We start from the raw sequence: 139,499 nt of genomic DNA on the forward strand, positions 1-139,499 counted from the left end.
ATAGGTGACAGTTATTGCAGGCATTAACGCAGATAGGTAGGCAATACCTCTGTACACAATTTTTAAAGGCAAGCATCACCTATCTGCCTAGTATAAGAATAAAGATATACTAAAGGACTAGGCTATTAGTGTTAGCAACAACAGCTAGACAACTAACAAACATAGAATTATATAGCTAGAGCACTTTAATCTGTATATAAAAAATTACTTAGTAGGCTTATAGCAGCTGCTTATTTTTAATAGCTATAAAAGCTATTACTCTGTTAAATTTCTAAAGCTCTGTAAGCAGAGGCGTATTATAGCGCTCTGTATGCCAGCACACGCGTCATATATTCTACAGCCGCTTAACGTTAGCTGCTTTTTGCTGTTAAAGCGCGCGTACAGTACTAAGATTAGCTAGTTAATCTGCTACTAGATTAACTATATTAACAAGCTAACCTTCCTACTAGCCTTTAAAGCAGCATTTAGTTGCTTAATTACAACAGATAATATCTGCGCAGGCTTTAGAGCTACAGGACTAGTCCTATTTAACCTAGAGCTAGTGCTCTTAAAGCTTAATATACAGCTACCTAATTAGCTAGCTACTCTACTACTAAATACTGCCTAAAAGGCTTAAACACCTAGTAATTCTTATAAAGTTAAGGCTTAGTTAACTCTACTATATAATTAAATTTAAAGGCATTAGAATTTATCTTTTTTTGCTATACTTAATCTAGCAAAGCAGCTAAGTAAGGGCGCTACTAAGATAGCTTATGTTGCTGTTTTATAGCGTAATTAAGCAGCTACTCTAGAGAGGGCCTGTAAGGCAGCTACAAAGCGTAAGCAGCGTAAAAAAAAGTAAATTTAGAAAGAAGGAACTCTAACAAGTTATTAGAGCTTTAAGTTAAGTACTTAGAAGCTTGCTAGTATAGCAGAAGGTAGCAAAATGCCTTAGGAGAAGTTAACTGCTAAAAGCAGCGCAGCGCGCGCACAGCGCTGCAAGCGCTGCAACAAGCCTAGGCATAACTTTTATACATGCAAGGATATTAAATAATCCTATAGTAGTTTATTTTATATAGTATATTTTTGCGTTGTTAAATTAATAGTCTTTAAAGTTAAATTTAGTGGTGGGGCAGAACACTCGCTTGTGTTGAACATTCGCTTGTGGACCATGTTAAGCTAAGAAGCTAGGAGATATTATAAATAAAAAAAGCACTAAGAGTTAGCTTTAAAAAAGAAAGTAAAAAAGTAATAAAAAAAAGTAAAATTAACATATAAATAAGTAAGTAACTTTATAAAAGTAAAAAGTTGCTAGTGTTTATATATAAGTATAGCTGCATCTGTACACATGTATAGCTAAATTAGGTTGCCTAAAACATTAGCTATCTAGCCTATGCGTTAGAGGCTATGTGTACTTAAGAGCCTGCTTTCTTTGTATCAGATTAAAGCACTGTTTCTAGGCTTCCTGAGATGAATGATGGGTTTGGATGTGATGTATGGGATGATGATTGATTGTATTGATTTTTCGATCCTTTTTCTGCTCTACTCGTGTTGCTCGGCTTTTGTTTTTCCGATCCGAGTCCCTCGCGCACTTGCCCTATGCGCGACCAGCTTGCAACATGCTGCAAAATGCTGCAAAATGCTGCAAAATGCTGTAACTTGCTGTAAAATGCTGCAAAATGCTGTAACTTGCTGCAAAATGCTGCAAAATGCTGCAATTTGCTGCAACATGCAGCAATTTGCAGCAACATACTGTTCGAGCTTATTGCTCGTACTATGTAGCAGCTTTCGTCACGCGTTCCTCCTGTCTTGACAGTAGGTGCGCATATCTGACACTTTGTATAAAGAAAGAGGGTAGTAGTTAATAATAAGAAGATCTTTACCCGCTTACCTCTTAGTACGCCTCTTAGGCGTACGTTTGTTTAATCAAACCTAGGTTAACTAACAAAAGACTTAAAAATATTTTCTTTTAAATAAGTGTAATAAGTTAATATTTACTAAGTTATACTTATTTAATCCTAGAATAAAAAGTTTTTCTAAGTGTTTTTATTTCTTATTTAAAAAAAATTTAAGTTATAATTATTTATATTTATACACTTTTTCTTAGATTTTTATTACTCTACTTTAATTTTTTATACTCTAGAGATAAAATAATTGCTAGTAAAATGTTTTAGTTTACTATAATTATAATAGTTACTAAGAGTTATTTATCTTTTAAAGGCAGGTGTCTAGCTAGGTTGTTAGTAGGTAGCTAGGGTGGATTAGAGTATTAACATAGGTGCAGGTCTAGATGCACTAGAATAGTATACTGCCTTAGATGTATTACTAGAGACTTTTTAAGATTAATCTATAATAGGTCTAACATTAGAATACTAGGTGTAGTTAATAGTTTACTTTAAAATAGTAAAAGTGTTTCTTCTTTCTATGTTATAAGCTATTAGGTAGGCTACTGTTATCTTAAAGAAGCTTTTCTAAGTATATTTAAAACCTAAGTTTAGTACTTTTAAGCTAGGTAGTATCTTTTTTTATAAGTAAAAAAACTATTTTAACTTTAATATAGACTCTTTAACAGTAGCACTAATAAAGTAAGCTTTAAAAGCAGAAAACACTTTTTTTTTACTTTTTTTAAAGTTTAAAACACCTGTTATGCCTTTATCTTTTTATTACTAGTAATAAAGTAAGTTTTTAAAAGCTTAATTATTTTTTTATGTTTTTAAACTAAAAGTTATTTAATTTAGTAGGTATCTAGGCTCTAGGTATTCCTTTGTAATACTAGCAGTGTGTCTCTATACTAACGCTATGCGTCTGCGCTTACTTTAATAGTAGTTAGTAGATTTTATTAAAATTTTCATCTCTTATACAATTTTAGTAGGGAAAGAAAACCACTAAGGGCAGTGTTAAGAAATACCCTAATTTTTGCATATAATAGATGAGATTACTCGTAAGCGAGAAAGAAAATAAAGGATACAGTAGATGGACATATGAACCGCTGGCATGTAGTAAAACAAAGCCAACATGAGGCGTGTACGTAGCTGAATTATATTATTTGGAAGGCGCGTGGCCCCACCCAATGAGCAATAGCCCTATTATTGGCCTTTTTCCGTTTGACTACACCCTAGTGCCAGAAATTGTCCCAGCGAAGCCATCCCACTCCGGCTATGCTCTCGGAGAGCGTGCATTTGTACGAAGATCATTTCCACAAACTAATCAATGCTAGAGATGCAACCAAGTAACAAAAACCCTAAAATATCATCACTCTTAGCGCCTCCTTGCTTAAGTCTATATTTATCGAAATATCTCCAATTTGCCGAGTCTTGAATTGTCTCGGCCGTCAAAAATACTCGTTCGTCGTGCGAGGCACCGGTACTATCGGACGCTAGCCATAGATACTAACTTTTCTAAGCGCCAATTTTAACTCGCCTCTTAGGTAGATAGACTGGTTGCATTGAGCCATGGTTTCTCCCAATGAAGTCTCCAATAGAAATCTCTACCCTGAACCCGTTAAATTTCTTTGCCTTCCTCAACTGTAGGCAGCAGGCCAGAAAGGAATTGGACCATTTCCTAGCATGGTTTTGAATTCGTATTTCAGTCGGACTACCCCGTCACTTGCCCGTATTTCGCACGTTTGGCAGCATCAATCCCGAATGGCCGGTTACACACCTTGACAGTGATCGTCCTCATGATAGAAGGCTGTAACAAAACATTATATAACGTACCTAACAGGTTAGCCGGCCACACAGGTTGGCCGGCCACTTTTGCCAAGCCCCTACCACACTCTACCTATCTACATAATGCCTTAATAACAACACTAGATTAAATCTTCTAAAAATTTTTAGATATAGCTTACTCTTTAGGCTTTTAAATAAGACTTAAAACTTTTCTTATAACATACTATAGCTATTTATAATGTCTCTTACATAACACTAAGTAATTAATGCGCTAGACAGCCTTTAGAAGCAGAATGCTAGCCTAAATTAAGAAATCTAACTAAGCTTAAAAAAAAAGTAGTTATTAAGTATATACTTAAGCTTATTACATATAGATTTCTTCTTAAGCTTACAGCTATAGCTAATATAGCTAATTTCTTACGCGCAGAGCGTAATCTAGGCTAGGTTAGCTTAAACTAGCCTAGTATGTAGGTTAAGCACTACCTTAAGTTTATAATAAAGTTTAATTATAAGTATAATTATAAAAAAGCACTTTATAAGAATCTAAAGGTTATTTAAAGCTAGTTTTGCCTAGTAGCTAATATAAAAGCTAAGTATAGTATTTAAAATAAAAACATATATAACTTTAATAAGTTAAGCTTTATAATAGGCTAAATATTAACTAAAGTAGTTATTATAGCTTTAACAAAAATAAAGACAGCTAAAAGTAATATAGTAAAGTAATAAAAAGTAAATAATAGTTATCTAGAGTATTAATATAATAAAGTAGGCTATTTTACTTTTTATTATCTTTAAAGGCTGCTATTACCTTTTTGCCTAGTATAAAAAAAATCTGCCTTAAAACTAGGTTATTATAGTCTTTAAAAATAGCTAGATAATAAATAAGCTTAAGCTACAGTAGTTAAAGCACTTTAATAAGTATATAAAAAAAAGTTATAAGCGCTTATTAGCTTTTTATTATTAATAGCTATAAAAGCTATAACTTACTTAATTTTTAGTAGTACTATAAAAAGAATAAAATTATTTGTTAGTTAACCTAGGTTCAATCAAACAAACGTACGCCCAAGGGGCGTACTAAGAGGTGAGCAGGCAAAGATCTTCTTGTTATTAACTACTGCCCTCTCTCTTTATACAAAGAAAGAGGGCTCTTAAGTACACATAGCCCCTAACACACAGGCTAGATAGCTAATGTTTTAGGCAACCTAATTTAGCTGTACGCGTGTACAGACACAGCTGTACTTATGTACAGACACTAGCAACTTTTTACTTTTATAAAGTTACTTACTTATCTATATATTAATCTTACTTTTTCTTTTTCTTTTTTTTTTTACTCTCTCTTTTTCTTTTTCTAGAGTAGACCCTTAATACCTCTTTTATTTATAATATCCCCTAGCTTCTTAGCCTGTGTATAATTTGCCTTCCCTCTAGGATAGTGCCTGTGCTCTGCGTAGGCAAGCAATAGCTCTTGCCTAATTGCACAGGGGAGAAGGTTAAAATTATGCGTTGTCTATCCCTAAAAGTTATTATTTTATAGTGTGTACTCCCTTTTAGCTATCTTATAACACATGTTAATTAAAATGTATACTGCGTACAAGCATTATTATAGTTATGTAGGGTTTATATCTATGTTAAGATAATTATTTTTTATAAAGTAAAAGTCTACTTCTCTGCGTAGGACTATCTCTAATACATAAGTAACCCCTAACAACTCTTTGTATAACCACAGAGGTTCCATGGCTAAGGTAAGGGGTGGGAGGTGTGAGGTGTTAGGGGTGCCCTTTGTGCAGGCAACTAGAGGGGGTATTAGTAGTAGACTGCCTTTGTGCAAGCAATTAATCCCTAGGGGGGTAGAAGGTGTTAGTTAGTTGCCTTCTATGCAAGCAACTAATTAAGAGGGGGGGTGTTAACAAGGCAGGCTGCTAATAAGAAGCCTCCTCTGTGTAGCTACGCACGCAGTAGGTTTCTAATTATGCAGCCTATATTATCTCCTCTGCGTGGCTACGCACACAGTAGGTAAGTAGTTGCACAGCCTGTGTTAACAGGAGGCTCTAGAGCGCATAAAGGCTTAGCAGTAAGCCCTCTCTGCGTAGCTACGCACGCAGCAGGTTGCTAATCTTGTCTTTATATAATTAGTTAATCTAGGGGCGCGCATAAAGCTTACTCACCCCTCTCTGTGTACCTACGCACATAGTAGATGTAAGCTTCTTTGTACCTTCTCTATGTAGCTACGCACGCAGTAGGTGTAAGCTTCTTGTATAGTAGCAGTTTTATTAATCCTTATAAATCTGCCTATTAAAAAGATAGGTTTTCTGCAAAGGCTTAAAAAGCCCTCTCTGCGTAGCTACACATATAGTAGGTTTAAGCTTTTGCAGTAAAACAGTCTATTAATAGACTAATTAGTGTTAGTTAACCTAAGTTTAATTAAACAAACATACACCTAAAAGGCATACTAAGAGGTAAGTAAGTAAAGATCTTTTTATTATTAACTACTACCCTTTCTTTTTATACAAAGAAAGAGGGCTCTTAAGTACACATAGCCCCTAACGCACAGGCTAGATAGCTAACGTTTTAGGCAACCTAATTCAGCTGTACGCGTGTACAGACACAGCTGTACTTACGTACAGACATTATTACTATTTATATGCTTTTATACTTATTACACCTTTTATAGCTTTTTAATGTAGGTTGTTTTACTTTTTTAAAGAAAGTGTATAAGTGCTAAGCTAAAAATTTTATGCATAACTAAATTACTTATATTATAAAACTTAAGTTTCTACTATACTTTATACACACCTATAATATAGTAATTACTTTTAGTAATATTTAAGAAGAGTTTTAAAGTGCTAGTTTAGTTCTATTTAACTTAAAATAAGTTAAAATAGCTTTTAATATTTAGTTATATACTTTATTACTACTACTACTTATTAATAATAAGCTTTAGTAGTTATAAACTCTAAGTAATACTTTTAAATTTAAGTTATAATTAATGCTTATAAAGGTAAAAATTTAGAAGCATGTAAATAGCTTACTAATATCTATAGTAAAAGCCTTTAAAAAGGTCTTAAAAAGGGTAGTAATTATTGCGCAGAAGCTAGTATTAGTGTAAAAAAAGATTACAAAGCTTTAAGCAGTAAATAAGGCTACTATATAACATAGATTACATAAAAAAAAGCAGATTTAAGTAAAAAAGACTTTAATAGTTAAAGATAAAGCTTATCTAACTGCTCTAAAGAAGTTTAGAGCGTGTAGTAATAAAAGAAGCTAAAGACACAGGTGCGCGCTAAAGAAAGTAAGCTAAGTTAAAGGTAATATAAGTAGTGTAATTAAACTAGGCATAACTTGCATACATGTAAGAAAGTAGTAAAAGTAGACTTTAAATAATATCTTATGTTGTATTACTTTATACAGGGCTAAAGTGGGCTGTTTTACGCTAGAATAGGGTGGTTTTAGTGGGGGCTTGGTGTCACGATCGTGCACGAGTAAGGTTATAGAGCTTCACAGAGGTCTAGTTTAATTACTACGTGAGGTATTATAGTAGGTACAAGACGTTATGTGAGGAACAAGAAGGTTTAAAAGGAAATTAGTAATTAAATACTTAGCTTAAAAGTCTAAGCGCTTTAAGTATAAATTAAGCCTGTTTTAAGTTTAGTTAGTGTTAAGGTAGTTTATGCTTAAGTTTATGTCTATATTATGTTGTGTTTATGTTAGACATGCACTAATAATACTCTAGTACATGTCTAATACAGTTATATCTAGGATCTAGAGAGGATACTGTAATAGTACCCCCCCCCTTATTAGGAAGAGAATCCTTTACATTAGTAGTTCTAGCATTAGGTTGTCTTTATTAGGGTATAGGTTTAGTTTAGATAAGTATTAGGTGTAAAATTAGGTTACTACAGAGTTCTTTTATAAGGCTTTTATAGGTTCCTACAACAGTTTATTATATCTAGTCTATTTTATAAGGTATTTATAAATATGTTTTTTTTTATTAAACTAAATCTATTTAACATCTTCTACAACATATTCTAGTTTGTTGTTTATAATAATAGGTTTAGGTAGCAGGTTTAGCTGTCTAAGTAGATAGTTAGATTTAGAGGCTACTTAGCACAGCAATAATACATAGAACACAGGGTGTATCTTTATGCTATTAGGTAGGATTAATTAGTAAGCATGTAATAAGACTATATAAGCTACTATAAAAAGGCTAAGGTTCTTCTAATTAAGTTTCTTTAATTATTAGTTTATTTAAATATTTCTAGTGTCTAGCTAGACCTTCTTGCTAGCTGCATACACAGAGGCAAGAGTTTAAGATTAGTTTATGTACTTTTATTAAAAAGCTTAAGCTTATATAAGCTTTTTATAAACATATTTAAATATGTTTTAAATTTTATTAATAAGTTTATTTACATTTATTACTTATATAGATTAATAAGTTAGTTAGGGGGTATTTATAAGTAGTTTAAATTTTATTTAGAGGTAGTATCTATAGTTTACTAAAAACAAGGATACTTATGTTAATTTAGATGTTATGTTATTAGCTTTAAACTATGCTATAGCTAACTATTTTACCTAGTTATCCTACTAGTAGTTTATGTACACTTATAAAACTTATTTTATTATAGTGTTTATGTTCTTAGTTTAGCTGTTAGTCTCTAGGTAAAAAGCTATAGATAAATAGGAGATAATTTAGAGCTATTTATAGAGTTTGTTCTAAAAGGCTAAGACAAACTGTGTACCTCTATCTAATATAATTGTGTTAGGTAGGCTATAGTAAACTTATATGTATTAGTAGAATAACTAGGCTATATTAAAGGTAGTTATAGAGGAACATAGTATTAAGTGTTAATACTTAGTTAAGTAATTAACAACTACTATAATATTTATATACTCTTTAGATAAAAGTAAGTTTATAATAAAATTAATTAATATATCTTTTTAAGCTTGTTTAAGGATTAGAAGTAGTTTAAGTAGGCTATTATACTTTTTTTAAAAGGCTTTTACTTTACAGTAAGTATAGCAACATAATACGTATTAGCATACAGTATAGAACATGCAGGGCTAGTAGTACTCTCTCTGTAGTAGGTTAAGAGTCTTTCCTCTGCCTAAGTGTTCTCTAACAGGCAAGTTGTATATAATTTAGAGTAGTTTAATTCTTAGTTTATTAAAATTAAAAATTATAAGTTAGTTATAGTAATATAGCTTACTATTTTAGTTTTTATAGTTAGCTAGTGTTACTTTTTTTAACTAACTAGCACTGTTTTAGAGCAGGTTTAAAGTTTCTTAAATAAATTTATTATTTAAATACTTATTAGTAATAATTTAATTAATTATCTAATCTATTTTATTTAGGTTAAGGTCTAAAAATAGCTTAAGTTAAAGTAAAGTTTAGTGTTAAGCCTTTTACACTTCTTTTTAAGTAAGGATATTTTAGAATTACTTTATAAGGGCATTTAGTTTCCTTTTATCTTAACTAGGACAATAAGTAATCTTAAAATTAAAATAAAATAAGTATTTAAACTAACAGGCTTATTAGTAGCTAAGTTATTTTATAGTTATAAAGTACTATAAGTTCTTATAGTTAGATAGGACCTATATTAGATGCGCTGCACTTTTTAGTTTAGGTTGCTATTATTTAAAGTAGTGTACTATAGTAAGTAATTTCTTGTTATAGATCTTATAATTACCTTTTATAAAACTTATTCTTTTTAAAAAGTATATAATAGGCCTAATAGTTCTGTCTAGCTTAGTCTAGAAGAGAACTTCTGCTACTACATAGTCTAAGGCATTAGCTTCTACAAGTATTAGTAGTTTAAAGTTAAAGTAGTAAAGTATTAAAGCTTTAGTAAAGGCTTTCTTTAGCTAGTTAAAAAACTATTAGTAATTTAAGTTAAAGTTAAATTAAACCTTTTTCTTAGTAAGTGTAATTATAAGGCTTACTAGCTATAAAAAGTTGTTAATAAATTATTAGTAAAAGTTAGTAAATTCTATAAAGGCTTAAATATCTTTTATGTCTTTTAAATATTACTAATCTAGCATAGTCTAAACTTTAATAGGGTCTATTTAGATACTATCTATAAAGATTATATATTCTAAATACATAACCTTTAATTAGTAAAACTTGCATTTATCTATGTTAAGTTATAGACCTACTTTTTTTATAGCCTTTAGCACTAGGCGTACATGCTGTTTATACTCTAAAAGGCTATTACTGTAGATTAGAATATTATTAATATACGTAGTGTAAAACACGTCTAAGTAGGGTTAAAGTAAGTTATTTACAAAATGTTAAAAAGTACTAAGCGTGTTAGCTAAGCTAAAGAGCATTACTAGGTACTTAAATAGTCTATATTAAGTTTAAAACGCTGTTAGCTACTTATTACCTTTTACTATTCTTAGCTTATTAAAGGCAGTAATAATATCTAACTTTATAAAATACTTTACTTTACTTAGTTAGCTTAAAGTTTTTTATAAAAAAAGAATTAAGTATTAGTTTTTAATAGTAATAGTATTTAGTTTTTAGTAGTTAATATAAAATTAAAGCTTACTTCTAAGTTTTTTTATAAATAGTATAGGTAACACTACTAGTAAGAAGCTAGCTTAAATAAAACTTTTTTTTAAGTTCTTATTAAAGTATTTTTAAAGCACTTTTAATTTATTTAGCAACATTTTATATAGTAGCCTATAACTAGGTTGTTTACTAGGCTTAAAAGTTATCTAGTAATTATACAGATGTTATATTAAAAGCTTATTAGACTTATCTTAAAAAAAAACATATAATAAGTTATAGTAGTTTTAAAAGACTATTATCTTTAAGTTAGTGTGTTTTTAGGGAGCTAAAGCTTAGTCTATATTAGAAATTATAACTGCGTAGATTTTATAATCTAGTTATTAAGCTAGAGTTACAAATAGGGCAGGTTCTATATAGCAGATGTCTATTTACTATTTAAGTCCTAGTTTATGTCTAAATTAAGTAGGTAAAAGTTCTTTAAAAGCTTTTTTTTTTTTAAGTTTAAGTAGTTATTAAATTATTTTACATAGCTTATTTTAGTAAAAGGCCTAGCTTATTAGCCTTACTTAAGTAGTTCTTTTTTAAGTTATTAGAAAGTAAGTCTAGAAACTTTCTATATTAAGTGCTATTTAAGTGTTGTTTAGGTGTAAGCGTAAGCATATATTTTAGCATTAAGAAAAGTTAAAGTTTAGAACTTACTCTTAGTAATTAAAAGTAACTTTATGCTAATACAGCTATAGTTATTCTAGAATTAGGTTATAACATTTTATGTTTATTACATAAAGCTTAATCTACTTCTTATAGTGTTAGTAAGTAATTATAATAGTTATAGTATAAAAAATAAAACCTTTTTTAAGTTATTTTTTATTAAATCTAGTTAGGTAAATTATTTAGGTAAGTAGTGTTAATTAGAGATTTAGTTTACATGCTAGTTTTTTATTAATATAACTTATGCTGTTTACTTTTAAGTTAATAAGAGCTTATATTAAAGCTAATATAGTTCTTTATTATAAATATATAAAAATATTAACTTAGTACTTTTAGTTATTAGTAAGGGACTTAGCCTATAGGTTAGTAAAGATCTAGTGTTAAATTAGTTCTAGAGGGCAACTTAGCCCTAGAACAAGCCTTTTTACAGGCTCCTACTGCTATAGCTGTAGCTATGTTAAGAGTAGCAAAAAAAATTAAAGCTTAAATATAAGTTAAAGCCCTTATAAAAATAAGATTAAAATAGTAAAGATTTTTAATAAGTGCTAGCAGCACTACTTATGTAGACTTAAAAAAAGAGAATAAAGTAGTTTTAGAAAATATAACTATACTTACTACACTTAAAGCATTAACTTTTTTTTTTATAATTTTTACACTTTCTAGAACTAACTAAAGCATAATTTAAATTAATTTTTATTATGTTAAAGTCTTTATTTGTAACTGCGCTAGTTTAGGGGCGTATTAAAGCTTATATAGAGAGGAACCTTATGTTATTATTATAGGTAGCAATTAGGTTTACATACGCGTTAAAGTTGTTTAAAAGGGGTTCTTCTACTATAGCGCGTTATAGTTTAGTTAAGAGAGAGTTATATAAGGCTATAATTAAACCTATCTTATTTAGGCCTATATTAAATGTAAGTTAGTAAAACTTAGTAAAGTGTAAAGTAAAGCTTTTTTTATTTTATTATAAAGTGTTTAGGTAACTTAAGGCTGTTAACTTTTTATTTAAGTTTTTATAAGTTACTTATAAAAACGCTATAAATTAATCTAAGTTAATAATATTTTTATCTATTAGTAAGTTAATTAAGGCTATTATATTATAGTTAAGTTAAAAGTAGGCATATAGTAACTAAAAGCGTTTAAAAAGAAATTAGTTTATATTTCTTTTAAGTTTATATTAAAGCTTATGTAGAAAGAAAAGTAGGTCTTTTTATTTTTTATTAAATAGTAAAAAATTAGAGAGTTAGTTAGATTTTATTACTAAGTTAGAAAAGTTATAAGTTATAGATAGTGTTAAGTAGAAAAAAGTTAAGCTATCTCTAGACTTCTAAGTAAGCTTTAAGGCTAGTAAGTTTTTAGTTCCTACTACTATAATAAAAGTTAAGGCAGAAATAGACTACTTAATAACATAAAGCTATTTTTTAAAGTCTTTTTAAAAAGCTTTAAAGCTTATAATATAATAGCTTTTTTATAAAGTAAGCGCTTTTTAAAAGGCTTTTTAGCTTACTTTAATAGCTTAAAGTTGTATAAGTACTAAGCTTATTAGATTAAATTTAGAGGCTATTTTTAGCTAAAGTTTTAATATAATATAATGTTATAATTATGCACAAGTAAGGTTATAGAGCTTTATAGAGGTCTAGTTTAATTACTATATAAGGTATTATAGTAGGTATAAGATGTTATGTAAGAAATAGAAAAGTTTAGAAGAAAATTAGTAATTAAATACTTAGCTTAAAAGTCTAAGCGCTTTAGGTATAAATTAAGCCTATTCTAAGTTTAGTTAGTGTTAAGGCAGTTTATGCTTAAGTTTATGTCTGTGTTATGTTGTGTTTATGTCAGACGTGCACTAATAATACTCTAGTACGCGTCTAATACGGTTATGTCTGGGATCCGGGGAGGATACCGTGACACTTGGCAAAAGTGGCCGGCCAACCCGTGTGGCCGGCCAACCCGTTAGGTACGTTAACCGAATATGGAATACACTTAACCAGAAACTTACGATAATCACCACATCTTCGTTTGGAGACAGCATTTCGATGCTCATCAGCTCGTGCACTATGCTAGAGCGTGTACCATCCAAGAAAAGAGTGGAATTGCTAGGTGTCGCAAAGTTGATCAGGGAGCAATGAGGAGCAAGTCTATTGACTACGAGAAGCTCTCAGAGAGCCTGCCTATATAGTGGGAGCTCAGGCGTCAGGTGTTTCAGGCTGCACGTCCTAAACACAGGCGCGACACTAGGTTATGTACAAAACGACTGGCTTGTTGCGGACTAAGCAATGCAGCCACTTGCTATACATTTGCAGACCATGCAACGACAAGGCAAACATTGAGGCTCTGTATTGAACGGCGTGCGTTTGTCTGCCTACACATAATCTAAGCATAAGTTAAGCCCTCTAATAATTGTAAATGTTCCCATCGTGATGTACTTGTCGAGCTCTGATTCTCAGAAGTCCTATAGAGTGTGTTAATGAACTTGATCATCACGCTTAGAGCGCGGAGCGATGTGAAAGACTCGCCGGGCTTAAATATATATTAAATTTTTTGGATGGACAATAAAACTCCAGCTAGGCATACAGCGGGGAGCGAATAGGGGACTAAATTGAATCTTTGAACTGTTCCCTTTCAGAAATAGATGACCTCCGCCTATCCATTTACACAAGTATGAATTCCTCCACCATCCTCTCCTTCCTAAAATATTCTCCATACATGAACCCGTGGGCATATGCCTCACCTACGACGGCCCAAAATACTCCTTCGTTATCCTTCATTCCACCATGAACTTCGCACCCTATTTCAGCGTCACACCTATCCGTTCTGCATTTATTTCTCTTCCTTAAAACATATGCATACCTTCCCCCACAAAACACAACTACTCTATCTCCGTACTCTGAATAATCGGGTGCTAAACCCACCGTACCCTTCTCACCCAAATACGCTCTCCGGTTCCGTTGCCACGCGACCATTTGATAGTAGCTCCCCAACTCGTCGGACTGAGTTCTTCCTGGGTGCTTTTCTAACCCCAGGGCCTGGTTGTAGCCGCGACGACTAAAGGCTGAGTCAGCGCGCTGGATGAAGCCCATGCTGTACTGCTGCATATCGGCAGTGGGGATGAGGTAACGGGCTGTGGTACGCGGGTGATCGAGGTAGTGGGTCTTGTCTTTCAGCTTCTTTCCGGTAATTTCGTAGTCATCATCATTACTACCATAACAATCATCCCCACTCTCAGCCAACTTCCTATCAGACCTATCACATAGATCCGCAATCTCCTTCAAGTATGTACCCAAGCCTGATGTAGCTTCGTTCACACCTTCATCGTAACCAGGCTGCCATGCTGAGCCAACAACCTCGATGCTGTCGATCGTATACCCGTAGAGGGGGAGTTGGTACCTCGGCAGGGTTGTTAACAATGGATGTGGAGCAAATGGGGCAGCGCCAAACGAGGCATTGAAACACGTATCCCACGGGAGTTGGCCGCAGGGGCGTAAAATAGGCTCTGGAGAGCCGTCGTGGGAGCGACTCCAGTCTGGAACCCAAGATGGGAGGTCATTCTGAGATTCGCCGCGATTTTGGGCAAATGCAAGTACATCGACTTGGCCAATCGAAGCAATGGCGCGTGCTGTTTCCGAATAAACGTCTTGATATGTCCTCGTTTCTGTGTAATCCGGCACGATACCCAGCTCTTCAGCCTCGCCTGTCATTCCTAGAAAGGCGAAGACTCGGTCCTTAGGTTCTTTAGCTCCAGCAGTGCGCTCGACGAAAGCTCTTGCCAGAAGTCTGAGCAAGGTGAGCTTCAACTGTGGGCTACTCTGGTAGCGACTCCGGATGCCCTGTACTGAACCCGCATTGCCATCTGGAAATAAGTTTCCGAGTTGCACAAAAGCATGCCGTTCAGACGAATCAACAAGCTCTCCGCGGCCCATTCGTTCCGTAAGGCTAGCGAAAAGCTTGTTGACGACCTCGAACATTATTACTGATAAAGCCATAATGGATGCATGGCATCTCTCGAAAGAAACTGTCCGAGTGCCGCATCGAATGGTGAGTGCACTGGCTAGAGCGTATTCTTGCAAGATCCAGACTCGTTCCCAATAAGGCCGTAAGGAGATTTCCCTCATGGCGTGGCACGTTTTGAGAAACCCAGACACGTCGCGACAACACAAGTTGACGAATGGTGCGAGGACCGTCGTGACTTGTGCTTTAATGGCATTAGAACGCTCCGAAGCGTGACTCGCAAGTGAGACCATCTCGAGCATTTGGCTACGAAGGCCGTGCTCTTCAACGAATTTGCCAAGCGTGTCCAGGTATTCCATGCCATCATCAGACATGGTCGATATGTTGGCAGGTCCAAGCCAAACAATAGTTTCGACGGCGTTTCGATAAATGTCTGCCATTCTCTTGACTTGCTCTGATTTTTCAGAAGCATCTTGCTGATTAATGCAAAGAGCATCAATCCATAGAACCAGGTCTTCATCTTCGCTTCGAATGTGCTCAAGAGCCTTCTTCAAGTTCACCCCGACATGGCGAGAGACGCTGTTGACGCAGATCGGGAAAGGGTCCGTGTCGTTACCCCACGCATAACTCAGGGCTTTGTATTTTGGCTTCTCCGATCGAAGAACGTGGAAGAGTGTGCATTCGATGCTGGTATCCTGGTCAGGCTGAGATATATTGGGACTTTCTGGTAGTGCTGGCCGAATTTTGTGCAATTTGAGAAGCCTAATGGCATTCTCTGGGGGGTGTAAAGGAGAATATAACATCGTCTACGAGGCCAATGTGCAATTTGAGCGGTTGAGGAATGTTGTGACTTTTATGGATCAGCCTCAAGGGCGATTGTGACGGTGGTAGCTGTGTTCCCTTACCTCGCAAGTCAGCCGCTCTACAGCTGATACTATTTTTAGATTAGACAAAACTTTTAAGCTAATTAAAACCTTTAAAGTAGTTAAAACCTTTAAAATAGTTAAACTATTTAAAGTAATTAAAACCTTTAAAGTAGTTAAACTATTTAAAGTAATTAAAACCTTTAAAGTAGTTAAAACCTTTAAAACCTTTAAGGTAATTAAAACTTGTAGAGTCTTCTAAAATCTTTTAAGCTAATTAAATATTTATTACTACTTATATATATACTACTTTCCTATTCTACATATTACTATATCTAGCTAATCTTTCTTTATCTATTCTAGTCTAATATAGCTACATCTTGTAACGATCCTCATGAATCGTTCCATCTCGGGCGTCCCGGAACCTCCGGAAGGCCCCTGTATCGGCCCCGACCCCGACCTGGCCCCGACCCCTGCTGTTACCCCTATTCCCTCATGTATTTAGTCGCACCTTGCCCCCGTAGCTAGGTCGGTAGTTTTCTGATATCCTTTTGTACAAGGCCTATAGGTGTTAATGGCATTCCCAGGTTCCGAGTCCCCACGCACTCCCATATGCCTCTGAGTGGATTCCCACCGCATTCGGACCCATTGTCTTGCCTGTGCCGTTACACATCTAGCTTAAGCTTAAGCTCTACTTGTAACACTATGTTACGATCAGGCTTAACCTTAGCCGCTTGCAGCTATATCAGACTAGAATAGACAAAGAACAATCACCTAGATGCAGCAAGGGACAGAAGAAAGAAGTAGCATGTATATAAGCAGTAACAAATCTCTGCCTTAGAGGGTGTAACAGCGCAGTCAAGACAACAAGTCCGAATGCGGTGTGAATCCACTCAGAGGCATATAGGAGTGCGTGGAGACTTAGAAACCTAGGAATTCCATTAACACTTATAGGCCTTGTACAAAGGATATTAGAAAACTATTAAGCTAGCTAAAGAGAGAGGTGCGACTAAATACTTAGGGGAATAGGGGTACAGCAGGGGCTAGGGCAGGGTTGGGGCAGATTCAAGAACCCTTTAGATATTAGTTTGTTAGGCAACCTAAGATGGAACAATTTAAGCACATTGTTACAAAGGGTAGCGATTTGTCTAATTTGTTTACCTAGACCCTAACTATTTAAAGTCTAAATAAAATGCGTTAGATAAGAGTAGGTTAGCCTATCTTTGTGTATATTATACACTTTTATTTTAACACACTAACGTACTTCATAGGCGAGTTGCTCACACACCTAAGTTGCTTACTTTTACTAAGACCCTACTACACTACTTTTTCTACACTAATGCATTTCTAACAACACTACTTAAATGTGTTAAAGGAATGTTAGATGTAGCTTACACTTTAGGCTCTTAAATAAAATGTAACACTTTCTAACTAACATGCTGCAGCTATTTATAAAGTCTTTTAAAAAATAATAAGTAACTAACACACTAGACAACTTTTCTAAGCTAATTATATAGCTAACTTATAAAAGCTAGATAATAATAAAAAGTAAGTAATTATTTAGCACATACTTAAGCTAAATGTGTAAGGATTTCCCTCTTAGCTAGTAGCTGTAGCTAATATAGCTAATTCTTTACACACTAAGCATAATATAAGCTATGTTAGTATAAACTAGCTTAATATATTTATTAAGTGTTACTTAAAGCTTAAAGTAAAGTTTAAGTGTAAGTATAACTATAAAAAAGCTTTTTATAAAAATTTTATAGTAATTTAAAGCTAGTTTAACTTTATAAAAAATATTAAAGCTAAGTATAGTATTTAGAATAATAACATATACAACTTTAATAAAATAGGGTTTATAATAGGCTAGATATCTACTAGAGCAGTTATTATAAGTTTAGAGAAATAAGAACAGCTAAAAGCAGTCTAGCTAGGTAACTAGAAGTAAACAATAGCTATTTAAGGCATTAATGCTAAAAAGTAAGCTATTCTGCTTTTTATTATTTTTTAAGGTAGTAACTACTTTTTAAACTAGTAAAAAAAAAAAAATTTACTTTAAGATTAAGTTATTATAATTTTTAAGCGCAGCTAGACTACTAATTAGCTTAGTCTAGACTAGTTAAAGCACTTTAACATATATATAAAAAAGTGTACTGTTAGTAGCTACTGTCTGCTAGTTATTAATAGCTATAAAAGCTATAACTTACTTTATTTTTAGTAATACTATAAAAATAATAAAATTATTTTTATTTATATACTTTTTTACTTATTACACCTTTTATAGCTACTTAATGTAGGTTGTTTTACTTTTTTAAAGAAAGCATATAAGCGCTAAGCTAAAAACCTTATACATAACTAGATTACTTATATTATAAAAATAAAGTTCCTACTATGCTTTAAAGTAGCCTATAATGCTATAATTACTTTTAGTAATATCTAAAAAAGGTTTTAAAGCGCTAGATTAGTTCCTTTTAACTTATAATAAGTTATAACTTAATAGGCTTTAATGTAAAGTTACGCACTTTATTACTACTACTACCTATATATAACAAGCTCTAGCAGTTGTAAACTCTAAGTAATACTTTAAAACTTAGGTTATAATTAATGCTTATAAAAATAAAAATTTAGAAGCATATAAATAGTTTACTAACTTTTATAGTTAAGGCATTTAAAAAAGTCTTAAAGAGGGTAGTAATAATTACACATAAGCTAGTATTAGTGTAATAAGAAATTACTAAGCTTTAAGTAGCTAATAAAGCTGCTACATAACATAAATTGCATAAAAGAAAGTAGATTAAAGTAAAAAAGACCTTAATAATTTAAAAAAGCCTACACTTAACAGCTTTAAAGAAGTTTAGGGCGCGCAGTAATAGAAAGAAGGTAAAGAAGTAGGTGCAAGCTAAAGTAAGTAAGCTATCCTAAAGGCGCTACAGACAGTGCAATTAGACTAGGCATAACGCGCAAACATGTAAGCAAGAAGCAGAAGTAGTATCTAAATAATATTCTAGGCTGTACTATACTATATAGTGCCAGAGCAGGTTGTTATAGGCCATAATAGAGTTTGTTAGGGTGGGGTCTTGGCAAAAGTGAGCAACTCGGGTGTGTGAGCGACTCGCCCATGAAGTACGTTATAGTACAATTTACTAGGCAAAGAGAGAAACTATCAAACAGTTAGAGTTGAGAAGGCTGAAGGAGTTGAATGAAGTAGCGTTGAGTTCGGGGAATAAATGTTAGTGATGATTTGTTTTTAAGAACAGTTTATCTGTGAGTCTAATAACTCCTGAGTTTGAAGCTTTAATTGAAGCAAGACTCATATCAAAGTGAGTCTTGAATTAGAAGTTACGATTACCGCCACATTACGGGATTATCCCACTCTACCCAATATCCCTCTCATCTCTCCAACTCTCCAAGATCTTTCGGAACCAATATCGTTCGTAAAATACACTCCTGGCCATTATCTGGACACACATTCGACCGATTCAATTGCTTATCTGCCGGTCCCGTCGGCCCACTCGCATATTTTGCCTGCCCGAACACTTTCACCTGTCTCTTATCACTGGTTGGGTACTCCTGATCTCCCCACCTGCCATTAAAATACAACCAATTCACCGGCGTGGTGCCGGTTGTATCATACGGTGTAAATGAATTGCCGCTAGGCGTATAAGAGTAGTGGTAAGAAGAAAGTAGCGGGTCCCAGAGCGTCCCTTTGTCGGTATGATCTTCGAGGAAGCCAGCTGGGAGATTGAGGTTGGGGATAGTGTGGTCATGTGTCCCGGAGATGGCGTAGTTGGCGTGAGAGCCGTTGGCAGAGTAGACGATGGGGCGCAGACCTGATTTTTCGACGACCGAGTATTTGAAGGCTTCGCCATTGCTGTGTTGGGAGTACCAGATATATTGTGGTACCCCGCTTGAAAAGCGTATCATGTTGTGTTCCCTGCATTAATTATCAGTTGCGCAGAGGTCTTAGAGATAGCCGGTGTTGAGTGTGGAACATACCAATCGCCCACGTGGTTCCCTGATTGGCGTTGGTGTCTTTGAGTCTCAATGTCTGTGAATGTTTGCGGTACGGACTTACCAAACTGTAGGCTCTTAATACCAGCAACGATTCCGCCCCAATTGTAGGCATAAAAGTACATGTAGAAAGCATCCACATTACCGCTACCCTTGTCATTAACAATGACTGCTGCAGTCACGGCATTGTTCGTCTTTCCAGAGCCGTCTAGTTTTACTCCTCTCAGCCAGGCAGGGCTCTTGGTGATGTCGTCTTTCGATGTGAGATAGACATCTTGACTCAGCGTGTTGAGACTGTTGAGATCAAGTGGGTTCGCGACATTAGCAACCGGGGAAAAGTTTATTTCGGGAATGGTGTTTGAGACCTGCGCCCGAATGTCCGATGGGAAGTATTGCTCTCCGGAATAGAGGTAAACGAGTGGTGCTAGGGCAATGTTAGGATTTGAGACACGGATTTTCGTAATCCTTTTCAGGCGAGACAGACGAAACAGAGAGATGAGTGGTAGATATTGGAAGTTTAGTTAGGCGTAAGATCCGGCGGGAAGGCCTTACTACTAAGTTCTCGATCTCTTCCTGAATATTAAGAAATTAGGAGAACCACGGGAAAATAATATTTACCATAATTGAGAACGTAATCCGGAACACCAGTGGGTGCTTGTCGCTGTTGAAGCTTTGGGAGAGCTGTCGCGGGAACGACAAGTGTTGCCGCAACAGAGAGGAGTGGGAAGAAGTGCATGGCGTGAAGCTTTCGAGGGGAGTGCAAGGCAATGATAAAAATTATGACGATGCAGAGTTCTGCTACAATAAATAACGAAACTTGTGAAGACACCCACTACAGCGATGTGACGATGGCAGAACCTCAACCTTATACATTTCAACGCAATAAACCAGGATACCCAGTAAACTCCTAACAACTGCACCCGCTGATCATATTCACAGCATCAGCTGCTTGACTAGGGTTCAGAGCCATCCTGGATACACCTCTCCGTTCCCCTCACACGTCCCAGACGGACATGCACGGTAACCGCCTGCGCTCATTCGCGGCACGCATGATGGACCAAGTTCATTCACCTGCTGCATTCCGGCAGGGTCCAGGGGAGAAATATGCAGTGATCGAATGAGGAAGTTGAAAGGTCGGTGGCGTCGTGGCTAAGTGCGAGTGTGGTGGGGTTCTGAATGCTGCCGAGCTAGGCAGGAGCAAGTAGCGGGAAATGGTTGGGTTGGCAGGGGCTAAATGATGCTGACTGGCTAGAACTAAATTAATTTGCAGCACCGTATGCGTGAACGGAGCCGCCTTGATTGGTACATGCCGACCACAAATGTCGATTTCTGATCCAGAGACTCGAGATTCAGAGCATGTGATAGCAAACTGGAAATGAATCATCGCCTGCCACCCCCTAGGAGAAAAGCCAGCGAACTACTCGCTCTCATGTCACTTTACCTTCCCATCAACAAATTTGGTACACAATCGGTCGAGCATCCATCATGCTGCACTTGTCCGGCTTGGACACAGAGAGAGTGCAGATCCGCAGCGATCAACCCCCAAAGCGGAAGTCAGACTCTACAATGCAGAGCCAAAAGGGGAATGTTGCTCAATATAACAGCTGCTTCTTGGTCCTTTCTGAATCTTGACGCTCTTCAGTTCCACTACTGAGCAATCCCCGGTTACGCAGCTGCTCAACTGGATTGTTTGGTTCACTCGGTTGTTGCTGTCTCGTTCCTTCAGCTGATCTCGCACTAATCGTAGAGTCTATCAAAGCAGACTCCATGTCGTTGGTGTTGGTCCGTGTGCTAGCTACTGAGCGCTCGTAGTCTTTCTCTCCTGCGTACACGAAGCCACTAGAAAAGACATAGGTGAACAGGCCAACAGTCCCAACACTGAGATACGTAATGGCAATCTAGTTCGGATCAGCTATCTCGTTCTTCTAGCAATTCCTTTTTGACCTAACCTTAGAACGATTACTCCATGGGTCATTTCGAATGAATGGCGTACAAACGTACACGGTCAGACCGCTTAAGAAAGTGCACCAGGCGTAGCTCATCGTCATGCTTGGAAATTGCCATATGAAGAGCATGATCCAGTGATTAATTCCCGGTCGTTTCTTATACCGCAGAATAACGCGACGCATACGCTTAAGCTCTATTTCCGGGAGAGAAGAGTTGAGCTGGTCTTTGTTTGGTAGGTCGTCAAGAATGGATTTGGTCTGGATGGAGGTAATTACTGCCCAGATGGAGCAAATGAGCGAAGAAAACCAGAGCGCGTCAGCAGCCCAGATGGGGTTCTCGAATTTCGACCAAGAAAGCGTGGCGAGGGTTGCACCAGCACAGAATGATGCCTAGAGCTGTTCAGTTTCATGACTTAAAGCGACTGGGGAAAGGAGGTTAGAGAGAAAGTCAGAGTAAGTGCATAGGGGAGAGCACGGTCAAATTAGTAGGGCTACTAATACTAACAGCAACTTGAACGGACTGCAGCTCTTGATATTTATCCGCCTTCCAATCCTTCACCCTCGCGACCAGTAGTTTTCGATCGCCATCCGCAGCTCGGATATCCCTGAGAGGCTTCCAAGTGTACAATTTGAACGTACGCCGGTAGGGAGCAGTAAAAATCACAAGAATGACTTGCGTTATGAACACAATCCAGCTGGTCTTGTGCGTAATGTCCTTCGAGGTCGGCGCCCTCGTGCTTGGACCGTTAGACATTATGAAGAACCCTCTAAATTATGGCACGAACGGTTGTTGATAAGCAGGTATGCGATGTGGCTTGCTTCCTACGCCGTGGGTGAGGGTTGCCGGAAGAGAGGAGTGTGCTTGCGGTGATGTGGAGATTTTTGTCAGTGAAGTGCTTGTATTGGCTTGTGCGCCGCGTGGCTGCATCGTGGCTTCCTCAATCCAGATCCAAATAGTTGACTGAGTCCGTGACGTGGAGCAGAGAACCTTTCATACATCCAAAGCGACCCATAGTCTGTCATGCGGTCAATCCTGTGACCGGTCCACCAGCGAATTCAGGGTCGTACAGGCCTTAGTTTAATCTCCGTAGTAATGCACATCAAGGGCGCAAATTTGTAATGCTTCGCAATGCCGCGGAGGAATACTGCAAGCGACTCTAGAGGAAACCTCAGCGGCCTCTTCTAGAAGACAGAATTTATAAGGAGAGAACTCCGAAGCCAGGTCCGAGATTAGTCAGCCACCCAAAGGGAGTTTGAATGGCCCGAATGAGGACTAGGGCTGCAGAAGATACTCCGATGGTTGAAGGCTTGCACTTCCCTGATGTTGAAGTCTTGAATCCGCTTCATTTATTTACGAATGCCTGAGTGGCGTGTGTTTTAGAAAGGGATAGCTATTGAGTCATCGAAACGAATATATACATCTTCCTTCCAGTGGATCCTCATTGTACAATTGCTCTTCTCTGGACGCACGACAATCTCTCAGCCATGGACGCCCCGGAGTATATCATTCTTCCGCACACCCCTAGCGCTCAAGACTATCATGATCTCAGGAAGATCGCCAATCTCACTCCTCCGCCGATGGAAGCGGTCTCCAAAGCTCTTGCCAACTCCTTCGTGTGTTTCTCAGCCTTCGAGCGCAAAGACATGCTCGACGACACAACGCCTAGTCCTGGGCAACATGTAATTGCCATGGGACGATTACTCGGCGATGGAGCGTTGTTCCTGCAGCTCTGCGACATTGCCGTCCATCCCGATCACCAGAGGAAAGGCCTCGGAAAGCGCATCATGAAAGAGGTTATCAACTATGTAGACAAGAATGCACCGCACGCCTACGTGAGTCTCATCGCAGAACCATTGGGGCAGAAGCTATATTCGCAATTCGGATTCGAAGACGTCAAGCCAAGCGCGGGAATGTATCGATGCTTGCGAATTCAGAACAACCCCGAGTTCAAGAGGATGAGAGAGGCCAAAGGCGAGGCGATGATCCGTGGCACAGGACAGAGGTCGTGAGAAGGCTATGTCGAGATGAAGGGAGAGTGGGAGGTGGAGGCGGAGGTGGAGGTATCGGCCATTCACCGAGACACTATGATGCACGGGCCTAATTATCACATCATGTTCGAAACCACAGCTGGGTCTAGTCACCGTCACAGGCCACTCTCTCCTACTTGTTTTATGCTTGAGCCAGACAACATTTGTTGTAGTGTGTGCACATGACACTCCGATGATGATGCCAGCTGTTCGCAGCTCCACTATTGAGCCCTCAGATGGCCCCAGTGCCCCGCTGTCCGTAAGTCGACAGTTCGCGGCAGCCTGGTAGCTGCCAACATGTCCTTTCGGGCTATCTTTTTCAGCCATACTAACGCGCATTATTCAGCTTGAATCCCTTCCCGACGAGCTTCTGCAACTTGTCGTAGTCTCGCTCTCCAGCGGCGACCTCAAGAACCTTGCCCTCGTCTCAAAATGCACCTACTCGCACGCAATAGCCCCTCTCTGGCAGAATGTCTGTCTCATCGACACGTGGAAGCTCCATCTGAACGAGAAAACACGCGGCGTGTGGACAGATCGGGGGCAGGGAGAGCCAGACGAGCACGACGACACCCCAATCATACAGAAACTTTACGTTCTGGCCCGGTAGGTCGCCCTTGCCTTATTCAGTTTGTGCGTGCTAACATGGAACGAAGGAACCCGTTCATTGCGTCCAAGGTCCGAGTCCTGACCCATCGCTGCCACCTTCCCACCCCCAGTATTTATGGTGAACTCCCTCGCATGTATTTCAATGGCCCCAATCTCTCCCGAGACGAACGTCTGCACAAGCTCCTTCGGTTAGCAATACAGAACTTGGTCAACGTCCACACCCTCCGCATCATTTTCGGCCATCTACATGTAACTACGGGACTTTTGGAGGGATTCTTCGATCCTGTGCGGCCCCGGCGCATACCACTTCGCAAACTCTGGCTCGAAAGCTGCTCTCCTTTGGGTGCAGCTCTCGCTTTTGAAGGGCCTGCCCGCACTCCGAATGGATTGGAGAGTGTTCGCATCCGCCGGTTGAGGTTTGAATCTTTCGATGAGGAGACTATGCGCGTGATGAAAGGCTGGGAATGGAGATTGGGTCGTGGTGGGAGCATTGCCCGTCTCCACAATGGCGCTGGGGGCTTCTATTCGTCCACAGTCGAGTTTAGTGGAGATAATCGTTCATCACCCCTTCAGAAATTCACTTCAGATCAGCTATACGCCAAGGCAAAGGAGCTCGACGATGAGATCTGGCAAGGCTTGCCGGAAGTTGAGAAATTCATCCATAAAGAGAATGAGCCTGCACATTCACTGAGGGCACCTTCTACGACGCCGCTTCTACACGTCCTGGATATATCTGCTTCGAGCTTGACTAAGTTAAATCTAGATTGGATTCTCTGGCGCAAGGCTGAAGACGAATCTGCGGATGCCCTCGCTGTTACAATATTAAATAGCCTGTCGAAGCTAAGGTTTCCCAACTTACGCGCCTTCCAAGTCCGCAATGCCGTAGTCGCCCCAACTAGATTGCCTTACGACATGTATCTTCTCGATTCTGGCATTCATGGAACTCCGTTCTTGGACTTCCTCGAGGCTCATCGAAAGATTCAGTGCTTAGCTTGGCCTCTCGACAGGTTCTACTCCCATGCCAAGTCATCACAGGAGATCTTAATCCGAGCCTGCAAGCTAGTTGCACATTTCGGGAACATGCTAATTGATCTCCGTTTAGATTGTTACTACTGCAGAGGAGAGACTTTCACAGACGATAGTGTCGGTCTGGAGGAGGAGCAAGAACGCATACGTCGAAGGCGATTTATCAGTGAATTCGCCCCTTACTTGACCAAAGTCGAGCAGATCAAGCTAGAAGGTGGCATACCACGAGACGAGAAACGCGAGATTCTCCGAGCGTTACACTATTGTCCTCTGAAGAAAATTGTCCTCATCGGCGTATCCTTCCCTGTTGGAAATACATGGGGCTTCCATGGCGAAGATTTGAAGGAAGGCGACGACTGGGAGTCCGATACTGACTCACACAGCCATCTCGAGGAAGAAGACAAAGCAGGCATTCTCTGCACCTATGCCACACGCCCCACAGTCATCGAAAACTTCAAATTCACCCCCTCATTTGGATGGCCATCAGGAGTACCATTCCTCCACACAATCGCAGCCCACCACGCTTCGACCATAACCGAGCTCAAAATTTGTGGATACTCGGGCTCTCCAATTCTCTCAAGCCCTACACCCATCACAAGACCACTCTTGTACAATCTTCGCTGCTTTCACAATCTAAAGCAGCTCGTCATATCCATATGGCTTCCAACTATGTTTGAAGGTCGGAGACGTGATGAAGACATCATACAGTCGTGGATGGACACGCGTTCACCGTCATCCACGGCCCTCGTCGTCGTCACGCCCCCTTCATCCCCAACACCCCCACCTGTGGTCGCCCCAACTACCATCCCCGATGCCCCCTCCCCCGCTGCCCGCCCCCAAGAATTCAACCGTTGGGCTGTCTGTCTCAAAACCCGCTACGCGCCTTCCGCACTCGCATACCGTGTTGCTGGAGATATTGCTCCGCATCTTAGCAACACTGCTAAAGAGCGCAAAGGTGGGGTGAGAGTTCGAGCTAGTTTCTGTCTTGGGAGATGGGTTGACGAGAGGAGGCTTAGTGATATATTTGATTTAGACATCAGAATTGGGAAAGGTGGGCAAGTGCTTGAGTTTGTGGGACCGAGGGAGGAGGGCGAGAAGGGGAGGTGGTGGGATAAACTAGAGTCGAGGAGGTGGTTTTAGTGAATCACCCGGCTCTAGGTAAGGGACATGTGCTTCATTATAGCCATGTGCAGTTTCCTAGCTTCATGTTGTTTTGGTGGGAGGGCTGTTGGAGGTCAATTTCACTACGGCGTAGACTTAAGGGGTTTGAGGGTTTGAAGGTTATTGTAATGGGATTATTCATGCGCATCGGTTATAGTGGCGGCTTTCTGTTTTCTGCCTTAAATTTGCGCGGACGGCGCAGTACACAATAATCCCGAACGCAATTGTACGATGCAGTTAGTGTATGGTGCAATGGCTTTTATGAAACTAATAATTTACTGTAGTACATTCAAATTTGGTTTCAATACCCCGAATATCTTTGCATGGAAGCCAACAAGAGACAAAGAATTACAAAACGGAAAACCCCAGATGACATCATGTCACCCAAAATTCCCCAAAAAAAATTTGCAAAAGGAAAACCTTCCGAAGGGGAGGAACAGGTGGCGTCCCCAGAAGTGTTTTGATGGGGTCTGTCTTTTTTCAGATATTAAGCGCTTCCTAGCTCTACAGTCGAACTGGTGTCCTCGGCTGTAACGGTGAAGTCAATTTAGGGGAGGAAGACAACTTCATTATTTCACTTGAGAACGCCTGCTCTCGTCTTACTGTTGTGGGTTTTAAGAATTTAGAATATTATCGAGTCATGGTTAGAGAGGGGCTTTTGGTGGGTGAAGAAGGTGTGTTTGTATTGTTGGTCGGGCTAACATGGATGAAAGACGCGGCTTTTGTCAATCCAACAACCATTGTTCCATGAAGTTGTTCATCGTTGTCCATAGGAAGTAGATAGCGAAACAAGAAAGCTTCATAGAGTGTTAGAACATAGAAACGGGTATCTCACTAACATTATCAGTCCACTCTTATTCCTCCTACCTACATCATGCTTCCTTCACAATGCGTGCGTAGAGCCCATCGGACGTTCCATCCGCGATGCTGCCGTTGGTTTAACACCTGCTTCTCCGCTCCACCAACAAACTAGCGCGTCTTCCTCCTTTTCGTCCTTTGGCCAGCGTCCCCTCCCTGCTTCACACCATTCACCCGATCATAAACTCTCCAAACCTTCGCATTGCCTAGTTCCGCGCGTCCAACATATGATTCACCAAACCTCTTACCTACCCACTTGATGCGGTACAGCACCTTTCCATTCTCGACTTTGTGCCCCACGATGCGCTTGTATGGCCAATCCCAGCTCCATTCCGAACCCCGCTCTCGCTTTTTGGCCCACTCACCCCAACCTTCTCTGGCCTCCCCATTCTCCTGTTCATACTCAAGGGCCCATTGTCGGAAGAAACCTGCGATCCAAGGTTCCTGCCCGGACGAGCAGTCACCTAGGTCGTACTCACGAGGCGGGAAGCGTGCAGCGTCTGGTGCTGGGGTTTTAAGTTCCAGGCCATAGAAAGCGTACGCAGAGGCGGTGTCGACAGCGAGGAGGAACGGATCCAGGAATTCTGCGAGATCAACAGCCGGGTGGTATTGCCATTCGAACTTGGTCAGCGTCTGTTGGACGTGGTTGAGTAGCTTGCTTTTGGCTGATTTAGATAGCTTGAAGAAGTCGTCATCCTCCGCTAATTCTATTAGAGCATCATGGATGCTTCTCGTCATCTCTCGAGCGCGGACCGTGAGCAGAAGCGGCTCGTCGATATGTGCCCTCTCCCAGTACGCGCAGAGATCACAAGAGTCAGGATGAAATGGGAACTGCGCCTCGCACCATAGAAGGGAGCAACCGAGCTAATTCGTACGGAACATTTCGATGCAGTCCTTGCAGAAGATATATTAACATACTAGTTTGACGGAAATGACCTGGGAGCCGCCGAGTGGTGTGTCGAAGTAGTCCTCGAGGCAGATTGGGCATCGCTGCCCTGCGTTCACCGGCTGTCTACTAGTTCGCAGGGTGGCAACAGTGCGAGGACAAGCTCCAGGACGCTTCTTCTGAGGGAATGTCTCCGGTGTCCTGTCGCTTCGAGTAGATATTCGCTTTCGAGCTGAGGTCCATGTTTTTGGAGGATCGGGGCTGAGGTTAGATGCCAATGAGACCCGGGAGGAAGTAGCCATGATGGATAGCAAGTGCGGTAGGCCCAGTGCAACCCTCAGGAAGCAACGATTGATGGGGACAGAACACCTCCACCGCCCTCCCCTATATAAGCGCTCAAAGTCAAGATGCAATTATTTCAAAGCAAGAAACAAGAGGGCAATTGAGACGTAAGAGACGTCTTATATTTTGAGAACGGCCAGTGTGGCACGCTTTCCCGATGTCGAACTGCGACTGCCCTGTCCGGTGAGCTTCTCCGCGCTTTCTCATTCCGGGTCTGCAACTGGAGCTGTGTAGGAGAGCAAGGCAGGTGGAATTAGATGAGGGGAGCTGCTGAAAGAACAGCTGTTTGTCTCCAACATGCACTATGCCGTTGTTGTATGACATGACATGGTCTTTGGAGAGCGGTGGTGAGGGGCAGATGGGTTGGAGGAGGCATAAAGGCAATATCGCGTTGTTGCAGGACAGTAGACCACCGTAGAAGGCAGGGCGGTGAGTTGGCTAGGGCTCCAGCCATGCACCGTGAGAGGAGCGAGTCTTGTCCTCATACGCTTCCTTTGTTGCAGCAGCCGGGAAGGAAGACCAGAATCGCAGAGCCAGGTACCATATTTCCCATTCCTCGGCCACCCAATGCCCAGCACAGACGATAGTTATGCCATGATCCTTTGCAACCACTTAGCCACCCTCTCGACGTTGGCCGGTCGGGTAAAGGACACCTTTACTGGTCAATTCGTTCGGTGTCCAAAACTGCTACTGGGCTTCTTGCAGTGCCCCAGCCACCCCTTGACCATTAAATACGTTCATTGCCGCAACAACCTGAATGTCCTAATTCCCCTCGATTATTTCCCCGGTTCCACACTCCTGTTCGCTTTGGCGCAAAAGAAGTGGACGAAGCATGCACACGCGACCAATTCTTCCAATTCTTCCAATATTCCACCACGATCCCACTTTATAGCTTTGACACGTATACAGTTCTGGACATCCATTCCAATAGGCCTTGCTAAAAGCTGTGTTCCATCCTACGATCAAGTGTTCATCGCAGGACGCGTAGCTCGAGAGAACAAGGGTGCCTCTTCGAACCCGACGTCTGTCGAGTGTCCATGGTCTATAGAGGGAGAATACGGTACATGGAAGTATGATGATGGGCGTTCGAGAGTTTTCGTGGGTGTCGAAGGGGTTCGACTTCGGATCGTCTTCGGAAACGCCTGTTGTATCGTAGACTCTTGAGGTTGAAGTAACACTTGGGACAACTCTTCCCACTAAAGAAATCCCCGGATTGTACTCAGCATATCGAGGGACATAATAGAGGATAGGTGCGTCTGGGCCTTGGGAAGAAGGATTGATGAGATCAGTCGTTTCTGCATAGTTAAAGAAGAGCGGCGCATTAGCGCATCATAAGTGAGCAATAAGCAGAAGAAAAAGCAGTACGCTTTCAGGACCAGTGATTACCTTACATCATCGAAGTCCATCATCCTAGGAGGCTCGATGCTCCTCGTAGAGGTCTTGCAGTTTGTGAACCGTAGTAAAGCCATCTCGAACTTCCAAAGAAACATCATACACAGGCTGCAAGGGCTGAGTCAACAAAATAGTTTTAGTATAATTTCCAGCCTTGAACTTATCCTCGAGGTGTTTTGTCGCTGCTTGAACATTCGTAAAGCTAGAGATGCTAGTCAGCACCAGAGAAGAATGGGACCGAGGCTAGGCTACATTAAGTGTAGCCTCGGGCTGTCCCTGTCTCAGCCACCATGAAGTCAATAACACGCCCTATGAAAAATACTTAAGGAAGGTCATTAAAAAGTCCTGCATTATTCGGATAACAAGAGGCGTAGGGCAGGCGATACAGCTATTTACCTGGATTAAGCTGACGTAAGTGTGACTCTTCCTATTTCTCAATCTTTCATCCACCTCGCCTTTACTTACTTCTATGTCAATCTTTGTGCGCCGTCCCTTGCTTCCTTCAGCCCCCCACTATCGCCCTTTTTTCACAGCTATGGCTATCGCTGGACCACCCCCAAGCATTGTAGGCGCTTTGCGTTGCCAAAGAGACTCTTATCTTCAGACCCTCCAGACCGAGGTTGTTTCGTGCAGTGAATACTCGCCTCAAACAAACGGCAACTCGAAATCAAACAAATCCACGGACCCCAAGAAGTCGGTCCAAAATGGGACTAAGGCATGGTTGATTGAGTTTCGTGACTCCATTCTCTTTCCAGAAGGCATGCCTGCTTCCAAGACTAATCCCATTGGGACTCTCAAATTAATAGAACCCCAGGCGGCGGACAACCAACTGACCACGGCTCTATCACCCCTCTTACCCTGGCCTCATCCGAGTCAATCCCCATCACATCAGTCCAACGCCATGGCCTACGCTGCGTGCATCTCTCGCCCCAGCCCTTAGACCCAGGCACCCTAGTTCGGCAGGACGTGAACTTCAAACGACGATGGGACCACATGCAACAGCACACCGGCCAGCATCTCCTCTCTGCGATCATGGATTCTATGAACCTCGACACGCTCAGTTGGAGCATGGGCGCGGACGGCGAAATGAACTACGTCGAAGTAGTCCGCAGACCGACCAACGACGAGATCCGTACTATCCAAGAAAGATGCAATGCAGCCATACGCCAAAATTTACCAATCACGGTAGAGACGCCAAATGACGCCAAAGTAGACAGTCTACCCGAAGACTACGATCAAGAAAAAGGAATTGTGCGGGTCATCAACATTGGCGGTTTAGACTCGAATCCATGCTGTGGGACGCATCTTAAGCAGACATCGCATATTTCTCTAATACTGCTTCATCATACCCAAACGGCTCGTTCGACGACTTGTCGTCTGTACTTCACAGCCGGAGATCGCGCCATCAATCTCGCTGCTGAATCTATCAACTCGCTTCGCTCCATCTCGGTATCACTGTCCTGCGGAAATGCGCCTTCAGATGTCCAATCCAACGTAGCGAAACTAGGAGAATCAGTTGCAGAAGCACGGCAAAAAGAAAAGAAATTGCTAAAAGAGATCGCCAAGTTCGAAGGTGATCGGATAAAGGCTGTTCTGGAGACGCAAAACCGCGCATTCAGTCACCGAGGCACAGACGGCCTTGACTTCGTAAACCTTATCTGGACTGAAGTCAAGGAGGCAGCGAAGGAGCGTGGTGTGGTCGTGTTGGCTTCGGGAGAGGGCAAGTCCGTAGGACACCTCATGATTATCGGGCAGGAAGACCTTGTCGAACAGCTTTCTGCGAAGGTCAAAGTAGTTGTGAGTGGCATCAAAGGAGGCGGCAAAGGTAAATGGCAGGGGAAAGTGCAGACTTGGAAGAAGGGAGAGATTAAAGCTTTGAAACAACTTGTCGAAGGTTTCGAAAACTAGAGTTCGATACATATAGTCGTCTACTCGAGCATCGTGAGACCATCACGACAATGTCCTCCTTTCAACTCATAAATTTAGATAGTCGGCAACATGGCCATATAAAATAGTGGGTTCCAAGCATAGGCGACCATGGGGTATATAAACGACCGTTTTCTCTGGTAATAACCCTCATCACCCCCAAATACCCGGATTCCGGGATTATGGTTCCTCCCTTCTTCTCAAATATCCACAGGAAACGAAAATGTATCTACAAGAAACGAGGGTCCATTTACACGCATAATCCCGGTAAAAGCCCACCTAGATTGACCCACCTGAACGTCACCCAAAGTCGGCGACGGATCGAGTGTTTTTCATGCCTCATGCCTTAAACACTGTATACCTTGACTGAATTAATCAACCAATAGGTCTGTTGCATTGGTTAGTCGAGATCAACATATATAAGCGATCCAAGAACGTACGTCTGCGAAAGATTGGGGCTGCTGCGCAACATATGCATTGCAACTTGGGTTCACACTTGCACAGCTAGATGAGCCCCAAACTTGGCCAGCCCAATCACCACAGAATGTAATGTCGAAGATCTGTTTTGTGTTAATTTAACTCTCCCTATTCATATCTATAACAAATTTTTTTTCGAGCTTACAATATTCATATTCGAAAATTTCGCGTCAAAATTGCATCCTGCGTAATTCGCCTTATCATCGTCAGCTCTTCGCTCACATCGAACTTCGACCAACTTAGAATTTATTCAAAGGCTCAACATACCTGCGGTTGCCCCCAACTATTGGGATCAGGGTTGCCGTTTTTGATGTTTGCGGGTACATCTCTCGCCGCGAAGTACCAGACCTTGATAGCTGAAGACGTCCATAGCGCAGCGTAAACACCGCCACCATTCGCATTGAAAGCCGTTCCATAGGAGGTTGCAGAGCCAGATTGGACGCCGCAACCCACAAAGCCGCCGTTCGCGCCGCAGTCAGCGTCTCCAACGGGATGCCCGGACATGCCGCCGGAACCGACACTGGGAACACAGCCAGGGGACGTGTGAAGTGTAACTTGATTGTAAGTGTTTAAGTTCACGCCTTCGAGGATATCGAGTTCGCCTTGGTTGGGCCAATTAGGTCCGACCATCCAGAAAGCTGGCCAGGCTCCGCAGTTGCTTCCAGGGACGTGGGCGAAGTCTGCAATGACCAAGCCATGGTTGTAGGCTTTCTTGCTTTGAATTCGAACGCTTTTTCGTCCCGGGCCGTTCGGGTCAAGGTGAGAAGTCGTATCGACGCCCATGTAAACCTGGTTTCCTCTGTTCTGAATCAGTCCAAGATTTTGGGCTGTTCCTTGGTCGACATAGGTGACGAAGCCATCTATAAGGATCAGTTAGTGCCACGGTATGGAGGTGTTATCTGCACGACATACGCGTCGGATCTCCAATCTTTGTGGCGTTAGTATCAAGTACTATAAAACAGGTGAGTCACTTACAGCCTGAACATCGAACTTGCTCAGCCAGTTGCTAGAGTCATATGTATCTTGCAAAGCATATGCCGCCGCAAGCGTGGAAACATTAGACGGGAGGGCTATAGCGCCCGTTATGAGAAGGGAAATGGACCAAATAATTGCTTTGAGAGACATGTTGGTGACTCGAAGAAGACGAAAAGGACTGGACCGCTCTAGAAAGTCTTAAGAGGTTGCTTAAGCTGCTCTCCTAGCAGGTTTATATAGTCACGCTCTCAGAAATTATGGTGCGGACAGGGCCCCAACTCTGGGTCGGCTGCTTAATCCATACTGACCATGTCTTCCGGAAAGGGACCAAGATGTGACCTGCCGAAAACTCCCAGGAAGATTTTTTCATTGGGTATTATAGAATATTGCGAGATGAAAGACCGGTGTCGTTGCATTTGAGGCCTAAACCAGTCACGGTCGGAAGATCCACAAGCCAAGATACCACGGGAGATCAGCCAAGCTAGGAAGTTCAAAAGATGCTAGCAAGACACGGATGAGGCGTGAACGTTCCGCCTGACAGGGCCAGGGAAATCTGAGCAATGGGAGACGAAGTGTGAATAATAACTTGGCGTAAGTTAGAGTTAGAATTAAGAGCGCAGGGGGGGGGGGTGTGAGGATACCTTGTCCTTGGGAGATGAGTGGTGAGAGCCGCGATTCGGTTCATCAAACTAGGGTCCGGGTCCGTGGGCTAGATCCACAACGCGAAGTGCCTATGATATTCCATACAGCCTTTGATGTATGCATGAAAGGTGGGAAAACCTAGCGTTTAGGTATAAAAGATCAAATTCGACTTCGATGAATTTCGTAAGAGACATGTATATGTATGTGCCTTTGTAGGATTAACAAAGTGCCTACAAACTGTCTTGCCACGAATGTTAACTTCATATCTAAGTCATAGTTTTCTTAGGTTACAGCGAAGTGTTAGCAAGCCACATTAGGGGGTTGTTTAGCTTGTGATAGGACCAGGTAGACGTCCACAATCGGAAGAATGGTTACATGAGTATGGGTCAAACCTGCAGGCTCTGTTTGTACCTGTTGTTCTCTGTGACTCTTGCCTTAGGCGCTCATCTGACCGTTAATACTCTCCAAAATCGCCATTTATATTAAATTGTTTCGCTTTAAGTTTGGCGTGGTGACCCCGCGATTTGGCAACTGATGCTCGCAGTCACACTCCTGAAGGATATTCGCCGTCCGCAGTTAAGCCAGATATGAAGACACGCGCACGTTGCACGCTTCTTTATTCTTACAGCTTTGCATGATCGAATGTCCTCTTAGTGCAGCCATACCTCAGATCTTGTCCCCTCCTGTTGTCATTCTCGCGGTAGCAAAGCTTACCCAATAGCTGTGACTTGGCACATCACGAAAGGCAAGGACAACAAGGCCGTCTTCATCCCAATTTTTTGAAGTCATCGTCGGTTAGGGCCACAGGACGAGAGAAGGACGTGGGCGGAGTCCCGATGTGGGATCCAAAATGTTAGTTTTCCGGTAGCTTGCTGGGATGGAAGCAGACGATATTCCAGGGCGAACAGGATAGTTGGCATGTGAATCCTAGATGGACTGATTCCTCTTAAGGCGTCCTCGGGGTTGTTCGGAGAATACTGTAAGATGAAGGGGTAGGAACGAGGTCGGAGAGATGACACCTTCCTCAACCAAGCGCCAAGCCTGCTAGCCCGAAATGATCTCATCGGTCTTGCACTGCTCGAACGCTTCTCCTTTCGAATATAACCAGTCTGATTTACAAACATCTTGAGACCGTTCTAAATTCATGCCTTTGCATTATCTTAGCTATCTCATCAACAGATACGCGCTATGCCTAATCTGGCACTTTTCTCGTCCTCGGACATAAGCATAATTCCGTGTCCTTCGGCCAGCCTCACCGAACACTTGAACAAGAGATTCTAACTAGATCAACAACCGTAGGAAAACTTACTTGAAAGAGCCAAACGGTGTCGGATCACGCCAGGAGGAAGTCCAGATATAAATTCATGCAGTTGCCGTTGCCCTCAGTGCCATCGGCATACAAAAGATAGCAGTCCAATCAAGTACCCCATTCCTAGTATCATTCTGAACACCTAAACCTCATCGTGCCTCTTTCGAGCATTCCCGCTATGCCCAAAGAACCAGCAAGCGTCAAGTATGCTCTTGATGAATTCAAGAAGACCGGCAAAGCCCCGTTGCAGATCCACTACCCCACCTCTACAATCGCGAAGCCTGGTTCCTCAGTCACCAAGGAAGCCTCCAAGCCGGCACCGACCCTTTCCATCTCGAGGAGTATTACAAAATCCGCAGCCGCAAAGTATATCGCCGTAGCCCTTGATCTCGACGCCCCGGTCCCGTCAATGGCCCTCGCTAGCCCTGTTCTCCATGGGATTCAAGCTAATCTAGGTGCCCAAGGTGAACCGGATGCAGGGGGGTGGGTCAAACTTGTGCCAGATGTACCACCCATTGCATCCTATGCCCCTCCGAATCCCCCGTTCTTCTCTGCTTCGCACCGATATATTTTCCTGGTCTGGGAACAACCAGAGGGTCTAACGAATGAGAAGATCAAGAAGGAACTGGGCCTGGTGGATGAGGTTGGACTAGGGGCGAGAGTGCGGTGGGATCAGGATGCCTGTGAGAAAAAACTCGGGCTTGGGAAGGCTTTGGGAGGAAATTATTTTGTTGTTGGATGATGGGTAGTGTTCTTATGCGTTTAAGCAAGTTCTTGTTCTTCTACTCGATATCCTTTCGAAGTTTAGCACGCCTGTAAACTCTAAACCATACAAATTCCGATCTCATTGCCGTGCTCATTTCTTAAACCACATATTAATTCTTTGGTCTGTATGTATGATTCCGTGAACAGATCCCGAGCCCGCTAGACTGCGGGGTAAGACCTGTCATAAACGTAATACTATCGCCATCAATCCACTTGAAAAGGCTTGCACCGACTTACAAAATATCCGTCGTCCTCTTCCTCGGCTATTTTATTTGTATGATAGGGTGAGTGACCTGCTTTGGTAGCATTACGGGACCTCGCACTTTACTAAGCCCTACGGATTAGTTCGTCCGTAAAGCATACAAAAACTTCCCTTCAGGAAACTAACAGGGCAATTCAAAACTCAAGTTGTCATATCCTTCCATTTCCAATTTCAAATACATAACAGAATTACCATGAATCTCGATACCAAGGATGCCTCTCCGGTCGAAGTCGACGTCCAGAAATACCCGACCGCCCAGAAACTCCTCAAACGATGTCAAGATTTCTTTGATGAGATTGAAAATTTGTACGAGTAACCTAATCTTTGCTTTTCTCTTCTTTCTTCTTTCATTTCTGAAGAAAGGTGTATGAGCCCAAGCAGGATGGAGAGAATAAAGAGCTAGAACAGAGAGTCAGGACTTAGCGCAAGAACAAGATGCAAGAACAGGAAAGAAACTAGAGCAGGAAGCCAGACAAAATGCAAAGTCAAACCAAATTAAAATGCCAAGATAACTAAAAGAAGCAAACCAAAAACCTGAGAGCTAACAAACCCCAACACAGAACGCCAGGAGCTGCTCTCGAATCCTACCTAAACGCGTCCTATGGGCCATCCAACCCCATCTACCGCGACCTCTGTGCTCTAACTCTCCAAGGACTAAAAGAAGGCTGGGTAGCCAACTTCCCGATCGATGGGGAAAAGTACCGACGCTCTAAGATCTGCCTGCCGAAGCCAGAAACGCGATTTTTCAGTGTCACGACGGTATACATGGAATCGAAAGAGGAGTACGCAGGACAGTATCATAGTCACCCATATGGAGAGATAAACTGTGTTGTGCAAATTGATGAGGGGGCAGAGTTAATGGGTATGCAGGGGTAAGTCGAACTGACTTGAATCGAATCGAGGTGAAGGCTTTCAGGTGAACAGCCTTGTACTGATATTGGGTTTCTATACAGGTGGCAAGGCGCGGGATGGACGAGCCCGGGAGCAGGAACGCATCATTATCCGCAAGTGAGAGGGGGGGCGTTGATTGCTTTATTTTTTTTGCCGGCAGGGAGGATTAGTTATAAGGCAAAGCCGGGAGACCCACAGCCTGTTGCTCTTTAGTTAGTTTGGCTGATCTTGTGCTTTGGGGATGGTAGTAATATACATACTTCTTTAGGGCTATAGCCACACTCTAAATCGGAATACCCAACTCTTTGAAGGCTTCTCCGGAGGCCGCAGTGTTCTCCATCCCTATATCTTCCTTCCCTCTCCTTTGGGCCCTGGGTCTTGAATGAGCTATTCTTCTTCTCGTACTAAAGCAGGGCAACTCCAGGGCACTTTTAGAAGAAGACGAAGCACACTTCCTTTCTCTTGGGTTGGCGCCGTCCTCCGTTGTGCATGGGGGTGACGGTTCGCCCGGCGTGTGTCTCGGGTCTCTTCATTTGGTAAGACTTGGGAATGACATTCCAAGTTTGGTCGGATATAATGGTGTAATGGAGACAATATTCGCTCTTCTCTGTTAGGAATTTGAGCTTAGCTGACCTGTAAGGTTGTTTAGTGGGGATAGGGTTCGGGTTCCGGTGATTGAAGACCGCGGCCCCAGTTGAATTCTTTGATGAGAGAGGATCGCCATTCCTTATTCTTGTGTGAAGGCAACAAGAGTTGTAGTGTAGTCATTCGCGGTGCAGAGAGAGGATATGAGCTCGGGAATCATCTTCTGTAGCTTGGCTAGGTCAATGTATATAATTTGAATTGCTTATTTGTGAGCGTCGCTCTCCTTTGAGTAATTTCTGATGTTGATCCAGGCGCAGAATCGGGCGTAGGAGTCCGTTTCAGTCATGCACCAAACGATATGGTTGAATAGGAGTTCCAAAAACCAGCTGATTGAAGCTAGTAGGTGCCGTAAATGGCAGCGGAAAAGGTGGTGGTTAATAGTGAGTATAGCGTTCCGTGCTTCAGTGAAGGGATATAATTCCTATTTCAATACCACGTGAAGAAACTTGGTAGCTTCTTCAAACGCTGCCAGAGGACCGGAGCTATATCCGGCGGGGCGAGGCCCCAATCACGTAGTTGCAGAAGCCCAGAGCAGAAGTGAGGTGCGAGAAAATGTTTCTTTTGCGTAGCATTAGTACAAGCGGTTTCATACGAAAGCCAAGAACGAAATGGTTATTAATATAAAGATAAAAGTAGGCTAGCGTGACAAGAGAAGCCACTGCCTACTGCTTGAGGTTGGAGAGGGATACTACCGGGTTAACTAGTGGCCGTTACGGAGTGATAACGCCTGTGGTTGGGGCTGGCGAGAGGACTGCGTCTTTCGCTACTATCGAGGCAAGAGTTGTGATCGGTGGGGAGTGCGTGACAGGGGTGTCAAGGAGGTCAACGCTTTCCTTAACGGTAGGGATGTAGCTTGTTGTCGTCGCTCCACACATTGTAACGTGGGTCGTATCCTCCACACGTTTGAGTGTCGAGTTGGGCAACACCATAGCGTAAAGTACGCCACAAATATAGGAAGGATTCGCATATTCGGGCACGAAATGCGATGGATGAAGCGAAGTACGTATTAGGGGAAATCTTCCAGGGACAACTTCTTAGAAAGATTGGAGCTAGTGTTGCAAGTGGCAAAAGGTCAACCCTCTACCATACACCCCAGAAGAACATATAGGTAGATAGAAAATGCATGCAGTACAGATATCAGGGGCATATTCAGTGCGGGTAGAGTCAGATTATTACTAGAGGAGAATAGAAGAAAATTTTCCTTGTCAGCGTTTTGTGTGTGCGGCCGCGTTGCCGGGGCGAAGAGGTGGACTGCCAAGCCCAAAGGAGTGAAAGGATGAAGTCTTGAGTTCACCTGACTCTTGTCATTGTTTGGCCAGTAAGCGACACTAGAAAATCAACAAAACTGTGGGTGGCAATTTGGAGCAATCACTTGAAAATATCTACGCTCTCTTAACAGGATGCATGCTATCATACAAGCTCCTTGCTAGAAATTGTAGGGCGTATTAGACCTTTGTCTTCCGTCACTTTTCGCATCCCCACGACGGATCATAAGATACCTTGCCGTGTTGATTCTGATCCAAATTTGCATTTCAGCATTATGCATCTACGCACATGCTATTCGGCATACTTATTTACAAGTCCAGTCTGCACTGTACTTTGCCGGTGTGGCATTCATCCAATCCTTCAGCCCACTATTTCATCTAAAAAGGGGTATATTAAGCCCAAACCCAGAAATTAGATCCAATCCATAGATCGCCCACGCGTCTTCAAGACGAGAGGGAAGAAGTGCATGTGAGTAAGAATAGAAGAAAGTAGACGGCCGCTGGGTGGTGTAAATGCTTCCCACGCCGATGTTACGAAACAATGCGGCAAGGCTAAGCTTGCGGGACACAACGCCAGGTATAATACACTCCATGATCAAAAAAAGTTTTCATGTGAAGGTGTGTGAAATGAAAAGATGTTGCATGATGCATGAAGCAGAATCGGGTGATTTGGCATCGATAGGATGCTTACGTTCTCATCTTCGTAGTTGGACAGAAGAGTTTGAGGGCTTTGCTATAATAGTCGTGCCGTTGCTTAGCTTAATTTTGAAAGCCACCAGGTCAATCGAGATGTTGCTGCCCAGATCGACTGAGTTGCCGTTGCTCGCGCCTTTACGGTCATTGGTCAAAAAGGTCTGTAGATTCTCCTGTGCGCTAGCTGCGCTCTCTAGCTTGCGAGTCTCTTGCAACACAAGAAGGACGCCAATGCGGGCAAAGTCAATGGCCGTGGAATTGCTCGAGATTGGCTGTGAGGGGGTTGGTGTTGAGCTTGCTGCTGCAGTCGCGGAGGCAACCGCAGCCACGCTGGGATCAGCATTTCCGACTGGGCCAACCGCCTGACGTTGTTTAAGTTGGCGAACGTCTGGCTGAAGGTGCGGTGAATTTAGAAGAGGAAGGGTCCTCGAAGGGTCCAAAGAGGTGTCAACAAGTATCGGAAGATGAGCTTGCGGAATTGATCGAGATGCGAGGCCGTTGAAGGTTACGAGGGCGTTCTCAGACGTGCAAGTGAGACTGAGATTCGAGAAGAGTGAAAGAAGGCTAGGAGGATCGAGAGGAATGCTGAAGTTGTTCTGCGCAGTGCTAATCAAACGAGGGATACCGGAGCCAATGGTAGCGTTATCAGCGGTACCTGCAATGTTGGTTGTAGTGCATCCTGCATCCGTTTGCGTCCCGCATGTTTTTCCGGTAAAGCCGTTGATGCAAACACAATTGCACGACTTGTCGGCGTTTAGAATTGCAACGCCTCCATTCTGACATGATATTATGCCATTACATTGGCCTGTTTGACCTCCGGATGTCGGGACGCTTGCTGGCGGATTGTTGTTATTGTTGTTGCCGCTGTTCTGTGCTGCATTGTTATTATTCCTCATCTTTGGGATCACAATGAGAACCACAGGAATTACAACAGCAGCAGCGACGAGGAACAGCAGCACAATAAGGAGCGTTACAAACGTCCACATCGGCATGCCACAGCACTTCCTACGCCGATTCTCCGGTTTGCGAGTGCTCTGAGCCGACTCAGTGCCTGGTGCGTCATAACCCCCAGCGGAAGGCCACTTCGAGAAGCGCCTGTTCGGTGTCCCGTCCCCTCTAGGAGTTGCTTCGCCTGGTGGAGGAAAAGCGGCGAGCATGTCAGATAAAGATCCAGACCGTCTAGAGTCGAGTTTATTCTTGTCCGGTGCTCCGCTCTCCCAAAAATCTAGGCCAAGTCGACTTGCCGTCCTTCCTCTATCCAGGTTAGCCGCCAATCTAGTTGCCCTTCTAATTAGCTCCGGGAGACTTGTCAAGCTCCCTCGCGCTTCGGCCTCGCGGACCGCATCTACGTCGATCCGAGGCGGACGACGCTTTCCAACGCGCTCAGCTAGCGTTGTCTGTCGGCTACCCTGTTGAAGAGGATATGCTGGTGATTCCGGCTCTTCCTTCTCCGGATCTAGCTCTCTCCGCGATTCTAGTTTTCCCTTTTTCAAAGAGTTCAAGGACTCAGAGGAAGATGATGAAGGGTCAAATAAGCCAGTTCCGCTGCTCAGCGACGAGCTAGGTGGTCCAGGCGTTGTCTTCGCGGAAATCCCTTCTTTTGCTGCTAGCATGGCACTTCCAATTCCGGCGGCACCCACGGCCTCTCCAATAGGCTTTCTCTTCACAGGAGCCGGCATGTTATTGGCGCTGCCGTTGTCTCGTAAACTGTCACCAGATTTGATCGTCATCAGTGAAGGCTTTGTCCGACGTCCTAGGCTAGCTTGTCGAACTAGTGCCGGTTGGACGAGCCCGCTTCGATCGTCATGATCACTACCTCTCGAATCCCGTCCATAGTCACTTGTGACCGTCTCGTCATCATCGGACCGGATGGACTGGATGCCATCGTCCTCTAAGTAAAAGTCATCGTTGTTCGATGGTATGACATTACTGGACGCGAAAGATCCATGTAGCGAGCGCATTGTGTCGGAACGAGTTTCTGATTCTTCAGCGATCGGTGAGACATACGACATCTGGGTGTAGTATGACGACGGTCCTCTCCGCGCTGATGGAGGTGGACCGAGGGACGGATTGCGTCGAGGCAGTGGCTGTATTGTTGGCATTGGTGGTTGTGGTACGGGAAAGTCAGGTATAGAGCCTAGCGAAGAGCTTGTGGAGGCGGCGGAAGATGTTGTGAGAGGCCTTGAAGATATGGTAACGTCTGGAGATAGCAAATCATCACTTTGGTAAGAGCTGCGATAACCCTGAGGAGATAGCTGTTGTATTGGTAGATCATCTGATGTTGGTCGAGGAGGACGTTGTGGTGGTGGACCTCGATTTGGCGATTGCAGGTATTGTCCTGGCCTTGGGTCTAGTATATCTTCCGCATCGTTAGACAAGGGCCATTGTGGAGTTGGTGATATAGCATTGGCGTTCCCTCTACTATCAGGAGGCGTCAGGTCCTGCGGGCGCGGCCTGTTCTGAACGGAGAACTGGGAAACAAGCTGATTTGGCCTCTGAGGAAGTCCTACTATTCGCGAACGATCCGGAAGCTGTCCTTGCGTTTGCGCCGCCATCAACCTTTCTCGCGCTGCTCGCACCGATCCCTTTCTGCCATTCGTATCGTCTCCATCTCCTTCTGGCACGCCATAGGGCCGACCGGCCAGTCGGGAATCGTAACTCATGAATAGTCTGGAGGAATGGTGGCGGTGGTTTGTGTCTGTATACCGACACGGGTCTGGTGTTGGGCGAATGTTCAGGAGGTGGGGGGGAAATGGTCAGAACTGTTCGCAGCTCAAGCTGGGGAAAGACTCGTCCGTTTGCACTTGTCTCAGAAAGCGCAGCGAGCCGCTGAAAGCGGGGGGGGGTTGCAACCACTAGCGGGCAAACGAAGAGGCCGACCGTACCTTGGGCCAGGGCAGTGGGTGAGTGGGGCGAGGCCGTAAGGAAAGGGTACCTTCGGAAACAATTACAAATTGCAAGAGGCCTCGCGATGCTATGAGGCCAGCTCCAACGTATGGACAGCTTAATGGAGGGCGCACGGCAGAGATAGCTAGGATGGAACAGGGTGTCGGTACCCAGACGTGCCGAAGACAATGGTTCCTTGCTTAGGGTAGACGCGAGTAGCTGCAGTTTCGGTGTTAACGAGACTAGGAGGTTGGAGGCGATAGGCCCGGGGATCATGTATTAGGAATTATGGAAACCTATACCCTCTTAGAATTGGACAATATCCCTAGCATAATAGGAAGCGAATAAGAGAGTGAGGGCCATTCAGGCACACGACAATGCAAGCAGCAGAGGTGAAACCGCAGCCCACGAGGGAAGCGCACATTGCTGAAGGACAATAGTAGAAGAGAGGAAAGTTAATGAGCTTTGATAGGAGGGAAAACTTGTGACAATGTCCGTTGCAGCGCGGTGAAGTAGATTTCCAAATGCGGGTTTCAGAAGGAACGCGATACGTACGCTATCGCAGCATTGGCATGGCTGCAAGGCGAAGATGTTGCTCAAACAGAGGCCGTCGGAAGAAATCGCTCGAGGGTCCGAAAAGGCAGATATGGCGATGGGTACGGAGGAGTTAATTGCAAGAGAGCGGTGAGGTTGGGGCGTTGTGTTAGGAATAGCTGATATATTTAACTCGCAGCACATAAGAATAGGGCTGAGGCGTATGGATAGGGGGAACGTCAACGAAAGAAAAGAACGGCAAAGGCCAGCAGCTGGGCGGCGAAGAGAGGAGCGTCAAGCCCGCGAGAAGAGCTTCACCGACACCTAGAGCCGGTGGTGAGGATGGAGGAGGGAAGACAGAAACGGATGCGGAGTCGAAGTCTTGACACACTGAGAGACTTGTGGGTGGTCTGGGCGGACAGTTGAGGATGGCAGGGGACTTTTGGTCAGGTCAGGCGCACTGACCTGGAACAGCAAGCCCGCAAGCCTCTGAGCAAAGACAAGAAGACGCCATCCCGGAGAGCTCCAGATAGAGAGATCAGGGGTGGCCATAGCTAGTGTGATTGGACAGCTGATGGTGAGACACTAGCGCAAGTCGCTTTGCGATACCGAGCACACACAAAAGAATAGCGAGAGGGGAAAGGCAACAGGCGAAAGAGGAGATGCCGACAAGAATATTCCGATATCACACTCGCTTCAAGAGACACCGCCTATCGCATGCTGTGGCGCTCGTGGGCCAGCTCCAAAGGCCATTCCAGCTGGCCGTTGAGAAAACTTATTTGTGTCGCCAGTCGCAGTCGCACCCCAACTGCCCGTCTCCACCGTCCTTGGGTGGAGCATAATTTTCAGTCCCGAGATTTGCGGCGGCCCTGGCCCCGTGCGTTTGAGGCATGGCTGGCCTGTTCGACCATCCGAGGTCATCGCTTCCTGAGTCGAAGGCAGCAAGCCACCACCCGTGCATTATTTTCTCAGACAAGCCGCGTTGCTGGCAGCGTTCGCATCAGCTCCCTGTCCGCGTTTGTGCGACGCGCTGCCCATCCGGAGGAGGATATCTATCCTTTGAGCCCCAGCGAGGACTGGGCTCAATGCACTCCCCTCTGGAGCAGCCTTGAGGTGCAGCTGCGCGTGACGAGGCTTTGCTGCTCAGGCTGAGACTGAGACTTGGAGCCAGCGAAATGAATTAAGGATTCCGGGGTTATATTAAGGTACGTACCAGCGCAGCGGAGACGGTAGCAGCAACGACTGTCTGCCGCCGTGCTCTCCCCGAAGATGACACCAAGAGAAGAAGACGGGAGAGACAGGACCGAGCTATTCGTAGATGCGACGAGAGAGATTTCGCCGCCGAGGGATCGATCACTCAGTGGCACTGTTGGTAAGCCGTGGCCGGATTGTATCAGGTGGAGTGCTACATCCAGTCCTCATCATTTCCTTCTGCTTCCGTTCATCTCTCATTCAACGTCAGCCAAGTTAGAATTCTATTCCAGGGTCGCTTATCTGTCCTTACGTGGTACGCCCTGTTTGGTGTTCAATTTCTACGGTGATCCATCACTTGTGCTGCTTTGCGGTGCACTCAATATGCATCCATGGGCAATTTTGGGCGTGCCGGAAACACCATTGCGCCTTCATGATCGGGTCGTGACTGCCGCAGCATTTGGTGCCGACTACTGGATAATGCGGTAGCACGCGGCTCCCAACAAACCGCGACCTAAGTACTTTCGCCTTCTTGGAACTTGTCAAATACAAACTCAATCTGCCCATCAGCGAGTCATCATCCTTTGGGCATCCGCCCCTCCAGCGGGCCAATCTATACATGCCACTTCGCGCTCTCCAGAACCTGCTCCACTAATTCTTCATCGCAATGTCTCTTCTCCAGCACGTGAGTCGCTCAATCGAGCGGTTACTTAGACGGTTTTTTGAAACACACAATCTCAACTGAGCACATAGGAAATTACTCCAGATAGGGGCATTCATCTCCAGAAAAGCATGTCGCCAGTGTCTTTCCAACCCACAGCCTCACCAACTCGTCACATCAACGGTATGTCGTCTCATTATAGTTGTTCAGCAAAACACACTGAGGAAACACCACACAGACCCTCACCCCATTCAGCCTGGAAGTGAATTTAGGCGAAAGGGGCAAACATACCATTCCCAGGCTCATCACTTATCTCCATTCAGAAGCTTGTCCCTGTTTCAATGTGACGAAAATCTAGATACCCGTTGTTTGCAGGAATCCCCTGACGGCGGCGTTTCTTTACATTCGTCTGATATCACAGGAACTCCGAACATCAGGACACCTCCATCCTCAAAACGAATCGCGAATGTCGGCATACGACGCTCTCAATACACCTCTGTATTGTTGGAATCTCCTGCACGGCCTAGCCACGCAAGCCGAATGAGACAGATTTTCGAGGAAGCAAGTTTCGGAAAGGTGGTGTCGTCAGCTAGCAATGGAATGGTAGCCTACCCGCAGCTCCCAAACACCTCCCGAGCGCACTCTCCAACCGATCGGCACCCTCAATCGTCATATGGCCCAGGATTCCTACTGCCGTCCAATAGGCCCGATTCAGCCGAGGCAACCCCAGAACGTTTACAAAGACCCACGAGTTCGGAAAACTTATCTGAATCCTGGTCCGGCGATTCAGACTATCTCATCACCGAGCATCGCTATCATCGATCTTCACGTTCTATATCACCTCAACCTCGGATTGATGATTGGCTATCCACCGTCTCCCAAGAAGACGGCTTTTCAGAAGAGAAATGTGTTGTTCTCAGATCCCAGGCCACGAATAGCGTCCCAAGCGCTAGTAGCATTCTTCCCAGCCATTATAACCGTACCCCGCCACCTTCCGTTCTTATGAGCTCTGCAATCCCATCGAATCCAGTACTAGCACACCCAGGAAGACTACATAGACAAGTACTAGATGTCTGTCTTTCTAAAACGGAAGTTGACCAGCCTCCTAAGCTCGAGGCATCACAGTACCATGGCATTCTCCTTCCTCCTGAGACACCTCCTGGCACTACTAGAAGCCAGCTCAAGCAATCGTGCACACCGCATGAGAGCATCGATTTAGATGACGGCGGCATACAACTGAGTCCGTTGAGCCCGAACGTGTGCATCGCGCGTGGCCCATCACGTTATCATTCATCACTGCGAAGAGGAAATGCTCTCGGGATGCCAATTACTCCAACGAGAAGAGAGGGTGTCTTGGTTGAGCTACCTCGGAGCGAAATCTTCGAGGAGATCCGGGAAACCCACGAAAACCCTTCGCGCATATCCAGCACTCCTACAAGGAGACCAGCACGGCGTGGGCGGGCGTCGCAGACTGTCGGGTATTTAGAGACTGCAAATTCCGCGAGAAGGTCTGGCGGTGTTATGCTTGAAGGTCTTTAGGTTTTGCTCCTAATAGACTAAAGAACAGGGTACAAGGCTAGTAGCTGGGATTATTTTATACTTTACTTGGTTATGAATCGGGTGGAGGCGTGGGTTAGTATTTGTGGAATAGTCCATCAACCACAGTACGTATCTCATCTTTGTTTCCAGTCGTATAGATAATTAGAATCCCAGGAAGAGAAATAGGACAGTATATTTGTTGTATCCACTGACTGATATGAAAATTGTAGTTTGTGACTGTAATGAGCATGAATCAGCCAGTATGAGATGTATCTCCTTCAGTACTCTTCCTCAGATTAGCTGTCTGAGCATGGCTTAACTTTAATGTCAATGGAACGTCTAGAAAGGGGTTACCTACTTCCTAGCTTTGGTTCTTCCTTTGTAAGACAAAAGATCTGTAAACCGGATATTTACAGTAAGAAAGATGTCGCAAAGGAAGCAGAAACAACGCTACTATTGTGCAGAAGGCGCCCTGGCGACAAAGTATGCGCGTGCTAGATAACAGCTGTCGGCCAAGGTGTCGTGCGAGTCGGGCATTCTCAATCAATCATCACAAAGTTACATTCTGGCTCATCAAACTCTTCCTTAAAGCCATTGTCTCCACCGCCTCCACCTTCAGTAACTATCCTCAGCCTCCCAGCAGAAATCCATCCTAAGATAGGCTCCTGCTTTCCGATCTCCTCGGTGTCCATGTACCGACAGTTCCTCCGAGAACACTTTAAAATTTCGGTACGGCATGTGGTCAGATGGTGAATTCCCTTTCCTCTCCATGGGCTTTGGAATAAAAGCTAAGCTCTCTCGGCGCACTGAATTCGAAGCTGATGTGATGAGGATGTTGAAGAAGTGGGAGCAAGTGAAGCATTATAAACTTGAATCCCCGTCGGAGAGCTTCGTCGGATTCTGGCCGCGTTGTTGGGGAAGCCAGAGAAATGTGGAGGTGGACTAATTCCCCTGGGAGGAGACCGTCAAAGGCTTGAAAGGGAACCAGAGGCGAAGATTACCGAACCACGATGCTAGCGTATGGTATCGTCTGTGTGGCTGACCCCAGACGACGCCATCATGTGGAGCGAGTTCATCTGGCAAGAGGAATAAGCTACTAGATCCCGATACAGACGTCACTTAGTTAAAGAAAGTTCACCACCCACGCGACTCCTTAGCCGGTCTCTTTCCTTATAGTTACCACGGTCTCTGATGCCTAATATCCTTTTCATCTCTCACCCCATAATCAGCGACACTAGCGAGCGCGCCGTTAAATTCATTGCCAGTACATCTGGGATTTACTCGAAGCACACAGCGGCAACGATGTCAGGGTGTATAAGGTGGCAACGCAACTCATGCTCCAACGCCCAACCTCCTGCCCACACCTGAGCTATCGCAATTTTACTTTAGTGTCTCCTCAGGACTGCTAGAACCGTTTTCTTGGGAATGGGGCTATTTCTGTGGGGTGGTTGAATACTCTCGCTCGGGTGAACATCGCCGTTCCTACTAGACAAGCCTTGCGTTGGACCAGGAAACCGAGCACTGCCGTGTGCTAATCTGACGGTGCAGCACGGTTGTGCTTGAGAGGTCTCGGGGCTCCGGGCTTGAAAACGAGCATAATGTGAAGGTTTGGGTGGTGAGGCGGTTTCAAGTAGACAAGCCGGGAGTTCCCGGGTAGTTAGCTCAGGCAGAAGTCCCTTGATGCCATGGTGGGGTGTTTTGGTAAGTTCCTCTGGAATCTTAGGGGAACTAAAATTACGCATCTGATTATGACGAATTGGTCGCGTATTGATTCGGAAGTCGTGCTACGGGTATGGATCTCTTCCCCATGGCTTTGCAATGTGAGGGTTTTCCGTCCTTAGGAGCTTCATACTCGAATGATCTTGCATCCAACCAACTCCCCCCTCACCCTCCCATCTTCCTTCTCTTCAAAGGGCAATACAAGCTCAAACACCTTTATTCCCATCCCGCACACGGCCCGCAGTGGCTCCAAATACTCATCTTCAGCGGCTGCCATCAACGTCTTCGTAGCTAGTGTCGTGTGGGCAGCTACCGGCACCAACTCAACATGCAAATACCTTAACGCTTTACACAAAAAGAGTGTTTCCCACGTTCTTTTCCAGAGTTGGAAGTCGAGGTAAGCAGAGGGGAGTTGGACGCCGTGGCAAGTCATGGTGATTTGAGTGATGGTAGTGAGTGCAGAGATTGGGAGCAGCCAGGGGAGATAGTTAAGGTTGAGCCAGTGGTCGGTGAAGTCGAAGGTGTTGGTACTGTAGAGAATTTTGGAGGCTTCGAAGTAGCTAGTTTTACATTAGGGGGTAACATAAGATACTTTTCGAACACTAGAGGCTAGACACGAAAAGTGGCAAGACGAAAGACAAACTCACACAGCTCGACAACTCAACAGTAGCCCCATCCAGCCTTTCCCCTGATCGATGTCCTCATCTTTAATGGTCACCGCAGAATCCCAAGGCACATTACTCTCCGAGCTATGGGCAAGACTGATACATTGCTTCTGTTCTTCACAGATAAATCCTAGAAGCGTGTCTCTATCGCGCCAGTACATGTGAATATAATTACCTCCTAAGACTCGCTCCCATATCATATTACGTAACTCGAGTGGAAGCCTGGACATTAACAACGAGGACGCTTGTCGCTCATAAACTTCGCAATTGCCCGAGATAGCTGGCTGGGCTGGTCCACGCTTTGGAAGGGGTCGGGTTTGGAGGGAGTCGGATGGGGATGGAATTGGACTTCCTGGCTGGGGTTGAAGACCAAGTGAACGAAGGGCGTATTTGATGAAGATGTCGACTTGGTTTATCATCGTGTAAGAACCGAGTTTACAGGGGAGATATTTGGAGGAAAGGAATGCGTGAAGTGTTCGTTTGAAATGATGTCCTTAAGGAAGGGGTGTTTGGAACGACTTCGTGAAGTAAACACGGCTTTGTTTTAATGGCTCAGCCTTCGCTTCAGCCGTCGCTTCGTCTTCATGCGGCCCTGATATTCTGGGACCCTAGGAAGTCTTCCTGCGCACATTATAACACACTTCCCCTCGCATGTAGGTGTTGAGTGAGCATAAGCAGAAGGACACGCCACTGATCCTCCGAGATGGCCCCCCTCCCCCCCCCGCCAATCACTGACACCTGTACACGTGATGGTATTAGCGTGTCAAGGCCTTGGCACTCTTCGCAGTAAACAAGTTTGAAAACATTGTGTTCCATCACCTCACGACAGTCTGCCAGCGCCCACCGAACACTTGGCTATTAAAGATGCCTTCGATGGCAAATCCAGAGTCTCGCTCTCCCTCGCCAACCCCCGCTCCGCCAGTCGCCGACTCCCCAGGCACGAAAGCGCAGGCCCTCATCAACATCTTCAACCATGCCGTCAAGGCGACGCTTGACAAGTGCACACCCGCTAATTTCGCGTCCTGCTTCCCCACCATTGCGCAATATGCGCCGACCACATTGAACGATGTCCACAGACAGATCATCGATCAACTAGACCGAACGTGGAAAGCTAACTTCGAAGACACAATAGCCAAGCGCCATGTTGTGAAGGCACTCAATTCGCTTGAGCAATGCGTTAAGGACGCGAAGCTTAGGAAAGAACGCGCCGAGGGCAGCGCGAACGGCAGCCCTGTTGAGGTGCCCGTACCGTAAGTAGCCCCCTCAACCAATTCTGATGAGCCGTGGAGCTAACATGCACCATCTGTAGCCCTCACAGCTTGCCTCCGTCCTCCATCCATCTCGCCCATCTGATGCCCTTCCTCGAGGAACAAACCACGTCTCTAAACTCCGAACTCTCCACAACTCAGGCATCGAACACAGAATTACTATCCACCATCACGGCACAGCGTGCCGAGATTGAGGCCCTCGTCCGAGGTCTGGAGAATGTCGTTCATGATCTAGAAGCTAGCGCACAAATCATGGCCCAAAACGAGGTGCTGGAGCTGAGTAATGAAATTAGGGCTTTTGAGACTGAGATGAAGACGTGAAGTCAGAGTCTTTGACAGGAACGGCCCGACCCAGTGCTCGTACTCCTTCGCTTGTTCATTCAAATTTCCGAAAGCGCAAGATGGGGAACACGTGAAGCGACTTTCGTGTCCGGCTCTGCATGTAACGGTGCGGACCGCGCAAGGAAGAGGCCCCACGGAGTCGATGTGGTTATGGTTCGGTGACACGAATCAATAACGCTCCTACAATGCGAAGGATGTGGAACTGATCCCGGACCGGCGCAGCCCATAGCCCCACGAGGAATACTAGGGCACCGCAGTGTTTGGATTAGCATTTCAAGACAACTTTGGAAGAGACTGCCTTGATATCATACAGATCATTTCAACCTGGTCCTCTCTCAATGTTCAATAAACTATCACACATCTTGCATTTCACACATGGTCATTCGAATCTCCACCGCGTATGGGCAGTATTCGTGGACCATACGGAATGCACATTGGGTTTTCTCAGTTGGTTTAAACGTCACGTGTACCGGACCCACCTTCAAACCATAGATTCTAGACCCCTCTCAATCAAACCCCCCAACCCCCCCTTTTGACATGATCTTCCAGCACAGCAAGGCGTCCCAGTGCCCGTTGGTACGTACATCACCACTAGTGGTATCTCAACATCAACTTCCCTCAAAGTAGATGACAAGTTGTAATTTGAAGCATCCACGGGCTCTGTAGCGTTTGCAGAAGTTTTCCTTCCATTGATACTAGTCGCAGCATTCATCTTGCACGCAGCAACCCATTCAGGAGCAAGATGTTCATGAGGCCTCTCCTACCCGCCAAGCTACTATGTCTTGTTCCTCTCATTGCAACTACAGGCGCCTTTAAAATAACAGGTTATGCGGATAGTCATTGTACAAATCCGTACACACATGGCGTGGTCAACCTCCCGACGGGAGTCTGTTTCGACTCCAGCGATAAGGGAGGCTGGGGCAGTTTTCAAGTGTCTGATTTTGACTCTTGCCACTGTATGAGCCGCCATTTAATTTAAAGGATTCTGCTAATATTGCTAGTTCTCTTATTTCCTAATGGAACACACTGCAATAGATATTTTCCTAGGAAAACGATCGCTGAGCCCGATATATGCTACGACTCGTCCTGGACCATGTGGATGATCGATTGCGAGCATTCCCCGTCACCCAGCCCGTCACCCTTGCCCGCTCCAAGTTCAGCTTCGAGCCCAGGTCCCAAACCTAAACGTTACTACCACCACGCTGCGGCCGTCGCAGGAGGTGTTGCTGGGGGTTTATCTGGCCTCTTCCTCCTCATCGGGCTCGAGGTGATCCTCATCATCCGTCGTAGCAGAAGACATGCACGTGCTGTGGCAAGAGCTCAGGCTGCCCACCTTGCAGACCAGATCGAACTACGCGCTCGGGATAGAGGAGAAAGTTCGGGAAGAGACAGCCTAAGCAAGCCGAAGACTGTGCATGTCAAACCAGAAACGCCGATCGCAGCCTCAGAGAGGCCGTCGTGAGTGTGCTGGACCTAAATCTATGAAGGGATCAGTTCGCGAGGTATAGTGTGGCTAGATCAATTAAAAGATTGTTACCCATCATGTTTTGGCCTTCCTGGTTTTCACGGCTTGGATGTATGGTGTTATTATGGTTGCAGTGGAAAGTTCGTGATTGGGTCCCTGTCTCTCTATTTAATTATGTTGCTCAGAATCCTGTCTTTGTCCTCGTTTGACTCCTGTACTCACAGCATAGGGCCTCGATCCCGAGGAAAAGCTTCGAAAACACTCTTAATTATTATAGTACTGCTCGAGAAGTATTCAGCTATGTCTTTTTTCTCATTCTCCAATCTACGAGTCCCTCCATTCATCGTCTTCCTCGCTCACAACACAACCTAAACAACACTCCCGTTTCTGCTGGGTAACACAACACCAGGCCATCTGCAAGCCCAAGCCGGTCCCGCAAGTGCCGACTGCGGGGCCCCGCATGCTGGGAAACTCTCGAAAAATAATGAAGATTAATCTCAAATTTCCATTTCAGGCAAATTGAAACGCCTCCGGTTAATCGCACTCTACAACTTCAATCTATCCGCACACACCCCAACAACCACCACGAATCTTGCCAGGGAGATGCAGACTTTGTATTTAATGGACGGCTTGAGCTGTGCTCTGTTTATGTTGTTTTGAAACCTTTATTAAGATACAGGAATATGAAGGTTTCAACTGCCCTTGCTTTCTCGTTGGCGGCGGAGGTTGTCCACGCTGCAGCACTCCAGCCACGACATTGTACGAATTTGAATTTTCTCGCTGCGGTGGTGATTATCTGACACTCGACAGACACCTTCCCTGCTCTTACCGGTTCGACCGATTGGCAATACGTTCGCACAACCGTCAACGCCCAAAGCAACGCGGGTCTTAGCGATGTCTCATCCGAGCAAATCCGATGCTACACGTCGGGGGCAAAGGTATGGACTTGATACGAACTCTACCAAGGCCTTCGCCTCTCGAATAGAGAACTTACTAATACGAATTGCGTTTCTCCAGAGCGCGCAGACAATGAGCGTAGCCGCAGGCGCTAGCGTCGGATTCAAAGCTTCGCCGAACATCTTCCATCCAGGGCCCCTCCAATTCTACATGGCGAAGGTGCCAGATGGCCAGACTGCCGCTTCGTGGGATGGTGCGGGTAATGTTTGGTTCAAAATATACGCTGAGAAGGCGACGAGTTCCGGGGGGCAGTTGAGTTGGGGGTCTTTGAGTACGTTGTTTACCACTTCCTCCTTCCTCCAAGCTATTTAGAGTGTAGAGAAAAACGAGTGCTAACATGATCACATAGACAAGGGCTCCGTCAGCGTGACGATTCCAAAATCCCTTCCTTCTGGTGATTATTTGCTGAGAGTCGAGCATATTGCGCTCCATCAGGCTAGCAACACGAACGGGGCTCAGTTCTATATATCATGCGCCCAGGTAAAGATTACGGGTGGTGGGAGTGGATCACCTTCCCCGTTGGTTTCGTTCCCGGGAGCGTACAAGGCAACAGATCCGGGGATTAAGGTCAATATCTATAGTGTAAGTTTGCTATTAGGATGAAAAATAAGATGTCATTCGAGGGAATTTAGCTGACCGTGCTGATAGGGCGCTACTTCTTACACTCCTCCTGGCCCCCCGGTGTGGACTGGCTAGGCGGTCCTAGGCCGCGGTGCCCATTTCCTGGGCGAACTTGAGGCTTGATCTGAACCTAGAGGGTTCATTTGTGGAGAAGATAAATACAATAGTAACCAGATAGCCCGTATCAGATTTGGTGTAAGCACCGCGAGTTGACCATTCCAATCATGACAAATCCAGTTAAATCCTCAAGTGAGGAAGCCACTAGTGCTCCGTCTGACAAAGAAAACTCTATGACGGCTTGTTCTCCCTGTTGAAGATGTAGATTGACGTTTGGGAGAGGAAATCCTGCCTGCAAAAGACAGCTGTAACCGTGACCTGAATCCGAAACTTTGCTCTGTTGGGAAGACTTCTGCATTGCTTACAGGGGCAGCGGTATCAAAATTTAACAGAAAAAAAGACTAATTAATTTGCGAGGGTGGCTTAGCTCCCACTAGGTTCCTATTATCCGCGACGCTTACTAGGAAACCTTAGAAGGTTTGATGGCAAGCAATTTTGTTGATAGTTGGAAGATGCCATAGTTTTTTCGGCATAGAAAGGCATAACAGAGACGGGCAACACCAAAACTATTTATCATTTATATAATAGTAAGGGTTGCTGTTTCTATTACTCTATTTCCGATTTTGGGCGATTCGAGGATGGCATGACAGGTGATGCTAGGAACAGCATTGGGCTGAGGTTCCGACCTTAAGGTTCCTTATTGAAATGTATGTTCAATTCATCGAAATCAATATTTATTCCCGTCCTTTACTCATCATCCTGAAAGCAATTGAGAGACTTGTGAACGTAAGTTTTATAGATAATCTCCACGTTCTCACACAAAACTCAGTCGGCCGTACTTTCTCTTACTCCTCCCATCCCCCGCCCAGAACTCACCGAGGTTGGGCCATGAGCGGAGTATTCTTTCATCGACTCACTCTTCGGGTTGCGCGAGCTTCATGACATCACTTCAACGCCAGACACGTGCTCGTGCCGAGCCACACATACCGAATTCACAATGAAGCTATCGATTAGTGAACGTCTCTCTGCGGAATGGCCAACCGGCTAGAAATGGTTATTTGAGGGCCCAGCCAGGTGTTGGGTGTCGAGTTTCTGGCTGGCCTTTTGAGACCCCTGACCTTCCACTTGTACCGGCCGTCTTTCCTCCTCAAGGCATCGACCTGCAGGTCACGGAACCGGTGATTGGTAAATGCCGGAGCTAATTGACGTGGCACTGCATCCGCGATTCAGCCACAGGTAACCGCACGTTCTCTGAATCAGAGCCCTTGCAAAAGTACCTTTTAAGACAACCACGTCGTTTAGACGGACACAGGAGATTCATTATCGCAAGCATGCCTGAGGAAGAACCCTACTGGTTGTCGCGTAACCCGACAGAGCAGCAACGACTTGCGAGGCAGCACGAGGTTTGGACGAAGTAGGTCGTTGTGTTCTTCAAGGGGAAAGGATAGTTTGTTTACATAATGCAGGAGCATCGGATACCTGCTTCACCCCTCCATCGCTCGGATCCTTCCTGGGAATGCGCGCATTGCGGATGTTGGGTGTGGCACTGGCATATGGATGACAGAAATGGCCAAATCCTCTCCCTCAACATATCAATTTGATGGCTACGATATATCCAGTGCACAATTCCAGTCTACCGACACCCTTCCCCCAAATGTGTCGCTCAATTCTGAGAGTGACTTCAAAAAGTCGTATCCAGAAAATCTGGTCGGCACCTACGACCTTGTCAATATCCGACTGATCATTATTTCAATGGGCGAAGGGGTTTGGGAATCGACTCTGCGCAATGTCCTTACCCTGTTGAAGCCTGGTGGTGCCATTCAATGGATTGAAGGCGACTTTTTCGTGGCCCGTGGATTCCGTGGTAGTAGTTCGACTTCTTCTGGCGGACACTTTCTCACTCTTGGCCAACTCAAGCTTAACGGGACTCTGAAAGAGCGGTTTGGCTATAACTTCCCCAACTGGATGAATATGTTTACGGAGGCTGGTTTGCAAAACGTGGAAGAAGATGTCCTCAGCACCGATCGACTTCCCGAGCAGAGGTCAGACTTCACGGAAATCGGACTTGGAGCAGTGTTTGGCGGCCTGAAGAATTTGTCGAGCACAAAAACTGAAGGCTACTGGACTGAGCAGGAAGTTGGTGAATACAGGCAGAAGGCGATTGAAGATATGAAGTCTGGTGCATATTTGCGCTGGGATCTCCATGTTTCTATTGGCTTCAAGGCCCTTTAGTAGTCCCATTGAGAAATCTAGAAGCCAGAAGCACAATTGATGCTGCCATATTACTAGACGCCTTTGTATTTAAATCCTTGTACTCTTGGAAAGGCAGTGGCGGTTTGTTTGAATTCTAAACACATCAATCTGCCTAGACTTTTCCTTTCGCTAAACCAAGCTCTAGTTCCACAGAAGCTAGTCCAGTTAAGTTTAAACCTAACAAATAGAAATAACTCACTACGGTTTAAAACTTATTCCGATATTGCTAAGAAACTCTACTTTAGGGGGATGTTGTTACTTACGAGATTAGTTTAGGCGACAACATTATGGATATGGTCACGAAGGCGCTGGGCCGTACATTGTTCGAGGCTAATCAAGGTCAGATGCAGGTCATTCAAATTGTATCTTCAATTCTAGTTTTAGGGGGACTATTATTTCGCGATGATGAGTGTAGTGAATAGTCACGCTGTCAGTTTGTGGGACCTACCTTATCCACAATCAGCTTATTTCCGTAGACAATCACTTCGGTAGATTGCTACTTTCTGTATTTAAATGTCATTTCACAATAGACATTATAGACACTACCCACTTAGTCTCTTGCATCACTAGCTCAACTACCGGAAATCGTCCTGTCCACCACGGTATTTTATGTCGGTATCGATGTTTGGTTCAAAAAAACCTTCTTCAGTACGTATTCATCACGGAACCTGAGTACAGAGGCCGCTTTGAACGATTTCTTGTCAACCGTCTCTTGTCCGCAGTGCCGCTCCCAAATGTAGTGATTGCACTCGTTGGAGGAGTGCAAGGCATTGGGTCTGTCAATTCGGCATACCATAGAAGCATTATATTTGCAACGATCTCTCAGCCGTTCCTATTAGCTATTTTCAAATGGTGCCGTAAGCGAATGTTTGATGATAAATTAACTTACTTCCCTGGGAGACATGCTCCGATGTTGAGGATGGTGGCGGTATCGAGAGAGCAGGCGTCAGGTTCAGACATCTCACGTTCTACAAACTTCTCATGACACTTATAGTACATGCTAGGCCGCAACATCTGCTCAAGTATGTCCACTGTCATCGTTCACAGAAGACTGGAATATATTTGAAGTAGAAAGCCATTGCAAATCCACTAATCAGGCGAGCCGGGGACTTCTTTCGGTAATAGTAGTGTGTCCATGGCCGGATTGAACCCAGGGGACGTTGGAAATCCCGATACACAGGATTCTCCACCTGTGGAGGCTGTGCCAGAGCATGATCTAGATCCAGAGAACTTCAAGATCAAGGATATTTTCAGGGAGGTATTTGGAGGCGATAGAGGGCTGAATGGGAGACTAGAGGGTTTATTTCACACTATGGGACCTCTTCTAAATCTGTTATCATAGCGAGTGTTAGGCTGCAGGAAACAACTAGACAGGACATGAGTTTTCGACCAGACACTCGAGTAGGACAGGAGTAGACGATGATTTCCAAGATCTGGAACAAGGAATGTCATATGAGCAAGGGTACCCGCCCTACAATGCGAGTTGAGAAGCTTGAATCAGTAGATAAACACATTCCGACTAAAGCTCTAGCAGCTGAGGATATTGTTAAGTGGGAAGGCAGCGGCCACAAAGAGGGAGTAGTAGTTTGGGAGAAAACCCACTTGAGACACCCCATTCGGACGAAACTGCAGGGTACGTTAATAGCATAAAGGACAAAAGAGATAAGAATCACGATAGATACAGGAGGGGCGAAGGTTCAACACAGTTGTAAGGTAAGAAAGGAGCTACTACCCTCACATTGACCCTTTCCATCAACGACTTCTTTGCTAAAGATATCCAAGATGCGTTGAATAGGGGTTCAGTGGTTTTCCACACTGCCGGGAGATACTCAATGTCCGTCAGCGCCGAGAGAGGATGATTCACGCATGCAGTGGCTGCAGCACAGGAGACAGCCTGGGCGCCAGTGGACATCAGAAGGCCTTCCCGTAAGGCCACTCTATCCATAAAGGCTAGAGACCTAGGGAAGGTTGTTATTCTTAGACGTTGTACTCCTGTAATGCTGTGTTCAGATTTGTGCCAGTTATTTGCGTTGGAGACCACGTGCCGCTCCGAAAGTAACAACCCTCGGCATGGTTATTCTTGCTGGTCGTGACGGCTTTCCAAGACACCAGACACTCCCAGCAAAATTCATGGTGACAGGAGGAGCCTAAAGCAGTTTAGTCCCTTCATCTTCGAATTTTGGAAAATGTATACTTACAGGTCATGTGGAAGCAGCCAGCACCCTTCTCAATTCGAATCCTGCATTGCGGGCATGCCTTGGTACTCTCTTGGATTAATGTTTGTGTTTCCGCATATTTTGGATCGCTGTCGACCTCAGAGCATGTTAGACCAACATGCCATGGCAGCGCATGGTGAAAGCACATTTTGAACTCGCAGGTACTGCACTGCACGCATGGGAGTGTAGGATCGATGTTTTCGTAGATCTGGCCACGTTCGCACGCCGGAGAAAGACACCAGCGGAAGTTCGGGTCTTTGGAGAGGATAGTGCGGAGAATGATTTTGTCATATCTAGATCGAAGAATAAGTAAATAGGAGTGGGTGATAGCGAAACAGACTAGGTACCTCTCAAAATCCTCTTCATTGCACAGACCTTTGATCTCGTCATAGGTGAATATGCGGTCACACTGCGGGCAAGAAATACGCTCAAAATTACCGCTATCGAGGCAGACGGCAATGTGTTTCGCAACACAGATCCGACAAACGTCGAGGGAATGTGAACATCGCTGGTTTTGAGGGATTGGATATTCTAGCACCGTCCATGTCCAAGATCCACTAAAACGCGCGTGAACATGTCTCCATTCTTCCCATGGACCACAGGCGACCTCAAACTTCTCCTCAGCACACACAATGCACTCCTTTGGAGTGGTTTTGCGTTTGAGAAGATTCGAGAAGATCGGGACTCTGTGTCTGTCAGGCCGGGAACTGAATCCTCCTTGGTGGTCTATTCTTCCCCAAACAAGAGATAGTTCAGACTCGGGTCCAAAACCTTCCCCCTCTTCTTCAGTTAGCTTGTCTATGAAGTCGTACATGAAACCTCCTTTAATTAGATGGCTCCAAAGCTCTCTTGCGGTCTCCATCTGCCACAATTCCGGCTGGGGTCGAAGTCGTTGGAGGGCGTGTCGGTAATTAAGTACGCGTCGAAAACTGACAATCAGCTGGACGCACCTCGTGTAATTCAGCGAAGAAACTTACAGGTCAATAGAGAATATCTTATCTTCTTTCTCTACGGAGCGAAATTGCGAAACGTACCAGTGCGGTCCGTTATTGCTAACATAATCCGAACAGCAACCGAAAGTACATCGAGAGTCTCCGCCCCAGCATACATTATCGAGCTTACGCCACCAGTTCTCGGAGAGGCCTTTTAAATGCGACCTAAAAAGACACGATGAGCATGTTAATCCAAGTGACATAGCGTCTTCACCGTAAGGATCCAGCAATGGGAACTCTCCAAGGTTACGAAAGAGGCCACAGATGTCATTCTCCAGAATTTCGAATTTTGGTTCTCGACATGAAAGGCAAGGGCTGATGCATAGTCCACGATACAATCGTACAGTCTTGTACCCTGAGACCACTGGAAATAACTCTTCCAATTTCTCGACTTGCCCTGAAGGTAGTGGAATATCGAGGATGCAGGCTGGGATTGGCTCAAGATTTTTGCATTCCTCAATGGGCGTGTGTTGCGATCTAACTTTACTAATGCGTGGTTGGGCTACCTCTAATATTCGTTTGGAGAGAATGCCTCGGAGTGTGCTGGGTTGGAAAGTCTGCGTACGAGCCTTGGTAGGATCTTGACACAAGTATTTAATTTGTCGAGGACGACGCCCACTCTCTTTACTCGGATGAGCAATATGGTAATTACTGAGCTCCTTCATCACGCGGCGGTATGTAGAAAAGTCATCGCATGATACTGTTCGCCTGGCCGGGAACTGCCCTGCCCATGACAAGTATGTCCACCGATCTGAACCATATCCCTGTTAAGTACCTATTCTTTAATTCCTAGTAGGGGTGGTTGCTTACCAACATCGTTGAAGAGCTGCTGAAAGTATATGGATGCCCTTCCTTCAAGGTCGATCTGCTTTGAAAGAACTCTTATGCGCTTCGAATCTCCTTCTTCTTCCAAAGGCTTCATAGATGGAGAAGTAGGGAACATGGTCCAGCTCAGAGGGGTTTGAATCTTGAAACCCTTGACCTTTACGATCAGCTAGAATGTAGCGTAAACCACATATTCCTGTTCAAAGTTCACAGGTAGTTTTGAGACCAGAGTATCGCACAGCATCCTTTCGACTGCGGTAGCATGAGATCCTAGGTAAGGAGCGGGGTCAATGTCAATGGGGTGGTTGCCTAGTACTGTGGCACCGCCAAGCAAAAAGCCACACAGGCTGAATAGGCTCCAAGGCTCACCCACAAGATAGCTATCGTCATTTAAATGTTGCACCACCCCAATCCGTACGCCGCCCGTCCTACTTTGCTCACGTGACCCTGCGCCCTGTGGCTCAGGCCGGCCTAGGCAGTGCTGGCGATAGATCGATCCGATTCGTGGATCGATCCGAATCCACGCTATCCTGAATCTGGATTAGATCCTTAAATTAATTCATAGTCTTAGCTAAAAATTTGCTTCCCTATTAACAAAACAACTTTAAAAGTCTTATATAATAGAATCCTATAAATTAAGCTTAACTCTAGTGCCTAAAAATAAAGGCAGTAACATTAGAAACTTTGTACAACTACTAATGTCTAATAAACCTACTAAACAAAACAGCTAGCTTCTCTAATACTGCAATTTTTATAATTATAACTACACTTTAAAGGTTATTATAAACTTTTAAAGGCACTTAAAATCTAACTACTAAGTTTTAGCAAAGGGTACTTTTTCTTTTATATAACAAGCAGGTGCTATTAAACTCTAAGAGCTATAAAACTACGCAGAACCTTATATAAAAGGAGATATATAAAATGCCGCGTTTAGAGCCTATCTAGATAAAGATATTATTTAAAAGGCTTTTATATAACTAATTATTTAACAGTGTCTTACTCTCTTAGTTATTAAATTATTATCCTTTTAGGCTTTTATATAAGCATTAAATTCTGTTGCTAGAGAGGCTATTCTAGTTTTACACTTTACTATTTATATAGTAATCTAAAGCTATTAGTATAAAAAGAAGCTTATTCTTTAGCGCAAGATTTAGACAGCAACTTTAAAGATTAATGTTATGCTTAATCTCTAGACCTCTCTAAACTAAATCCTATTTATTATAATTACTAGACACTTTATATAAAGCTTAGATAATACTGTTACTAAACACCTTCTTACTTTATAACTAGTTTTAGGCTATTCTAGTAAAGAACAGTTCTCTATACTTTATACAGTACTTAAGGAGTACAAGATTACTAGAAATCTAGAAGCAGTTATTAGAGATAATGCTAGCACTAATAACACTCTTTATTATATAATTAGCAAGTAGTATTCTAATAAACTTAATCTGTATTAAGATTCTAAGAATAAAAAAGTTTACTATCTTAGTTATATTATTAATCTTATTATGTAAGCATTTTTATTTTTAAGTTTATATAAAAGTTATTTTAAAGATCTTAAAGCTACAGACTTTAAAAAGGTAAATAAATTGCCTCTTAATTCTATATAATAAGATATAATTAGAGCTATTAGTCCCCTTAGTAAACTTTACAACATTATAGTCTATATTTATAGTTTAGGGCTTTGTATAAATAAGTTTATCTTGCAAGCTAGACAGATAATACCCTTAGACAATTATACAAGATAGAATAGCTAGTATTACATAATTAATATAGTAATTAAGCTTAAAATGTATGTAGATTTTTATGTTAAAAACTAACCTAATCTTAAACATAATACTTTAGAAATAAAGGATTAAGAAATGCTTTATATAATAAAAACATTCTTATAGATTTTTAAGAATGTAATCCTCTAAAATAAAAAAGATGCAAAATGCCTTAGACAGGCTCTTCCTTCTCTATAGATTTTACAGACTTACATAATAGCTTTCCTAGCAAAACATAAAAAAGGAGATATATAATTTAATAAAGATTATGTTATATAAGCTACTTAGGCACTTATAGCATAATAAAAATAGTAGGACTTACTTTAAAAGCATCTTTTCTACTAAATTGCAACAGTTTTGCATTCTTATTATTATATAAACTAGGCTAATAAGGTAATGCTTGCCTTAAAGTTCTTTACTAAAGACTAAAAAGTATAGAAAGCTTAGCTAAAATAATTCTAGCTTAATTTTTAATCTAAATATTAAGATTTATTATTAACACCTTCTTAAAGTAAAGCGCAAGAGTAAAGAAGACAACAGGCTACTTATTATATAACAGCATAAATTATTTATAAAGTTTAGAATTATTTAATTAAAGCTATAACTAAGTAAATTCTTAGTAATTAGGCTTTAGTAGAGAATCTAGATAAGTAGGCAGAGTATACAGAAAAGCTAGCAATAAAGGGGGTTAAAAATATGTTAAAATAGTAGCAAAATAATGTATAATAATCTTAGTAGCCTCTTCTTACTTATCTTACACTTAAGATCTACTTTATACTACTTATAAGTAATAAACTAGAACATATCTTCTCTAGAGCACATTATATAATCTCTTAGACTTAAGCATTATTAAATTCTAATATTATTAAAGTAATTAAATCTTTAAATTACTAGTTAAGTTAAAAATAAGTAGACTATTTAAAAGAGTAAAGATTTTTATTTCCTATCTTATTCTTTACTTATAAAAAAACTATTAATTCTAAGTAATTTATTATATAATATTCTAGCGCCTATTTTTATTATTACTCTTTAGCTCCTTAATCTTATATAGGTAATCTATAACAATGTTGTTTACACTAGAAAACAAAGTTGCTAGGAGACCTATACTATTATTAGGTGTTAGACAATACTAATTAGGTTAAGAGCTATTATAGTAACTGCAACAGGCAGCTTAATCTTTAAATTTGCAATTAGCGCAAGCAGCTACCTACTTAGATAAGAGCAAAACACACTCTAAAAATAAACTATAGTAAAAATAGCTAGCACACTCTACTATACAAGTTAGTTGTTGTATAACATGTAAAATAGAAGGCATACAGTAAGGTTCTATGTTAATAGTACTATAAGTTTAAATTAACACTACATTAACATATAACAGGCAGTAGGTATTTAATTAGAAGGCATAAAAAGTGCTGCTATAGTATTTAACATTATTGCAGGGTGCAGAGAGAACCTGTTTCTGCTAGATCTAAAATTATTAGCTTATTATATAATAGGGGGAGTAACTTACAGTATGCGCTACAACTTCTAAAGCTGCTTGTACGTTTAGGTTAGAAGTAGTAGGAAAAACCTAGATGCATCTTTTGCAGCTATTAGTGCTATGCTGCTTTTAGCTATTTTTATTGTTTTTTTTAGTGTTCTAAATTGCAATGTCTATGTTTTTATATAATAAAATAAAAAGAAAATACTTTCTATAATGCTTATTATATAAGGTAGGGCTTAATATACATTTTTTTCTTTATTATTTAGATTTTAAGCTATTAACTGCTTCTATTATAAATAGAATTCTATTGTCTTAAGCTAAATTTTTATTAAATGTTTGTTGTACAACCTATTAAGAGTATAATAGCACAAAAAATTAAGTAAAAGACTAATTGTTTAGAATAGTTGCCTATTTAGCCTTAGCGCTAGATCGATTCATGGATCCGATCCAGATCCAGGATAGCGCCACGTGATTCCGGATAATCGATTCGGACCGATTCCCGCCAGCACTGGGCCTAGGCCCGGCTCAGCTTCGGCTCAATTCTGCTCAGTGTTGCTCAGGTACTCGCTCACCTGCTTGTAACTTGTTAGTATGCATGCTTTTATATCTCGTCGTCCTTTAGCTAGCTTGCAACGGCTCACCTTTGCCTCACTCTCGTTTCCTATCTGCTATTTTTCTCTCCTACACGCGCCGGCTATGGAGGTCGGACGAACGCTTTTTGGATGCAAGGGCCGTTACCTCCTGAGCAAGCGCCTTGAGCACGACAGGCATGATTCTACAGTCTTCAAGGCGAAAGTATTACCAGGAAACAAAGCCAATATTGCATCCGAATGGTCTGTCACTGCTCATTGAACTGCTGTGAGTACGAGAGCTAATTCTCAGATCAGGGTTCTCATCAAAACCGCCACGCCTGGCAACGAGGATACTAGGAAATCCTTGGAGCGAGAGTACAACACCTACCAAAGCCCTACTATTGCATCATCTCCATGTATCCGAGCCTTATACGACGTCGTGGGAGACCCTAGGGATCTCACTAGTTGCGGGAGCGCCTGCTTAGTTCTCGAGTGGATGGACCACACTCTAGCAGAACTACGGCCTGAGAGTGTCCGAAATAATTATACCCTTCTTAAAGCCTTTATTCGTGCAAGCCTTTCTGCACTTGACGCATTTAAGCAGGAGGGACTTGCTTACATAGGTAGAGTACCTTTTTGAAGGCCGAATCTTCACTAATCAATCTAGATGTCAAGTCTGCAAACGTCCTACTCTCCAACATTGACACAGGTAACCCAATTGTTAAAATAGCAGATTTAGGGCTCGGTAAGCACCGCTTCCCCGGCTGTGATATGATGCTGACGTACTTCAGCGTGTCCGGAAGGTAGTCTCAAGTTTGCTCAACCGTATGCTACACGTGCCCCGGAAATTTACCGAGGCTTCGCCTGCACTCATCGCGCCGATGTCTGGGCACTCGCCGTGACCGTGGTTGAACTGTTTAATTCCGACCTTTTCGGCTTCTCCGATATGGACTGCAATGTCCCGGTTGAGGGTTGGTGTATCGCAAAGCTTATGCTGCTCTTTGGGGGCGATCTCGGTTCGCTTGCGGACAACGATGCCATTAAGAAGGATTTCAAACTGGGCAGACTTCTTGCCGAGTGGGTTGATAAGGGCGAGCAGGTTGTGAAAGTGTCATCATTTGAGGAGGAGATGCAGAGTATGGACATGCCGGAGGCATTAAAGGGTTTTATGAAATATCTGTTCGTCGTTGATCCAGACAAAAGGCCTTCAGCTGCACAGGCGCTAGCATCAAAAGAGCTTCGCGCTTTTGAAGCAGAAGGTCTAGAGGCATAGCATAGTCCTTTGGAACTAACAAGTAGACACTTGCTTGGCTGGAGAATAGTTTGTATTGCTGCCGAGGACAAGTATTGCTAGCAGTCTATGGGGGCTAAAAACCACTAGCCGCCTATGGGGGCTAAAAACCACTAGCCGCTTAGGAAGCTTGCTATTCAATAGAATTAGCTAGTAGTAACACATAGAAGTAAGCTGCTCCTTACAGTTTGCTTCGACCCATCCTTAGTCACATGGCCGCCCTTGACCCAACCGCCAGTAGCGGTTTCACCTTGGACAGAGTCATGGTTGTTAGGATCGCCGGGACTGGGGTGGATCATGTTCCTGTCTTAGATCAACGACTGGAAACTCAAAGAACAAACTCGGACCCAAACTCGATTAGTACGTACGTGATGGTGACCTGTTCCATTTTCCCCATGTCGGTGTCGTTGAAGAGCTTGCCGGCCTCAAAGGCCGCCTTAAGTCTAGCTAATGCAGCGTCTTTTGCTGCTTGATCGATTGCTTCGGGAAGGCGCCTGAAGCCCGGGCCGCCTTCGGCTAAATAGACATTGATGTATTTGCTGAGCACCTTGTTCCAAACTGTACCGATTAAAGACATGGCTGCTGATCCTAGGCAAGGTGATGAGATGGGGTGGAAGCAAAGAGTAATATTTTTTTAAAAAAAAAAAGTATTAAAAAAGCGTTGAGGCGCTGATGATTGGGGTCGATTGAATGCTGAGTAGTCGATTGTAGGGTGTCTGATGAGCGAGACATTGTCTAGACATGAAGGGTCTTTTATATGCGAGCGCTTCGAGTAGCAGCAGATGCTTTGTACCTAGGAATATCCGCTCATGTATCCTCCAACAATCTGCGTATAACAATACATGGGGATGCAAGAACTGGTGGCTATGTAGCCGCCTGTCGACCCTGCATATTTGTTATCTCAGCTAGCTCAGACGTGAGGAGAGAACTGAGGACGCACAAACCATGCATATTGCTACTCCAAATAGAGTATGGCCTGGGGGTTAGCAGTTTCTGACCCCTGTCGGTAGCATTTCTCTCCTCAGCTGTCTAAGGGACTTTTGTGATTTTTTCTATAAATAGGCCTATTTCAAGAGCATTACAATAGAATTAGATTTACAATATCTCTACTACTATATGTCTAAATAGGCTTAGAATTTAATAGAATGTAAAGACAAGCTGTAGCTATAAAATAGTATATTTTTTACTAAATTCTAACTATTATTAGTAGAGAAAAATCTAAACGCGCGCAGAACTTTAACCTATTTATACCCTAATTTTAGATTTATAGTATCACCCTCCTAACTAGAACTTAACAACTAGTAGACTAAATTCCCTAGGATTTTGCAGGATCCCTAACAGAGCTAGTCTAAGACAGCTCCTAGATCCTTAGAGTCCTCAGAGTCCTCAGAGTTCTTAGACAACAGCTAGTTAAGCTGCAGACATAAGAGCAATCGCGATGTCCCTAGCCTACTATCTAGCTTAACAACTAGCGGCCTAGATCTCCTAAAATTTTGCAGGCTCCCTAATAGAGCTAGTCTAAGACAGCTCCTAGATCCTTAGAGTCCTTAGAGTCCTTAGACAACAGCTAGTTAAGCTGCAGACATAAAAGCAATCGCGATGTCCCTAGCCTACTATCCAGCTTAACAACTAGCAGCCTAGATCTCCTAAAATTTTGCAGGCTCTCTAATAGAGCCTGTCTTAGTGTCAGATATGCGCACCTACTGTCAAGACAGGAGGAACGTTTGACGAAAGCGGCTACATAGTACGAGCAATAAGCTCGAATAGTATGTTGCTGCAAATTGCAGCATTTTGCAGCATTTTGCAGCATTTTGCAGCATTTTGCAGCATGTTGCAAGCTGGTCGCGCATAGGGCTAGTGCGCGAGGGACTCAGATCAGAAAAACAAAAGCCGAGCAACACAAGTAGAGCAGAAAAAGGATTAATAAATTAACATAATTAATAAAAATTAATTAATCATTCTATACATTATATCTAAACCTATTATTTATCTTAGGAAGCCTAGAAACAGTGCTTTAATCTGACAATTAAGAGTCTTAGTGCCTCCATCAATACAAAATGGCCACCCAGCCTCCTCGAGACGCGACAGTCGTCCTTCGAGACCACACCGACTACAGAGCCTGGATGATGCAGCTGCAATTGAGATGTGTAGCGCACAGCATCTGGCCGCAAGTGGATCCTAAGTTGACTATCTAAATGATCTCCAAACTAAGAGCTCTAGAGATGCTGCTAATAGCTAAGTTTTCACCAGCCTCTAATGTTAAAACGCCTACGCACATAAACAAGCTATTAATAAGCAGTGTTAGAGCCTTTAAAGAAGCTATTAAATACTATAAGATTAAGGCTAACAAGTACAAAAGTAACAGACATAATTATAAAAAAGAGTAATTAAGCTTTTAACAGATTATTGTCTTTATCTAGTTAATAGTTAGCCTGCATCTGCAGTGTACATGCTGTTCCCTAGATTAACTACTTAGATAGTAGATTATAAACTTTAAAGCTATAGTAGGCGTTAACAACTAATTTAAATAAGAATATGTATGTAACTAATATAATGCATCTCTAAAGCTGCTAAGAAACATAAGCATATAGGACCTGTAGCTAGTAGAGTATAATTACGCTGCTATAGAAGCAGAGACATAAAATGTTCTAGAAACAACATAGTTTAATGCTGTTACAAAGAACTTTCTAACTACTATAAATAATGTTGCCCCTTATTAGTCTATAACCTTTTAGAAAAGTAGATAGTTTACACTAAATATAAATTAAAAAAAAATAATAAAGCGCTTTTAAGAACATATAATATTAAATTATCTAATACATATAAAAAAGCATAAAGCTACTTTTATAATAAATAACTTATTATACTTTACTAAAAGTAGAAAGACTACCTAAGGCATAAATAAAAACGCCTGTAGTGTAGAAGTTATAATGTTAAGAAAATAAAGTAAACCTTAACATTAATGTTATTAAAAAGATAATAAGAAGTTATCTTTAAGCTAAAAACTTACTAAAATAAAAGGCACTAAATATTCTACATGTAGACACATCTATGCACTAAAGAACTACTTTTATATCTATCTAAACAAAGCACTAGACTAGTAAATGCTAAATAAAAGAGTTAAAAAGCTTATAGCATTAAAGTATAAGTATAACTTAAAACTTTAAAGCCTACTTAAAAAGTAGTGTAAACATAATTTAAAGATACTAATTCTAAAAAGTTTATATACACTTATACTAGAAATATAAAAAGACTAACTTAAAAGCTAGAAAGTATTAAAAGTTAAAGTAGCTATATTACTAGCTATAGTTAATTTAAACTAGAATAAATATTTACTAAAAAAATTATTTATCTTTAACTTAAGCTTAATATGCTATATTATAAATAATCTTAATTAAATTTATAACTATTATTTACTAACACTAGAAGACTTTATCTAGTTTAGAAACTCTTACATATAAATTTAAAGCTATAGATTAATTACACTAAGCTTAAAAAGTAAGCATAAAACACATAGTTAAGTATATAGTCTTATACTACATAATGCTGCACTGTGCCTAGACCTGCTATACAACTTAGTCTTATTCTGCCTACTATAATAAAAAGGAATTTAGTAGGACACATAAGTAAAGCTAACTACTTTAAAAGCTTTAAATAAGATAATAATTAAAGATCTTATAAAAATTTATAGCTAATAAGTGTTAAAGTACTATCTACTATAAAAGAGCTTATATTATACACATATAATTAACATAAGAACTAAACATAGTCTATAAAAAGCATTTATAAAGCTATAGCATAAGTGTCTTAGACACTTTAGACTAGCTATACTTTAACACCTTATATAGTAAGCTAAGAGGGTGTAAATTAAAGAAATTATAATAGTCTAATGTAACTTATATAGCAGAGCTAAAATATAATAATAAATTAGCTACGCACTATAAATTAGTAATAGTAAACTTAGTAAAAGACTATTAATTAATTTCTATGCATATAAAGCATAAAGTATTATAAAAAAGTAGAGTTAAATGCTAATTACTAATAAGTATTTTAGCCTTTAGTAGAACTTTTACTTTAAAAATAATAAGCTTACTAAATTAATTATTAAAGCTTTTATAAATTTTTTTTAAAGAACTATTATAATATTACTATAAAAGTTATTAAAGCTAATAATAAGATTATAATAGTAAAACTAAAAGTAAAACACTAGCTAGCATTACATAAAATAACTATTAAGCCTTTAGCACTAAATACATAAGCCTAGAATAGAGAAGCTAAACACTTAAAAAGTGTAAATAAAAAAAAGTTATAAGCTATGTAACTGTTACGGTCTACGGTTGGACCAGCGTAACTCCACCCAGGATGCTCCACAATATGGTACGGTTGGAGCGGGACTCGCTTACAGACCAAGCGGAGGACGCGGAAGCCGCGCGACTACCCGAGATCATGGAAGAATGCGTTGTCTAATAGGGGGACAGGACGCAAATCCCACAAGTCTAAGGGAGCTTAGTAAGCCCTGCTTAGCAGGCTTAGGTAAGCTTGTCTAGCTTACCTTAGCGTCTCCTACACATGTATATAGTTCCTACATTAAACAACCTTTAGAAGGTGTGTTTAACATTTAGTTTATTTTTTATATAGACTAAGTAGCATTTAGCTTTCTAAAAAGCTGTAATACTATTTATATATCTTACACTATATATACCTCTAACCCTGTCTAATAGGACTGTTTAACTTTAGCCTTTTTACTACTGTATATAGAGCAAACTACAATCTAGTCACTCTCTGTCCCTCTAATAGCCTAATAGCCTGTACATAGGACTGTACACTCTACTAGAACAGCCCCTACTATCTGTCTTACTTTTTACCTAGGAATATTACTTAACCTAAGTGCTTTATAAAGTAAGGATTATAACATTAAACACTACCTTCTTTAAAAAGTATAGTAACCTTACAACATAACTTAGATTTTAATATAGCCTACGCTGTGCTATTAAGATTTATAAAAGTTTCTACCTAAAGTAAAGCTGTTTTAGCAGAATAGATTAACTTTATCTAGGATAATATTAAGAAACTCTAATAAATTAGTAACAAGGTTAGTAACTTATTAAAACTTAAGTAAAAGATAGCTAACCTCTACTAAAAAACTATAAGCTTATAAAACCCCCTACCTCTAGTTAACTTTTATAAGACTAACACCTAAGCCTATTAGATACATAAACTATAAGTAGAACTAGCTAAAGTTTAGAATATCTTAATAAATAAAGTAAGTGTTATAGCTAAAAAAGCTTTAAAACTAGCCCCTTTAAAGCTTTTTAAAGGATTGTTAAAAGACCTCTAACTATTCTTTACTAGATGCTACCTTTATATGTAATATAATAAAAAAGCATTTTAGACTAATGCAGAAATAATCTTTTAGATAGAATTACACTTAGAGGGCCCCCCTATAATCTAGTTTTAACCCTACGCTAATAATTAGATAGACTTTAGAGCTAACAGCGCCTCTTTTAACTCTAAAACTAAAGAAGTATTTAGTAGTGTTAAAAACTTTAAATTAGCCTTATTAGCTATCTATAAGACTTTAGATAAAAAAAGGATTGCAGCTAATAGACTAGACAACATAAGATAAGGCAGCAGACTAGTTTAAAATTATGCAGCACACTTTAGAGAACAGATAGCTATCTGCAGATAGAATAACTAGAAAGCCCTGTGCTGCATGTTTTATAATAGACTAAATAATAAAGTAAAAGATAAGTTTATGCACATAGACTAACTAACTACTTTTAAAGATTACATTAAGAAAGCAACAACTTATAACAACTGCTATAGAGAATGTAAAAAAGAAAAGAAGTTAAAGGGAACCTTCTAGAAGCTAGAATTTATCCCTAAAAAGAAAGAGCTTTTATAATATAATAAAAAGCTAATAGACCTTAGCTATGTAAAGCATACATAAAGCCCCCCCTTAAAAAAAAACTAAGTTCTAAGATGTAATAGGCCGCCTTTAATAAAGGAATAATAGAAGTAGTTAAAGAACAAGGCTTACCTAAACTATAAAAAAGTAGGACACTTCTGCTAAAACTACCTAGACTTTTAGAAGGGGGAGAATAAAGATACTACTGTAATAATAAAAGCTATTACTGCTAAATATAGCCTTACAGACAAGAAAATACAGAAAAGACTAGATAACAGACTTTACTAGTAATGCAGAGAAAACTATTTTTTAAACAACTGCCCTAAAGTATACTAAAAGGTAGTTATTTAAAATTTTAGCAGCCTTAATATAGTGTTACAGGACTTTATAATCTTTAAGGGATATAAAGAAGAAACTTAGATCTAAGGATATATTATAAATGTTTAAAAAAAAAAAGAACATTTTTCTTTTTAAGACTAGACCCCTAGTACTTTAGCAAAAGAGCTTTTCTAATAGTTTTAGGGATGCAAGTGCTAGAAGTGTAGATTATAACATAACTACCTAAGCAACTATATAGTCTTGCTTTACTAAATAAATATAAGCAATAACTACTTAATATTTAACATTATCTAAAAAATAGCTAAAGTTAAATATAATATTATAAATAAAAAAAAGCAATAGTAATTTTTTACTAAGATTAAAGACTAAAAGCTAGAATAGCTAGGTAAACCTGCTAGGTTTAAAGTACTATAACTAGCACCTAAAAAACTAGAGACGCTGCTCTTAGGCCTAGTAATCTTCTAAAAGGCTCTTGTAATACAATAGAACTATAGGCAATGCGTTCTTTACAGAAGCAGTAATCACAGCACTAATAGCTATTAATAGAAAGAGCACCCTATACAGCTAGTACAAACAAAGGAATATTTTTAGTAGACTTAAAAAAGTCCTTTTAACACGCTACATAGACCTAACAATTGTCTATACCCCTAGTACTAGTGTACGCGACAGTACTGCGTTAAGCACTAGGACAACAAACATTAAGCAGAATAGTAGCCTACATAGGAAAAGAACTATAATAGTTGCCTATAGTAAGGAACAGCCTTAGCCTGCAAAACTATAAACTGTTACACCTGTTAGACAGCTCCTCTTTACAAGCAAGAACTATAAATAAGGTGTAATAAATAAAAAAATTATAAGTTCTACTATTTTTAATAAAAAGTAGTAAAAAAAAAAGACTACTTAACCTTACATTATTTAGTTAAAGACTATAAATGTAAAGTAGCTAACTACTATAATTAAAAGCATTAAATCTACAAAGAAAGAAAAAACAAGTTTAATAATAACTTATAAGACATTAATTCTTATCCTCTTTCTAATAAGGAGGTTAAACACAACATATTAGCAGTAATTGTAGTAGGACAAGGGGCAGGACACAGTCTAACAACTACCTTTATGTATAAAGGTTGGCCTAGACTAGCCCTTGTGGACAGCAGATGCACCTTTACTGCTATAGACAAGGACTAGGTAGACAACTAAGGTGTACTATTCTATATAAAGAAAAACTTGTTTAAGGTAACCTTTACTAACACTTTATTAATTAAATATAGTAGAGGGTAGATTAACCTAGAAACCTATAAAAAGGACTTTAAAACCTTTAGCATAAGTAACTAGAGGTCTATAAACATACTTAAACTAGAAGGCAAATATAATGTAATTCTAGGCTATAACTAGCTTAGAACATATAACCCTGCAATTAACTAGAAAACTATGACTATAGAAACCCCTAACAACTACGCACGCATAACTTAGTTAGCATGCTATAACAATAGATGCCTGGTCTACAAACAAGCTAAGCAGAGTAGTAGTTACTACCCTAAGAAAAAGAAGCCTTAGAGATTCTTTTGCTAAGAGCTAAAAGCTTAAGTAATAAGAATAATAAAAAAAAAACTTAAGAAAGTCTTCTATAAAAAAATTAAAGTAGATAAGGACGTAGAATAAATTAGTGTTATATAAGTTTAAAAAGAAAGTTAAATTCTGCCTAAATATAAAGACTATAGGGACATGTTTAAAACACTAGAAGACCCTAGAGAACTACTACTACACTAGCCTTAAGACTATGCTATTAACCTAATAAAAGATTATAACTTAAAGACGCATAAGCTCTGCCCCTTAACTAGGGCACAGAAAGAGGCTTTATAAAAATACATTAATAAGATGTTAGCATAAGGCTACATCTAAAAAAGCTATAGCCCTATAGCGTTAGCAGTAGTCTTTGTAAAGAAGAAAGAAGAGAAAATACAAGTCTATTAGAACTATAAGACCCTAAATAATAATATAATTAGAAATTAGTTTTTCCTACTAATTATATAAAATATTATAAATTAATTAAAAGGAACTTAGTACTTTATAAAGTTTAACATACAAGATAGATTTAACAAAATAAGGATATAAAAGGGAGATAAGTAGCTTATAGTGTTTAGAACTTTATAGGGACTTTATAAGCTACTAGTAATGCTGTTTAGCTTAACAAATGCCCTAGCAACTTTTTAGCAAATTATTAATACTGCTCTTAACCCCTACTTTAATGTCTTTACTCTAGTATATCTAGACAATGTCCTTATCTATTTAAAAGATACCCTAGAAGACTATGTATAGAAGGTACAAAAAGTTTTAGAATAGCTTAGGAAGTATAGACTTTACCTGCAGCTTTCTAAATGCAAGTTCTACATTACTAAAACAGAATACCTAGGATTTATAATTAATAAAGAGGAAATAAAAATTAACCTAGCTAAAGTATAGAAAGTACTAGAGTAGCTAGAACTTATAATAGTTAAAGAAGTAAAAGGATTCCTTAGGCTATTAAGCTATGTTAGATAAATAATTAAGGACTATTTAAAAATTACTATACTATTAATAAACACTACTACTAAAGAATAAGTAATAGCAAAGTTTGTCTAGACCTTAGAAATAAATAAAGTATTTGTAACACTAAAATAAGCTATAATAGATAAACTAATACTAAGAATGTACAACTTACAACTAGATATAAAAATCTACACAGACGCATCTTTTAGAGCTAGCAGAGCTGCGCTATATTAGAAATAGGAAGACAGAAAATAGCATCTAGTTACGTACTATTTTGCTAAATTCTTAGGACCTAAAGCAGGTTACAGCATACCTAACAAAGAACTAAAAGTAATACTAAACACTATAAAAGTTTAGGCTATAGAGCTACATAGAATAGTAAAACTATTTAATATTATAACTAACTATGTAAATTTAGTTATGTTTTTAATAGTAAAAAAACTATTACTAATGCACATAAGATAGGCAATAGAACTCGCCTAGTTTAACTGCACTATTAAGCATGTCCTAGGAGCACAGAACTAGCAGGCTAACGCCCTTAGCTAAAGACTAGACTACTTTAATAGAGGAGAAGAAGGAACTAAGAAGTTTACACTCTTTAAAAAAACTAATAAAGGATAGGTCTATAATAGACCCTAACTTATAAAAAAATCCTACATGCTTTTAGCTAGTAAGCAAGGATAGAAGAACTTAATTTAAGAATACTATAAATCTCTAATGTTTAGACACTTTAGAATAGGCACCCTTTAGAAGAAGCTAAAGGCTGCTATACTATAATAAATACTAAAAGTAAAACAACTATGCATAGAGGTGCTTAGAAAATGTAATACCTGCAATAAAAACAACTTAAGAAGGCATAAGGCCTATAGACATTTTTAACTAATTAAAGCACTAAAGCTACTATAGATAATAATTATAATAGACTTTATTATAGAATTGCCCCTGTCTAAAGAACTAGGGACAGACAGGATGTACAACATAATTATAGTGGCTCTAGACAAAACTACTAAATATCTACACACTTAGCTCTTAGAAAAAACAATAATAGCTAAAAAGTTTATTTATAAATTAGAGCAAAACATAATATTAGTACATAAATGCCCTAGAATTATTATCTCTAATTAGGACAAGCTATTTACTAGCAGCTTTTAGAAAGCAGCAATGTAACACCTTAGCATAGCATATAAACTATTAATAGCCTACTACCTACAAACAGACAGATAGACTAAAAGAGTAAATGTAGAAATAAAAAAATATTTAAAGAAGTACATTTTTTATGCTTAGAATAACTAGCTAGAATAGCTCCTAATAGCGCAGCTAGTAATTAATAACGTAGAATTAGCTATAACTAAAGAAACGCTATATAAAGCTAATTTTAGATATAACCTGTACTTTATGTTGCATAGAAGCTAACTTATAGACCTATAAGAGTTAATAGATTAGCTAACAGACCTATGTTAAATACACAAAAGATTAGCTGTAGAAGCAAGGTCTAGCAGAGCAGCTATAGAAAAATATGTAAATAAATTATAATAACTAGGACTAGAAATTAACCTAAAAGACTATGTGTATTTTAACACTAAGAATCTTAAGATACCTAGACCCTCTAGAAAGCTAGTAGAAAAAAGGATAGGACTATATAAAGTCCTCTAGACCTAAAAAGACAACTGCAAGCTTAAGCTTCCCCCGCATATAAAGATACACCTATAGTTCTACATATCTAAACTAGAAAAAGCACCTAAAGAGATTTCTCTATCTACGCAAGAATAAAAAGATAAGGAAGCAGAATACAAAGTTAAATATATTATTAGTAATTAAAAAAACTAGAAAGAATTTCTAGTAAAATAGAAAGAGTAGCTTACTAGTAAAAACACATAAGAACTAGCTAAGAACTTAAGAAACGCGCAGCTGCTAGTACAGAGGTACCTTTAAGCTTATCTAAAAGAAACTAGCTAGGTAATAAGGCACCTATATTAAAAGGAACAGTTACATTATTACTAGATAGTAGCAGCCTTTAGAGACAAGTCTTAGCTAATAATAGTTAAAAAAAAGAATAGCCCTTTACTTTAGCCTTAAGAGCTTCTATCTTGTCTAAAGAAGATAGGTCCTCTTTTAAGTACCTTACATAATAAGCCTCTAGTAGATTTAATAACTTTTAAATATAATCTTGTTTAGAACACTCTCTAGCCTTTGCCTCTAAAGTCTCCTAGACCTAATGTGACATCTTATTATTAAAGTCTTACTTTTAAGCCTTTACAGTAACTGCCTTTTAAAAAAGTAACTCTCTCTCTTTCTCTAAGCAATCCTACGCAGCGTTAGAAATAAAAGTGTTGCATTTACTATTTTTTTTTACACACTTAACGCACTTATTTAAAGATAAAGTTAACATATAAAATAACTCTAAAAATTAGCAAGTGCTATAAGGCCTTATTTTTGTCTAGTAAAGAGAATTAAAATAATAAGTAATATAAAAACAGTAGGACAAATAAGACTAGTAAGCTATTTAGCATAAAAAAGATAGATGTTAGAAATGCTTTTTAGCAAAAAAGCACTAACATTATAAATAAGCTTTTACTAACACAGTTGTGTAAGCAGAGCAGCAAGGGCGCTGCTAAGAAGAAGGGGCAGCGTGTTACAGTCTATAGTTAGACTAGCGTAACTCCACCTAGGATGCTCTATAATATAGTACAGTTAGAGCAGGACTTGCTTACAGACTAAGCAGAGGACGCAGAAGCCGCGCGACTACCTAAGATTATAGAAGAATGCGTTGTCTAATAGGGGGACAGGACGTAAATTCTATAAGTCTAAGGGAGCTTAGTAAGCCCTGCTTAGTAGGCTTAGGTAAGCTTGTCTAGCTTGCTTTAGTGTCCCCTACACATGTATATAGTTCCTACATTAAATAACCTTTAGGAGGTGTGTTTAACATTTAGTTTATTCTTTATATAGACTAAGTAGCATTTAGCTTTCTAAAGAGCTGTAATACTATTTATATATCTTACACTATATATACCTCTAACCCTGTCTAACAGGACTGTTTGACCCCGGCCTCCCTACTGCCGCACATAGGGCAAACCACGATCTGGTCACTCTCTGTCCCTCTAATAGCCTAATAGCCTGTACGTAGGACTGTACACCCTACCGGAACGGCCCCTACTATCCGTCCTACTTCCCACCTAGGAATATCACTTGACCCGAGTGCTTCACGAAGCAAGGATTGTAACAGTAACTAGATGCTAACTTACTATAAGATGTATAGCTATACATTACTAGAGCTAGCGTATACCTATATAATTAGACGCTAAACTATGCTAATAACTAAAAAACACTATATAAAATCTTCTTTATATAAGTAGCTTTAAATAATAAAGTTATTATGTTAATTTAAAAGCTAAGCTTTACACATTTAAAAGCTTATAGCTATAAAGCATTTATAATAACTAATAACACACATTAAAATAAATTTAAGCTATAAAGGCTAAACTTAAAGGCGTAGATTAGATATCTAGTTAAGTACTAATTATTAAATATTTACTATATATAGATACTACTGCTAGTAAAAGTAATTTATATATGTAATATTATTTTTAATAAACACTTAATTTTTAGTAGTAAGCTTAAAAACTTAATAGATAACTTTATATATAACATAGTAAAAAAAATTACTATATATATTAAAATAATTAAGCTTTTAACACCTAGTTATTAGCTAAAGATAAAGTTATTTTATAAAGATAACACTATAAATAATACATTAAATTTTAATAAAGTAAACCTACTAGGCTACTATTAAGAAAAAAAGATTAAAGATAACTATCTATTTTCTCTAAATACTCTGCTACCTATAGCATTACTTATATAGTTAATAGCTAGAGCAGCACTAAAGCTAAGCTAAATAAAGTTATTAAAGACTATACTATAAGCTATAGCCTTTATAGCTAGCATAAGATCTAGAAGTGTAAAAAAGCATAGTAGTAAAACACTAAATAAAGCAGCATTAATAAGAATGCTATTTAAAAAAAAACACTTTATAAAAGCTAGCTACTACTTTTACTATTAACTTAAAAGTAACTAAAAAAGCACCTTTTATATAAGATGTTTAAGGTAGTAGAAAGAACACACCTAAATAGTTATTAAATAATAAAATTCTAAATAAAGGTCTAAATAAAGCTAATTAAGGCAGCTAGACAGCAGATCCTAGATTATATGTAAGTGTACACCTATAAGCTTAACAAGCACTATAGATTATAAAAATGTAAGGCGCAACTAGTAGTTTATAGTAATTAATAAAAAAACATTACTATATAAGATACCTATACTACTACTCTAGCAAAATGCTTATTTTAAATGCTAATAGTAATATCTACATGCTTTAACTTAAAGCTTAAATAATATAACATAACTAACATGTTTATACATGTAGTAATTAACTGCAATATCTACATACAAATGCTAAGAGGCTATTAAAAACTAGGTATAATACTAAAGCTTTAAAAAGCACTATATAGCCTATAAATTTCTTCTTTACTTTAGTAATACTATTTTATAATAACTTTTAAAGGCCTTAAGTTTTTAGCTGTTCTATATAAACCTTACTATATAACTAAAGCTAGAATATTTGTTTTTTTTTATATAGATAACTTTATTATTGCGTATAAAAAAGGCTCTAAAGTAGATGCATAGTGTGTAGTAGACTAGTTATAAAAGAAGTATACCTTAATAAAAGGTAAGAACTTATAATAGTTCTTAAGAGTTAAGATTATTAAAAATTAATAGTAATAAATAATTTAGCTATTATAAGCCTTATATATTAATAAGATAGCTAGGCTAGCTAATAAAAAAGACCTACAGCACACTATACTTATAAGTAGGATTAAACTTATGCTGTAATCTAGTTTTGTAACTTTATTAGAAGTAAATTAATATTAGTAGAAGATTAGATCTCTGCTCTTTACAGTAGTTACTACAAGACTAGACATTACCTTTGCTACATTACACCTTGCACAGTTTCTTACAAATCCTGCATCTAACTATTAGGATGCAGCTAATTAAGTCATCCTGTACCTACATGCGACACAGACGTACGCACTCTAATTAGGAGGAGAAGACTACTTTATAGTAGTAAGCAATATGTTATTTATAGATAATACACTAAATAGAAAGAGCTTTTAGGGCTATGTTATTTAACTATTTAGCAGATAGATTGCATAGTAAGTAAATAAATAAGATATAGTTATAACATTAATAATAAAAGCAGAATTACTTGCACTGTCTTAAGTTACTAAGAAAGCTATGTTTATAAGAATGCTTCTTAATAAACTGTAAGTTAAGATGTCTAATTTAACTATTATAATTTAGTGTAATAACAAGTAAATAATTTAACTAGTAAATAAAGAGATATCTTAACTTTAAACTAAGCTCTAACATGTTAACATTTATAACTACTAGCTCTAACAGGAAGTCTCTTAACAAACAATTAAGGTTGTCTATGTCCCCTCTAGCAAGATGCTTGCAGACAGACTTACTAAAGCGCTTCTAGCTAGCAAATGGCCAAGCTTTCTTTAGCAAATTTGGCTAGTTGACGTCAGGGAGAGGATAGTTAGTCAGGAAGCGGATATGGAAGAGATTAAAGCAAGAATGGAAGCCCTAAAAGCACACTAAGGATGCGCAATTAGGAACCAGCTTGAAGCATGTCTAAGCTGAGGGGGTGTGTCAGATATGCGCACCTACTGTCAAGACAGGAGGAACGTTTGACGAAAGCTGCTACATAGTACAAGCAATAAGCTTGAACAGTATGTTGCTGCAAATTGCAGCATTTTGCAGCATTTTGCAGCATGTTGCAAGCTGGTCGCGCATAGGGCTAGTGCGCGAGGGACTCGGATCGGAAAAACAAAAGCCGAGCAACACGAGTAGAGCAGAAAAAGGATTGATAAATTAACATGATTAATAAAAATCAATCAATCATCCCATACATCATATCCAAACCCATCATTCATCTCAGGAAGCCTAGAAACAGTGCTTCAATCTGACACTTAGACAGGTCTTAAATTCTAAAGATAATATATTATGTAGTTAGAGAGTTGCATTAAAGTGTAGTTATAAGGTTATTAAAATGTCCTACGTAGGACTTAATAGCGCAATACTCTGCTAAATCTTATTAGAATTAAGTTACAAAAATGTTAAGATATAGCTAGAGACTGTCTCTATTACCTATTAAAATCTAACCTAGTTTAGACAAAAAGTAGTAGAGCTACAGTAATTCTTAGTTAAGCTAGTGCATAGTAGAGGAGGTTTAGAACCATAATATTACCTAAAAAATTACAAAAGTCCCTTAGACAGCTAGGGAGAGAAAGCCCTTTTTATACTCTTATTAGCTAGAGAGATAGGGCTTGCGCCACTAAAGCTACTAGCAGGGGCTTGCCCCTGTCGAGGCTCTCTCCCCATCCCGTCTGAGCTTGCTGAGATAACATATTTGGTTGGATCGCGCATACGCCTATCAGCCTCAGCACGAATCTATCTGGTGCAAAAATCAGTGGAATTCCTTAGCAACACAACAATTTTCCCTGCACGCGTACAAACTTACACACAAACTGTAAATTTACTTATTTTATATAAAAATTACACAACAACTATCTAATAATTATTAGTACAACTTAATGCTATATAAATATATGTATAGGAGCTATACTAACGCGTTTTTAGTGTTATAGTCTGTTAATATGCTTATAGAGAGGCTAAAAAGGGCGCGTATACCCTCTATAACTACAGCAGAGGCAGCGGCTACTGCTGCAGCTACTGCAGCGATTACAGCACATAAGAAAGTAGTAAAGCTATGTTAAAAAGCTATAAAAGTATAACTAAAGGCTATAAAGTGTACTTGTCACAGTTATGTTACATCTATCCAGCCCCTGAGTACCCTAAGAGCTTAGCACAGAGTATATAGGCTCCTCGGCCTCTGTACCTCTGCCTCTAACTCTAAGGTTTACTCTTTTTAACCCCTCTATCCTGCATTCCCTCTTTATAACCTGTGTTTCCTGCTTAATACCTCTTACATTATAAACCTTTATATATCCCCTTAGGATAAACAGTCTACGCAGCGCAGCTTAGGCACTGTAACTAATAGAAAATGTAGGTACTTTTTATTCTTAATTATTAGCTTATAACCTACTTATTTACTAAGCTACTTATACTTTATTATTAATCTAGGCCCTTACTAGCTACTTTGTGTACACACACTAATTAAGTGTTTAAGCTCTTAAGTAGATATAGTAGTAGTAGTTATTATTATAGTTAAATATAAAATTATTATTAGCTACACTAGCACTAAAAAACTTTATATTTTAGCATAAAACACTTCTTATTTTAGTAAGAAGTGTAGTATAGACAGCTTTATAATGTAACTACTTTTAAGCTTTAAGTAGCTTTAGGCAGTACCTAAAAAGCTTCTACACTGTATCTAGATTACCTTTAGGCTTCTTAGATAGCTTTAGGCTAGATCTAGTTTACCTTTAAGCTGTATCTAGATAGCCTATAAGCCTGTAATTACCTACTAGCTTTATAAAGTTATATTACTACTAAATAGTTTTTAGGCTATATTTAAATTATCTTTAAGTCTTCTAAATAGCTTTAAGCTATACTTAGTTTATTTCTAAGCTATATTTAGATTACCTTTAGGCCTTTTAAATAGCTTTAGGCTATATCTAGCTTACTAGTAAATTATATAAAGTTTAGTAACTAAGTTTTTTTAAACTAACTTTTACTACCTTTTTTTAAAGGCTTAGAACGCGCCTTAAGAAGAAGAGGGATAAGTAGACTATCTTTACTATTAGCCTTATATTCTATAAGCTACTACCTACCTTAGCAGAGGCAAGTAAAAAAAAAGGTAAGATATAAAAGTTTCTTTTTAAAGAGATTTTTTATTAAAGTTAACTTAGTTACACTAGTAGTGTAAGGCCGGATGTCCTAGAACGGGCTAGTATGGCCTCACCTGACCTGTTTGGAGGTTGTATGACCTGTGCTTTGTATATAAGCATGAATCCTAACAAGCAAAGCTTAGCAGCAATTTGTCTCTTTTATAATACACTCCTATCTTTCTCTAAAAGCTTGCTCTTAGTGCTATCTATGCTACTTACTATCCTATCTTTACATTTAAATTGCTCTACAAGCTAGCATACTGCTTAAGGGCAACATTCCTACATAATAGTGTTAAAGCAAAACGCTAGAGAAGAATTAGATGCAACTAGCGCTTAAAAATTACCTAAAAAGCTAGCTAAAACTGCTACTTCTAGTAATACTTAACTAGAGTTAACACTAACGCAGGGAGAAACAGAGTAAAAGATAAGTAAAGGAGATAATAGAAATCTCTATAGATTAGGCTTATTAAGCTATTTAAAAGGCGTTTAGGGCCTAGAAGGGGTTAGAAGGGCTAGTGTGGGACCAAGTAACGCACAGTCTACCCCTGTGAATTAGGCTTTAGCAGAAGCCTGCACCTAGCTGCAAGAGCAGCAGGAAGCGTAAGAACTAGCTAGGATAATAAAAATCTATTATTAATTTAAAGTAAGTAATATAGACGCGCTTAATAAGTTGCTAACTAAAGTATTAAACATTATTATACTAAAACTTACTTAAGACTAAGTAAACCTACTGCGTTCTAAACTGCTGCACTAATACAAAAAGAAGAACAAAGCAGACTACAACTAGTAGTGTAAAGATAATAAGAACTATTATTAAAAAAGTCTACTAAGCTTTACTTAAGAATTATAGAAGATCTCTTTTAGCCTATAATATATTAATAAGACACTATAATTACTATAAAAGACATACTACACTTATTTAAAGCTTATTAACCTATTATAGTTACTAACATAGTAAGATCTTAAAAACAAGATGCTTAATACATTAAGTACTTTAGCAGAATAAAAAAAAGTAGCTTATAATGCTATAAAAAACTATAAATAATAACCTAATTAGTTTCTAACTAAACTTCTAGCCTACCTTAGGCTATTATAGACTAAAGTTAATAAGAAGAGCCTAGATAGAATAATAGTAAACTTTAGTAGCGCACTATTTAATAAGATTAAGCGTAATCTAATGTATATCTTATAAAGTAAGCAAAAGACGCTAGCTTAGGTAAAAAAGCAAAGTAACATATCCTACTACCACCTACAGAAGGGAAAAGGGCTAAAGTTAAAAGAGAAGGGAACATAAAAGTGTTCTACTTTACCTCTAGCTAATAAAGACCTAAAGAAGCCTAAAAAAATAAAATAAAGCCTTTAAGCTAAAAAAAAGCTAGAAGAAGGTAGAAATTTAATAAAATAAAAGTTACTTACTAAAATTATAAGTAGCTAGGTTATATTTCCCTAGATTATCTTATAAAGGATAAAAATAAAGACAAGTCTAACAAAAATAAGCAAAAAAAAAAAAGTAAGGCTAGAAAAACTAAGCTTTTTTTTTTAGCCTATATTACCTTAGTAAGTAATAAAAAAGAGCTTAGAAACCTTTAAGACTTATTATACTTAAAAAGGTTAACCTTATTATTAGTAATAGTAAGTATAGAGTTATTAAAAGACTTTTAGGCTATAGTAGACAAAAAAGCTTAATTAAACATCCTGTCTACTATAATAGCTAAGAAGCAGGATCTTAAGATTAAGCCCCTACTAGGTGTCTTTCTAAAGGCACTTAATAGATTAGACTTTACTATCTACAGCTTTATAGTTGTAAACATAAAGATTATAGACTTCTAAGAAAGAGTTTAAACTTATAAAGTGCTATTTATAGTAATAAACTTAAAAAGACCTCTAATATATTTAAGTTTACCTTAGATTAATTAGTTTAATCTAAAGCTAAACTTTTATACAAGACATATATTATTTAGGGGCGTAAAGGACTATAGTGTGCTAAAGTATGCTAACGTAGCCTTAGAAGACATAGTAGAGTTTAAGTAAACTATGTAGAGTCCTAATACAGATATCTATGTCTGCAGCGTGCTGTCTAATAACACTAAAGATTCTTTAAAACTTATAAAGCCTAAGTTAAGACTAAAGTGTAAAAAATATGCAAACATAGTTAAGTCTAACAAGATGTTAGAAGTACTACTACATAGCCTACAAGATTTAGCTATTAAGCTAGAGGAAAGAATAAAGCCTTCTTACTAACTACTATATAACTTGTTAGAGTATAAGTTATAGCATCTTTATAAATATATTAATAATTATTTATAAAGAGAGTAAATTTAGAGGTCTAAGTCTTTTATAAAAGCTCTAATTCTATTTATAAAGAAGAAAAATAAAAGGTTAAGGCTTTATATAAATTATAAAGGCCTAAACTAGATTATAATAAAAAATTATTACTTACTACTACTTATCTTAGAATCTCTTAAAAGACTTAAGAAGGCAAAGTAGTATATAAAGCTAGATATCTATAATGTGTACTATATATTATGTATTTATAAAAAAGATAAGTAGAAGACAGCATTCTAGACTTAATATAGTTATTTTAAGTACTAGGTTATGCCTTTTAGTCTTACTAATACTTCTGCAGCTTTCTAGGCTTATATTAACTAGGCCCTAGCAAGGTTAGTTAATGTAACATGTATTATGTACTTTAATAATATTCTAGTCTATTCTAATATAGAAAAGGAACAAGTTATGTATATTAAAAAGGTGCTATAAAGATTATATAAAGTAAAGCTTTTTTTAAAACTTAGTAAGTGCAAATTTTACATAAAGGAAACTAAGTACTTAAGGTACATAGTTTGCTTAGAAGAAGTTAAAGTTAACCTTTTAAAAATTAAAACAATCTAGAAGTAGCTAATGCTAAAGACTGTTTAGAATATTTGTGTTTTTATAAAGTTTATAAACTACTATAGGTAGTTTATTACTAACTTCTCTCTAATTACTCTGCCTCTTACTAAGCTAACCTAGAAAGGCCTAAACGCAGTAAAGAGTAGTTAAGAGTAAAAGTAAGAAGAAAGTTAAAAGCTTAATATTAGTTTTAAAAGCAAAGCAGCCTTTTAAAAGCTTTAAAACTTTTTTTTAAAGTTCTTATATTAGCTTATTTTAATGCTAATAAGAAAACTAAAGTAAAGGTTAACACTTTAGAAAGTGTAATTTATAGCATTTTAAGCTAATTAGTCTTAGATAAGACTAAAGAGGCTTAATAAAGGCTAATTAGCTTTTTTTTAAAAAAGATAAGTAAAGCTAAGTATAATTATAATACTTATAATAAAGAGTTACTTACTATTAATAAAAGTTTAGTACATTAGCAACATTACCTTTAAAGTCTATTATTTAAACTTTTTATAGACTATAATAATCTTTGCTAGTTTATAAAAACTAAAACTTTAAACTACTAGCAGGTCTAAGCCTATAAAAGAATAATAAAATATAATTTTATTATTACGCACTGTCTAGGGAAGCTAAACCTAGTAGATAGACTCTTAAGAAAACCTAACTACATTAAGAAGTTATAATAGCCTTTTTAGAAAAAAAATGCAGTGTATGTAATAGACATGTGTAACCTCTTAAATTAATAAAATTATAATAAGAAATTAATAGTTACAGCTATTACATATTTTTAAAATTCTTTAAGCTTAGCTAGAGACTACTTTAAAAAAACAAAGGCTAAAACAGCTAGATTTTAAAAGAGCTATAAGCAAAGAACTAAAAAAGGATAATAATAAAGACCTTATATTAGGTATTAAAGAAAACTATAATAAAATAGACTTATTAAACACTAAAAGTAAAATAAAGAATAAAAAGAACTTTAATAAAAACACTTATCCTTAGAATAGGCTAAAACAACATGCTATAGCTAATACAGAAAAAAAGACCTTAATAATAGACTAAAAGAAGGCAGAAGCATTCTAAAAGTGCTATAATAGCCTATTAGTAGGCTACTTTAGTGTAAAAAAAACACTTAAAAAGATTATATGTTAATATAATTAAAAAGAGCTTAGAAAGGACATAGAGGTGTACTATAATAACTGCCTAAAGTGTAGACAATTAGTAGCTCTATAACACCGCCTATATAAGCTCCTTCACTCTTTGCCACTGCCTAATAGGCTCTAGTAGGATGTTACAATAGATTTTATAACGCAGCTGCCCTCTTATAAATACTTAGAGTTAGTATATAATGTAATTCTTATAATAGTAGACTGTCTTACTAAGATAGCCTACTATGTGCTAGCTAAAGCTAATTAAAAGGCTTTAGACCTAGCAAAAGTTTAGTTAAAAAAAGTTATTTACTTTTATAAAGTTCTAAAAAACATTATTTTTAATTAAAAGCTAATAATAAACTTAAAGTACTAGAATAGTTTTTATTACTATTTTAGCATGTAAAAAATTCTCTTGTTAGCCTACTATTCTAAGACTAATAGGCAGACTAAAAGATAAAACTAAACCTTAAAATAGTACCTTAGATGTTACTATTACCTAGAACAAGATAATTAGGTAATATAGTTACTAATAGCAGAGTGTATGTATAATAATAGCGTACACGCAACTACAGGAGTTACTTCTTTCTAAGCATACCACAGAGCGAACCTAAGAGGGCTAGATTAGCCTAGAGAACCCCTAGGTTAGAGGGAATTACATATAGCAAACAGAGTTGCTGTAAAAGCACTTGCTCTACAGTTAAAATGCTGCTAGAAAATTATTACTATAAATGCATATTAAAAAAAGTATATAGATAAATAATAGAAGCATATATAGCTATAAGTAAAAAATAAAGTATTAGTCTTTAATAAACATATAAAATTAATAAGGCTAAAAAAAAAGTTAGACTAAAAGTTTTTAAAACTAAAAAAAGTTATAGCCTAAATTAGCGCAGAGGTGTACAAAGTAGACTTACCTAATCTAGAAGAAGTTTATCTAGTGTTCTATGTCTTACTTTTAGAGCTATATACCTAGAAAGGGTGTCTTAAGTTATAATTAGAACTAATTATAAACACTCTACGCGCTATATAAGATAATGTGTACTATGTAAAAAAAATACTTAACTAGAGACAGAACTTAGTTAGAGTATAAAAATATTTTATAAAATAAAAAAGTTATTAATCTAAAAAAAACTTATAGAAACTTAGACCTAACATTAGCTTAAACGCATTAAAAGCGTTCTAGAAGAGTAGAGGAATATATAGTAAAAAATTAAATTATGCTAGTTTAGGTTAAACTTCTTAGAAAAAAGAAAGTAACTTAATAAATTAAGTATAGCTACCTTTACTTTATTTTTTTCTTACTTAAGGTTTTTTTAATAAAAGGTGTTTAATAGCGCTATAGGAATAGAAAGATAACATAGCTTATTTAGACCTAAAATTTTTTAATTAGACTAAGTAAGGCTATTCTAGCATAGAATAGCTTACTAGAGTTAAGAAGAAAGTTATTTTAACTTAAGAAAATCTATTATGTAGAAGAAATAAACTTTCTAGCCTAAAATAACCTATACTAGCAAGAAAAAGGTAGAGTTTAAGTCTAGTAAAACATTCTAGAATTTTTAAGATAAAAAAGCTGTAAAGTAAGTAAGCTAAAAGCAGATTAATCTATTACTACTAAAACAGTTGCACTTTAAGTTTAAAAGACATAATATAAGAGTATTTAACTTTATTAAGAAAAGAAGAAAGAAGCTTAAGCTAAAAAACCTAAAACTACACTATACTATACATTCTTAACTATTTTTACTATAGAATGCGCTAGATCACACTAGATTGTGCTATTAGAGCCCTAGATTAGACATTAAGGTCCTCTGTAGGTAAATTTATAACAGCAGAACAACTATTAGGATATTTCTTATTATACCTAGTTAGCTACCTCTTTTTAGCTAAAGTTTAATTCTAACTAGCCTTATTCTTAATATTATTAGCCTTATTATACTTTTTAAAGACGCAGTAGACTGCATTAGCAGCTTTAGCAGTATTAACATAATAATATTACTTAGCTTTAGTAACATAGACACTTTTAACACTATATTTCTTTTATTATGCTAGTTAGCGCTAGAATAGTTAAGAATAGCACACACCTACTTTTTTAGATAAAGTTATTGCAGCTTTATCTTTATTAAAGTTTTTTTTAAGCGCCTTACACTTTTTTTTCTTTTTCTTAGTAATATTAGCTTTAGAGCAGGTGTGCTTCTTAAAAACAACTCTAGTCTTAGCAATTTTGCCTATAGCGCTACTGTGCGCGTACAGATAGTTATTGTACAGGATTTTGTTTTTGCTGTAAACTATTAAGAGCTAAAATAAGGCTAATTAAGCTAGATTATGCTGCAATAGAAAGACTTACACCTAAAGAAACTAAATAATAGTGTTTACTTATAACATAACTATTATATTAGCCTACGCTAACTAAGCAGGGTTAAGTAGATTAATAAGGGCTAAAACATTAAGCATAGTGTCCTTAAGAGCCTATTATTTAGGTTTAAAGGTAATAGGGAGCTATCTAGAGTTAGCCTAGACAGACTGCGCCTAAATACGCTAGAAGGAGCTAGAATACACACCTTAAAGCACTTTTTACTAAATTTAAGGTAATAAGCACACTTAGTGTACTTAATTCTTTCTTTCTTTATGCTATAACATAACTTGTTGTTTATAAGCATATAACAGCTACTACTTTTATTTATAATGCTCTTACAGGACATTTTGTTAACGCATTAAACATAAAAGTTGTTAGAGTGTAAGTTTATGTTAGTAAAAGTTAATTAATCTTTCTTAAAAAAAACTATAGCTAGATTATAATAAAGTAGGCTGTAAAGGTCTATTTTAGAGTTATTAAGTAAAGTTAAGTATAAAGGAAAGAGCTAAAAGCAGATTAAGCAATAGGCAGGCGCAAGTAGAGTAGGATAGGACTATTAAAGCTTGTTAGCACCCCTTTACGCTAAATTACGCTAGAGTAGCTTAGAATATACTTACTTTAAAAAGTTTAAAATCTTCTAAATTCTAAGCTATAGAGAGGGCAGAAGTGTAAAGGAGATAGATTTCTAGGATAGTTAGACCCTATATATACTGTCCTAACTGCTACTTTATTAGTGTAAGATATACTGCTATTTTACCTTTACTTTTACTTTATACTTTTACTTTACTTTTACTTAATAACTCTAGGTTATTTTTAAATAAACTTGCATAAAATTAACTAAAATAAGTAAAAGTAAGTTTTTAGAGCATTATGTAACACTTTTTTATACCACTTAGGCCTATTGTTATCTGTTCTATCCTCTAAGTTATAAGACTACTATAAGGGGGGATAATGTAAGGCTAGATGTCCTAGAACAGGCTAGTATGGCCTTACCTGACCTGTTTGGAGGTCGTATGACCTGTGCTTTGTATATAAGCATGAATCCTGACAAGTGAAGCTTGGCAGCGATTTGTCTCTCTTACAATACACTCCTATCTTTCTCTGAAAGCTTGCTCTTAGTGCTATCTGTGCTACTTACCATCCCATCTTTACAAGTAGCAGACAGTGTACAGGCTGTTACTAGATAGCCTATAGGCTCTACTAGATTATAGTTACTTTAAGCTGCAGCTTATAATTACACTAAGCTGCAGCTCTACTGCATAGAGATTTAAACAACATTAGATAATAAGCTTTATCTAATTAAGTCTAGTTGCATGTATAGCATTACTGCCTAGTAGCTATTATATATGTTTTTATGTATTTTAGTAAAGTAATGCTTTATAGTTCTTACTAAGTCTACTAGCTTATATAACCTTCTATGCTATATAACTTTTATAGTAATGCTTACTAGCCTAAAAGCTTTTATAGTAGTAGTAATATACACTTTTATAATAAGCTTAATACTTTATTTATAAGAATATAAAGTGCTTAATCTTTACTTTATATAGTTATGCTAGAAGTTAAGCTTAATGTCTTTTAATTATTGTTGCGTTTGCTAAAAGGTCAACCTTCTAGCTAGCACAGCAGAAGGATATATATAGACGGATAGCTGTACGCGACAATTATATATATCTAGCACTGTTACTATAAGGTCTAGCCGCCTTATAGTAGCAGTGCAGAGCTGTGACACTAGGTTGCTGTGTCTACTTATTATGTTACTAGCCTATATAGTTAGCACCTTATTTTTGTAACGATTCTCATGAATCGTTCCATCTCGGGCGTCCCGGAACCTCCGGAAGGCCCCTGTATCGGCCCTGACCCCGACCTGGCCCCAACCCCTGCTGTTACCTCTATTCCCTTATGTATTTAGTTGCACCTTGCCCCTGTAGCTAGCTTAGTAGTTTTCTAATATCCTTTTGTATAAGGCCTATAAGTGTTAATAGCATTCCTAGGTTTAGAGTCCCTACGCACTTTTATATGCCTCTAAGTAGATTTCTACTGCATTTAGACCTATTGTCTTGCCTGTGCTGTTACATTATATTAAAAAACTTACTTTTACTAGTAACAGCTTTATTATAATATTACACTAATTATTTATTTAACTATGTTTAAGCTTTAAGACGTGTCTAATTTAGTTTAGGTTATAATACTTACACACTATTATATTAAACTATTTAGTCTATAGACTAGATCTTATTAACCTTTAGTTAACTAAAGCCTTTAGGTTTAGAACTTTTTATCCTTTATAATTAGAATTGCTTTTAGAAAAGTTGTAAAGAATACACTAAAGTAGAAACTTAAAGACTACTAATAACTTATTAAAATTAGAGATAACTGCTAATGCTTAACTTTTAACTACTAACTTTTAACTACTAACTACTACCCTGTTAATAGCTAAACCTGTGTCTACAGAACCTAAAGCTAGACCCACCTAATTTAAAGTTAACCTTTAGTAGTATATCTATACTTAATTATAAGCATAGCTTAAGCAGCTAATCTACTAAAACACTACTAAGCAACCACTAACCTCTAACTACTAAATTACCCCTAATAATGCTTTAAATTACTACTACTACTTTATAGTAAGAGACTTTTAAAGCACTTTTAATAATATTTAAATGTTACTACTTTAAACACACAACTAAGATTAATAATTGCATAGATAGTAAGAAATAAAGAGTAAGTTTTAATTATTAATAGGCTAGACATTTATATAAATTACTATTAGAACAGGCACACATAGCGTTTAGTGTAGAGGACACTGCTAGCAGTGTAAAGGAATACTTAGTAAAAACACCTAGCTAAATTAGACTAGTTTTAGTTTAAGAATGTAAAGAATATAATAGTAATACTTTGTACTATAACTACTACTAATAGAGACTATTAGTCTATAGAGGGGGGGGGGGGTAGTGTAATAATTTTTATAAATTATTCTATCTTAGGCGTCCTAGTGTTACGGTCTACGGTTGGACCAGCGTAACTCCACCAGCAGTGCTCCACAATCTAGCTGGATTGGGACAGGGCTCGCTTATAAACCAGTTGGAGGACACGGAGGCAGCACGGCTGCCTACAGTAATGGAGGAATGTGCTGTCTAATAAGAGGAATAGGCTGTGAATTAAAGAGAGCTTAAAGGAGCTCTAAGAGCTTGCCTTAGCAGACTCTAGAAACTCCCTCTGCTCCCCTTAGCATTCCTAGCACATGTATATAATTCCTGCATTAAACAACCTTTAGAAGGCGTGTTTAATGTTTAGTTTATTCTTTACATAAACTAAGTAGCATTTAGCTTTCTAAAAAGCTATAATACTATTTATATATCTTACACTATATATACTTTTAACTTTGTCTAACAGGACTATTTAATCTAGCCTTTTTACTGCTGCATTAAGGGTAAACTATAATCTAGTCACTCTATCTCACTCTAATAAGCCTATTAGCCTGTACGTAGGACTGTACACCCTACTAGTTAGCCCCTACTATCTATTCTACTTCTCCTCTAGGAACAGCATAAGACCTAAGTGCTTTTATAAAGTAAAAATTATAACATTAAACACTACCTTTTTTAAAAAGTATAGATACCTCTTAACACAACTTAGATTCTAATATAGCCTACACTACACTATTAAGATTTATAAAAGTCTCTACCTAAAGCAAAGCTATCTTAGTAGAACAAATTAACTTAATTTAGGACAACATTAAAGAACTCTAGTAGATTAGTAAAAACATAGGTAAATTAGTAAGCCTTTAATAAAAAGTTATAAGCCTTTACTAAAAAGTAGTAGAATTATAAAACTTTTTTAAACTTTTAAGCCTCTAAAAAGCTACTAACTACGCCTATTAAATACATAAACTATAAGTAGAACTAGTAAAAATCTAAAACATTTTTACTAAAAAAGTAAGTGTTATAGCTAAAAAAACTTTAAAACTAGCTCTTTTAAAGCCTTTTAAAAGATTACTAAAGAACCTCTACCTATTTTTTATAAAATGCTACTTTTATATGCAATATAATAAAGAAGCATTTTAGACTAACACAGAAATAATATTCTAGATAGAACTACACTTAGAAGGCCCCCCTGCAATCTAGTTCTAACTACATGTAGATAATTAGATAGACTTTAGAGCTAACAGCGCACTACTTAACCCTAAGATAAAGAAAGTGTTTAGTAATATTAAAAACTTTAAGGTAGCCCTAACAGCTATCTATAAAACTTTAGATAAAAAAAAAATTACTGCTAACAAACTAGACACTATAAAGTAGGGCAACAGCATAGTTTAGAACTATACAGCTTACTTTAGAGAACAGCTAGCTATCTGCAGATAGAACAACTAGAAGGCTCTATACTGCATGTTTTACAACAAGTTAAATAATAAAGTAAAAGATAAATTTATACATGTTAACAAGCTAACTAAATTAGATAATTACATTATAAAAGCAACAACCTATAACAACTATTATAAAGAATATAAAAAAGAAAAATAATAAAAGAGAACTCTTTAAAAGCTAAAGTTTGTCTTAAAAAAAAACCCTTTTTAGTATAATAAAAAACTAATAAACCTTAGTTATGTAAAACATATATAAAGCTCTCTTTTAAAAAAAACTAAGTTTTAAGACATAATAAGCTGCCTCTAATAAAAAATAGTAAAAGTAGTTAGAAGACAAGGCCTGCCTAAACTATAAAAAAGTAGGACATTTCTGCTAAAATTACCTAGACTTCTAAAAGGAGAAGAATAAAAATACTATTATAATAATAAAAGCTATTACTGCTAAATATAGCCTTATAGATAAGAAAATATTAGAAAAATTAAATAATAAACTTTACTAGTAATGCAGAGGAAACTATTCTTTAAACAACTACTTTAAAGCATATTAAAAGGTAGCTATTTAAAATTTTAGTAGCTTAAACATAGTATTACAGGACCTTATAATCTTTAAAAGATATAGAGAAGAGACTTAAATCTAAAGATATATTATAAATGTTTAAAAAAAAATAGTTCCCTTTTTAAAACTAGACTTTTAGCACTTTAGTAAGAGAGCTCTCCTAACAGTTTTAGAAGTGTAAATGCTAGAAGGGTAGCCTATATTATAACTATTTAAGCTACTGCATAGTCCTACTCTACTAGATAAACATTAGTAACAACTACCTTATGTTTAACATAATATAATAAATAGCTAGAGTTAAGTACAACATTATAAATAAAAAAAGTAATAGTAATTTTTTATAAAAATCTAAGACTAGAAACTAGAAGAACTAAATAGACCTACTAGGTTTATAGTACTAGAACTAGTACCTAGAAAACTTAAAACACTACTGCTAAGCCTAGCAATCTTTAGAAAAGCTTTAGTAATATAATAAAACTATAGATAGTGCGTTCTCTGTAGAAGCAACACCTATAGCACTAACAATTACTAATAGAAAGAGCACCCTGTACAGTTAGTACAAACACAAGAGTACTTACAGTGGACTTAGAAGAGTCCTCTTAACATGTTACATAGACCTAATAATTGTCTATACCTCTAGTACTAATGTACACAGTGTTACTATGTAAAACATTAGGATAACAAGCACTAAACAGGCTAGTAGCCTATATAAAAGAAAAACTATAACAAATGCCTATAGTAAGAGATAGCCTCTGCCTATAAAACTATAAACTGCTACACCTGTTAGACAGCCCCTTCTTATAAATAAAAAGAGTAGATAAAGTGTAAAAAGTAAAACAACTACTAGTTTTACTATTTCTAGTAAAAAGCAGCAAAAAAAGAAGATTACCTAACATTACATTACTTAGTTAAAGATTATAAATGTAAGGTAGCTAACTACTATAATTAAGAACATTAAATCTATAAAAAAAAAAGAACAAGTTTAATAATAACTTATAAGATATTAATTCTTACCTTTTTTTAGATAAAGAAGTCTTTTATAACATATTAACCCTAGTTATAGTAGGATAAGGGATAGGACACAGTCTAACAACTACTTTTACATATAAAGAATAGCCTAGACTAGCTCTTATAGACAGTAGATGCACATTTACTATAATAGACAAAGACTAGGTAGATAAATAAGGCATTTTATTCTACATAAAAAAAAACTTGTTTAAAGTAACTCTTACTAACACATTTTTAATTAAGTATAGCAGAGGATAGATTAACCTAGAAACCTATAAAAAAGACTTTAAAACCTTAAACACTAAGAACTAAAGGTCTATAAACATACTCTAGCTAAAAGGCAAGTATAATATAATTCTAGGCTATAATTAGCTTAGAACGCACAACTTTGCAATTAACTAAAGAATAATAACTATAGAGACTCCTAACAACTACGCACACATAACTTAGTTAGCATGCTATAACAACTAATGCCTAGTCTACAAACAAGTAAAACAGGGCAGCAGTTACTACCCTAAAAAAAGGAAACTTTAGAAATTCCCTTACTAAAAGCTAAAAGCTTAGGTAATAAGAATAATAAAAAAAAAGCTTAAGAAAGTTTTCTATAAAAAATTAAAACTAATAAAGATGTAAATTAGATAAGAATCTTTAGAATCTAAGAAAAAGGCAGCATCTCTACTAAATATAAAGATTATAAGGACATGTTTAAAATACTAAAAGACCTAGAAGAACTACTACTACACTAGCTTTAGGACTACACTATTAATCTAATAAAAAACTATAACCTAAAAACTTATAAGCTCTACCCTTTAACACAGGCATAAAAAAAAGCCTTATAAGAGTATGTTAACTAAATGCTAGCCTAAGGCTATATCTAAAAAAGTTACAGCCTAGTTGCTTTAGCTATAGTTTTTATAAAGAAGAAAAAAAAATCTAAGTCTGTTAAGACTATAAAACTTTAAATAATAACATAATTTAAAACTAATTCTTTTTACTAATTATATAAGATATTATAAACTAACTAAAAAGAACCTAGTACTTTATAAAATTTAATGTATAAAACAGATTTAATAAAATAAGAATAAAAGAAAAAGATAAGTAGCTTACAGCATTTAAGACTTTATAAGAACTTTATAAGTTACTAGTAATGCTGTTTAGTCTAACAAACACGTCTATAACATTTTAGTAAATTATTAACATAGCTCTTAATCTATATCTTAATGTCTTTGCTCTAGTATATCTAGATAACGTCCTTATCTACTTAAAAGATACACTAGAGGACTATGTACAGAAAGTATAAAAAGTCTTAGAGTAGCTAAAAAGGTACAGACTCTAGTTATAGCTTTTTAAATATAAATTCTATGTTACTAAAATAAAATACTTAAGATTTATAATTAATAGTAAGGAAATAAAAATTAACTTAGCTAAAGTATAAAAAGTACTTAAGTAGCTAGAACTTATAATAGTTAAAAAAGTTAAAGAATTTCTTAGACTATTAAGATATGTTAGACAAATAATCTAAGACTACTTAAAAATTACTATATGTAATGGCGCAGGCAAGACAATGGGTCCGAATGCGGTATGAATCTACTTAGAGGCATATGGGAGTGCGTAGGGACTTAGAGACCTAGGAATACTAATAACACCTATAGGCCTTGTATGTAGGATATTAGAAAACTACTAAGCTAGCTACAGAGGCAAGGTGCAACTAAATACATAAAAGAATAGGGGTAACTGCAGGGGACTAGGTTAAGTCATAGTTAGGGCTAATACAGGGACCCTTTAGATAGGATCTAAGCAACCTAAGATAGAACAATTTGTAGAATTATTACACTACCCCCTCTTTATAAGCTAATAGTCTTTATTTACAGTGTGTAAAAAATATTTAGAACTAATTTAAAACTAATTTAAATAAGATATAATAAGTATAACTATCTTAACTAAAATTTTTTATTACTAAAAAATAAACTAAAAACTTAATACTAATATAATGCCTTTATTATAATGTTTTTGTTTAGTAGTAACTAGTAGTGTAGTTATTATTAATATAGTAAACTTATTATTTATAGTAATAAGTGTTTACTTACTTTACTTATATAGTCTAGTTAATATTATTAGTTTTTTTTTTTTTAGCTATTATCTAAATCTTTACTTTATAAGTATTATTATGCACCTAACATTCTATAGCTTAGTCTGCTAACTAATTATAGTATTAAAGAAATTTACTATGCTACTCTGCCCCCCTCTTAGAGCCTCTTTAAAGGCTTTTTAAGTTATCTGCTTTTAGGCTACTTATGCCTTAGCTTATAGCTTTTAAGTTAAGTTCTTTTTTTAGTTTTTTTAGATTAAAGAAATGTAAGTATTATACTTTACATAATAAAAAATACAACTTTATATAAATATAGTTTAATATAGCTAGAGTATAGTTTACTAATGCACGCGTAGGTTTTTTTATATTATAAAAAGAAATTTTTAGTCTTTTAAAGCTATCTTAAGCTATAGGCAGCAGCCTAAAACATAAAGAGTAAGGAGAATAAAAAGAGAGCTTTTAAGGCTATTTTAAAGTCTACTTAGAACCTAGTGTAAGTAGTATAAGTTATAAAAAGTTAAAAAGCTAAGCTTTTTATAGCTAGTGTTTAGGTAGCCTTATTCTACTAAAATACTAAGCTGCTCTAATAAGTTTTAGCTTTAGAAGCTTTAGTGTTTAACTTTTAAGTAAACATTACAGCGCTTTTAGGCAGCTAAAAATAAAGTAAAGAGAGTTTAAAGAGAGTCTAAAGAGAAAAAAGAAGGGAAGAGAGAAGAGAAAAAAAAGTAGAAAAGAAGAAAAAGAAGAGTTTAAAAGTGTCTAACAACTTACTATTAGACCTTCTAAGTAACATGTCTATAAAGTTATAATAATATTATGTAAAAATATAATCTAACTTTTTACTTTTATACTTTATTATTTACTAAGTAATCTATGCTTTTTACACTAGCTTTAAAAGCCTTAATCTACTTATATAAGGCTTTTAGAAGTTCTAGCTAATTTAGATGCTTATTATAAAAAGCTTTTAGTTTATAAAAAGACCTTATAAAATTTAAAGCTTTATACTAGACTAAATTAGAGTTATGTTCTACTTATTTTACTTAGTACTTAAGTGTTTTCTAGTAAAGCTTACTAGTAAGTATTTCCTTTACTTTTTACTTCTTTACTTTATTAATAGTAATTCTAGAGAGTTTTAAAGGTTCTTATTTTAAAAGCAGATTCTAAGAGTCTGTCACAGTATCCTCCCTGGATCCCAGACATAACTGTATCAGACGCGTACTAGAGTATTATTAGTGCACGTCTAACACAAACACAACACAACACAGACATAAACTTAAGCACAAACTGCTTTAACACTAACTAAACCTAAAACAGGCTTAATTTATACCTAAAGCGCTTAGACTTTTAAGCTAAGTATTTAATTACTAATTTTCTTCTAAACTTTTTTATTCCTTACATAATGTCTTGTACCTACTATAATACCTTACATAGTAATTAAACTAGACCTCTGTAAAGCTTTATAACCTTACTTATGCATAATTATAACATTATGTTGTGTTAAAACTTTAGCTAAGAATAGCTTCTAAATCTAATTTAATAAGCTTAGTACTTGCATAACTTTAAGCTATTAAAGTAAGCTAAAAAGCCTTCTAAAAAGCGCTTACTTTATAAAAAAGCTGCTATGTTATAAGCTTTAAAGCTTTTTAAAAAGACTTTAAAAAATAGCTTTATATTATTAAGTAGTCTGTTTCTGCCTTAACTTTTATTATAGTAGTAGGAACTAAGAACTTACTAGCCTTAAAGCCTACCTAGAAGTCTAGAGATAGCTTAACTCTTTTCTGCCTAACACTGCCTACAACCTATAACCTTTCTAACCTAGTAATAAAATCTAACTAACTCCTTAATCCCCTACTGTTTAATAAAAAATAAAAAGACCTACCTTCTTTCTTACACAAGCTCTAATATAAACTTAAAGAAAATGTAAACTAATTTCTTTCTAAACACTTTTAGTTACTATACACCTACTTTTAACTTAACTATAACATAATAGCCTTAATTAACTTACTAATAGATAAAGATATTATTAACTTAGATTAATTTATAGTATTTTTATAAGTAACTTATAAAAACCTAAATAAAAAGTTAACAGCTCTAAGTTGCCTAAACACTTTATAATAAGAAAAGAAAAGCTTTACTTTACACTTTACTAAGTTCTACTAACTTACATCTAATATAGGCCTAAATAAAATAGGTCTAATTATAGCCTTATATAACTCCCTCTTAACTAAACTATAACGCGCTATAGTAGAAGAACCCCTTCTAAACAACCTTAACGCGTATGTAAACCTAATTACTACTTATAATAATAACATAAGGTTCCTCCCTATATAAGCCCTAATACGCCCCTAAACTAGCGCAGTTATAAATAAGAACTTTAATATAATAAAAATTAATTTAAATTATGCTCTAGTTAGTTCTAGAAAGTGTAAAGATTATAAAAAAAAAAGTTAATGCTTTAAGTATAGTAAGCATAGTTATATCTCTTAAAACTACTTTATTCCTCTTCCTTAAGTCTACATAAGTAGTGCTGCTAGCACTTATTAAAAATTTTTACTATTTTAATCTTGTTTTTATAAGGGCTTTAACTTATATTTAAGCTTTAATCTCTCTTACTACTCTTAACATAGCCGCAGCTATAGCAGTAGGAGCCTGCAAAAAGGCTTGTCCTAGGGCTAAGTTGCCCCTTAGGACTAATTTAACACTAGATCTCTGCTAACCTATAAGCTAAGTCCTCTACTAATAACTAGAAGTACTAAGTTAATATTTCTATATATTTATAATAAGAAACTGTATTAGCTTTAATATAAGCTCTTATTAACTTAAGAGTAAACAGCATAAGTTATATTAATAAAGAACTAGCATGTAAACTAAATCTCTAATTAACACTGCTTACCTAAATAATTTACCTAACTAGATTTAATAAAAAATAACTTAAAAAAAGTTCTATTTTCTATTCTATAACTATTATAATTACTTACTAACACTATAAGGAGCAGATTAAGCTTTATGTAATAAACATAAAATGTTATAACCTAATCTTAGGACAACTATAGCTGTATTAGCATAAAGTTGCTTTTAATTACTAAGAGTAAGTTTTAAACTTTAACTCTTTCTAATACTAAAACATATGCTTACGCTTACACCTAAATAACACCTAAGTAGCACTTAATATAGAAGGTTTTTAGACCTACTTTTTAATAACCTAGAGAAGAACTACCTAAGTAAGGCTAATAAGCTAAGCCTTTTACTAAAATAGGCTATATAAAATAATTTAATAACTACTTAAACTTAAAAAAGAAAAAGCTTTTAAAAAATCTTTACCTACCTAATTTAGACATAAACTAGGACTTAAACAGCAGATAGACATCTGCTACATAAAACCTGCCCTATTTATAACCCTAGCTTAATAACTAGATTATAAAATCTATGTAGTTATAATTTCTAATATAGACTAAGCTTTAGCTCCTTAAAAACACACTAACTTAAAGATAATAGTCCCTTAAAACTACTATAACTTATTACATGTTTTTTTCTAAGACAAGTCTAATAAGCTTTTAATATAACATCTATATAATTACTAAATAACTTTTAAGCCTAGTAAACAACCTAGTTATAGGCTACTATATAAGATGTTACTAAATAAATTAAAAGTGCTTTAAAAACACTTTAATAAGAACTTAAAAAAAGAGTTTATTTAAGCTAGCTTCTTACTAGTAGTGTTACCTATACTATTTATAAAAAAACTTAGAAGTAGGCTTTAATTCTATGTTAACTACTAAGGACTAAATACTGTTACTATTAAAAACTAATACTTAATTTCTTTTTTACAGAAAACCCTAAGCTAACTAAGTAAAGTAAAGTATTTTATAAAGTTAGATATTATTACTGCCTTTAATAAGCTAAGAATAGTAAAGGGTAACAAGTAGCTAACAGCATTTTAGACCTAATATAGACTATTTAAGTACTTAGTAATGCCCTTTAGCTTAGCTAACACGCCTAGTACTTTTTAACATTTTATAAATAACTTACTCTAACCCTACCTAGACATGTTCTACACTATGTATATTAATAATATTCTAATTTATAGTAATAGCCTTTTAGAGCACAAACAGCATGTACGCCTAGTGCTAAAGGCTATAAAAGAAGCAGGTCTATAACTTAACATAGACAAATGCAAGTTCTACTAATTAAAGGTTACATATTTAGAATATATAATCTTTATAGATAGCATCTAAATAGACCTTATTAAAGTTTAGACTATGCTAGATTAGTAATACCTAAAGAATATAAAGGATATTTAAGCCTTTATAAAATTTGTTAACTTTTACTAATAATTTATTAACAACTTTTTGCAGTAAGTAAGCCTTATAATTACACTTACTAAAAAAAAGATCTAATTTAACTTTAACTTAAATTACTAATAGTTTTTTAACTAGCTAAAAAAAGCCTTTACTAAAGCCTTAATACTCTGCTACTTTAACTCTAAACTACTAATACTTGTAGAAGCTAATGCTTTAGACTACATAGTAGTAGAAGTTTTTTTCTAGACTAAGCTAGACAGGACTATTAGGCCTATTATATATTTTTTAAAAAGAATAAGTCCTGTAGAAGGTAATTATAAGATCTATAATAAGAAATTACTTGCTATAGTACACTACTTTAAATAATAGCAACCTAAACTAGAAAGTGCAGCGCATCTAATATAAGTCCTATCTAACTATAAGAACTTGTAGTACTTTGCAACTATAAAACAACTTAGCTACTAATAAGCCTGTTAGTTTAAATACTTGTCCTATTTTAATTTTAAGATTACTTATTATCCTAGTTAAGACAGAGGGAAACTAAATGCTTTTATAAGGCAATCCTAAAACATCCTTGCTTAAAAAGAAGTGTAAAAGGCTTAACACTAAACTTTACTTTAACTTAAGCTATTTTTAAACCTTAACTTAAATAAAACAGATTAGATAATTAATTAAATTATTACTAATAAGTATCTAAATAATAAATTTATTTAAAAAACCTTAGACCTGCTCTAAAACAGCGCTAGTTAGTTAAAGAAGGTAACACTAGCTAACTATAAAAACTAAAATAGTAAGCTATATTACTATAACTAACTTATAATCTTTAATTTTAATAAACTAAGAATTAAACTACTCTAAATTATACATAACTTGCCTGTTAGAGGACACCTAGGCAGAGGAAAGACTCTTAACCTACTACAGAGAGAGTACTACTAGCCCTGCATGTTCTATACTGTACGCTAATATGTATTATGTTGCTATACTTGCTGTAAAGTAAAGGCCTTTTAAAAAAAGTATAATAGCCTACTTAAACTGCTTCTAATCCCTAAATAAGCTTAGAAAGACATATTAATTAATTTTATTATAAACTTACCCCTATCTAAAGGGTATATAAATATTATAGTAGTTGTTAATTACTTAACTAAGTATTAACACTTAATACTATGTTCCTCTATAACTGCCCCTAATATAGCCTAGTTATTCTACTAATACGTATAGGTTTACTATAGCCTGCCTAACATAATTATATTAGACAGAGGTACGCAGTTTGTCTTAGCCTTCTAGGACAAACTCTATAAACAGCTCTAAATTGTCCTCTATTTATCTACAGCTTTTTACCTAGAGACTAACAGCTAGACTAAAAACATAAACGCTATAATAAAATAAGTCCTACAAGTGTACATAAACTACTAGTAAAACAACTAGGTAAAATAGTTAGCTATAGCATAGTTTAAAGCTAATAACATAACATCTAAATTAACATAAGTATCTCTATTCTTAGTAAACTACAGATACTACCCTTAAATAAAATTTAAATTACTTTTAAATACCCCCTAACTAACTTATTAATCTGTATAAGTAATAAATGTAAATAGACTTATTAATAAGATTTAAAACATATCTAAATACATTTATAAAAAGCTTACATAGGCTTAAGCTCTTTAATAAGAGTATGTAAACTAATTCTAAACTCTTACCCCTGCGTATGCAGCTAGCAAGAAGGTCTAGCTAGACACTAGAAATATTTAAATAAACTAATAATTAAAGAAACTTAATTAGAAAAACCTTAGCCCCTTTACAGTAGCCTATATAGTCTTATTGCACACTTACTAATTAATCCTACCTAACAGCATGAAGATACACCCTGTGTTCTACATATTGTTGCTGCGCTAAGCAGCTTTTAAATCTAACTATCTACCTAGACAGCTAAACTTACTACCTAAACTTATTATTATAAATAATAAACTAAAATATGTTATAGAAGATGTTAAATAAATCTAGTTTAATAAAAAGAAACATATCTATAAATACTTTATAAAATAGACTAGATATAATAAACTGTTGTAGAAACCTATAAAAGCTTTATAAAAGAACTCTGCAGTAACTTAATTCTATGCCTAATACCTATCTAAACTAAACTTATACTCTAATAAAGACAACCTAATGCTAGAACTACTAATATAAAGGATTCCCTTCCTAATAAGAGGGGGGGTACTGTTACAGTATCCTCTCTAGATCCTAGACATAACTATATTAGACATGTACTAGAGTATTATTAGTGCATGTCTAACATAAATACAACATAACATAGACATAAACTTAAGTATAAACTGCCTTAACACTAACTAAACCTAAAATAAGCTTAATTTATACCTAAAGCGCTTAGACTTCTAAGCTAAGTATTTAATTACTAATTTCCTTTTAAACTTTTCTGTTCCTCACACAACGTCTTGTACCTACTATGATACCTCACGTAGTAATTAAACTAGACCTCTGTGAAGCTCTATAACCTTACTTGTGCACAATCGTGACAGAGTCTTTATAAAGCATGTTTAGTGTAAAGATGTTATGTATCTTTAACTTTAAAAGTAGCTTTAAGTAGTATAAGTTTCTAACTTATTTAAGTACTTTAAAAAGGCCTTTTTATTATTTAAATAGTTTTTAGCTAAGTCTTTAAACAGCAAAGTTCTTAGTATTTAGGTAAACTATGTTGCTAACCTTCTAGTTAACTAGCTAGTAGTAGTAGTTAACTACAGTTTACATCTAATCTTAGGCCTTTTCTATATAGGTCTTAGCTAACTCTTAGGCTGCATGCATGTAGGTTGCTAATGCTAGGGCATCCTAATAATTTAGCTTATCTGTGGCTATAATAGGTTCTATAGAATGTTTTTAGTCCTAGCTTTAACATAGTTTAGAGCTATATAAAACTTAATATAAAAACATTTTAATTATTATATAAAGTAAGGTTATCTAAGCTTAATTAATTAAAAGTAGTAAAAAACTCTAGTTATTTTAGTAAAAAAATATAAAAAGCCTTAGTCTTTAATTAATATACTTATTTATAATCTGTCCGTACGCAGCAGCAGCGTCGCGGCCTGGATACGAGCGATCACGCACGAGCAGGATCACGTATCTATGTCACATGATGCTTGTGCGCGAACCTCTGTGCGCGAACATCTAGATATCCCCCTTTTTCTCTGTACAGAGGAAAAACAAGAAGTAATTAACACTAGTTACCTAACACCCTTGTGTAATGTTTACACTGTGCAAACCTCTCTGTCTTATACGCATTTGCTAACACTAAGTGCTAGCTAGTAAAAAGTCTATTTAACACTAATTAGTAGTTTAAATACTATAAAAAAAAAAGCTCTTTTTATACTTTTCTATTTAAAAGTTTATGTATAAGAAGAATTCTTTTCCTTACTACTTTAACTATAAATTAGTAAGAGTAAAAATAGAGTTTAATTTATGTGTAAGTAGCTATAAATCTCTATTTAGTTACCTAAGTAAAAGTAAGAAACCTGTCTATACAATACTATTTAGAGGTATTGTATAAATAGTAGTGCTTATTTAACGCTAGGAGGTCTGTTTTATCTTTTTGCATAAGGCTGTTTAGAGGCAGCGTACAACAAGAAGTAAGACAGCGCGCGATAATGCATAACTAACTACTATAAAGTAACAAGCAACGCCAGCTCTATCTATAACTAGCTAGCATAATATATTAATATATAACTAATATGTACCTTTTATAGGCATCTTAGCAAAGACCCTAGCAAAGTAGATAAACATTAAAGATTAAGTAGATAAAATTAAACTATTAAATAACACACTTAAAAAAAGCTTAATTTATACACAGCTAACTTAATTATAGAACTTTGCGTGTTAAGCGTAACAGATATATGTACACTTAAGAACTTTTAAAATAACTTTATAGAGTAGAAGCTTGTACACTTTAGAGATCTTAGCTAACTGTTTCTATAAGAACTAATTACTACTCTATAAAATAAAGGCATTAGCTTTAAGAAGGACATAATAGAGGCTACTATACTATATAAACTTATAAAAGAAGAACACATGTTTACTGTTCTACTAAAGCATTATATAAAACTATTACTACTATTGCTAGTCTTAACATAACAGAGGATGTCTCTGTATAAATTACCTGTAGACTTAATACTTTCTTTGTAATTAGTACAACTACCTTGTAATAGCTTACTGTACAAGAGCACAACTAAGCAGCTACATATTCCTGTAGCTACAGCTCTGCATAAGATTCCCTAAAGCTTATACCTACTATATATAATTTAATTACTATACAATCTATACTAACTTCTACTTATATAAGATATTACAGCAGAGAACCTTGCGCCTAAGAAGGTTATACAATTCTAGAAGGCATAGAGGAAGGAGAACAACTACATAAGGCAACTATATAATATTCTAGCTAATAAGGCTATAGTATTTATTAAGCTTTACTAATGCCTTACTATTTTTAAGGCATTATACACAAGCATCTTTCCTAATATTCTTAAAAAGCGCGCACACATGTTCTACCTTTATAATATTAGTCTAGGATAATTATAGAAGTTACTATATAAGTAGCTTAGTAATTACTTTAATACTAACATAAATTATAACTAGTATTAGACAGATTAGACAATAATAAGCTTTACATAAAGTAAGCAGAAGAACTTTATAAAAACTCTACATAAAGCTTTTAAAGCTATAATTAATAAACTTACTCTTATATAAAAAGCTCTTAGTCTATAATTCTAAGGCAAGATACTGCTTTACACTACTATTATATAAGCATGCTAAGGGCAACTTAAACTTAAATAAGCAATGTTCTTAATTAAGCCTACGTGTAAGGCACTATACAGTAACCTCTATTTAGCACTTTAGGTTATAATTAATTAATAGAACAATGCATTTATAAATAAATCCTAGAACGCGTACTACACTAATAGGCGATATAGCTTACCACGTACACATGGCTATTAACAACGTGTAACAATTCTTGTTCTATCTTAGGTTGCCTAGAACCTATCTAAAGGGTCCCTGTATTAGCTCTAACCCTAGCTTAACCCTAACTTAACCTAGCCCTAACTCTGCCCTACCCCTTGCTGTTACCCTTATTCCCTTATGTATTTAGTTGCACCTTGCCCCTGTAGCTAGCTTAGTAGTTTTCTAATATCCTACATACAAGGCCTATAGGTGTTATTAGTATTCCTAGGTCTCTAAGTCCCCACGCACTCCTATATGCCTCTAAGTGGATTTATACCGCATTTAGACCTATTGTCTTGCCTGCGCTGTTACACAACGTAGAAGAAGCCTAAGGGGATATAGAGGATTATTTAGACTACAGTCCTCTGCATAATTAAAGTAATGCTTTGTCTGTTATAAGGAAAGATGTTAGTTAATAAATTATTCTTACATAGATTAATTTTATGCAAAATGCTAATATATTTCTTTATATAAAGGATTTTATAACAAGACACTAATATGTAAAGAGGTAAATGTGTATATTTAAAAGTTTAAAGGCAAACTAGAGTAAGAAAAAGAGAAGTTGCACAACAACAATAACCTAGATAAAAAGAAAAGTAAGAAGATTATTAACTACTTTACTAATGCTACATTTCTTTACTATGCGACTGCAGAGGACATCTACAGCCTAGAACTTAAAGAATACGCAGAATAGTTTATCCTTAAAGATTAATACTATATAGTATACTAAGGTAAACTATAGAATACTAGCGTAGTAAAGATCTCTACTATAAAGAAGTTATAACTTAAAGCATACCTACAAGAATTCTCTTATACAAAAGTAGACTAAACACTAAGAAAAAAGAGTATTAGCTTTAAAAGATAAAAATTAACAGAATTAATTAGTACTATATAAATTACTAACTTAGTTAGTAACATAATGTATCACATTCTAGAAACTCTAACACTATTCCTGCTATTGCTAGCAAATACTAACTAACTTAAGGCATACTTTAACAACATTCTAAATGTTATTATACGTAAAGACAAAACTACTATTCTTGTTATATAAAAATAGAGACACTTTTTTTTTAATATTAGTAAGAAAAAATCTATGTCTTTTTTTACTAAATTAAAACTCTACTGCCTCTACTACTAATTTAGACACCCCTGCATAGAGAGACTCTAGAAGATGCTAACTAGCGCTAGCTATAACATTAATGCTGCAGTGCTAAAAAAGATTAAGAAGTTCTGCTACTTCTACTAATTATATAACTAGGCCCTATAAAGATTTAAGTTTATAATTAAAGATAACACCTACTTTAACTATAAAGTTATTATTAATGTTGTATAAATTAATAATAAAGATGTTTTATATATTATTAATGTAGACATATTATTTTAGGCTGCTACATTTCTAAAATCTATGTCTACATAAGATACCTAAGATGCACTATGCAAATGCTAAATTAACACTTATTAAGGACCCCTAGACTATATTATGCATAACTCTAGTATAAACTTTGCTTTAGAGGATTTTTAAGCTTATGCAAAGATTATAGGAGCTACATGCAGGCAGATGCCTGTAGAAGCACATTAGGCAGTTAAAAAAGTTAAGCGTGTGCACGCACTTCTCTAACAAGTGTTTAACATCTTAAAGACTAAGCTAGGTAACTTTACAGATAATAAGGCTATCCTGCAGATAGCAGTTAAGGCTCTAAACAACACAGCTAGCCTACACAGTCTAGTACCCACGCTGCTAGTCTTTAGGGCATACCTAAGAATTAACCTAAACTCTTTGCTATTACTAGACATTATTGCACAAGCAAGCGCTGTATAAAAGGTAATAAAGATACTTTAAAAAGACTATGTAAAAGTAAACATTAATTATATAATTAACACTTATAATAGCTTTATAACGCATAAAGTTCTTAACCTCCCCCTTAGCTTAAAGATTATAGCATAAAGAGAAAAGAAAGGCTAGACTAGCCTATACAAGATTAAAAGCATTAAAGAAAGAGATATTATTATTAAAAGAAAAAATAGCCTACTAAAGCTCTAATATACACAGGTTAAACTATACTATAAAGAAAAGAAAAAAGACAACTTACTTATAATAAATAACCTAGATAAACTAATCCCTATATAAAGAAATTCTCTAAAGAAGAGAAAAAAAGAACAGCCTTATAAAAATGTTATAGAGGCAGAACTAAAGCCTACTACAGACTAAGCCCCTTAGAATAGCAATGCTGCACTAGTGCAAAGAGAAGATATAGATACTAGAAAAAGTAAAAGGTAAAGAAAACCTGCATAAAGTCTAGACTAAGTATTTCTAACTTAAAAGAAAAAAGATAATTAGGCCTTATCTATTAAGCTTTATACAGATAGTGTAATTACTACACCTAAAAAACTATTTAAGGAATTAGACTACATAGAAATAAACACTTTAATTACTAATAGCACTTTTAAAGTTATAGCATATAACTTAATAAGGTATAAAGGTTAGATTTTTAACCTTTACTTTATATAAAAAGTAAAAAGCAAAACAACCTAACTATATAAGAAATCCTGCCTAGTGTTTACTAGCTACTTAGACAAAAAAAAAAGAGAAATTCTTACTTAGTTACTAACTATCTAGAGAATAAGCTAAAGACTACTTTTAGCTATAAAAGTAAGCCTAAAAGCTATGTACAAAATGCATTTTAAACTGCGTAATATTACATAAGTATACATCTAATTAATAAATAAGCTTATGCGCACGCTGTACACAAAGCTACTAAAGGAGATGCGCTAGAGCTTTCTACTAAATATAATACTCTAGGTTGTACAACCCTTATATAGAGCTGCTAAATTAGGACTGTATTAGTTTAAGACATATTATAACTATTATAAAGAAAAGCTGTGTATGCACATCTCTTTATACAACCCCTACTTTTTAATTACTAATAAAGAAGAGCACACCTTTAGTATTACTAGCCTACAGATAGACAACACTTTAAGCATTATAATAAAAAATTTTATGTAAAGAGAAGAGGAAAAACTGTAAAAGGCAAAGTTCTATATAAAAGGTAAAACTATTTTAGTAGAGAAGTAGCTTATTAAGTTTAATAGTAGAAGAATTAAACTTACGCATAATATAGTAGTCTTTACTTAGAAGAAATAAGTAAGCTACCTTTATATAATTAACCTAAAGAATAAGAATGCTGCACAATAATATGTTAAGTAATATACAAGAGAGGCATACATTGCATCTATGTGTTAACTAAAGGCAGCATTTAACCTGTCTATTACTGCATAAATTATAGACCCTTTGCATAATAATATTAACACACTTAATGTATAAATCTAATAGTAGATAAATAACAGTAAGCGTAGTCTTACCTTTCTACTATTACAGCTTAATTATGTAAAGCTGTTTATCTTTATAAATAGATTATTTACTAATAATAAAAACTTTAGCTTATAGCTAGAATTCTTAATTATATTAAGTAATAAAGACTATATAAAGTAAAGTAACTACTTTAAAATACTAGGCAACATTATACACTAAAATTCTACTAAGTGTAAAAAAGTAACTAGAAGTGTTCTTACTAGTAAACTATATAAAATAGTTAAAAAGTTTAATAATGTAATTACCTTTAGTACAACTTTATAGTAAATTATATAAACACTTAAACTACTACTAATTCTAGTAGTAATCTACATAGATTTAAAGTCTCTATATAATTACCTTATTAAGCTAGGCACTACTAGTAAAAAGTAACTTATAATTAACATTATGTTACTCTATAAATTATATAAGAAGAGAGAAATTACTAAAATAAAGTAGATTAATAGTAAAGACAACCTAGTAAATGCATGTATAAAGAAAACACTAAACTAAGCTCTTTAATTATTAGTCCTAACTAACTGCCTCTTTGTCTAGATAGAAGCATCTGTAGACTAGCTAGATCCTGTGCGCAAAGATGCCTTAGACTAACTAGACTAATAATGCCTTTATATAAGGCTTATTTTCTTTTATTTTGTTTTTTTTTGTATTATACGCACTTATTTTTATTATTATAAGGATCTGTCACTGTTAGCACTATACAAAAAAAAAAAGAGCTAGGGGATTGTATAGTAAAGCTTAGAAAGTAAAGAATAAAAAAAAGAAAAGCTATTTACATAGCACAACTAGCCTATTCTAACACATAGCATTACTAAGGCAAGTCCTAATAAATAGAGTAAAGTAAAGGCAGAACATAATTAGATAGACCTACACAGACAGAAGGGAGGTAACGCGTATAAAAGGTAACTTTTTAGATAAAAAGAAAAGTTGCTAGTGTCTGTACGCAGCAGCAGCGTCACAGCCTAGATACAAGCGATCACGCACGAGCAGGATCACGTATCTATGTTACATGATGCTTGTGCGCGAACCTCTGTGCGCAAACATCTAGATATCCCCCTTTTCCTCTGTATAGAGGAAAAATAAGAAGTAATTAACACTAGTTACCTAACACCCCTATGTAATGTTTACACTGTGCAAACCTCTCCGTCTTGTACGCATTTGCTAACACTAAGTGCTAGCTAGCAGAGAGTCTATTTAACATAATCTCTATTTAGCTATCTGTTTTTTTATAATAAGCAGTAAAAAGCTTAACTTTTATACCTAGAATTTAATAAAATTTAGACTAAAAACTAGATATAAACTAGAGTCCCTAGTTAAAGATAATAGTTTTAGGTGTATAGCTAAAATAGTACACTTATTAAATAAATAAAGTAGCTATTTCTTAGGCATTAATTATTTTATAGTAGGGGATAGAAATAGCTTATTTTAATAAGTAATTAATTATAACTATAATTTAATTATATCTAGACTTATCTTTAAAGAACTCCTTAAAGTTAATGCATAAGTGCTATATTAGTTAAGCAGGAATTAGCAGAGGGTAGATAAAGCTTAGGGTTTAAGTCTATTTTAAATAAGCCTTATAATAAAGAAGGTAATTCTGTACATATTATTTATAAGTAGCTTTTATACTCTTCTAGTAGTACTTTTAAGCTAGTAACTAATAAGTCTTAGTAGCACTTAAGTATGCTAAGGATACTTAGTTATAAACTTCTTAGATAAGTTAGGTACACAGCAATAAGTCTACTAGCACACATAAGTAGTTAGTATAAAGGAGTAGTCTATTTCTTATTTAATAATAGTAAAGTAAAAGTTTTTACTTTTATATAAAAAAAGCTTAATTTTTTTAAAGTAATGTGTTAATTAATTTTAGAAAATTTAAAGACATAACTTAGTTTAGTTCTTTTATAATGTTTAGTATAGCTACTTAAGTTGTTGTTTAAGCAATATAGTACTAGGCTAGTTTAGAGTTAATTTAAGGGTGTAGTTAGTGCAGTTCTAGTAGAACTTTTAACTTATTATTAGTTTAAGCTGCTCTTAAATTTTCTATGTCTTATTTATAATAACTAAGAATGTCTGCCCTAGTGTTGTTTTTACTAGGGGTGTACTTAATTTAGAAGTAATACTAAGCTAACTTTTTAGCTTAATAGACTTAATAAGCATTTAGCACCTTTATTATTATAAAGTACTTTAATAAATAATAATTAGTATATACTAGGGTGCTTATTACTATAGATGTAAGCTTAGCCCTTTATTATTTAAACATAGTAATAATTATAAATAGCTCTTTATTATATATCTCCTAGTTTAGCTCTAAACTAGATAGGACCTTACTATAGAATAATACAGAGCACTAATTTTTATCTGCCTGTTTCTAAAAAAGAACTTCTACTACTACTTTATTAAAAGTGTTAGTTTTAATTTTAGTTTATAACGCAAAGTTAAAATAGTAAAGTGTAGGTATACTTAGTAGCATAGACTTTAGCTTTTTAAAAGCCACATTATACTCTAAAGTCTATATAAAAAAGGTAGTAAAGCTCTAAAGTATAATAATTAGTTTTGCTATATAAAAGAATTTTAGAATAAATTAACATACTTTATAGGCAAGTTACTCACACACCTAAGTTGCTTACTTTTGCTAAGACCCTACTACACTACTCTTCCTACACTAATGCATTCCTAACAACACTACTTAAATATGTTAAAGGAATGTTAGATGCAGCTTACACTTTAGGCTTTTAAATAAGACATAATACTTTCTAACTAACACACTGCAGCTATCTATAAGGTCTTTTAAAAGATAATAAGTAACTAACACACTAGACAACCTTTCTAAGCTAATTATACAGCTAACTTATAAAAGCTAGATAATAACAAGAAGCAGGTAATTATTTAGCACATACTTAAGCTAGATGCATAAGAATTTCCCCTCTAGCTAGCAGCTATAGCTAATATAGCTAATTCTTTACACACTAAGCATAATATAGGCTATATTAGCATAAACTAGCTTAATATGTTTATTAAGTGTTACTTAAAGCTTAAAGTAAAGTTTAAGTATAAGTATAACTATAAAAAAGCTTTTTATAAAGATTTTATAGTAATTTAAAGCTAGTTTAACTTTATAAAGAATATTAAAGCTAAGTATAGCATCTAGAATAACAACACATACAACTTTAATAAAACAAAGTTTATAATAGGCTAGATATCTACTAAAGCAGTTATTACAAGTTTAGAGAGATAAGGACAGCTAAAAGCAGTCTAGCTAGGTAACTAGAAGTAGACAACAGCTATCTAGGGCATTAATGCTAAAAAGTAGGCTATTTTACTTTTTATTATCTTTTAAAGTAGCAACTACTTTTTAAACTAGTATAAAAAGAAAAATCTACTTTAGAATTAAGTTATTATAATCTTTAAGCGCAGCTAGACTACTAATTAGCTTAGTCTAGACTAGTTAAAGCACTTTAACGCGCATATAAAGAAGTGTACTGTTAGCAGCTACTATCTGCTAGTTATTAATAGCTATAAAAGCTATAACTTACTTTATTTCTAGTAATACTATAAAGATAATAAGATTATTACTATCTACATGCCTTTTTACTTATTACACTTTTTATAGCTACTTAATGTAGGTTGTTTTACTCCTTTAAAAAAGGCATATAAGCACTAAGCTAAAAACCTTATACACAACTAGATTACTTATATTATAAAAATAAAGTTCCTACTATGCTTTAAAGTAGCTTATAATGCTGTAATTACTTTTAGTAATATCTAAAGAGGGTTTTAAGGCGCTAGATTAGTTCCTTTTAACCTATAATAGGTTATAATAGGCCTTAATGTAAAGTTACGCACTCTATTACTACTACTACTTATATATAACAAGCCCTAGCAGTTATAAACCCTAAGTAATACTCTAAAACTTAAGTTATAATTAATGCTTATAAAGATAAAAATTTAGAAGCATATAAATAGTTTACTAACTTCTATAGTTAAGGTGTTTAAAAAGGTCTTAAAGGGGGTAGCAATAATTACGCATAAGCTAGTGTTAGTGTAATAGGAAATTACTAAGCTTTAAGCAGCTAATAAGGCTACTACACAACATAAATTACATAAAAAAAAGTAAATTAAGGTAAAAGAGACCTTAATAATTTAGAAAAGCCTGCGCTTAATAGCTTTAAAGAAGTTTAAAGCGCGTAGTAATAGAAAAAAGGCAAAGAAGTAGGTGCAAGCTAAAGTAGGTAAGCTATTCTAAAGGCGCTGCAGATAGTGCAATTAGACTAGGCATAACGCGCAAATGTGTAAGCAAGAAGTAAAAGTAGTATCTAAATAATATTCTAGGCTGTACTATACTATATAGTGCTAGAGCGGGTTGTTATGGGCCATAATAGAGTTTGTTGGGGTGGGGTCTTGGCAAAAGTGAGCGACTCAGGTGTGTGAGCGACTCGCCCATGAAGTTGTCAGATTGAAGCACTGTTTCTGGGCTTCCTGAGATAAATGATGGGTTTGGATATGATGTATGGGATGATTAATTGATTGTATTGATGGTCTTCATTTATCAATCCTTTTTCTGCTCTACTCGTGTTGCTCGGCTTTTTGTTTTGCCGATCCGAGTCCCTCGCGCACTTGCCCTATGCGCGACCAGCTTGCAAAATGCTGCAATTTTCTGCAATTTGCTGCAAAATGCTGCAATTTGCAGCAACATACTGTTCGAGCTTATTGCTCGTACTATGTAGCAGCTTTCGTCAAGCGTTCCTCCTGTCTTGACAGTAGGTGCGCAAATCTAACAGAAGTACGTTACTAATAAAATTTAGTAAAGCCTAAAAAGGATTTTACACCTGTTATAGTAGTAGGCGCCTACTAGTTGCGTAGCACTTCTACTTTCTCTAGGTTAACCTCTAGTCCTTTATTTAAAAGTATATAGCTAAGATACTTTATTTAAGTAATATAAAATTTACTTTTTTTAATTTTTACTTATAATTCTACTTACTAGAGCCTTTCTAAGACTTTTTTAATATAAAGAATATAAGTTGCTTTATCTTTAAAGTAAATAAAGATGTTATTAAGATAAGTAATATAAAAATTATTTAGATAGTTAATTAATACATTATTTATATAGCACTAGTAAGTTGCTAGACTATTGCATAATTTAAAGAGCAAAACTTTACACTTATAGGTTCTATATTATGTCTAAAAGGTAGTACACTCTTTAAAGCTTAGATCTATCCTAATCTTATTAAAAGCTGCGCAAATATTAAACTTAGTAAAAATTGCTACTTTAGTAAGTCTTAATAAAAGTTTATCTATGCACAGTATTAGATACACATTCTTATAAGTAAAAGTGTTAAGTTTATAGTAATTAACATAGATACATAAGTCACTATTTAGTTTCTATATATAAAGAATAAAAGATGTAAAAGAGCTCTAACTTTACTTAATAAAGCTATATTTTAAATTATTTATAATGTATTTCTTTATTACCTCTAGCTTCTTAAGGTTCTGTTTGTACAACAGACTATAACTGTTAGAGAGAGGCTCTATAAGGACAATCTTGTAGTTATATAAACAATGTACTAGTAGCTAGTAAGCTGCTGTGTGGCTAAATACATCTTAGTACTAATGGTATTTAGAGGGCAATTAGAGGTTTACTAATACTTTAGTTTTATATTTAGTGTCTAACTATAAAGCTTACTTATTTTTAATTAACTACTTAATTTTATAAATAAAAGTTAAAAAAAACTTATTCTTTTTTTTATATTAAAATAAAAAGCATTTACTAAAATTAGGGTAATAGTAGCTAAATAGACCTTCTTTAAACCTATTCTAGACTTTTTAATAAATAGGTAGAAGAATAATTTAAGTGTTTTTAGACTATAAATAATAGAAGATCTATATAATTTTAGTAGCCTTAGTAAACTCTTAATACAGTAGATTGTTAGGCTGCATAACTACTAAAATTAGTCCTTTTCTTATAGTGTGTTATGTTATTTAATATCTAGCTCTACTTCTTTATTACGCGCAGGCTAGGTTAATTATATAAGTAAGGGCAGTAAAAGTTTATAAGTAGGTAGATATTTACTAGGCTATATAATCTAATTCCTCTTTATATTTAGATAAAGTTTAAAACAACATAACTATTTAATGCTAATAATGTAATCTTAGAAGCTAAGGTTTATAATAATAAAAAAGCAGTTTTAAATGCTTCTTCTATTAATTTACATGTGCAGGCAGATATACTAGTAGATAGGGACTTAGATCTAATCTTAAAAGCCCTTAACTATAACTTTAAATAGTAAGTATTAGATAAAAACATAAAAGCATTAAAATAATAACTTAGTAGTTAGTAAGTTAATAAATAAAAAACTATAAGCACTAGTATTAACTAAAAGATTTAAACAAACTTTAATGCTTTTTAAATATAAAATAGTAAAAACTTAAAAGTGTTTTTCTTTAAATAAGTGTAATAGATTAATGTTTAATAAATTATACTTACTTAAGCTTAAAATAAAAAGTTTTTTTAAGTGTTACTATTTTTTATTTAGAAGGCATCTAGATTAAAATTATTTATATTTATAAATTCTTCTTTAAAATCTTACTACTCTACCTCTATTTCTTATACCCTAAAGATAAGGTAGTTACTAGTAAAATGTTTTAGTTTTTTATAATTATAATAGTTGCTAGGAGTTGTCTGTCTTTCTAGGGCAGGTGTCTAGCTAGATTATCTATAGGTAATTAAGGTAGACTAGAGTACTAACAAAAGTGCAGGTTAGAGTGCACTAGAATAGTATACCACCTTAGATGTAATACTAGAAACCTTTTAAGACTAATTTATACTAAGTCTAATAGTAGACTATTAGGTAAGATTAACAGTTTACTTTAAAATAGTAGAGGTATTTCTTCTTTTTATATTATAAGCTATTAGGTAGGCTACTATAGTCTTAAAAAAGCCCTTTTAAGTATGCTTAAAACCTAAGTTTAGTACTTTTAAGCTAGGTAGTATTTTTTTCTATAAGTAAAAAAACTATTCTGCTTTTAATATAAACTTTTTAATAGTAGCACTAATAAAGTAAGCTTTAAAAGTAAAAAATACTTTTTTTTTACTTATTTTTAAAGTTTAAAACACTTGTTACACCTTTATCTTTTTATTACTAGTAATAAAGTATATTTATAAGAGCTTAATTATTTCTTCTATGTTTTTAAACTAAAAATTATCTAATTTAGCTAAGTATCTAGGCTCTAGGTATTCCTTTGCAATACTAGCAGTGTGTCTCTATACTAACACTATGTGTGCATGCTTACTCTAATAGTAATCTAAATTAATGTTAAGTCTATTTATAATAAAGGCTTACTATTATTTAAATATAAGTTTTTTACTATCTATAAAGTTTTTAATCTTAAGCATATGTTTAGTAAGGTAGCTTTAAAAAAGCTTAAAAGTGCTAAAAAAGTCTCTTACTATTAGTGTAGTAAAGGTAATTTAGGGCATTATTAAAAGTAATTTAGTAGTTAGTAAGAAATAATTAGAACTAATAGTTTTTAATTTAGTTAGCTATTTAATTTATGCCTTTAATTAAGTAACTTAGTTTTTAAAAGCTATACTACTAAAGTTTAACTCTAAATTTAGTAAGTTTTTAGCTTTAAGTCCTATAAAAAAAGTTTAGCTATTAAAGTTAGTAGTAGTTTAGTTTTAAAAGTAAGCATTTTACCTTAGCTATAGCTAGAATAAGTTATAGTCTTTATAATAAAATTTAATAGTAGTTAAGAGTTAAGCATTAGTAGTTATTCTTAATCTTAATAAGTTATTAGTAGTCTTTAAGTTTCTACCTTAGCACACTTTTTACAACTTTTCTAAAGGTAATTTTAATTATAAGAGATAAGAAGTTCTAAACTTAAAAGCTTTAGTTAATAAAAAGTTTCTAAAATCTTATTTATAATAACTAAATAATTTAATATAATAGTGTGTAAAAACTGTAACTTAAACTAAATTAAACACTTCTTAGAGTTAGATATAGTTAAATAAATAATTAATATAATATTATTAATAAGGCTGTTACTAGCAAAAGCAAGTTTTTTAATATAATGTAATAGCGCAGGCAAGACAATAGGTCTAAATGCGGTATAAATCCACTTAGAGGCATATAGGAGTGCGTGGGGACTTAGAGACCTAGGAATACTAATAACACCTATAGGCCTTGTACGTAGGATATTAGAAAACTACTAAGCTAGCTACAGGGGCAAGGTGCGACTAAATACATGAGGGAATAGGGGTAACTGCAGGGGACTAGGTTGAGTCATGGTCGGGGCCGATACAGGGACCCTTCGGATAGGATCTGAGCGACCTGAGATGGAACAATTTGTAGAATTGTTACACTATACCTCTAACAAACACTACTACTAAGGAGTAGGTAATAGCAAAATTTATTTAAACCCTACACATAAATAAGGCATTTATAGCGCTAAAATAAGCTATAATAGCTAAACTAGTGCTAAGGATGTACAACTTATAGTTAGATATAAAGATCTACACAGATGCATTCTTAGAAGCTAGTAGAGCTGCGCTTTACTAAAAATAGAAAGACAGAAAATAGCACTTAGTAGTGTACTACTCTACTAAGTTTTTAGGACCTAAAGTAGGCTACAGTATACCTAATAAGAAACTTAAGGCTATACTAAACATAGTAAGAGTATAGGCTATAAAGCTACACAAGATAGCAAAACCTTTTTATATTATAATAGATTATGTAAATCTAGTTATGTTTCTAACTATAAAGAAACTATTACTAATGCACATAAAGTAGGTAATAGAGCTTACATAATTTAACTGCATTATTAAGCACATCTTAGGAGCATAAAACTAGCAGGCTAACACTCTTAGCTAAAGACTAAATTACTTTAATAGTAAAAAAAAAAAACTAAGAAGTTTACTCTTTTTAAAAAAACTAATAAAAAATAAATCTATAACAGACCTTAACTAATAAAAAAACTCTGCATGCTTATAGCTATTAAGTAAGGATAAAAAAACTTAATTTAAAAATACTATAAATCTCTAATGTTTAAACACCTAGAAATAGGCACCCTTTAGAAAAAGCTAAGGGCTGCTATACTACAATAAATACTAAAAGTAAAGTAATTATACATAAAAGTGCTTAAAGAATATAACACCTGTAATAAAAATAATCTATAAAGGCATAAGACTTATAGATACTTTTAACTAATTAAAGCACTAAAGTTACTATAAACTATAATTATAATAGACTTTATTATAAGATTACTTTTATTTAAGAAACTAAGAATAGAAAAGATGTGCAACATAATTATAGTAGCTTTTAATAAGACTACTAAATATCTATACACTTAGCCCTTAGAAAAAATAATAATAGCTAAAAAATTTATTTATAAATTAAAATAAAATATAGTATTAGTATATAGATGTCTTAAGATTATTATCTCTAATTAAGATAAGCTGTTTACTAGCAGATTCTAGAAAGTAGTAATGTAACACTTTAGTATAACACATAAGCTGTTAACAGCCTATTACTTATAAATAGACAGCTAGACTAAAAAAGCAAATATAAAAGTAAAAAGATACCTAAAGAAGTACATATCTTATACTTAGCATAACTAGTGTCACGGTATCCTCCCCGGATCCTAGACATAACTGTATTGGACGCGTACTAGAGTATTATTAGTGCACGTCTAACACAAACACGACACAACACAGACATAAACTTAAGCATAAACTGCCTTAACACTAACTAAACCTAGAACAGGCTTAATTTATACCTAAAGCGCTTAGACTTCTAAGCTAAGTATTTAATTACTAATTTTCTTTTAAACTTTCTTATTTCTTACATAACATCTTGTACCTACTATAATACCTTACATAGTAATTAAACTAGACCTCTATAAAGCTTTATAACCTTACTTATGCATAATTATAACATTATGTTGTGTTAAAACTTTAGCTAAGAATAGCCTTTAAATCTAATTTAATAAGCTTAGTACTTACATAACTCTAAGCTATTAAAGTAAGCTAAAAAGCCTTTTAAAAAGCGTTTACTTTATAAAAAAGCTACTACATTATAAGCTTTAAAGCTTTTTAAAAGGACTTTAAAGAATAGCTTTGCATTATTAAGTAGTCTGTTTCTGCCTTAACTTCTGTTATAGTAGTAGGAACTAAGAACTTACTAGCCTTAAAGCTTACCTAGAAGTCTAGAGATAGCTTAACTCTCTCCTACTTAATACTACTTATAACTTGTAACTTTTCTAATCTAGTAATAAAATCTAACTAACTCTCTAATCCCCTACTATTTAATAGAAAATAGAAAGACCTACTTTCTTTTCTACACAAGCTCTAATATAAACTTAAAGAAAACATAGACTAATTCCTCTCTAAACACTTTTAGTTACTATATGCCTACTCTTAACTTAACTGCAACATAACAGCCTTAATTAACTTACTAATAGATAAGGATATTATTAACCTAGATTAATTTATAGCGTTTTTATAAGTAACTTATAAAGACTTAAATAAAAAGTTAACAGCTTTAAGTTACTTAAACACTTTATAATAAGAAAAGAAAAGCTTTACTTTATACTTTACTAAGTTTTGCTAACTTGCATTTAATATAGGCCTAAATAAAATAGGTTTAATTATAGCCTTATATAACTCCCTTTTAACTAAACTGCAACGCGCTATAGTAGGAGAACCCCTCCTAAACAACCTTAATGTGTATGCAAACCTAATTGCTACCTATAATAATAACATAAGGTTCCTCCCTATACAAGCCCTAATACACCCCTAAACTAGCGTAGTTGTAAATAAGGACCCTAATATAATAAAAATTAATTTAAATTATGCTCTAGTTAGTTCTAGAAAGTGTAAAGATTACAGAAAAAAAAGTTAATACTTTAAGTATAGTAAGCATAGTTATATTTTTTAAAACTACTTTATTTCTTTTTTTTAAGTCTACATAAGTAGTGCTGCTAGTACTTATTAAAGATTCTTACTGTCTTAATTTTATTTTTATAAGGGCTCTAACTTATATTTAAGCTCTAATCCTTTTTGCCACTCTTAACATAGCCGCAGCTATAGCAGTAGAAGCCTGTAAAAAGGCTTGTCCTAGGGCTAAGTTGCCCCCTAGGACTAATTTAACACTAGATCTCTGCTAACTTATAGGCTAAGTCCCCTACTAATAACTAGAAGTACTAAGTTAATATTTTTATATGTTTATAATAAGAAACTATATTAGCCCTAATATAAGCTTTTATTAACTTAGGAGTAAATAGCATAGGTTATATTAATAGAGAACTAGTGTGTAAACTAAATCTCTAATTAACACTGCTTACTTAAATAATTTACTTAACTAGATTTAATAGAAAACAACTTAAAAAAGGTTTTATCTTCTATACTATAACTATTATAATTACCTACTAACACTATAAGAAGCAGATTAAGCTCTATGTAATAAACATAGAATGTTATAACCTAATCCTAGAATAACTATAGCTGTATTAGCATAAGGTTGCCTTTAATTACTAAGAGTAAGTTCTAAACTTTAACTTTTTCTAATACTAAGATGTATACTTATGCTTACACTTAAACAACACCTAAATAGCACTTAATATAGAAGGTCTTTAGACCTACTTTCTAATAACCTAGAGAAGAACTACCTAAGTAAGGCTAATAAGCTAGGCCTTTTACTAAGATAGGCTATATAAAATAATTTAATAACTACTTAAACTTAAAAAAAAGAAAGCTTTTAAAGAACTTTTACCTACTTAATTTAAACATAAACTAGGACTTAAACAGCAAATAGACATCTGCTACATAGGACCTGCCCTATTTGTGACCCTAGCTTAATAACTAGATTATAAAATCTACGCAGTTATAATTTCTAATATAGACTAAGCTTTAGCTCTTTAAAAACACACTAACTTAAGAATAATAGTTTTTTAAGACTACTATAACTTGTTACATGTTTTCTTTTAAAACAAGTTTAATAAGCTTTTAATATAATGTCTGTATAATTACTAGATAACTCTTAAGCCTAGTAAACAACCTAGTTATAGGCTACTATATAAGATGTTGCTAAATAAATTAAAAGTGCTTTAAAAATACCTTAACAAGAACTTAAAAAAAGGGTTTATTTAAGCTAGCTTTTTACTAGTAGTGTTACTTATACTATTTATAAAGAAACTTAGAAGTAGGCTCTAATTCTGTGTTAACTACTAAAGACTAAATGCTGTTACTATTAAAAACTAATACTTAATTTCTTTCTTATAAAAAACTCTAAGCTAACTAAGTAAAGCAAAGTATTTTATAAAGTTAGATATTATTGCTACCTTTAATAAGCTAAAGATAGTAAAGGGTAATAAGTAGCTAACAGCGTTTTAGACCTAATATAGACTATTTAAGTACCTAGTAATGCCCTTTAGCTTAGCTAACACGCCTAGTACTTTTTAACATTTTGTAAACAACTTGCTCTAACCCTACCTAGACGTGTTCTACACTGTGTATATTAATAATATTCTAATCTACAGTAATAGCCTTTTAGAGCATAAATAGCATATACGCCTAGTGCTAAAGGCTATAGAAGAAGCAGGTCTGTAACTTAATGTAGATAAATGTAAGTTTTACTAATTAAAGGTTATGTATTTAAGATATGTAATCTTTATAGATAGCATTTAAATAGACTTTATTAAGGTTTAGACTGTGCTAGATTAGCAATACCTAAAGAACATAAAAGATGTTTAAGCTTTTATAGAATTTACTAACTTTTACTAATAATTTATTAACAACTTTTTATAGCTAGTAAGCTTTATAATTACACTTATTAAAAAAAAAGTTTAATTTAACTTTAACTTAAATTACTAATAGTTTTTTAACTAGCTAAAAAAAGCCTTTACTAAAGCCTTAATACTTTGCTACTTTAACTTTAAACTACTAATACTTGTAGAAGCTAATGCCTTAGACTACGTAGTAGTAGGAGTTCTTTTCTAGACTAAGCTAGATAGGACTATTAGGCCTATTATATACTTCTTAAAAAGAATAAGTTTTATAGAAGGTAATTATAAGATCTATAATAAGAAATTGCTTGCTATAGTACGCTGCTTTAAATAATAGCAACCTAAACTAGAAAGTGTAGCGCATCTAATATAGGTCTTATCTAACTATAAGAACTTATAGTACTTTATAACTATAAAATAACTTAGCTACTAATAAGCTTATTAGTTTAAATACTTATTTTATTTTAATTTTAAAATTACTTATTATCCTAGTTAAAACAGAAGGAAACTAGATGCTCTTATAAAGCAATCCTAAGACGTCCCTGCTTAGAAAGAAGTATAAAAGGCTTAATACTAAACTTTACTTTAACTTAAGCTATTTTTAGACCTTAACTTAAATAAAATAAATTAGATAATTAATTAAATTATTACTAATAAGTATTTAAATAATAAATTTATCTAAAAAACTTTAGACCTACTCTAAAACAGCGCTAGTTAGTTAAAGAAAGTAACACTAGCTAACTATAAAAACTAAAATAGTAAGCTGTATTACTATAACTAACTTATAATCTCTAATTCTAATAAACTAAGAATTAAACTACTCTAAATTATACACAACTTGCCTGTTAAAGGACACCTAGGCAGAGGAAAGACTCTTAACCTACTACAGAGAGAGTACTACTGGCCCTGCATGTTCTATACTGTACACTAATACGTATTATGTTGCTATACTTACTGTAAAGTAAAGGCCTTTTAAGAAAGGTATAATAGCCTGCTTAAACTACTTCTAATCTCTAAATAAGCTTAAAAAGATATATTAATTAATTTTATTATAAACCTACTCTTATCTAAAGGGTATATAAATATTATAGTAGTTATTAATTACTTAACTAAGTATTAACACTTAATACTATGTTCCTCTATAACTGCCTCTAATATGGCCTAGTTATTCTACTAATATATATAGGTTTACTATAGCCTGCCTAACATAATTATATTAGACAGAGGTACGCAGTTTGTCTTAGCCTTCTAGAATAAACTTTATAAATAGCTTTAAATTGTCCTCTATTTATCTACAGCTTTTTACCTAGAGACTAACAGCTAGACTAAGAATGTAAATGCTGTAATAAAATAAGTCTTATAAGTGTACATAAACTACTAGTAGGATAACTAGGTAAAATAGTTAGCTACAGTATAGTTTAAAGCTAATAATATAACATTTAAATTAATGTAAGTATCTTTGTTTTTAGCAAACTATAGATACTACTTTTAAATAAAATTTAAACTACTTATAAATACCCCCTAACTAACTTATTAATCTATATAAGTAATAGATGTAAATAGACTTATTAATAAAATTTAAAATATATCTAAATATGTTTATAAAAAGCTTACATAGGCTTAAGCTTTTTAATAAGAGTATATAAACTAATTTTAAACCCCCACCCCTACATATACAGCTAGCAAGAAGGTCTAGCTAGACGCTAGAAATATCTAAATAAACTAATAATTAAAGAAACTTAATTAGAAAAACTTTAGCCCTTTTATAGTAGCTTATATAGTCTTATTGTATGCTTACTAATTAATTCTACCTAACAGCATAAAGATACACCCTGTGTTCTACGTATTATTACTGCGCTAAGCAGCCCCTAAATCTAACTATTTACCTAGATAGCTAAACCTACTACTTAAACCTATTATTATAAATAATAAACTAAAATATGTTGTAGAAGACATTAAATAGATCTAGTTTAATAAAAAGAAATGTATTTATAAATACTTTATAAAATAGACTAGATATAACAAACTGTTGTAGGAACCTACAGAAGCCTTATAAAAGAACTCTACAGTAACTTAATTTTACACCTAATACCTATTTAAACTAAACCTGTACTCTAATAAAGACAACTTAATGCTAGAACTACTAATGTAAAGAATTCTCTTTTTAATAAGGGGGGGGGTACTGTTACAGTATCCTCCCTAGATCTTAGACATAACTGTATTAGACATGTACTAGAGTATTATTAGTGCACATCTAACATAAATATAATATAACATAGACATAAACTTAAGCATAAACTGCCTTAACACTAACTAAACTTAAAACAGGCTTAATTTATATCTAAAGCGCTTAGACTTTTAAGCTAAGTATTTAATTACTAATTTCTTTCTAAACTTTCCTATTTCTTACACAACGTCTTGTACCTACTATAATACCTCACGTAGTAATTAAACTAGACCTCCGTGAAGCTCTATAACCTTACTCGTGCACAATCGTGACAACTAGGCAGAATAGCTTCTAATAGTGTAACTAGCTATTAATAACATAGAATTAGCTATAATAAAGAAAACACTATATAAAGCTAATTTTAGATATAACTTTTACTTTACACTATAAAAAAACTAACTTATAGATTTATAAAAATTAGTAGACTAACTAATAAACCTATAATATATATATAAAAAATTAGTAATAGAGGCTAAATCTAGTAAAGAAATAATAAATAAATACATAAATAAATTATAATAACTAGAACTAGAAATCTATCTAGAAGACTATGTATACTTTAATACTAAAAACCTTAAGACACTCTAACCTTTAAAGAAGCTAGCAGAAAAAAAAATAAAACTATATAAAGTTCTTTAAACTTAATAAAATAACTATAAACTTAAGCTTCCTCTATATATAAAAATACACCTATAGTTTTATGTCTCTAGGCTAAAAAAAGTATATAAGGAAATTTCTTTATCTACATAAAAATAAAAGGATAAGAAAATAGAATATAAAGTTAAACATATTATTAGTAACTAAAAAAACCAAAAAAAAATTTTAGTAAAATAAAAAAAGTAGCTTACTAGCAAAAATATATAAAAACTAGCTAAGAATTTATAGAACACATAGCTATTAGTATAAAAGTACTTTTAAGCTTATCTAAAAGAAACTAGCTAAGTAATAAAGCACTTATATTAAAAGAAACAGCTATATTATTACTAGATAGTAGCAGCCTTTAAAGACAAGTCTTAGCTAATAAAAGTTAAAAAAAGAAATAACTTTTTACTTTAGCCTTAAGAGCCTTTATCTTGTCTAAGAAAAAAAGGTCCTCTTTTAAGTACTTTATATGTTAAGCCTCTAATAAATCTAGTAATTTCTAGATATAATTCTGTTTAGAACACTCTCTAGCTGTTACCTCTAAAGTTGCCTAAACTTAATATAACATCTCTTCCCTAAGCTTTTATTTTTAGACCTTTATAGTAGTAGCCTTTTAAAGGAGTGTCTTTTTCTCTCTCTCTAGCTAATTTTACATAGCATTAAAAATAAAAGTGTTGCACTTACTATGCTTTTTTACACACTTAACATATTTATCTAAGGATAATGTTAACACATAGAACAACCTAGAAAATTAGTAAGCGCTGTAGGGCCTTATCTTTGTCTAGTAAAGAGAGTTAAAATAAAAAGCAATATAAAGATAATAAAATAAGTAAAACTAATAACGTACCTAACGGGTTGGCCGGCCACACGGGTTGGCCGGCCACTTTTGCCAAGCCCCCACTAAAACCACCCCATTCTCTCGCAAAACAGCCCACTTTAGCCCTATATAAAGTAATATAACACAAGATATTATTTAGAGTCTACTTCTACTACTTGCTTACACATACGCAAGTTATGCCTAGTCTAATTGCACTACCTGCATTGCCTTTAACTTAGCTTACTTTTTTTAGCGCGCACCTGCGTCTTTAGCTTCTTCCTATTACTACGCGCTCTAAACTCCTTTAGAGTAGTTAGACAAGCTTTATCCTTAACTATTAAGGTCTCTTCTGCCTAAATCTGCTTCCTTTTATGTAATCTATGTTATGTAGCAGCTTTATTTGCTGCTTAAAGCTTTGTAATCTTATAGCCTACTTTATTGTGTTAATGCCCTAGATAACTGTAGTCTACTCTTTATTACCTTACTATATTACCTTTAGCTGTCTTTATCTCTCTAAAGCTGTAATAACTGCTCTAGTTAATATCTAGCCTATTATAAAGCTTAACTTGTTAAAGTTATACTTATCTTTATCCTAGATACTGTACTTAGCTTTTATGTTAGCTACTAGGCAAAACTAGCCCTAGATAACCTCTAGATCCTTATAAAGCGCTTTTTTGTAATTATACTTATAATTAAACTTTATTGTAAACTTAGGGCAGTGCTTAACCTACATACTAGTCTAGTTTAAGCTAACCTGGCCTAGATTACGCTCTATAGGCAAGGAATTAGCTATATTAGCTATAGCTGCAAGCCTAGGGGGAAATCTGCGCGTAATAAGCTTAAGTATGTACTTAATAACTACCTCTTTTTTAAGCTTAGTTAGATTCCTTAATTTAGGCTAGCATTCTGCTTGTAAAGGCTGTCTAGCGCGTTAATTGCTTAGTGTTGTGTAAGAGACATTATAGATAGCTGCAGCGTGTTGTAAGGAGAGTTTTAAGTCTTATTTAAGAGCCTAAAGAGCAAGCTGTATTTAACGTTCTTTAGAAGATTTAATCTAGTGTTGTTGTTAAGGCATTATGTAGATAGGTGTCACGGTATCCTCCCCGGATCCTAGACATAACCGTATTAAACGCGTACTAGAGTATTATTAGTGCACGTCTGACACAAACACAACACAACACAGACATAAACTTAAGCATAAACTGCCTTAACACTAACTAAACCTAGAACAGGCTTAATTTATACTTAAAGCGCTTAGACTTTTAAGCTAAGTATTTAATTACTAATTTTCTTCTAAACTTTCTTATTTCTTACATAACATCTTGTACCTACTATAATACTTTACATAGTAATTAAACTAGACTTCTGTAAAGCTCTATAACCTTACTTATGCATAATTATAACATTATGTTGTGTTAAAACTTTAGCTAAGAATAGCCTCTAAATCTAATCTAATAAGCTTAGTACTTACATAACTTTAAGCTATTAAAGTAAGCTAAAAAGCCTTCTAAAAAGTGCTTACTTTATAAAAAAGCTACTATATTATAAGCTTTAAAGCTTTTTAAAAGAACTTTAAAGAATAGCTTTGCATTATTAAGCAGTCTATTTCTGCTTTAACTTCTATTATAGTAGGAGGAACTAAGAACTTACTAGCCTTAAAGCTTACTTAGAAGTTTAGAGATAGCTTAACTCTCTTCTGCCTAACACTACCTACAACCTATAACCTTTCTAACTTAGTAATAAAATCTAACTAACTCTCTAATCCCCTACTATTTAATAGAAAACAGAAAGACCTACCTTCCTTTCTACATAAGCTTTAATATAAACTTAAAGGAAACACAGACTAATTCCCCTCTAAACACTTCTAGTTACTATATGCTTACTCTTAACTTAACTATAACATAACAGCCTTAATTAACTTACTAATAAATAAAGATATTATTAACCTAGATTAATTTATAGCGTTTTTATAAGTAACTTATAAAGACCTAAATAAAAAGTTAATAGCCCTAAGTTGCCTAAACACCTTATAATAAAAAAAAAAAAGCTTTACTTTACACTTTACTAAGTTCTACTAACTTGCATTTAATATAGGCCTAAATAAAATAGGTCTAATTACAGCCTTATATAACTCCCTTTTAACTAAACTGCAACGCGCTATAGTAGGAGAACCCCTCCTAAACAACTTTAACACGTATGTAAACCTAATTGCTACCTATAATAATAACATAAGGTTCCTCTCTATACAAGCCCTAATACACCCCTAAACTAGCGCAGTTGCAAATAAGGACTTTAACATAATAAAAATTAATTTAAATTATGCTCTAGTTAGTTCTAAAAAGTGTAAAAATTATAAAAAAAAAAGTTAATGCTTTAAGTGTAGTAAGCATAGTTATATTTTCTAAAACTACTTTATTTCTCTTTCTTAAGTCTATGTAAGTAGCGCTACTAGCACTTATTAAAGATCTTTACTATTTTAATTTTATTTTTATAAGGGCTTTAACTTGTATTTAAGCCTTAATCCTTTTTACTACTCTTAACATAGCTGCAGCTATAGCAGTAGGAGCCTACAAAAAGGCTTGTCCTAGGGCTAAGTTGCCCCCTAGGACTAATTTAACACTAGATCTCTGCTAACTTATAGGCTAAGTCCTCTACTAATAACTAGAAGTACTAAGTTAATATTTCTATATATTTATAATAAGGAACTATATTAGCCTTAATATAGGCTCTTATTAACTTAGAAGTAAACAGCATAAGTTACATTAACAGAGAACTAGCACATAAACTAAATCTCTAATTAACACTACTTACCTAAATAATTTACCTAACTAGATTTAATAGAAAATAACTTAAAAAAGGTTTTATCTTCTATACTACAACTATTATAATTACCTACTAACACTATAAGGAGCAGATTAAGCTCTATGTAATAAACACAGAACATTATAACCTAATTCTAAAATAACTATAGCTGTATTAGCATAAAGTTGCCTTTAATTACTAAGAGTAAGTTCTAAACTTTAACTTTTTCTAATACTAAGATGTATGCTTATGCTTACACCTAAACAACACTTAAATAGCACTTAATATAGAAGGTTTCTAGACTTACTCTCTAATAACCTAGAAAAGAACTACCTAAGTAAGGCTAATAAGCTAGGCCTCTTACTAAAATAAGCTATGTAAAATAATTTAACAACTGCTTAAACTTAAAAAAAAAGAAGCCTTTAAAAAACTTCTACTTACTTAATTTAGACATAAACTAGGACTTAAACAGCAAATAGACATCTACTACATAGAACCTGCTCTATTTATAACCCTAGCTTAATAACTAGATTATAAAATCTACACAGTTATAATTTTTAATATAGACTAAGCTTTAGCTTTTTAAAAACACACTAACCTAAGAATAATAGTCTCTTAAGACTACTATAACTTATTGCATGTTTTTTTTTAAGATAAGTCTAATAAGCTTCTAATATAATATTTATATAATTACTAGATAACTCTTAAGCCTAGTAAACAACCTAGTTATAGGCTACTATATAAAATATTACTAAATAAATTAAAAGTGCTCTAAAAATACCTTAATAAGAACCTAAAAAAAAGTTTATTTAAGCTAGCTTTTTACTAGTAGTGTTACTTATACTATTTATAAAGAAACCTAAAGGTAGGCTCTAATTCTGCGTTAACTACTAAGGACTAAACACTGTTACTATTAAAAACTAATACTTAATTTCTTTTTTATAGGAAACTCTAAGCTAACTAAGTAAAGTAAAGTATTTTATAAAGTTAGATATTATTACTACCTTTAATAAGCTAAAAATAGTAAAGAGTAATAAGTAGCTAACAGCATTTTAGACCTAATATAAACTATTTAAGTACTTAGTAATGCCCTTTAGCTTAGCTAACGCGCCTAGTACTTTTTAACATTTTATAAATAACTTGCTCTAACCCTACTTAGACGTGTTCTGCACTATGTATATTAACAATATTCTAATCTACAGTAATAGCCTTTTAGAGCACAAACAGCATGTACGCTTAGTGCTAAAGGCTATAAAAGAAGCAGGTCTGCAACTTAACATAGATAAATGCAAGTTCTACTAATTAAAGGTTACATATTTAGAATATGTAATCTCTATAGATAGCATCTAAATAGACCCTATTAAGGTTTAGACTGTGCTAAATTAGCAATACCTAAAGAATATAAAGAATATTTAAGCCTTTATAAAATTTACTAACTTTTACTAATAATTTATTAACAACTTTTTATAGCTAGTAAGCCTTATAATTACACTTACTAAAAAAAAGGTTTAATTTAACTTTAACTTAAATTACTAATAGTTTTTTAACTAGCTAAAGAAAGCCTTTACTAAAGCCCTAATACTTTACTACTTTAACTTTAAACTACTAATACTTATAGAAGCTAATGCCTTAGACTACGTAGTAGCAGGAGTTCTCTTCTAGACTAAGCTAAATAGGACTATTAGGCCTATTACATACTTCTTAAAAAGAATAAGTCCTGTAGAAGGCAATTATAAAATCTATAACAAGAAATTACTTACTATAGTACACTACTTTAAATAATAGTAACCTAAACTAGAAAGTGCAGCGCATCTAATACAGGTCCTATTTAACTATAAGAACTTATAGTACTTTGTAACTATAAAATAACTTAGCTACTAACAAGCCTATTAGTCTAAATACCTGTTTTATTTTAATTTTAAGATTACTTATTATTTTAGTTAAAACAGAGAGAAACTAGATGCCCTTATAAGGCAATTCTAAGACGTCCCTGCTTAGAAAGAAGTGTAAAAGGCTTAACACTAAACTTTACTTTAACTTAAGCTATTTTTAGACTTTAACTTAAATAAAATAAATTAAATAATTAATTAAATTATTACTAATAAGTATTTAAATAATAAATTTATTTAAGAAACTTTAGACCTACTCTAAAACAGCGCTAGTTAGTTAAAGAAGGTAACACTAGCTAACTATAAAAACTAAAATAGTAAGCTATATTACTATAACTAACTTATAATCTCTAATTTTAACAAACTAAGAATTAAACTACTTTAAATTATACATAACTTGCCTACTAGAGGACACCTAGGCAGAGGAAAGACTTTTGACCTACTACAGAGAGAGTACTACTAGCCCTGCATGTTCTATACTGTACGCTAATACGTATTATGTTGCTATACTTGCTGTAAAGTAAAAGCCTTTTAAAAAAGGTATAATAGCCTACTTAAACTACTTCTAATCTTTAAATAAGCTTAAAAAGACATATTAATTAATTTTATTATAAACCTACTCTTATTTAAAAAGTACATAAATATTATAGTAGTTGTTAATTACTTAACTAAGTATTAACACTTAATACTATGTTCCTCTATAACTGCCTCTAATATAGCCTAGTTATTCTACTAATATGTATAGGTTTACTATAGCCTACCTAACATAATTATATTAGACAGAGGTACATAGTTTGTCTTAGCTTTCTAGGACAAACTCTATAAATAGCTCTAAATTATTCTTTACTTATCTACAGCTTTTTACCTAGAGACTAACAGCTAGACTAAGAACATAAACGCTGTAATAAAACAAGTCCTATAAGTGTACATAAACTACTAGTAGGATAACTAGGTAAAATAGTTAGCTATAGCACAGTTTAAAGCTAATAACATAATATTTAAATTAACATAAGTATCCCTGTTCTTAGCAAACTATAAATACTACCCCTAAATAAAATTTAAACTACTTATAAATACTTTCTAACTAACTTATTAATCTATATAAGTAATAAATGTAAATAGACTTATTAACAAAATCTAAAACATATTTAAATATGTTTATAAAAAGCTTACATAGGCTTAAGCTTTTTAACAAGAGTACACAAACTAATTCTAAACCCCTACCCCTGCGTATGCAGCTAGCAAGAAGGTCTAGCTAGACACTAGAAATATCTAAATAAACTAATAATTAAAGAAACTTAATTAAAAGAACTTTAGCCCCTTTATAGTAGCTTATATAGTTTTATTACACACTTACTAATTAATTCTACCTAACAGCATAAAGATACACCCTGTGTTCTATGTATTATTGCTGCGCTAAGCAGCCTCTAAATCTAACTATCTACCTAGATAGCTAAACCTGCTACCTAAACCTATTATTATAAATAATAAACTAGAATATGTTATAGAAGACATTAAATAAATCTAGTTTAATAAAAAGAAACATATCTATAAATACTTTATAAAATAGACTAAATACAACAAACTGTTATAGGAACCTGTAAAAGCCTTATAAGAGAACTCTACAGTAACTTAATTCTACACTTAATACTTATCTAAACTAAACCTGTACTTTAATAAAGACAACCTAATGCTAGAACTACTAATGTAAAGGATTCTCTTCCTAATAAGGGGGGGGGTACTGTTACAGTATCCTTCTTAGATCCTAGACATAACTGTATTAGACGCGTACTAGAGTATTATTAGTGCATGTCTAACATAAACACAACATAACATAGACATAAACTTAAGTATAAACTGCCTTAACACTAACTAAACTTAAAATAGGCTTAATTTATACCTAAAGCGCTTAGACTTTTAAGCTAAGTATTTAATTGCTAATTTCCTCCTAAACTTTCCTGTTCCTTACACAACGTCTTGTACCTACTATAATACCTCACGTAGTAATTGAACTAGACCTCTGTGAAGCTCTATAACCTTACTCGTGCACAATCGTGACAATAGGTAGAGTTTAGTGGGGGCTTGGCAAAAGTAGCCGGCCAACCCGTGTGGCCGGCCAACCTGTTAGGTACGTTAAGCTATTTAGTTTAAAAAAAAAATATTAAGAATACTTTCTAGTAAGTAGGCGCCTACTTTATAAATAAACTCTTGCTAACGCAGTTGTGTAAGTAGAGCAGCAAGGACGCTGCTAGGAAGAAAGGGCAGCGTGTTATAGTCTATAGTTAGACTAGCGTAACTCTACTAGCAGTGCTCCACAATCTAGCTAGATTAGGATAGGGCTTGCTTATAAACTAGTTAGAGGACATAAAGGCAGCATAGCTGTCTACAGTAATAGAGGAATGTGCTGTCTAATAGGAGGACAGGCTATAAATTAAAGAGAGCTTAAGAGAGCTTTAAGAGCTTGCCTTAGCAGACTCTAAAAACTCTTTCTGCTCCCCTTAGCATTCCTAGCACATGTATATAATTTCTATATTAAACAACCTTTAGAAGGTGTGTTTAATGTTTAGTTTATTTTTTATATAGACTAAGTAGCATTTAGCTTTTTAAAAAGCTGTAATACTATTTATATATCTTACACTATATATACCTTTAACTTTGTCTAATAGGACTGTTTAACCTAGCCTTTTTACTGCTGTATTAAGGGTAAACTATAATCTAGTCACCCTATCCTACTCTAATAAGCCTATTAGCCTGTACGTAGGACTGTACACCCTACTAGTTGGCCCCTACTATCCGTCCTACTTCTCCCCTAGGAACAGCATAAGACCCGAGTGCTTCCACGAAGCAAGGATTGTAACACCTAGAACCTCTAGAAGGCCCCTGTATTAGCTCTAACCCTAACCTAGCTCTAACCTCTGCTGTTACTCTTATTCCCTTATGTATTTAGTTGCACCTCGCCTCTGTAGCTAGCTTAGTAGTTTTCTAATATTCTTTTGTACAAGGCCTATAGGTGTTAATGGCATTCCTAGGTTTAGAGTCCCCACGCACTCCCATATGCCTCTAAGTGGATTCCTACCGCATTCGAACCTATTGTCTTGCCTCTGCTGTTACAATTTTACTTATAATTTTTATATTATTATCTATTTTTTTTATCTTTTTTAATAATTAACCTTTAGCTAGAAAAGCTTTTAGTGTTAAATTTAACCTTACTTCTGTAAGGCTGTCTAGCTCTGTTGCGCACTAGCTCTGTGCGCTTACTAATCACATGCTGTACAAGCTAAGTACGCCTAGCGTCCTGCTATCTATGCAATAGCTCTCTGCCTAATATAGTATGTTAGAGAGCTAGGGAAACACGCGTACAGCTTAGGGATCTGTCACTCACGCTTGCACCTAACTACTAGCATAGCAATGCTTCTAGCAAATAGCAACTCCCTTTAAGCTTTTTATATACAGATAACACTAGTAATAGCATTTTAAAGCACTTAGTTACGCTTTTTTTTAATATAGTTTTTTTTTACTAAAGTTTTCTAAAGTTTAGTTACTAGAGATAGGTATTGCCTAGGTGTAACCTGTACAGTTACCACCGCAGGTCTGCCTATAGCTAGTACAAGCTTCTACTACTTAGCTAGTGTTTAATTTAAATCCTTCTAGCTTTATAGCTAACTATGTACTTTTTTTTTTTTACTAAGTTTTTAATAACGCTAGTTATGCTACTTTTATATATAAAATTTAACACTACTTATTTTTCTCTAGGTCTTAGGACAAGCTTTAAGAAGAGGGTGTTACAGTCTATAGTTGGACCGACGTAACTCCACCCGAAGTACTCTACAATCTAGCTAGGCTGGGGCAGAGCTCGTTTATGGACCAACCGGAAGACGCGGAGGCAGCACAGCTGCCTATGGCTACAGAAGAATGCATTGTCTAGTAGAAAGGTAAGCTAAGGAATAGGAACAAGTTAAACAAGCTAGACAAGTTACGCTAGGCAAGCTTATCTAGACTTAACTAACACGTTCTTAGCACTATTAGACATATATATAGTTCTAACCTTAAACAACTTTTAAAAGGTGTGTTTAATATTTAGTTTATTTTTTATATAAACTAAGTAGCATTTTAGCTTTTTAAAAAGCTATAATACTATTTATATATCTTATAATATATAACGTACTTCACAGGCAAGTTGCTTACACACCTAAGTTACTTACTTTTACTAAGACCCTACTACACTACTCTTTTTACACTAATGCATTCCTAACAACACTACTTAAACATGTTAAAAAAATATTAGATGCAGCTTATACTTTAGGCTTTTAAATAAGACATAACACTTTTTAAGCAACACACTACAGCTATCTATAAAGTCTTTTAAAAAATAATAAGTAACTAACACGCTAGATAACCTTTCTAAGCTAATTATATAGCTAACTTATAAAAGCTAGATAATAATAAAAAGCAGGTAATTATTTAGCACATACTTAAGCTAAATACGCAAGGATTTCCCCTCTAGCTAGCAGCTATAGCTAATATAGCTAATTCTTTGCACGCTAAGCATAATATAGGCTATATTAGCATAAACTAGCTTAATATGTTTATTAAGTGTTACTTAAAGCTTAAAGTAAAGTTTAAGTATAACTATAACTATAAAAAAGCTTTTTATAAAAATTTTATAGTAATTTAACTAATTACTATTCTAAGATAGTAATTACTATTTTTTTTAAAAAGTCTATAACAGCTTAATTACATTAGCTAATATTCTAAAAACCTAAACTTAGATACTAGGTATACTAAAGTATAGATCTATAAGATTAGATTCTACTATATAAATTTGTATCCCTAGTAATAAAGAAAAAAAGAGAAAAAAGGCAGAAATAGTAATAGTAATAGTAATTACTATTTTTCTCTCCTTTTTTTCTCTCTTTTTTATTTATTATAAATGTATTAAAGATAATTTTTAGAATTTAAATTTATAGATTTATAGACTAGTTTACTTAGCATCTATATATTAATTTTTAGAATTATAGCTTATGTAATTAAGTAATAATAACGTTTTTAAAAACATAGTAATTACTATTTTTAAAAGAGTAATTACTATAAAGTGGCAACCCTAGCTAGAACTATACTATAAAGAAACTGTCTAGGTAAAGGCGTATCTACTAGGTTATTTCTTTATCTTTTTTAAAAGCTCTAGAATTATAGTTTATATAGAGCTAGTAGTAAGTAAAAAAAAGTTTAAAGTCTTTTAAGTTTCTAGTAAAGAGCTTTAGAAGAGCTAGGCAAAGAGACTTTTTTACTAAAGTGCTTATTTATTTATTTAACTTATAGTGTAAAAAGCTTAGTTTAATTTATAAGTTTACTATTTACTCTCTAAGCTTTAATTTTAAAATTAGTTAGAAAGTTTATACTTTTTTAAAAAGCTACGCCTTCTATAAATAAGTTTTTAAAAAGCAATGTTAAAGAATTATACTTTATCTTAAAAAAGGTAGTAATTAATGTTATAATTTTTACTTATTAAGGCTTCTTAGCTAGGCAAGTACTTAGGCTAGGTAAAAAAAAAAAAAGGTATTAAAGTTAAAGACTTATAGTAACACAAGTGTATAGTCTATTTAAAGTAAGTAAGGTTTTAGAGAGTTAAGGCTGTATTATAGTTTACTACTTATAATAGTAGTATAAGGCGCCTTAGAGTTTACAGTCTGTAAGGACAAGATTAGAGGTATATATAGTGTTAAATATATAACTAGTATTACACTTATTAAAAAGTAATAATGCTACTTAGTCTATGTAAAGAATAAACTAAACATTAATTACGCCTTCTCTAGGTAGTTTCTTAGCCTAACTATATACCTATAGTAGTGTTAGGTGATCACAAGTGATCGCAAGTGATCGCAAGTGGTCGCAGTACAGGTCTGCAAGCACCTGCGATCCCTTACCTTCTTCCTATTAGAGGATGCATTCGCTTATGTCCTGGTCCGCCTGGGCGGGCCGTTCTTCGTCTGTAGGGTCACGTGACTCGTTTCGTGGCGGGACAACCCAGGGACTCCACCCTTGATCGTTCAAATAGTAGGGCATTTCTTAGGGGTGGTCTACCGTCCAACCATAGACCGTAACAAGTTTATACTCGTTTAGTATGCGAGCCAGAAGAATAAGGGGATTAGTAGAGAGGAGGAGGGTAGATAGGAACACAGGCGTACAGTCTAGGGTACTATCTACGTAGGATGCAGAGGATTAGCTAGCTATAGTTTGCCGCTAGTTGCTGTATAAGAAGCAGGGGAAACAATCTCAAGAAAGATAACAATTAGAGTATATATATGCGCAAGATATATAATAGTATAGTGTTATTTAAAACTACTAATACTACTTAGTCTATGTAAAGAAAAGACTAAACGTTAATTACAACCTTTAAGCAATAGTTAAGATCAAGATTATATACATCAGGTTTGCATGCACTTTCCTTGGCGCATGCATCTGCCAAGCCATTATCTCCGTTCCGGTAGCATCTAGGTTGTCACTCCTGTTGTGCAGCTAAGAAGAAGTTCCACTACTAATTGTCGTTCAATCCAGTAGTCGTCCGACACTCGCTTATGGTCCACTCAGGGACCGTAACAAAAAGTAAGCAACTTAGGTGTGTAAGTAACTTGCCTATAGTGTACATTAATATCTACATAATTATAGAGAATTCTGACGCGAAATATCGTAAAGTAGAGAAACATTTAGCTCTAGAAATTCGCTGATGGTCACCTACCTAATCAATAACCAGCTATTGCAAAGCGTAAGTAGCATAAAAATATACAAAGAAATGAATTCTAGAGAGTAGTATAGTTATATTCTCACGTCTCTTACCATAGATAAATCCCGTAGAATGCAGGTCGTACGAAAATGTCCTTATCAAAGACTGTCCCCACACCTACACGTTGATATCGATCACCTCCCATGTCTTGGAGAAAGAGGATATTATAAAAGTTGTAGCCTGTTCCAAGATAATCGGAACGAATACCCCCACTTACTCCTTCTATGGTGGATACATGAAGAGCAAAAGAAAGAATAAGCTCGATATCCAGTGTTGACTGGCCTAACATGACTGCAAAAGCTCTTTCTTATATATCGCGACCAGGACGCTGTAGACACGTCCACCTAAATTGCGAACAAGTAATGCTTTGATCGAGAATAGATGGCATGTCTACGGTGAGAGGTTATGGTCCAATGGTTACCGGTCCTTTGGCCGCGCAGGAGTGCAACCGTCTGACCTTGTCATAACTTGACACCCAAGTATGCCTACGATGTGGAACCCACAGGCTAAGGATCATCTCTGAATAGGTGGCAGAATGGATATAGGATCGATCCCGATGTTTGCGCCCTCGCCCCGTTCACTGTTGTGTCATAATAGCTTCCCCCACCATAGTTTGCGGTCTTGTACCTTGCGTCCAAGTCTGCCTTTTGCTCCGCGAGGCACAACTCGTTCGATTTTCGGAGGCCCAATTCCTTCTGCCAGCTGAGCACCCAGTAGTGGAGAGTTGTATCTTGTGGTTATGCCTAGGTAATACTTGTGAGAACGCCCGCGTGGTCCCAGTTGACTAGATCGTGCCAGACCTAAAGCTCCCATTAAAAATTTTCCGAAAGTTTGAGTATAGGTTTGAGTGTGGTCACACAAATGACGATAAACAGTAAAAGTTTTGGAGTAGATGATGGTGTAGTCTGACGGTGCTTGGCGAGGGCGATTTAGATTTGGCTTGATGGAGTTGACTAGGACTACGCAAGCCTTCCCACACGTGTTTTAACTACAGAATACAAGTCTGCTATAAATATTTAACAAGCAGAAGGATATCCTACATCAATGCGGTTTCGTGACAGGAATGAGAACGGTGTTCTAAGGCATGGCGTCTCTGACCGGACAAAAGATACGCCTGGGCGCTTATGCAGGCGATCACACAAAAATGGCCGCATGAGGCACAGAAGAACACCATGCGTGAACACCTCCTATTCCATCACAGGACTTTAATAACCCGGCGCTCCTCTCCGGTTTTTCGTTGATTTGTTGAGGTTTTTCTCCCGCTGGTACCCTACCATTCTCACATCACTCAACCTATTCAATTACACCAAAATGTTTCCAGAATACGTCTGCAATTTACTCGCTACACTGCGCTTCCCGCCCTGGACAGAAGAATTAAACTGGGGCCTTCACATGACGATGAAAGGGGAGGAACGCATTCCCTTTCACTCCTATGTCCAGCCTAGCACCGCTTCAACCTGCTTCCCTGGCCAAATCTCCTCGATGCCGCAATTCAGCACACTTCCAGTCGAGCTTCAGCTCCGTATTCTCTCGTTTTGCTCCGCTTGCACCCTCTTCCAGCTCATGCGCGTGTCATCGAACCTCCGCATTGAAGCATCCAAGCTCTATTGGACGAATCCAGATGCGTATTTCCTTGTTGATGCGTACTGGCTCCTGAACGGGGGTCACTCTGGCTATACAGGCTGCGATTTACCTTTTCTATCGCACGTACAAAATGTGGAAATCGAGTACCACCATGGACGGGAAGATGAGATATGCCCACTGCACGATGGGGTCATGGAAGTCCGACAGGAGCTAATAACAAGATTTTGGAAGAGTTTAGAGAAGCGGTTTCCAAATGCAAAGAGGGTAGTCATCAATCAGAACTGGGTATCTCCACCGTGGAGAAATGGGACTGAGCCTGTCCCGCAAGCACTACAAATTCTTATACAATCTTGTCCTCTCGAGATCGAAGCCTTTGCTTTCATCGTCGAGGAGGAAAACCCTACCATTGACACCAGCACTTCAGTCCCGTCCATGACAAAATGGCAACGGTCGCTATATCGACGCTCAGCAGGCGATATATGGACAAAGATTGGAACAGGTTGGCGTCACAAGACGATCCTCATGCCAATGAAGCATTTCCACGGACCGGTTGGTAGATTCGAAATGCTCAAGCATAAGGGTGAAAGAGTCTTACTACAACAACACAGTCTCTGGGCCCTTAGTCTTGAAGCCCTAGACCGGCATCATTTCGATAACGAGAAACACAAGTCCTTCTCCTGCCCATACTCTGAGTGTGACGCGTACTTTGAGAAAGCTGGGGAGTGGACAGTACATGCAACAGAGTCGCATATCAAAGATTGGAGGATGGGAAACCGGTTTTGTATCTTGCCTGATGAATTAAGAGTTGTTTTTGAGGAACGGGAGAGGGCCTTGGAAGACAACAAGGAAGAGATAAATATGCAGTTGCGGAAAACAATTGATGAGTGGAATGAGGAAGGGGGCGAGAAGCGGAGACAAATGGAGCGCGAGTGGATGAAGCAGTTGGAGAATGATGAGGCATGGAACACGGGGAAGACAGCGAGGGAGAGTGGGCTTTGGAAAGAGTTTTTGCTGCAGATGGAATCAGCGCAACATAGGTAATGAAGTAAATTAGGTATGAATTGCTTATCTGTTACCTGTCGTTGTGTACTTCTTTTCCCTGTTCATAGTTTTTCAAAACAACCTAGACTCTACCTACGCTTACATTTATCTCA

The 139,499-nt window shown here is 36.2% G+C and overlaps 26 protein-coding genes across 26 annotated transcripts in view; 14 read left to right on the forward strand and 12 right to left on the reverse strand.

Moving 5' to 3' along the window:
- Positions 1-13,436: 13,436 nt before the first annotated feature.
- On the reverse strand, positions 13,437-15,682 carry BDR25DRAFT_300388 (HET-domain-containing protein). The gene has a single exon (XM_033689361.1). The coding sequence runs from the start codon at positions 15,612-15,614 to the stop codon at positions 13,515-13,517; it is 2,100 nt and encodes a 699-aa protein (XP_033553183.1). The 5' UTR covers positions 15,615-15,682; the 3' UTR covers positions 13,437-13,514.
- Positions 15,683-18,954: 3,272 nt separating this feature from the next.
- Positions 18,955-20,507, reverse strand: BDR25DRAFT_375238 (uncharacterized protein). The gene is made up of 4 exons (XM_033697378.1): positions 20,304-20,507; positions 19,750-20,109; positions 19,671-19,689; positions 18,955-19,608 (listed from the first exon to the last, which is right to left on the reverse strand). The coding sequence occupies exons 1-4, from the start codon at positions 20,419-20,421 to the stop codon at positions 19,065-19,067; spliced, it is 1,041 nt and encodes a 346-aa protein (XP_033553184.1). The 5' UTR covers positions 20,422-20,507; the 3' UTR covers positions 18,955-19,064.
- Positions 20,508-21,162: 655 nt separating this feature from the next.
- Positions 21,163-22,593, reverse strand: BDR25DRAFT_339387 (uncharacterized protein). The gene is made up of 3 exons (XM_033693380.1): positions 22,137-22,593; positions 21,635-22,021; positions 21,163-21,583 (listed from the first exon to the last, which is right to left on the reverse strand). Exons 1-3 carry the CDS (start codon positions 22,383-22,385, stop codon positions 21,278-21,280), a joined length of 942 nt encoding a protein of 313 aa, XP_033553185.1. The 5' UTR covers positions 22,386-22,593; the 3' UTR covers positions 21,163-21,277.
- Positions 22,594-22,960: 367 nt separating this feature from the next.
- BDR25DRAFT_300389 (acyl-CoA N-acyltransferase) lies at positions 22,961-23,760 on the forward strand. Its single transcript, XM_033689362.1, has one exon. The coding sequence runs from the start codon at positions 23,117-23,119 to the stop codon at positions 23,639-23,641; it is 525 nt and encodes a 174-aa protein (XP_033553186.1). The 5' UTR covers positions 22,961-23,116; the 3' UTR covers positions 23,642-23,760.
- Positions 23,761-23,805: 45 nt separating this feature from the next.
- On the forward strand, positions 23,806-26,683 carry BDR25DRAFT_252277 (uncharacterized protein). Its single transcript, XM_033686167.1, has 3 exons — positions 23,806-23,918; positions 24,006-24,262; positions 24,313-26,683. Exons 1-3 carry the CDS (start codon positions 23,853-23,855, stop codon positions 26,429-26,431), a joined length of 2,442 nt encoding a protein of 813 aa, XP_033553187.1. The 5' UTR covers positions 23,806-23,852; the 3' UTR covers positions 26,432-26,683.
- A 593-nt stretch (positions 26,684-27,276) lies between these two features.
- BDR25DRAFT_339389 (uncharacterized protein) lies at positions 27,277-28,498 on the reverse strand (the record flags this gene model as incomplete). Its single annotated transcript, XM_033693381.1, has 2 exons — positions 27,277-28,141; positions 28,229-28,498. The coding sequence occupies 2 exons, from the start codon at positions 28,496-28,498 to the stop codon at positions 27,422-27,424; spliced, it is 990 nt and encodes a 329-aa protein (XP_033553188.1). The 3' UTR covers positions 27,277-27,421.
- Positions 28,499-28,699: 201 nt separating this feature from the next.
- Positions 28,700-29,795, forward strand: BDR25DRAFT_375244 (uncharacterized protein). The gene has a single exon (XM_033697379.1). The coding sequence runs from the start codon at positions 29,106-29,108 to the stop codon at positions 29,700-29,702; it is 597 nt and encodes a 198-aa protein (XP_033553189.1). The 5' UTR covers positions 28,700-29,105; the 3' UTR covers positions 29,703-29,795.
- BDR25DRAFT_300393 (uncharacterized protein) lies at positions 28,804-29,066 on the reverse strand. The gene has a single exon (XM_033689363.1). It carries the CDS (start codon positions 29,021-29,023, stop codon positions 28,841-28,843), a length of 183 nt encoding a protein of 60 aa, XP_033553190.1. The 5' UTR covers positions 29,024-29,066; the 3' UTR covers positions 28,804-28,840.
- A 587-nt stretch (positions 29,796-30,382) lies between the features above and the next one.
- Positions 30,383-31,930, forward strand: BDR25DRAFT_331190 (ThrRS/AlaRS common domain-containing protein). Its single transcript, XM_033692610.1, has 2 exons — positions 30,383-30,688; positions 30,745-31,930. The coding sequence occupies exons 1-2, from the start codon at positions 30,400-30,402 to the stop codon at positions 31,836-31,838; spliced, it is 1,383 nt and encodes a 460-aa protein (XP_033553191.1). The 5' UTR covers positions 30,383-30,399; the 3' UTR covers positions 31,839-31,930.
- Positions 31,931-32,202: 272 nt separating this feature from the next.
- Positions 32,203-33,458, reverse strand: BDR25DRAFT_210908 (endo-1,3(4)-beta-glucanase-like protein; the record flags this gene model as incomplete). The annotated part of the gene is made up of 6 exons (XM_033684670.1): positions 32,203-32,244; positions 32,297-32,416; positions 32,479-32,529; positions 32,601-33,193; positions 33,246-33,261; positions 33,309-33,458. The coding sequence occupies 6 exons, from the start codon at positions 33,456-33,458 to the stop codon at positions 32,203-32,205; spliced, it is 972 nt and encodes a 323-aa protein (XP_033553192.1).
- Positions 33,459-35,536: 2,078 nt separating this feature from the next.
- Positions 35,537-35,989, forward strand: BDR25DRAFT_156821 (uncharacterized protein; the record flags this gene model as incomplete). Its single annotated transcript, XM_033683979.1, has 1 exon — positions 35,537-35,989. A coding segment is annotated over one exon (453 nt), but the record flags the coding sequence as incomplete, so codon positions are not given.
- Positions 35,990-36,287: 298 nt separating this feature from the next.
- BDR25DRAFT_277417 (uncharacterized protein) lies at positions 36,288-37,390 on the forward strand (the record flags this gene model as incomplete). Its single annotated transcript, XM_033687612.1, has 4 exons — positions 36,288-36,307; positions 36,433-36,592; positions 36,847-37,158; positions 37,240-37,390. The coding sequence occupies exons 1-4, from the start codon at positions 36,301-36,303 to the stop codon at positions 37,388-37,390; spliced, it is 630 nt and encodes a 209-aa protein (XP_033553194.1). The 5' UTR covers positions 36,288-36,300.
- Positions 37,391-38,024: 634 nt separating this feature from the next.
- On the reverse strand, positions 38,025-43,090 carry BDR25DRAFT_349465 (uncharacterized protein; the record flags this gene model as incomplete). The annotated part of the gene is made up of 17 exons (XM_033694554.1): positions 38,025-38,243; positions 38,287-38,304; positions 38,335-38,380; positions 38,470-38,490; positions 38,537-38,674; positions 38,724-38,902; positions 38,955-39,150; positions 39,209-39,248; positions 39,290-39,368; positions 39,401-39,419; positions 39,493-39,644; positions 39,779-39,820; positions 39,864-42,450; positions 42,491-42,811; positions 42,837-42,908; positions 42,963-42,991; positions 43,040-43,090. The coding sequence occupies 17 exons, from the start codon at positions 43,088-43,090 to the stop codon at positions 38,025-38,027; spliced, it is 4,209 nt and encodes a 1,402-aa protein (XP_033553195.1).
- Positions 43,091-44,469: 1,379 nt separating this feature from the next.
- BDR25DRAFT_375279 (uncharacterized protein) lies at positions 44,470-46,614 on the forward strand (the record flags this gene model as incomplete). The annotated part of the gene is made up of 5 exons (XM_033697380.1): positions 44,470-44,572; positions 44,685-44,707; positions 44,881-45,076; positions 45,162-45,235; positions 45,428-46,614. 5 exons carry the CDS (start codon positions 44,470-44,472, stop codon positions 46,589-46,591), a joined length of 1,560 nt encoding a protein of 519 aa, XP_033553196.1. The 3' UTR covers positions 46,592-46,614.
- Positions 46,615-48,198: 1,584 nt separating this feature from the next.
- BDR25DRAFT_65400 (uncharacterized protein) lies at positions 48,199-49,633 on the reverse strand. Its single transcript, XM_033698880.1, has 2 exons — positions 48,958-49,633; positions 48,199-48,870 (listed from the first exon to the last, which is right to left on the reverse strand). Exons 1-2 carry the CDS (start codon positions 49,392-49,394, stop codon positions 48,438-48,440), a joined length of 870 nt encoding a protein of 289 aa, XP_033553197.1. The 5' UTR covers positions 49,395-49,633; the 3' UTR covers positions 48,199-48,437.
- Positions 49,634-49,793: 160 nt separating this feature from the next.
- Positions 49,794-50,913, forward strand: BDR25DRAFT_252289 (Nnf1-domain-containing protein). The gene is made up of 2 exons (XM_033686168.1): positions 49,794-50,225; positions 50,285-50,913. Exons 1-2 carry the CDS (start codon positions 49,840-49,842, stop codon positions 50,562-50,564), a joined length of 666 nt encoding a protein of 221 aa, XP_033553198.1. The 5' UTR covers positions 49,794-49,839; the 3' UTR covers positions 50,565-50,913.
- On the reverse strand, positions 50,624-51,297 carry BDR25DRAFT_349469 (uncharacterized protein; the record flags this gene model as incomplete). The annotated part of the gene is made up of 4 exons (XM_033694555.1): positions 50,624-50,828; positions 50,869-50,909; positions 50,945-51,080; positions 51,110-51,297. The coding sequence occupies 4 exons, from the start codon at positions 51,295-51,297 to the stop codon at positions 50,624-50,626; spliced, it is 570 nt and encodes a 189-aa protein (XP_033553199.1).
- On the forward strand, positions 51,219-52,047 carry BDR25DRAFT_375281 (uncharacterized protein; the record flags this gene model as incomplete). Its single annotated transcript, XM_033697381.1, has 2 exons — positions 51,219-51,541; positions 51,587-52,047. The coding sequence occupies exons 1-2, from the start codon at positions 51,328-51,330 to the stop codon at positions 52,045-52,047; spliced, it is 675 nt and encodes a 224-aa protein (XP_033553200.1). The 5' UTR covers positions 51,219-51,327.
- Positions 52,048-52,733: 686 nt separating this feature from the next.
- On the forward strand, positions 52,734-53,703 carry BDR25DRAFT_375285 (uncharacterized protein; the record flags this gene model as incomplete). The annotated part of the gene is made up of 5 exons (XM_033697382.1): positions 52,734-52,809; positions 52,861-52,988; positions 53,068-53,278; positions 53,357-53,589; positions 53,656-53,703. The coding sequence occupies 5 exons, from the start codon at positions 52,734-52,736 to the stop codon at positions 53,701-53,703; spliced, it is 696 nt and encodes a 231-aa protein (XP_033553201.1).
- Positions 53,704-54,994: 1,291 nt separating this feature from the next.
- On the forward strand, positions 54,995-55,917 carry BDR25DRAFT_277426 (uncharacterized protein; the record flags this gene model as incomplete). Its single annotated transcript, XM_033687613.1, has 2 exons — positions 54,995-55,099; positions 55,152-55,917. Exons 1-2 carry the CDS (start codon positions 55,017-55,019, stop codon positions 55,915-55,917), a joined length of 849 nt encoding a protein of 282 aa, XP_033553202.1. The 5' UTR covers positions 54,995-55,016.
- A 1,998-nt stretch (positions 55,918-57,915) lies between these two features.
- BDR25DRAFT_210550 (uncharacterized protein) lies at positions 57,916-58,968 on the reverse strand (the record flags this gene model as incomplete). The annotated part of the gene is made up of 3 exons (XM_033684654.1): positions 57,916-58,085; positions 58,137-58,447; positions 58,502-58,968. The coding sequence occupies 3 exons, from the start codon at positions 58,966-58,968 to the stop codon at positions 57,916-57,918; spliced, it is 948 nt and encodes a 315-aa protein (XP_033553203.1).
- A 4,834-nt stretch (positions 58,969-63,802) lies between these two features.
- BDR25DRAFT_277432 (kinase-like protein) lies at positions 63,803-65,204 on the forward strand. Its single transcript, XM_033687614.1, has 4 exons — positions 63,803-64,053; positions 64,108-64,415; positions 64,460-64,537; positions 64,584-65,204. Exons 1-4 carry the CDS (start codon positions 63,812-63,814, stop codon positions 65,063-65,065), a joined length of 1,110 nt encoding a protein of 369 aa, XP_033553204.1. The 5' UTR covers positions 63,803-63,811; the 3' UTR covers positions 65,066-65,204.
- A 25-nt stretch (positions 65,205-65,229) lies between these two features.
- Positions 65,230-65,660, reverse strand: BDR25DRAFT_209766 (uncharacterized protein; the record flags this gene model as incomplete). Its single annotated transcript, XM_033684612.1, has 2 exons — positions 65,230-65,386; positions 65,452-65,660. The coding sequence occupies 2 exons, from the start codon at positions 65,658-65,660 to the stop codon at positions 65,230-65,232; spliced, it is 366 nt and encodes a 121-aa protein (XP_033553205.1).
- A 113-nt stretch (positions 65,661-65,773) lies between these two features.
- BDR25DRAFT_349476 (uncharacterized protein) lies at positions 65,774-66,080 on the forward strand (the record flags this gene model as incomplete). The annotated part of the gene is made up of 2 exons (XM_033694556.1): positions 65,774-65,790; positions 65,831-66,080. 2 exons carry the CDS (start codon positions 65,774-65,776, stop codon positions 66,078-66,080), a joined length of 267 nt encoding a protein of 88 aa, XP_033553206.1.
- Positions 66,081-136,450: 70,370 nt separating this feature from the next.
- Positions 136,451-137,935, reverse strand: BDR25DRAFT_349484 (uncharacterized protein; the record flags this gene model as incomplete). Its single annotated transcript, XM_033694557.1, has 10 exons — positions 136,451-136,471; positions 136,514-136,563; positions 136,658-136,701; positions 136,815-137,038; positions 137,083-137,151; positions 137,183-137,328; positions 137,369-137,463; positions 137,516-137,730; positions 137,802-137,838; positions 137,865-137,935. 10 exons carry the CDS (start codon positions 137,933-137,935, stop codon positions 136,451-136,453), a joined length of 972 nt encoding a protein of 323 aa, XP_033553207.1.
- Positions 137,936-137,952: 17 nt separating this feature from the next.
- BDR25DRAFT_390940 (uncharacterized protein) overlaps positions 137,953-139,499 on the forward strand; it is a gene marked incomplete at its 3' end in the record, with an annotated part of 3,020 nt that continues 1,473 nt past the window's right edge. Inside the window, exon 1 of the mRNA XM_033698123.1 lies at positions 137,953-139,382. Coding sequence (XP_033553208.1) covers positions 138,073-139,382 — 1,310 coding nt within the window. The 5' untranslated portion in view covers positions 137,953-138,072. The remainder of the gene's footprint in view (positions 139,383-139,499) is intronic.

The sequence above is a fragment of the Lindgomyces ingoldianus genome (assembly GCF_010093535.1).
Source record: "Lindgomyces ingoldianus strain ATCC 200398 unplaced genomic scaffold BDR25scaffold_3, whole genome shotgun sequence".
In the NCBI taxonomy this organism is placed as follows: domain Eukaryota; kingdom Fungi; phylum Ascomycota; class Dothideomycetes; order Pleosporales; family Lindgomycetaceae; genus Lindgomyces; species Lindgomyces ingoldianus.

Excerpts from the sequence above, each read along its gene's own strand:
- BDR25DRAFT_300388 (XM_033689361.1), bottom strand. The coding sequence starts at position 15,614 with ATGTTATATTCTCCTTTACACCCCCCAGAGAATGCCATTAGGCTTCTC.
- BDR25DRAFT_375238 (XM_033697378.1), bottom strand. The coding sequence starts at position 20,421 with ATGCACTTCTTCCCACTCCTCTCTGTTGCGGCAACACTTGTCGTTCCC. Across the intron at positions 20,110-20,303 it reads GGATTACGTTCTCAATTATG|CACCACTCGTTTACCTCTAT; the intron begins GTAAATATTATT and ends ACATTGCCCTAG.
- BDR25DRAFT_339387 (XM_033693380.1), bottom strand. The coding sequence starts at position 22,385 with ATGTCTAACGGTCCAAGCACGAGGGCGCCGACCTCGAAGGACATTACG. Across the intron at positions 22,022-22,136 it reads TGCAGTCCGTTCAAGTTGCT|GCATCATTCTGTGCTGGTGC; the intron begins GTTAGTATTAGT and ends GAACAGCTCTAG. Across the intron at positions 21,584-21,634 it reads CATGGAGTAATCGTTCTAAG|ATTGCCATTACGTATCTCAG; the intron begins GTTAGGTCAAAA and ends GATCCGAACTAG.
- BDR25DRAFT_300389 (XM_033689362.1), top strand. The coding sequence starts at position 23,117 with ATGGACGCCCCGGAGTATATCATTCTTCCGCACACCCCTAGCGCTCAA.
- BDR25DRAFT_252277 (XM_033686167.1), top strand. The coding sequence starts at position 23,853 with ATGATGATGCCAGCTGTTCGCAGCTCCACTATTGAGCCCTCAGATGGC. Across the intron at positions 23,919-24,005 it reads GCCCCAGTGCCCCGCTGTCC|CTTGAATCCCTTCCCGACGA; the intron begins GTAAGTCGACAG and ends CGCATTATTCAG. Across the intron at positions 24,263-24,312 it reads AAACTTTACGTTCTGGCCCG|GAACCCGTTCATTGCGTCCA; the intron begins GTAGGTCGCCCT and ends CATGGAACGAAG.
- BDR25DRAFT_300393 (XM_033689363.1), bottom strand. The coding sequence starts at position 29,023 with ATGAGGACAAGACTCGCTCCTCTCACGGTGCATGGCTGGAGCCCTAGC.
- BDR25DRAFT_375244 (XM_033697379.1), top strand. The coding sequence starts at position 29,106 with ATGCCCAGCACAGACGATAGTTATGCCATGATCCTTTGCAACCACTTA.
- BDR25DRAFT_331190 (XM_033692610.1), top strand. The coding sequence starts at position 30,400 with ATGTCAATCTTTGTGCGCCGTCCCTTGCTTCCTTCAGCCCCCCACTAT. Across the intron at positions 30,689-30,744 it reads CTCCATTCTCTTTCCAGAAG|GCGGCGGACAACCAACTGAC; the intron begins GCATGCCTGCTT and ends ATAGAACCCCAG.
- BDR25DRAFT_65400 (XM_033698880.1), bottom strand. The coding sequence starts at position 49,394 with ATGATAAACCAAGTCGACATCTTCATCAAATACGCCCTTCGTTCACTT. Across the intron at positions 48,871-48,957 it reads CTGTTGAGTTGTCGAGCTGT|CTACTTCGAAGCCTCCAAAA; the intron begins GTGAGTTTGTCT and ends ATGTAAAACTAG.
- BDR25DRAFT_252289 (XM_033686168.1), top strand. The coding sequence starts at position 49,840 with ATGCCTTCGATGGCAAATCCAGAGTCTCGCTCTCCCTCGCCAACCCCC. Across the intron at positions 50,226-50,284 it reads CCTGTTGAGGTGCCCGTACC|CCCTCACAGCTTGCCTCCGT; the intron begins GTAAGTAGCCCC and ends CACCATCTGTAG.
- BDR25DRAFT_277432 (XM_033687614.1), top strand. The coding sequence starts at position 63,812 with ATGCATGCTTTTATATCTCGTCGTCCTTTAGCTAGCTTGCAACGGCTC. Across the intron at positions 64,054-64,107 it reads GCCAATATTGCATCCGAATG|GGTTCTCATCAAAACCGCCA; the intron begins GTCTGTCACTGC and ends TTCTCAGATCAG. Across the intron at positions 64,416-64,459 it reads GGAGGGACTTGCTTACATAG|ATGTCAAGTCTGCAAACGTC; the intron begins GTAGAGTACCTT and ends TAATCAATCTAG.